The following is a 144179-nucleotide window of genomic DNA, read 5'->3' as shown; positions in this document are numbered from 1 at the left end:
CCATGTTGGCCTAAAGGCCTGCCTAGATTATACCCATTGAACAAAGTGAACTTTAAAAAATAGTGATTTATCATGTTTGCACTGATTCCTGAGTCCTGCTCTAGTTTGGGATTTAGTCCTTTTATTTCAAAAGGGATTTTATAGGCCGAGATCCTGCATTGGTAGACATATCTATCATGACACCTGGGACTATAGATGCCTGTCACAGAGCATCCAGCTAGAGGAACTGGAAGAGACTTGTGTGAGGCTCCACTCATCCCTCCCTCTCCCCAGCAGCATGGAATCATCATCATCATCATCATCATCATCATCATCATCCCACACCTTTCTCAGATCTGGGACCCAGAGTGGCTCACAATATTAAAAGAACAGTACAATTAAAAACATAGAAAAGTGATACATTAAAATAGAATTAGATTAATGGCTGTTTGGTGGAAGGAGCTGTACTGCTGGAAAGGTATGTTTTGGGAAACTTTTGATCATTGCACGCACAAATTTTGTGATGTCATAAAACAGACTTACATCATAATTACCACACAGTATGCCAGCCATAGCTATTAATGTTACCTAGATTATGCCCAAGTTGAACCATTTTGCTAATGTGTTTAATCTTATTAATGATCACTAAACACTTAGGCAGAATGATAATTTAGTTGGAAAAATGCAATATGTACAGCAGGATATGATTCACCCTGCCTTTTGCATTTTATATGTAAATAGGTCTCCGTTTTCCTGACATCTGACACATGAGATGGCACTGATGAAAGGGAAAAGGCTTTTATTAGCATAGCTACATCTAAATAGATTAGATCTTTGCCTTTTGGCCTAGTTATTAGATTAATATTCCACTGATATGTAGTATTCATAGTTGAGTCATAATAGGGTCAATGTATAGTGGCATCAGTCAGTCCTGTAAGCATCTCCGGTGTAGGTATTAATAGTCTTTCCTGGTTATGCGTTGTTGCAAGTCTGCAGAGGAAAACTAATTGCCCAAGACTAGCAGTATTCATTGACATTTGCTGGTAATCAAGATACAGTTCCTTTGAAGCAAGATACAGTTCCTCTGAGACCATCATTAAGCAATGAGAAATCTATATGGAATTTTGGAATAGTAAAGATATCTAATACAAAGATGGAGGCAAATAATGGCCTTTCCAGGAGGCGACTTATCTGCATTGTCAGCGATCCTACATCTCCAGTTAGCTCTACATGTCAGATCTGCATTGTGGAGATGTTAAGCTGTAGGAGTGCCCCCGCCCCCCATTTCTGCTGGGGAGTTTTTTGCCAAGGGAAGGAGTGGGAGCAGCTGGCCTCAGCTTTGTCACCAGAGAAGGAGGGAAGAAATTAGGGTGCATTCTCAAATGGAGTTGACTCACCTTTTCCTTCCCCTGGGTGCTAAGAGAAGCCTGATGGTTTGAATCACCCCCCCTTCATCCCTATCAGTAAGAGATGATGGGGGCCTCTCCCAGAGCTTGACAGCTGCTGGGTGGTGGGAGGTTTGGAAGTGGAGAAAGAATAGACCTCTGTGCCCCATTCAAAAAGCTGATCATGGCACTAACAGGATGTCACCCATTGGGTTCTTACATCTGGATCAACAAGAGTAGAAAAGCTGGAAAGCTGCTTACCTTAGGACTGTTGGTCTTAATACCACAGAGGTACATCTGCTATTCTGCTACTAGCCTGGGGACATAGACTGGTACAGGATTTTAGACTGACTGCTGACCAGGCTGTCCTTTCTACACTATGACATTCACCTTGCTCAGTGGTGGGATATAAAATCAGAGCCAACCACTGATGGTAAGTTACTAATAGCAGATTGACCTGGGTGGGATCAATCCAAAAGTGGTGACACCAAAGTTTAAGCACCTCTTTGGGTCATGGCTTTTGGGAGTTTCAGCTGACCTCCAGCACTGTTTGTTGTATACTAATATATTTGTTTTGCCTGTACATGTATTTGGATGAATCCTAGAGGAGGAGGAAGAAACAGGGTGCCCCTATTGGTGTTACCTCAAACAGAGGAAGGCATGGCACTGGGGCTTGACAAGTATGATGTAAACAGGGATTGGGAAGGAGGGATAGTTATTGAAACCTTTTGTGTGTTTCAATCCCTTCTCCCACCCCTTAAGATGTAGGTTGCTCTGTCAGATCACACTTGGATTGTTGATGCTGCTGCTGGAAGACACGTCAGTCCACAATGAAAAAAACAACAAACAGCACTCATGACTTGCTTGTGGACAAAAGGGCTGATCTGCATTATGTAGATATCATGTATGCATTATAGAGACGTGATTGAATGTGCTCAGCAGAATAGGCCTGTCCTACTTGTCAACCCAGGTACTTGGTACAGCAGCAATACTTTGTACATTGCAGCTCCTATTAGCCCTACCCAACATAGTAGTGAGGATGGTGGTGGTTGCATTCCAGCTGTCCTTCACCTACCCTTGAGCTAAATAATCAGTGTTTTACATTTAGGGGTGCTTCTTGGCCACCTTTGTCAGTGTCTTCAGTGGCATGAAGCATTAAGATCATCTTAGAATCATAGAATAATAGAGTTGGAAGAGACTACAAGGACCATCCAGTCCTGCCATACAGGAAATCTCAATCAAAGTATACCTGACAGATAGCCATCCAGCCTCTTTTTAAAGACCTCCAAGGAAGGAGACTTCACTACACTCCAAGGGAGTGTGTTCCACTGTCGATCAGCCCTTACTGTCAGGAAGTTCCTCCTAATGTTTAGGTGGAATCTCTTTTCCTGGAGCTTGCATCCATTGCTCTGGGTCCTGTTCTCTGGAGCAGCAGAAAACAAGCTGGCTCCCTCCTCAATATGACATCCCTTCAAATATTTAAACAGGGTTATCATATCACCCCTTAGCCTTCTCTTCTCCAAGCTAAACATCCCCAGCTCCCTAAGTCGTTCCTCATTGGGCACTTTTCTCCAGGATGAAAAGGAGCCATTGTGGAGCACCCTTTGGGTTCAGCCAGTCAGCCAATTACAAATCCACATAACAGTTATTAACCTTCCTCTGCCACAGTTTATAGTACAATAATGCTTTTGAATAAAGGCCAAGACATGTATCAATAGGTGTATCATGAGAGGAAAAAACATAATCCCAGGGGAACCAAGGTTAGTTTTCTAGATCTGCAGGAAAAAAAGTCAACTCCTCTTCTTGGCAAATCTCCTAGAAAGAGGATGTGCTGAAAAGAAAAATGTAGCAGAGCATTAACATTAAATTCAGATGCTTTAATAGAACTGCATTTCTTATGGAAGTAGAAATGAGATGCTTTCAGTCATAAGTTATAATGTCCTTCAAAATTTAATGAAGGAGATTCAGAAGTATATGTCTGATGTTATATTAGTGATGAACCATTAGAGAAGCCTCTAATGAAAGGCAGCTGTCCCTTGTTTCCATTTCATTAAAATGGAACATGTATGAGGTACCACATCTTTAAGTGTATACAGCCTTCAGAGTTTATAGAAAGTGTTGCTATACTGAATGCAGTCCCACATATATTTATTTAGTTATTGTCAAAATTCTCAAATGTACATAATAAAAACAAACACAATAAAACCAGCAACATCCCTTAGGGAAAAAATCAGAACAAAGACGGAAGTAATAACATTTTTTAAATGGTAGATAAATATCAATGCAGTATAGAAAGGGGCAATTTTAGCATGCATTTTTAAAGAATGAAGAATAAACTATATGTTAAAAATCTATCTACATCCAGAGAGTATATGTTACATTATTTAAAAGAATAACCCAAGTGCTTAAAACACCAGTACTCTTAAACAAATCTACTTGCCTGTATTAATGCTTTGATCCTTAAGCACATGCGCACACACAAACACAATAAGACATTATTTTGGAATAAAGCCACATGCCCTATTTAATTTTTTTTTAGAAAAATCTAGTTGCAGACACTGCAGTGTGTACTGTTTGGAGCTTAATCCCCACTGCCTAGATGTAAGTCTGTATGGGTCTTGAAAGCACAAAATGCCATTTCAAAATGGTGGGTCATAAACTATATTTAAATACAGATGTGTTAGTATTTTCACAGGAGCTGTGCTTCATTTTTAGATGCATGGTTTGGGGAAAGAATTGTCAAATTTAATCAGTGCTTTATGTTGAACAGTTGCAAACCAGCATTTTATACATTGCATGCAAACAGAAACAAAATGTTTTCCTTTTGCTCAAATATTTAATATTTCACATTGATCACTGTGAAAGCTGAATTTGTCTTAGTGTTAACAAGCTTCTTGTAAAGGTCACAGTCACAGCTGTCATGGCTGCACATTGCAACAGAAAAAAAGTATCACTAAATTTATTGTGGTAGTTTGATAATGGAATTATCAAAGAATCAAGCAAAACCCAGTTCACATCAAATACTTTGAATTCTTGTTGATTTCATGGAAAAGTTAAGGACAATTCCTTTGAATTAATGGAATTTAAAAGTGCTTACCTTGTGTATGGCTGATTTAAAAGAAGAGTGGAAATGAGAGTGAAGTATTTGCTTTAAATGTATTAGATTATTAAGCTGTTTTGTTTTGTTCAACTTTGTTAATAAAATACTGTTATATATCATACACTTTTGGCCTCAGGGAATGCTATGTACATAAAGATTGGGTTTAGACACAGAGTCTGTGGCAGCAGCAGAGAACAGATGCTTGATGTTCAGTAGTGATAGAAATTGCATAATATTCTGTACATGAAACTTGAGGGTATTAGTGATGGCCACAGTAGTGAGATAGAAGGAGGTCTTTACATGGTGGCAGAGAGGGGGTTAAAGGAAGGCCCTCTCACTTGGAGATTGTGGAAGTCTTTGCATATGTTAGCAGTGAAAATTTAGACAGAAGCTTATGTCTGGTGAGAAAAGTGCTGGAATAAGGGCCAGGAGCCTTGCAGGAGCAACTCCTCATTGAGGGGAGGTTAAAAGGTTCAGAGCTTTTAAACTTAGAAAACTCCCTTAGCAGCAGCAAGAGTGTTGGGTCTTGTCAAAGTCTTCCTCCCAGTAATGGGGTGAGACCAGTAGAGACTCTAGTTACCAGCACCTCTGATCTTGTTGAAATAGGCTCCAGAAGCATCAGCAAAACTAAACTGGAAAGACAAAAAGGAATCACTGTTTGCAACCATCATTTTAATCCCCAGAGTGTCACTTTATAGCATTGCTTGGGGGGGGGGGGGTTAGCAGGTACAGCAGCACTACCTGACAAGATCACCATTTTTGCTGCTGGTGGTGGCATCACCTGCTTCAACAAGTGAACAGGAGGGAACAGAAGGGTAGCAAGGGTGGTGACTGATGAGCCATTTGGAGAGCTTGGACTCACCACAAATGGCCTGGGATTCTCTCTGCTGACACCAAGCCTAAGAAAGGCCACTAACTTGTATGACTTTAATAAAAATTAAGGCAGGATAAGGAACTCAATGGCTACTAGTTAGGATGGCTGGATATTACTTCAGAATACTGATTGCTGGGGGAATATGAATGGTAATGTGACATTTGAGTCCTGCTTTGGGGCTTTCCTATAGGAATGTGGAAGGAGTGCTGGGCTATAAAAACCTTTGGTTAAATCCAGTCCAGTATGCTGCTTCCTATTTTTTTGTGGCTGAATTCGGCCCTACTAGGGCTAAGGAGGGGGAAAACATTACAGCCAAAATACTTGTGAAAGTTGACCGCATACTTCAAGGACTAGTGTTTTCATGAAATGGTTTGCCTTTGCTTAGCATTGAAATTCTTTTGAAAAGAAAAATAGGAACAAATTCAATTTTATTTGTGTGGATGGTACAATTGCACAGGGCTACTTATTTGAATCCATTGGAGCAAGTCTCCACATAAGCTCATGAATATACATCTTTAAAACTTCCCATGTGTTTTACCGTCTTCTGTTTTAATGGCTTTGAGTCTACGGCTGATTTTGCTTCTTAAAGATAACATTTCTGTTTGCAATTTGGTCCGCTTGACATGCAGTTCTCACCCCCTTTGCAGTTAATGGGCAGTTGTTATTGATATGTATCAGTTTCCACAGTTAAGAGCTTCAGGCTGGATTTCTCCTGGGATGTTAAAATCAAGTAAAGCAGAAGCTGTGCTTTTTCTTAAATATCTATCCTCTTTAGCCACTGACCCTTAAGCTATCTACTGTGTTTCACTTTGCTTTCCAGCAAAAGCCTTTCAGTTATATAATTAAACATGGTCTTTTATGACCTGGTTTACCTGGGAAGATGGAAGGCCAGCCTTCAGTTCATTCTGTCTAGACTGCAGAGCCCTCAGCAGACAAAAACTCTTCATCTGAGAATGGGTGAATTTCAAATACTTTCTACCAAGATGACAGATAGGATGACAGGAACTGTTGTCCTTTTGGTCCATTGGCATTTTGGAAGGTAATAAGAAGAATCTTGGCCTGTTGCTAACTGAAGTTATTGGCTTCTCTTGTACAGAAGATGGGACACAGAGGTTTTATTGACTTAAAACAAGCATTTTTTCACCCTATTGGATCAAATAGAATTGAAGACCAATCTCAAACTTTCTGTTTCAAGATAAAGTAACTGAGGGCCCATTCACACTATTATACCGCTATTATTCCACTTTAACTTCCATGGCTCTGGCTATGGAGTCTTGGGAATGGCAATTCAGGGAAGGGCATTTAGAATTTTCAGCCAGAGTGCTCCAGAGACTCACCAAACTACAAATCCCAGGATCCCATCCAATTTAATTTAAAAACCAAAGATCATATTGCATATAACACTGTAATCTTAACAGATTTGTTCTAGACTATTTAATATTTTCCCCCAAAAGCACACATTGATGACATAATGGCACTAAAGTGCCAAATGACTTCCTGTTACTGGTACAGATATTAATAAAAGAAGACAAAAGGAGTCCCTTGCATGCCAATTTGTGTGAAATTTATTAACATTACTGTGTAATATGCAACATGATCTTTTATTTTAAAATTTAATTGGATGTTTTATTTCTGTTAGAAATATTTAGTATCTATCATGCTTGTTCAATTTTCTTGTAACAGGTTCCCAATTTCATTTTTTACACAGATCAAAGACATAATAGTAGAGTTTTAAAAGTGTATTTCACCACCATTTAATATATAATATGTCTTTTGATTTAGCATCACAGACTCCCTCAGGTGAAGACCAGGTGAAGAAGCAGTGAACTGTGAAGCTGCTTTAGTTACAGTCTGAATGACCTACATTTGCTTGAAAATATGATGAAAACTGTGGATTTTATATCTGCATTGCTTTCATTAGTTTTGTTTGGTGTAAATCATGTATGACATAGTACATAAAAATTAAGAACACTTTACTAAGTAGTGTTGTACATAGAGTACTTGGAACCACCACAATTGAGTGGTTTGAGTGTTGGACTAGGACTTTGAGTGACCAAGATTTACATCCCTGCTCTGAAATCTTGCAAAAAATATTCCAACCATAAGTTGGGGTTGAAGGTACATACTAACAACACAGCAACAGTATGTACACCTATTGAACAAAAACTGATGAACTGTTTATGTATTTGAGCTACATCTCATATGCCAATTAACTTCATAACCAGTTTGCAGTCTCTGATCTAAATCCAATTGGTTTTCTCAGTTTCAATACATCCATTGAATCAATGGGGACTTGGTAAATCAGCACTAATATTGGGGCAAAGCAGATGGGTGGGAAGGAGTGGCCTCTGGCTCTTCCAGCCACAATTGGGCCGGGACCATGGCAACTGCATGGCCCGCTCTCAAAGCACACCACTGTCTGTGGTCTCAAGCTGCAAGCCACAGAAGCATTGTTACATCGTAGCAACCTCCAGCTGCTTTGGGGTCATGCATCATGTAAACGCCATGACCCCAAAGTGGCTAGAAGCCACTTAATTTGGCCTGTGTGTTTCGGGCCATAATTTCCACTGTTGTAGTGGATTTACTGTTGTAGAGACTCACTATTCCAATAGTTCTCAAACATTTTACTCTCGTGAGCCCCTTTACATCTATATGCAGACATCCCCCTTTCAATGTAATATATGAATAAAAATATTTTGTTCAGTGTGCATATTTTTATTTGCACATTCATGTATATTCTCCCCTCTGAATGCCTGCCTAGAGTCAGTAATGGTCTGGATGAGGGAAAACAAACTCAGGTTGAATCCAGAGAAAACGGAGGTAATTGCCATAGGAACCCCTGGTCCGAGAATGGAAATTTGCCAACCAGTCCTAGACGGGGTCACACTTCCCCTAAAGGACGAAATTCGCAGTTTGGGAGTCCTCCTGGACCCGTCTCTACAGCTGACATCTCAAGTGGAGGAGCTGGCTAGGAGTGCGTGTTACCAACTTTGGTTGATATGCCAACTATGCCCCTACCTGGCCCAGGGGGACCTTGAAGACTGCAGTGGTACATGCATTAGTAACCTCTCGTTTAGATTTCTGTGATACACTCTATATGGGGCTACCTTTTTTCTAAGTTCAGAAGCTTCAGTTCCAGAATGCAGCAGCCAGATTGGTCACAGGAACACCTAGATCGGACCACATAACACCGGTATTAAAATCCCTTCATTGGTTGCCAATCAGCTTCCGTGCACAATACAAAGTGTTGGTTATCACCTTTAAAGCCCTACATGGCTTGGGCCCGAGTTACTTGAGGGAATGTCTCTCCCTACACAATCCGCCCTGCACTCTCAGAACATCAGGGAAGAATTTACTTGACTATCCAAAAGCAAGACTAACAACAGCTTCCCACAAGGCATTTATGGTCGCAGCCCCCAAATTGTAGAACAATCTACTGGAAGAGATCGGTCTTATTACCACCTTAGAAGCTTTCAAGAGGGCACTTGACGGATCTCTTCTGGCGGGCCTACCCTACCTATTATGACGACCCTGAAAGAACCCCACCTGACTATAATAAGATGGAAAATAGACAACAAGCTAGTTTTTAGCCTTTCCATTGATGGAAGTAGAGACTTGACAGCTGGAAAAACTGTATTTGTGGACTTTCTGCATCAAATGGGGAGTTGGATTAAGTTGCCTGCAGTGTCCATGCAACTCAGTGATGAAGCCTTTGATCTGAAAAAAACAGGGATGGGTTCCATAGGAATTGTTTTCTCTTTGGACTTTATCACACAGGGGAGATCAGGGGTTTAAAAAGGCATTTTCCTGAGACATTTGTGCGATCTTGGCAAATATGTGCCCATGATGTTGTGATTAGAGAGGACTTATCCTGGGAAGAACCAGGAATACTCATTGTGAAATCATTGTGAATGATTTGTTGCTAGAGCATTCCTGGTTCTTCCTGGGATAAGTCCTCTCTAAGCAAAACGTGTGGGAAAATCTTTCCTGTGATTGTAGAAATGTCCTGGGAAAATGCCTTTTTAAACCCCTGATTTTCCTCCATGTGATAATGCCCTTTGAAATCCTGGCTGAAGTCCCCATTGGGGAAAGTTTAGGATGCCCATTTGGAAACATGATTAGCTGTCTCCTTATCTTGCATGCATAACTTAGATGTGATAAAGCAATAACATTTCCAAATTTGCAAAAGCTGTGCAAGAACACAGACAAAGTCACAGAGATCTCCCCAAATTCAAAGCTGCCCATTTCATTTCAAAGTCTGGATGTGTCAACAAAAGTCTATGTTCTTTAACCTCACAGGTGAACCAAAGGTGTCATTAGTAACTTAGTGGTGGTTCCTTGCTTCTTTTGCCAACACACAAAAGAACAATAGAGAAGACTGAAATAGGAAATTGTTGCTTACTGATACAGAGGCACAGTGTTAAATGAAAAGTTATACTAGATAGTACAAGCGTCTACTCCAGAACTCACACCCCCAGTATCCAGAACGAGCCAGTTTTAAATTTGTTGCTCTGTAGACAAAATACATTTCTATTTATCACGTCATCAAATTAACTAAAAAGCCGAAATTACTGTTGTAATAAATGTGCATTGTAAATGGCACTGAATTCAAATGTTACTTCCACCCCCACCCCCACCCCCGTTCATTTATTCTTTCCTTTAATCTCTAGCTGACATCTTACAGATATTTTCTCTACCAATTTATCTTTTTTCATGTTTAGCCCCTGCATGCAAGATTAAAAAAAAAAAGACTGCTTTAAGTCAGCAGTGGACAGTCTTATATATGTGAGAACTGGAATTAACTGACTGTAAGCACAATCACAATAGGTTTTAATCACAGATGGCAGCACAACTTTAAAAAGCCTAAATTGTAAAGAAAAAGAAAAGACACATGAAGTATTTATATACCAAGGTATTAAGGATTAATGAATGCAAAGAGGTTTATTGTCAGGGTTTACCAAATGACCAGTGAAGAATGATTCGGTACAGAGGATGTAGATGTTTTCTCATATGGAGAAATGGCTGCTCTGATCAGATCACTTTCCTCCAGTGAACAAAATCAAATGCTTTGTTGCCAGAGAAATGGATTTTTATTTGCCCTTTCCTAGCTTGCATCTCTATTGCAGTGGCTGCTATGTGAGCTGTGGTTGGATGAATGCTCCAGGCGGTCTATTGGATAGAGACACAATAGCTGTGGTAGTTGGTGGTTCCAGCCTTTGTGAGGAGGTGAATCCGCTTCAGGTTTTAGCTTGAACTTTAAAGGCATTTTCTTTACAGTTTTTGAACTTTAAAGGGCATTGAAGAGCTTTATCACCAAAATAGCTTCAGAATGAGCCCTAGTGATGCAGTAGCAAATGCCTGTAGTTGCAGCCACTCACTCCTAAACCACAAGGTTGTGCGTTCAAAACTAGCCAGGGGCTCAGGGTCGACTCAGCCTGGCATCCTTTCATACATTGCTAAAATGAGTACCCAGCTTGTTGGGGGTAATTAGCTTACACTTTGTAAACTGCTTAGGGAGTGTTTAAGACTGCACTGATAACCAGCATGGAAAAGTACTTGCTATTGCCATTGCTATAATCTAAAGCTCAGATTTGTCACCTCATTGATTGCCATGGCGTGATAGTGATTTTTGGAATTAGGTGGAAGCTAGGATATATTAAAACAATAGGTCACCAAATGAAATTGATTGGATTGCTAATAAGTTCAGAACAGACAAAAGAAAGCACTTTTTCACAGAGGTCTTCAAAGCAGAGAGATGGGGATGAAATAGGGCAATAATTTTCATTTACCACTGGCCAGTCTGAGTGGAGCTTAGGGACAGAGCTGGTCCTCCCACCCACTTCAGAGGACAGAATGTGTGGGCAATGTATTATGCTGCTTCCATCATGAAGGCCTCCTAGCTTCTGCTCTAGGGAGCCTCTCTAACTGTGAGGAACACTATAGGCAGGAAGCAGCCAAGCAGGTTCTCTGGAGAGGTCTGCCCCTCTCTGCCTGCTTGTCCCTGCTACTCAGGGCATGCCCACCATGATGGACTTTGCTGATCTGTGTCAGATGCTTTCCTGTTCTGCCAGTGCTGGAGCAGAGCAATGGCTGTGACCCAGCTCTTCACAGCTAGTCCAAAGTTCTTGATCAGAGGAGTGAAAAAAGAAGTACCATGGGACCCATTACTCCCAGTTAGCTCCTCTGAGTCAATTTAGGCTTCACAGATTTTTCAGCTCAGGATATAGTACAAAAAGAAGGACATTTTGTATGTAATGAGAATCACCAATGTTAAGTGATCCCTAACATTTCTGCTCATGGAGGGAACCTGTCCCATCGTGTCATTCATGCACAAAAGCCATTCTCCTTTCTTTCTGATTCATAAGGTGACTCTGTTTCTCCCTTCCTCCTGAAATGTCTTCTGCTCCAATAAATTCCTGCGCTGGAACCACTATTCTGCAGTGAGTACGCTGCTGAGTTTCTGACTGCACTATCATTCACAGTTAGGCTTGCTTGATTTTGATGGTACTCTCTCATTTTCAGGAAATGTAAATCCAGCCTCTCATTTATCATGTTGTTGACTGAGGTCCTGGACAACCCACATTGTGGAATAATCAGTCTTTTGTTGGCTACAGATGTGTGGGAAATTTCTAAATGTTCCATTGTTGGGATGAGGTAAAGGCCCTAATTCTTGTATTCCCTTTCCTTTATCAAACTGAAGAGTCAAGAAATTTAAAAGGTGCTGTCTGAAGTATCCTGATTCTTATTGCTGTTGGGAGGCACTGGATACTCTATGTCTAAAATCTGGGGAAAGATTAGATCAGTTATTATCTGAAAAATAAAAAAGGATATTTGAACATACAACATATTTTTTTTTAATTTTCTGGCCCTAAATGTTGTATATTAAGTTTCTAAATCTGGGCAGGAAAAATGCAAAAATATAGAATGGGTGACAACCTGGCTTGTCAGCAGTTCATGTAAAAAGAATCTGGTGGACTTAACAGACTGCAGGCTGAATATGAGTCAATAGTATGGCCCAAAAACAAAAATAAACCAACCCCCCCCCCTTCAATCAAGATAGTGTCCAGATCAAAGGAAGCAATATTATCATTTTGCTTTTTTTGATTAGACATTGCCTGCAATACTGTGTCGATTTCTGGATGCCACAATTCAAAAATATATCAATACGTTCGGAGTATGTCCAAGGGAGGTGACCAGGATGGCAGAGAGACTGAAAGCCGAAATCTGTGAGGAATGATTGAAAGGGTTGGGTATGCTTAGTCAGGACAAGACAAGAGTGAGAGATGATATGAGAGCCATATTCAAACATCTGAAAGGATGTCAGGCTGAACATAGAGCAAGCTTGCTTTCTGCCTCTGGCTAAACATTAGGAAGAATTTGCTAATGGGAAGGGCTGTGTGACATAGGAATTGGATGTTTTGGAAGCTGGTGGTGTTTTCAAGGAGGTTTATAAACAGAGATGCGGTGGCTATCTGATGAAGATGTGTTTTGGTGTGGATTTCTGAATTGGCAGGGGTTTAAACTAGGTGACTCTCAGGTAGCTTCTAACTCTGCAGTTTATTTCTTTATGAAAACCCATTGTTCCCAGCTACAGCAGATCCACTGAAACAATAGGATTTAAATATGTGTTGACATACCATTCAGCACTGATTTAGTGGTTCTGCTCTATTGGATTTAAGACTGAGGTTTAAATTATGTAACAACAAAAAATAAGGCATGTTGTAATAATATATTTTTAGAAACATGCTTAAGACACAGGCTGTGTACAAAAGGCCAGTGCCAAGCCATAGATAACCATTATAAAAATCCAAAATAGGCTTGAATTATTATGGTAGGAGACATGTCAGGGATATGGGTGGGGGCTTTTTGCTCCATATGTTCCCTGTGGGCCACACAGACATGGCTTTTTTCTGAACCAGAAGTGAAATTACATTACTTCTGATCTTGTTTTTGGCTGATTGCCAGCCACATTTCCAGGTTTTGGAGAGGGGCATGGGAAGCAAAACAATTGTGGTTATCTGGGAATTTGGGCCTTAAGTTTGGCTGAAAATATTTAAATTGTTTTTGGGGAGCTATGGACTTTGGGGGTTTCCAGGTAGACACACAAGTGGGATTAGGGCCACATGAGGCTCATGGTTGCTCTTTCCCCATCTCTGCATTACAGATGGATCCTATGGACTGCTCTGTTTATCCCTTGCTTTCAGGGCTCAGTAGCATCCAGGTACAAGGCCTAATTTTCCAAGTACCTGACATTTATACTACAAAGGCAGGTGCCCTGGGGCAATTGCATTTCCTAGGTTTCTAAGGTAATAGAATGTTACTGCTGCAGCATTATAATCATAGAATCATAGAGTTGGAAAAGACCACAAGGGCCATCCAGTCCAACCCCATTCTGCCATGCAGGAAATCTCAATCAAAGCATCCCTGACAGATGGCCATCCAGCCTCTGTTTAAAGACCTCTAAGGAAGGAGACTTCACTACACTCTGAGGGAGTGTGCTCCACTCTCAAGAAGTTCCTCCTAATGTTGAATGGGGACGGCTTGGCACTGGTAGATGGAACAGGACCCTTTTGAGGACGATTTGCTGTGCAATAAACTCTGTTTTTTCCAGGTTGCACTTGGCCCCGAGTGTCCCCTTCCAGTTCCCATAATGGGGGGAAAAAGGTGTGTGATAAGCTTGCTAGTCTCTGGAGCAACAGAAAACAAGTTAGCTCCCTCCTCAATGGAGTTTATCAGACAAGGGAAATTGGAAGTATAATCCAATGGCAATCCGAACGCAATCATGGGGTTTCACGTTATTGTGTGATAGACTACCACATGCAATTTCGGGCAATGGCAAGCTATTCTCGGGCAATGGGAAGTCAATTCGAATGCAATTCGAATTCACATAAATTCACTGAACTAGCGAATTCATGTGAATGCATTCTGGCCCCACTTTCTTTTCATTCGAAATTAAGAGAAATTCTTCACATGTGATAAACTCCAATATGACATCCCTTCAAGTATTTAAACTATCATATCACCTCTTAACCTTCTCTTCTCCAGGCTAAACATCCCCAGCTCCCTAAGGCGTTCCTCATAGGAAATGGTTTCCAGACCCTTCACCATTTTAGTCGCCCTCCTTTGGACACGTTCCAGTTTCTCAACATCCTTTTTAAATTGTGGTGCCCAGAAATGGACACAATACTGGGTCTGTAGAAAGAAAGAAAGGGAAGATGCTTCTGACCAAACTATTAAAATGGTAAGTAAAGGGGACAGCAAGGTATTTATGAGGGAAGTGTTTGTATCTTATTATCCTGCAGTTGATGCTAGCAGGAGTCTGCTAGGGCTATGCCTGTTAAGCTATCTGATGTGGAGGGCTGGCAGGATTTTTCCCAACGTGGCACTATATTTGTGCAAATTAATTATAGCTGTTTCCATCTTTCTTTCCTGGAAACTCACAATGGTTTGGCAGCTGATAACCCATGTTTTGAGTAGCAATGCTGGGTTCTATATTTGAAACTAGGATTGGAAAAAGCACATAGTTTCCTCTTAAAAATAATTGGCCACGCTAGTTCCAAATTAAGGCGGGAGTATTTTCTCCCCAAGAGTCATGGCTAATTTGTGGCACACCCTGTTTTTTTTTTTTTACACTGGTAGAGATAATATTTTAGGATGGGAAATTTCTCTAATGTTGGTTTTGAATTGGCTTCAGTGAGCCAGGTGCTTCTCCAGTTGGAAAATAGCTAGTTGTCTCCCAAGCCCAGTTGTGGATTTGGAAATCCTATCATGCTCCCCACCCGGGAGAACTATGGATTTCTGATGATCTCTCCATGACCTCCCCTGATATGCCCATTGCCTGATTAATCCTGAACTCTTCTCTATATCCCTTTTTCTTCTCTTAAACCTGCCTGATAGTATCAACTGCTCATGTCCTTCCCTGTGTCAGGACACCTAAAATGCTGCAATTACTGTTTTCCAGGTACAAGAAACCCTAAGGCTCCTGAATGGACACTTTCCAGTGTTCTTTGCATCTGTCTGGAATGCTGCTATTGCCTTAGTTTGGTAAATCAGAAAGTAGGAGTGAAATGATGCTGCCTCTAAGGCTTCAGCTTTCAATGTGGAGCCATAGAGCAGTGCTTCCCAAGCTATCTGATGTGGGGCACCAGTCTTCACCTGCCCCATGCACCAGGGACCAGTGTCATATTTTTCCCTTTGTCTGTAACTGTTTTTTCTTTAGTTCCTGAAACATCTCTTTGGGCTGACAGCCAATGTCTCATGGAGCAACACCAATCTAGGGACCACCACTTTGAGTTGCACTGTCCTAGAGAACTATACTGCCTGGATCTTCTTATACCTGGAACATTGCTACTGCTGCATTCTAGATGCCTCCTGAAGGACAGGAGAAGGAGAAAACTTGTCATGCCTACCACACTATCTTGTACATTTGGGAGAAAGGAAGGGACCAGTACGGAAGGAAAGGATGTCTGCCTGGCAGGTTCTTTATCTGTATCTTCCCAATGAGGCCATGGACTACTCTCACTCAGCACTGACAGAGCTCTCATGTCCACCCATTTCCCTTTTCATCTTTTCAAGTCCTTTAGTTGGGTTGCTTTTGATATACAGTCTATGTACTGGGTAGAAATCTTGATCAAGGAGCAAAGACACCAGTGGTTCAAAGGAGCAAACTACAGGCTTTACTATGGCAACTCTATTTAGGTTAGGAATGTTCCCTAGGGTGCTAAGCTAATTCTGTTCCAAACTAGTTTTGGTTCTGGAAGAAGATGAGAGAAAGAGAAAAGTGGAGGAAAATCAGGAAGAGGAGAGGAGAAAGATTCCTAAGACTGTCAGCCTACATCACAGAGAGAGCAGGATAAATGGATAAGAAATGAGAAGACTTAAGGTCACTTAGGTCCCAGACGGCTTTTTGCTGCTCCTTTGTGGCTGTCTCGAAGTGGCTTCCGTGCAGTTTGTGGGATGTGTCATTTGAATGCCATGCCCCCAAAGTGCCCATTTGTTTCAGGACTTAAATACCTAACACTGGTCCCACACAGACGGGCCAAAATAAAGCTGCTTCAGGTCTTTGTAGGTATGCTGTTTAAATGATGCATGCGTCCTAAGCATCCAAAAGCTGCATCAAAGCTACGCTCCAGTTCTTAGGACTGGAGCGTGACTTTGGCGCGGCTTCCAGACTCTTAGGACGCATGCGTTATTTAAACAGCATACCTCCAAAGTGACCTGAAGCAGCTTTATTTTGGCCTGTCTGTATGGGGCCAGTGTCTTTTATTAAAGAGATCAGAGATTAGTGGAAGCCACAATCTCCAGTTGAGTTGAATTCTTTTCCCCCAAGTCTTACAGATTTGTGTAATTTGTAGGACACTGTATAGATTCTAAATTAGTTTTTTTAAATCACTGTTGATATTTCAGCAGTGCTGTCTTGCACTGCTACCATATCCAACTAGGAAAACTTGGGTTAATGATGTGTAGCTGATTTTTGAGTATTTGCTGCCCTCTGCTGCTGAAACTGGTGATAAGCCTATCAGCAGTCAAATACATCCCTATAGCTTTTTCAAGCTACATAAAATCCTGCATTTTCCTCTAATATATACTATGCCACATCCAGCAATACAATGTCCTGAACCAGCACAATGGGAAAAATATGGAAAAGAATGAAATCTTGTCTCAGTGGGGGGAAAGCTGAAAAGTTAGAAATCAAGTTAGGGGGGAAAAACATTACATAGGATTTCCATCTGCACTGTAAGCCAATATGAAGGTCTCAGTTAGGCCTTAGGAAAGTTGTTTCACCTTTTCTACTTCTTCGAGGAAAGTCATGCAAGTTGGGAATTGGTTGTGTTAGCAGGTGATGCTAGGAGTTGTTGTGTAAAGCTGGAGAACATTTGGTGGGGGTATGTTGCTCAGTGACAGGGATGGACAATGGTGCAAGGCTAGGAGGCCATATTAGCCTCCAAAGACACTTTGGAGAGCCATTCCCTTCAACAGCATCTTCTCTTGCCAAATTAAATCAATTTGCCACCCTTCAGTGCCCTTCAAACACCCTCCAGGGGGCATGGGGCTATTGTCACCATGCTTTTGAACCTTCCTGAGCCATTTTAGGTGCAAGAGAGATTTTTTTGTTTAAAAAGGGAAGTGAGATGAAGTCACTCCCTTGTTCAAAAAGACCTCTCTTGGGCCAAATTGGCTCAGGGGAGGAACACTGGTGGAAACCCCTTCTATACATCTAAAGGGAGCATATGGGGGCATTTTGGACACTTGGTGGGGGTTGGATTCCACAAAAGTAGTACTAGGCCATTTGGATTGGAACAATTACGAACAAAAGTATAAGAAGGAAGTGTGAAGGCAAGCTTAATGTTGAACATCAAGGAAACAAAAGTAATGACTACAGACTACATCTAGAAGTTGACGAAATTGAAATAATCAAAGATTTCTCATACCTTGGATCAGTCATCAATCAGAACAGTGGCTACAGTCAAGAACTGAGAAGAAGACTAGGACTGGGAATGGCAGCTACAAAAGAACTAGACAAGATCCTAAAGTGTAAAGATGTAACGCTGAACACTAAAGTAAGGCTCAACTAAACTGTCGTATTTCCCATCACCATGTACAAGTGAAAGAACTGGACAGAGAAGTAAGTAAGAAGTAGAAAGAAAATAAATTTATGGTGCTGGGATACTGTAGATGACCATGAAGACAAACACATGGCTACTGGAACAAATAAAATCTGAGCTCTCCCTAGAAGCCAGAGTGACCAAACTGAGATTATTATATTTCGACTGGAGGAGAAAAGCGCCTAAGCGACTGATTGGCTGTGATGTCAAGTGTTTAGGTGCTTGATTGACAGCTGCTTTTTTTAAAAAAAGAGGTCCCGGAAGGGCAATGGGAATGGGGAGCAAAATAACCTGCTTCAAATTACCACAGGGGAAAATACCAATAGGAACGACAACAGGGGTAAAAAAACCCGGGTCTGTTTGCACCCGTTTTTTATTTTTTATTTTTAATTAATTTATTTATTAAAAACATTACAATAACAATTAACCATTGTTACAGATTGCATAGCATTCTCTTGATGCTCCAAGCAATTTACAGTTTACATCAGTTTCTTTCCCCTATCCTGACTATACATACATATGTATTTATATTTTGCACTCTTCAATCATTAACTTCTAATACTAAATTTTGTCCAATTTCCAGTAATCTTTTAAGAAAACATCTAATCTCTTCCAGTTCTTGTCCTCCTCTTTGTTGTTTAATATCGTAGTAAGTCTTTCCATTTCTTTTAAATCTATTATTTTTTGTAACCATTCATTTATCTCTGGTACTTTTTCATTTTTCCAATATTTAGCCAAAATTATTCTGGCAGCCGTTACAAAGTACAACATAATTTTCCAATATCTTTTTTCTTCCTCTTTTCCCAAAAAATCCGTCATATTGAGTAAGAACAGCTCTGGGACCATAGGGAACTTTATGTTAAACATCTCCTGTATTATATGGTGTATTTTTCCCCAAAACGACTTAATCTTATTACATCCCCACCACATATGAAAATATGTTCCTTTCCCAGAGCTGCATTTCCAACACCTGTCGTTACATAATTTATACATTTTAGCCATTTTTGCTGGCGTGAAATACCATCTATTATATACTTTTATATAGTTTTCTTTGAGGTCTTGCGTCACTGTAAATTTCATAGTCTTTGTCCAGGAATTTTCCCATTTATCCATATTAATTGTGTGTCCAATATCTTGAGACCATTTCGTCATACTTTCCGTAACGGTTTCACATTCCAAATCCCAACTTAAAAGTAATTTATATAGTTTTGCAATCTTTCCTTTTTCTTTACACCAAACTACCTTGTCTATTTCGTTCTCTTTTTTTTCAAACCCTTCTTTTACCTTATCTTGCTTAAATCTGGATTTTATCTGTATATATTCAAACCAATGAATATTTTTGCCTTCCAGTTCCATTTCTTCTTTTGATTTTATATCTGTTTCCCCTTTTTTATTTATTTTTAATAGGTTTTTGTATCTTATCCATTTTGTATTATCCCTTCCTCTACTAAAAAATGCCTCCTGAGTGGACACCCACATTGGGATTTTTTGATAATATCTTTTTTTCACTATGTTCCAGATTTTCAATAGAGGTTTACGAACAGCGTGTTGTACAAAATCTGTATCAGCCTGATGTTTTTGATACCAAAGATAAGCATGCCATCCAAACTCCATGTTACTTGATTCTATACTTAACAATCTTCCATCTTCTGCCTTTATCCAATCCATGACCCACACCAATCCACATGCCCAATAATATGTTTTTAAATCTGGAAGTGCACAACCACCTTTAACCTTTTCTTTTTTCATGGTTTGCATTTTGATTCTTGCTTTTTTTCCTTTCCATAGAAACTCTTTTATATCCTTATTCCAATCAGTAAACACCTTATCCTTAGTAATTATAGGTAAGTTTTGATACAGGAACAATATTTTTGGCAAGACATTCATTTTTATGGCCGCCACTTTCCCTAATAGAGATAATTCCATCTTGTTCCACATCTGCAGATCTTTCTTAATCTGGTCCCATACTTTTTTGTAATTATTTTCAAATAACTCAATGTTTTTATTTGTTATCCATATACCCAGATATCTTACTTTTTTTTACAATCTTAATCCCTATTTTCCTCATTAATTCATCGTCTTCCTTCAAATTCATATTTTTTGTTATCATTAAGGTTTTTTCTTTGTTCATTTTTATTCCAGATAGGCTTCCAAATTCATTGAGTTCCCTTAGTATATGTTCTATACTTTCTTTTGGGTCTTCCAACATTATTACCATGTCGTCTGCATACGCCCGTATCTTATGTTCATATCCTTTAGTTCTAACTCCCTTTATCATTTTGTTTGTTCTTATTGCATTGTTTAAAACTTCCAGAGTAGTTATAAAAAGTAGTGGGGACAGCGGACATCCTTGTTTTGTTCCTTTTTCTACAGATATATAATTAGTTTTTTGTCCATTTATAATTATTTGAATTTTTTGTTCCGAGTACAGATGCTTCAGGTTTGCTAGACATTTATTCCCCAGGCCCATGGCTTTCAGTACTTGAAACATAAATCTCCATTTTATACTGTCAAAAGCCTTTTCAGCGTCGACAAAAATAAGTGCCTTTTTTTTTCTTTATGTATGGTGTAGTATTCTATTGTATTCAAAATTGTTCTTATGTTATACTTTAGCTGTCTTCCGGGCAAAAATCCATTTTGGTCGGTGTTTATGATGTTACTCAAAATCTTTTTCAACCTTTTAGCAATTATTCCAGTGAAGATTTTATAATCAATATTTAATAAGGCTATGGGCCTATAGTTTGATATTCTCGTGTTGTCTTTGCCTTCTTTAGGGATAACTGAAACATTGGCTATTTCCCATGATTTGGGAATTCCTTCATTCGCAATATTATTGAAAACCTGACTTAGAGCTTCTCTTATTTCTTCTAAAAATATTTTATAAAAAAGCGGTGTGAAGCCGTCTGGTCCCGGGGATTTACCTTCTTTTAATGATTTTATTGTTTGTGTTATTTCCTCAATTTGTACAGGTTTTTCTAAGCTTTCTATTTGTTCTTTAGATAATTTGTTTATCTCCTTTTTCCCTAAATATCTTGTAATTTTATTTTCTACTTCAATGTCTTGTTTTTTTTCCTTAAATAACTCCTTATAGTATTCTTCAAAGCTTTCCATAATTTCTTCCTGAGTGGTTATCATTTTTTCCCCTTTTTTAATTTTGTTTATTCTTTTCTTGTCTCTTTCTTTTTTTAGTTTATATGCAAGCCATCGGCCGGGCTTATTTGCACCTTCAAAATACTTTTGTCTTAGAAATTTTAATTTTTAGCTACTTCTTCTGTGTTTTTCTGTTGCATTTTTTGTTTCAGTAAAATATACTGCTTTTTTATTTTGTTATTCTCTTTATTTCTTGTTAGCAGATCTTCTAATCTCTTTAAATCCTGTTCGTCTTTCCTGTCTTTTTCTTGATTTTGTCGTTTTATCTCTGATCCTTTTTTTATCAACAATCCGCGTATTACTGTTTTGAAAGTGTCCCATACTGTCTTGCTTTTTACCTCGTTGTTCATGTTTTCCTTAAAAAAGAATTTTATCTCCCTTTTCAGTAATTCATTACATTTCTTGTCCTTAATTAAATTATCATTTAATCTCCAAAACCACTTTTATTTTGCAGCGAATCTAATGTAATTTCTATTTGGTTGTGGTCTGACAAAATCCTTGGAGCGATCTCCATTTTTCTAATTCTTGTAAGTAGATTCTTTGTAGCTAAAAATAAATCAGTTCTAGATAATGAGTTATGCGCTCCAGAGGAAAAAGTGAAACCCTTCTTATTCTCATATAAGTGGGACCACACATCCATTAGATCATGCTCCTCTATCATTTCAAAACACGTTTTGGGTAGTTTCCCCTGGTTTTTATGAATCTTCTTTTTTGATTGTCTGTCTCTTATTGGTTTTAACACCCCATTGAAATCCCCAGCAATTATTAGCTTGTTACCTGTACATTTTGCTATATCTTTGTTCAATCTTGTAAAGAATGCACTTTTATTATCTAAAGGTGCATAAATGTTGATTAATTCCAGCCTTTCTGTACCTGTATTGATTTCAACTGCTACATACCTACCTTCTTTGTCCTTAAATATTTCTCTAGCTTCATAGTTTTTGTGTACATAAATTGCCACCCCTCTTCTCCTTTTTTTTTCCTCTGCCGAGCAAAAAATAGTTCCTAATTTTGAATTTTTTAAGTATTTTATTTCATTACATCTGATTTTGGTTTCCTGGATGCAAATTATGTCAAACCGATTTTTTTCCAAATAATGGAAAACTTCTTTCCTTTTATGATTTTTATTTAAACCTCTAACATTAAATGAACCAATTTTGATTCCTTTCATCATCTGTCAGTTAGATGCAATTCAATACACTGCCTCCAAATTAACTTTCCCTTGTTCTAACTCTTCTCCGATCAAAATTTGATTTCCCAAATCCACATTCAATAATTGTTCTTCTCCAGCACTTTGTATATCTAGGGCTGCCATAATTGTCCACTTTTACCAGGGACAAAATGTAGGACAAATTCAAGACCAAACTGTAGGGCAACTGCAGGACAAAACTCAGCTCAAAATGTAGGACATTTAAGGTTCACCATTTTTCTTTAATGTCCTACATTTTGGGCTGAGTTTTGTCCTGCAGTTGTCCTACAGTTTGGTCTTGAATTTGTTCCACATTTTGTCCCTGGTAAAAGTGGACAATTATGGCAACCCTATGTATATCTAAATTGCCTTTGTTGTTACTCCCTTGTTGTGATTCCCCTTCCTCTTCCTTCTTGTCTTTTTCTTTTTTCTTTCTCCTACCTCATCTCTTCTCAATTGTACTGCTAATTTCTTATAAAATTCTTTTGCCTTTTCTACAGTATTTAATTTGTATCTTTTTTGTCTGTATGTTACCGTGATCCCTTCTACTTTCTCCCACCTGTATCTTATTTCTTTCCTTTGTAGCACTTGCGTTAAGAATCTATACTCCTGTCTCTTCTTTAGTACATAAGCCGGGACGTCCCTAAATATTTCAATTTCTTTCCCGTCTATCACAAATCTTTCATCGTAGTTTATTTGACATAGTTTCTCCCGAACCCGCATATTAATAAAACAAATAGCTACATCGCGAGGTAGGTTCCTTTCTCTAGCAAATGTTGAATTAATTCTAAAGATTTTTTCAGTTTGCACATCTAATATTTCTTCCTTCATGTCCATAAATCTTGCTAGTTGTGGTATTAACTCTTCCATTAATTGTTCATTTTCCTTTTCCGGTAGGCCTCTAATTTTTACGCTTCTTTCCCTATATCTAATTTCTTGCAAGAGAATATTTTGTCTATCTTGTTCCCTTTCTGTATTTATTTTCTCAGTCCTTTCCTCCAGTTCTTTTGTTCTTTCTGTTACCTCTTCTACGTCCCCCTTTATATCTGAAATTTCTTTTGTAATTTTATCTATTTTTCTAGCTATGCCCTCAATCGCTTTATGCATATCAGCCCGTATTTCTTCACTCGTTTCCTTTAATTCCTGTCTGCTTTGTATTTTAAATTCCCTTAACTCTTTCAAAATTGTCAATGATATATCTGTTTGTTTATTTGACATCTCTATAGAGCCTCTCCTTGAGTTAGAAAATACTTTAGTTTGTGTAAAGGACTGAGTTTGTGTTTGGGTTTTTGACCTTGTGCCTGTTGCCATATTGTTTTAATAGAGCATTTTTTTCCTAATATAATATCCCACTGTTTAGAGCGCAATACTTTGTCTCTAAGAGGATATTCTGTTTGTGTTTGTTTGTTTTTTCTTTTCCCCTAAACTTCTAAGCTAATGTTTTTTATTATTTTTATTATTTTCTAACTTATACAAATTCGTTTTCCTCCTTGTTTTTCCCCAATCAATTACTTTGACAAATAAACTTAGATTTCTCCCTTACTTACGATAGAAGAGTAAACAAAAACATAGACCAGGTTAACCATGTAGCAATTGCTTAAGAGCACTTTGACAATGTCTATATTGTATTGATGGGAAATTGCAGACTATAGCACTGGGCTTACCATGAGCGACAATGGCTACTCTACAGCCCTCTCCCTCCCTCTAAAGCAGGCCCTCCCCAAAGAGACCGCTTCAGAAACAGCACAAAAGGCCCCTTACAAGTCCACTCAATAACCCCCCTTCATGGGGAGAAACCTGGGCTCCGTTGGAGACCAGTTTGTCGCTCAGGAAATGCGGGGAGACCTTGTCTCTCACCGCTAGCGTCTGCTTTCCCAGTTCTTTGTCGAGGAGACCTGCTAGTCCGTGGGGCTGGCACTAGTCCTGCCCCAAACGCTCCTCCACTGCTCCAGCTGGGGAGATAGAAAGGTGGGGGTTTTTTATGCCCTCCCGCGCCTCACCCGGTGGCTGCGAGGGAAGCCGCTGGTCCGTGGGGCTGGCGCTGGTCCCGCCCCAGACGCTCCTCCGCTGCTCCGGTTTGCCTCTCTCCTCTGCTGTCACCGCGGCTTGGGGCCGGTGTTCCTGGGCCTTTTGAAAGGGCCCTGGGCGTGCCTTGGCTCCGCTGCTGCTGCTGCTGCTTCTGGATGGGAGGGGGGATGTTCCTGGGGCTGGCTTGCCCCAAACGCTCGCCTCTCTCCTCCGCTGCCACCGCAGCTTGGGGCCGGTGTTCCTGGGCCTTTTGAAAGGGCCCTGGGCGTGCCTTGGCTCCGCTGCTGCTGCTGCTGCTTCTGGATGGGAGGGGGGATGTTCCTGGGGCTGGCTTGCCCCAAACGCTCGCCTCTCTCCTCCGCTGCCGCTGCGGCTTGGGGCCGGTGTTCCTGGGCCTTTTGAAAGGGCCCTGGGCGTGCCTTGGCTCCGCTGCTGCTGCTGCTGCTTCTGGATGGGAGGGGGGATGTTCCTGGGGCTGGCTTGCCCCAAACGCTCGCCTCTCTCCTCCGCTGCCGCTGCGGCTTGGGGCCGGTGTTCCTGGGCCTTTTGAAAGGGCCCTGGGCGTGCCTTGGCTCCGCTGCTGCTGCTGCTGCTTCTGGATGGGAGGGGGGATGTTCCTGGGGCTGGCTTGCCCCAAACGCTCGCCTCTCTCCTCCGCTGCCGCCGCCTGCACCCGTTTTTTATGGGAACGATGGATTAGATTCGAGTCAGAATCCGAGTCAGAATTGCAGCGATATACGTCGTGTTATATGCCCAGTGGGAATAGCCCCTTAGAGATGTCTCATCCACAGGATTGTTATGAATGGAAGCTGATTTGAAGGCAGTTAACCAAAACAAGCCATATTGCTGGAATGGTTTCCAGGCATGACAAGTCTCATAATGAACAGATAAAATATACTTCCCTTTGTCTGTAACTTCAGCCTAAGTGAGGGCCATGCAATTGGACCATTTTTTAGTTGGGGAAATGCTCTACTCTTTCTTTGTGGCCTTCACTTATGAGAATTTCAGTTACACTTGATTTAAGGCCATGCACTAAAATTTGATTGAAACAGCTGGTTTGTAAACATTACTTAAAATGTCTTTTGGAGATATTATACCAAACTATTTTTGTGTTAGGTACAAAGACCACAGGATTGTGCACTTTGCCTCTCCCCTCTCCTTCTCTGGCAAACAGTAAAGCTTTACCAGTTGCTTAGGCAGACATCCTGCGAGAGAGAAGATAGAGGCAGTCAGCATGACTGTACTGGGTTTTCTCAGTACATGTGTGTGACCCATGGCCAGCTGGGTTATGGAGGAGCTATGCCTGGGTGCTATCCAATGACCTTTGTTCAATGTGGCAAAACTATTGCACAAGAAAGCACTGAATATTCCTTATGCAATGAGTTATGCCAGAGTAATTTGTGGTTACACAAATATAAAACCACAAAAGGATCATGGTAATTATGTGGGAACAGTGTGCCAATAGATAAAATGCACATGTTACCCTCGTCCCAAGAAATAATCTCCTGGGTTTTAATCAGGCTAAAATGCTTTAAGGGATAAATGGGATTACATATATACAGTACACAAATACATTCTTGGGAATATATCAACCACCAGTTCTGCTGTAATGTCCAAAACTATAACTACATGATACCAGTATTTATTCCCTTCTTTGAAAATTATTTTTGGAATAGTTTTTTAGCTTCATAAGATGAGGCAGGTACAGAATATCTATACTGCAATTATATTTAATGTGACAGCTGAATGCATGGTTGTAAAGTGTCATTTTTTTTAAAGAGAAGGGACTTTTTTTAATGGGACTGATTTTTTAATTTTTCATTTTAGAGTAAACTATAAATGTCACATAATTCAGCCTGCCAGAAGAAAGGCTGCATTAATTAGCCTGTCACCGGAAAGAGTTGCCATCTTTTCTGTAAGGGGATGGAGTGTTTTTAAAGAGCACTGGAGAACCAACCCTTGTGGTGTTTGACCTTTCCAGAAATGTGATAGAAGGATCAATGGATAAATAACTGCAGTGAACTGAAACATGACAGGTAGGAGACATGAAAGGGGGAAAGGGATTCTCTAAGAGCAATAAACAGCAACATTTTTATAAACTTCGAGGGAATAACTACAGTCGGCCCTTCTTATACACGGATTTTTTATACACGGATTTAAGCATACACGGTTTGAAAATGTTCCAAAAAAGTATAAATTTACCTTGATGTTCCATTTTTTATTAGGGACACCATTTTGCTATGTCATTATACTTAATGGGACTTGAGCATACACGGATTTTGTTATACACGGGGGATCTTGGAACCAAACCCCAGCGTATAACAAGGATCCACTGTAGTTTACATGAACAGAGCTAGTCACCACTTACATGGCCTCATCCCTTGTTTGGGTGATTTCCATTAATCAGATATTTCCCTAAAATGAAGGTATAGCTATATATTAAATTATGAATGGTAAATTTATGAGGGATAACTTATTGTGTGGTGCAACTGAAACTTTTCTTTGATAGTGGTAGAAGAATAGCCCATGGTTCAAGTGCTGGCATGAGCTTTGACCTATGCTGTTCCCTCGTACTCTGTTGTGGTGGCTGGGGTGACAACATCCATCCAGTGCTCCAGAACTGGTAACCATCTTCTTTCAATAGCAGCTATTATTTATTTATTTATTTATTTATTTATTTATTTATTTATTGAGAGTACTTATACCCCGCCCTTCAGCCCTAAAGGCTCTCAGAGCAGCTTACAATTATTATTATTATTAATTAGCTGGTTCCTTGCCCTCAGGCTTACAATCTAAAAAGCTATAATCAATCTCCCTTCCTCCTTTTATCGCCACTGTAACCTAGGGGCTTTTTTTTTTTTGTCATAGCCCAAAGGGCGTTCTACCCTCAGAACATTGTAAGTAGTCATTTGTACCTAAACCCTTTGCTCTCCATCATCACAACCTGCCTCATAGGATCATTGTGAGGATAAACTGGGCAGGGAATATTGGGCTTGTCTTGGTTTCTTTGACATATAGGGAGACATAAACACAAGAAATAAAAGTAGATTTTATTTCAATTTTCTCAAGGGCACCCCATTTTCATTCATGATTTGAAGAGGAGAGTTATAAAATGCTGTGTTGGGGATACTGTTGTAGAAATGATAAAACATGCCCCCTGCCGAGACAAGGTACCTGAAAACTCAAAGCAACTCTACACGGTCCTTTGCTCCATAGAAGCCTCCCACACATTCCTGTTATAAGCCCTTTGAACCAATTATACCAGCCATGTCCTATTGTTTTTATCTATCTGTCATCATCATGGGTTGACAGAACATAGTCATTGAACAACATTGTTTTAAAATACATCTCTCAAAGCTATCCATGTGTACAGGCTGGAACAACTGCAAAGTACAGATAAAAATCACAGTTTGACTACATCTATCCAGCATAGCAGAAATGGCAGAGGCATTCATGCATTTTCCATCAAATTCCTAACAAGATCAAACTGTCTGATGAAAATACTATATATAACCACCAGCTCTAGCCTAGCCGTCTCAGATGAAATTGTGTTAATCCAGTTGCTGGGGGAATCAAGATCTGATTTAAGAAACCTCTTATTATTTGCTAAATGATAAGCTGTAATACACAAAATAAAATTACCCTGCATTAGTCATCATTTCCTGCTGGTTCTGTCATCTTTTCATGCATCAGTCTTCACATTTTGAAAAGCATCTTGGCAATAACAGTGGGGTCTTGTTCAGAAGCTGATTGGCTCTTGTTGAGGTGCAATAAGGAGATGAATTATGGGGACAGGATCCAAATGGACTTTCTGTTACAAGAAATTTAGAATATAACTTCTAACAATAATTATGTTGTCTAAAGAACTGACGGACATCTGATTTTCTGCTTCCTGAAGATTTTTCTATACAAGTAGTATATGTAGGTACTAAATACATTTAGTCATTCACTGCATCCTGAAGAATGTTCTGGACATAGTAATCGTACTTGTACAAGGGACGTTGATTGGTCACAAACAAAAGGGGACATACATTGTTTTTTGTGGGTTTTTTCAGGCTATGTGGCCATGTTCTAGAAGAGTTTCTTCCTGACGTTTTGCTAGCATCTGTGGCTGGCATCTTCAGAGAATGCTTGCCTGGAAAGGAGTTAGGTATATATATTGTGTGACCTGAAAAGGCAGGAGTGATTTGCATGTGGATTGTTCTGTTGCTAATGGCAGGCCTCAGGGAAGGAGGGTCTGAAAAGGAGTATTAGTTTCTGCTTGATTAGTGCTGAAACCCCTGACCCTGGGAGATTTCTCATTTGCATTTGTTGAGTCTTGAGCTTGCTATTTTTCAGGACAGGTAGCCAAACCTTGTTTACTTTAAGGGTTTCCTCTTTCCTGTTGAAATTGTCCAGGTGTTTGTGGATTTCAATGGCTTTCCTGTGTATCCTGATGTGGTAGTAGTTTTCATGGTCCAGAACTTCAGTGTTTTCAAACAGTATTTTATGCCCAGGATAGTTTGTGGCATGTTCTGCTACTGCTGATTTTTTCTGGCTAGCCCAGTCTGCAGTGTCTCTCGTGTTCCTTGATTCTTGTTTGCACACTGCGCTTGGTGGTCCCTATGTAGACTTGTCCACAGCTGCATGGTATGTGGTAAACTCCTGTGGCTGTGAGAAGGTCTCTCTGGTCCTTGGCTGAGTGAAGCATTTGCTGGATTTTCTTTGTCTGTTTGTAAACCATTTGAAGGTTGTGCTTCCTCACCACTTTGCCTATTCTGTCTGTGACTCCTTTGATGTATAGTAAAAATACCTTCCCTTTCGGTGGCTGCTTGTCTTCACTCCTCTGGTTTTTTCTGGGCCGGGCAGCCCTTCTGATGTCTGAGCTAGAAAGGGGAAATACATTTCATGTAAATATATTTATGTATAAATATTTATTTAAATATACATCCAATTTATTTTCATTATTCTTGCCCTATGTGGGTTCCTTCCTGCCACTAATCTCTGAACCAATGAAGTTTGCTTACACCCTATTGATATCAGTAATTGTCTTGCTTGATGTCTAGTGCAGGAGTAATATTTGCTTTCCTATACAATTTCCTATTCATCCAGACGATGTTATTATAGCAGTTTGGTACCAATTTAACTGCCCCTGACTCCATGCCATGGAGTCATTCTCTACTAATGAACTGTAGTGTTATATTTCAGGGAAGGACAATAGAGAATTCTAAATCTTTCCCCAAAATACCAGTCTCAGGATTCCATAGGATGGAGCCATGACAATTAAAGTGGCTACACTCTTCAAATATGTTGTAAGCTTTTTTTCATAGTCTCTTTTCTCTCAGTCTCTAAGGGAAGAGAATCCAAAATATTACTTGCTGCCATGAATAGCTGTCAGGGATCTAGTGACCAAAAATACTTACTCAAAGGAAAGAGAGTAAACATCCAATATATACTGTACACATTTCTATATGTTACTTCCTAGGCACTCTGTAACTACTATGTCATTAATTAGCTAGTCATTTAAACAAAACATTCTGCCACAGTAAAGAAAAGTGCTGAGCCTGGTTGAAATATTAGAAAAAGGTGGTAATTATTGTTTAAACTCAAGGTGGGGTGAGAACATTGAAGAGAGGTCTTTGGGGGGCGGGGAGGGGAGATAGTTTGCTCTTTTGCTTATTCTGCTCTGGTATTAAGTGGTGACCGGTGGCTATCATGCCAGTGGAGTAAATTTTAAATGTAGTGAACCCTGTGCTTTAAATGGGTTAAGCAGCTTGGATAGCTCCTTTAAAGTGTGGACTAAAAGACAGAATGGATTCAATATGCATCAGACATGGGAACCACTACTGAGAAGAAGCTGCCTTATACTGTTCTTTAAGATTAGCATTATCTACAATAATGTAATCAGAGTGTTAGGTCCAAAACACACTGCAGAAATAATCCAGTTTGAGACCGCTTTAACTGTCCTAGCTGAATGCTTGGGAACTCTGGGAACTGTAGTTTTGTGAAACATTTAGTCTTCTCTATCAGAGAGCTCTGGTGCCACAGTTAACTACAGTTTCCAGGATTCCCTATTACTGAGCCAGGGCAGTTAAAGTGGTCTCAAACTGGATTATTTCTTCAATGTATCTTGGACCCAAGAAGGGTCCATTAGGGCCAACTAGTCCAATTTCCTGCCAATGTATGACTCCACAGTTGAAACATACTCAAATGATGGTCACCCAACTCTCCTGTTTCAAAACAAGAATTCTTCACCTTCCAAGGTAGTCTATTCCACCCCAGAACAACTCTTAGGATCAAGAAGTTCTTCCTAATGTTTAACTGGGATATCTTTTCTTGTAATCTGAATTCATTGGTTTACATTCTAGTCTCTGTAGCAGTAGAATGCAAAGTTTGCTCCATCTTCTACATGCCATACACGGCTTTTAGCTAACACTAAAAGCCATGTAACAGAAGAGCCAATGGCGTGCGTGTCCATGTGTGTTGTGTTCACAAGCCCCATTGTTTTTAATGGGTCTCGAGCATATGCAACATTTCCGTTATGCAGGGTGGGTGGTGGGGGTGGGTGGGTTGGGAACGGATCCCTCACATAAGAGAAGGGCACAGTGTAATATCACCTCTCAATTGTCTCTCGTCCCAGCTAAATATACCCTCTTCTGGACATGTTCTAGCATGTTAGTTTGGTGACCAGAACTTGACATACAGTCCAAGTAAGGTTTGACTAGAATAGGATGATAAAAAGAGCAGAATAGACTTCTTCTCTGATTCTGAATAGCACTGCAGTATTTCCAGACAGGGCTGTTTCCCAATCTGACCTGAAGACACAAGGGAATGAACCAGGGAACTTCTGCAAAGAGAGAATGTTTTCTATTGCTCACCTATAGGCCCTCATGTGAATGTTTCAGGTTGCACATTCACTGTGTCCTTCAGCCAGCAGTTCCAGCAGAAATGGGATTCAAAGTGGTGACCATAGGCTGAAAGAGTTGGAATGATCTGTTCAGGTGCCACCAAGGAGGATCTCAGGAAGAGACTAAGGCCACGAGCCATCCTCTTAGAGCAGATGGTTAACAAGTCTTAGCACTGTGAGTCACCAGTTTGAATGGAGCCTTAGGATCAAATCTGGCACCACTAATTTCAGATTTTAATTGAATTCATTGGGATGTTACTTTTGAGTAGAAAGCGTAATCATATGTAGGATTTAGAGCATAAGAGTTACATCTTTTATTTACAGTGTCCAGAATTCCCCAGCCAGCATGTACATGTAGTTAAAAATGTAGTTAAAAATGTAACATTTGGTAGTTCAAAAATGTAACAATTCTAACCACTGATAGGATTGCAGGACTACAGTGGGTTGGATCCAGAGTCTGTGAAGCCTCAAGTTATCCCAGTGGGATCAATGGGACAGGTTAAATCCAGGGGCATTACATTATAAGACCCCCCCCCCCCCCCATCTTGGTGGGCTCCAGTTCTCAATGCTCTTTATTGTTGACTAGGCTTGCTGGGATTGCTGGGAATTGTAGTCTCACAGCAGCTGGAGAATGGCATCATTCCCATCTCTGGTTTAGTCACAACTATCTTAAGTTCCATGGATTTTAATCTACATTAAACACAATGCTATGGGTTTCTGGGATTTGTAGTTTTGTGAAATATTTAGCCTTCTCTATCAGAATGCTCAGGGATGAGGTGGCTTAGTGGTTAAGAGGCCAATTCTGATCAGAAGGTTGGCAGTTTGAGGCCCGGGTGCTGCATGATGGGGTGAGCTCCTGTCACTAGTCCCAGCTTCTGCCAACGTAGTAGTTCGAAAGCATACAAATTCAAATAGATAAATAGGTACCACTTAAGTGGGAAGGCAACAGCATTCAGTGCAGTCATGCTGACCACATGACCACTGAAGCAGTCCTCGGACAACTCTGGCACTTTGGTTTAGTAACAGAGATGAACACTGCCGCCTACAGTACATTACAACTAGACATTCATGCCCAGGGACTACCTTTACCTTTTTACCAGAATCCTCAAGAGCCAGTGTGACATAATGGTTTGAGAGTTGGATTATGATTCTAGAGAACAGAGTTCAATTCCCAACTTAGCCATAAAACCCCTTGGGCAAGTCACATGGTCTTGGCCACGGACGATGGCACTAGCAAACCTCCTCTGAACAAATCTTGCCAAAAAAACCCTATGATAGATTTGCCTTAGAGTTGCCAGAAAAGGCAAACAACAGCAACAGCAACAAGAAGCAACAATCAGAACAATCTGGTGCCGCAACAAACTCCAAGTCCCAGGATACCATAACATGGAGTTATGGCAGTTAACGTGGTGTCAAACTGCATTATTTCTGCAGTGCAGATGCAGCCTAACTCTGAACCAAACTTGTTTCTTAACTGTACACACCACAGACCCATTTGTGCAAGAGTCCTCCATAAATTAAGAAAGGAATGCATGCCCTCCTCCTGCCCCCAATCCACAGTTGTCACAGGTTTATTTGGGAAGCCAGTAGAAGCATGATCAAGAGCTGAAGAACTGACTTCGGGGGATTTTTGCATTAGCACTTTGTGACGGCCTTTGGCCTGCTTATTAACTCTCCCCTCCACACTGTGAAGGGAGAGCCAGGGCGACCTCTCCTATTTTCCTTGCACTAAGCACTTCAGCAATGTTTTCTTCCCTTGCGCCAGACGCTTTGGCAGCATGAGTCATTTTATACTTACAGCAATTTTCTGCTGAGAGTTTAATGAGTGCAAAGGGCACTTTAGACTTACAAACATCATAAGGCAAATAAGTACTATGTGAAAGCCAGGCAAATTAAGAAGAAAAACAAGAATAAAAATAGATCATAAGGCGAAAAAGCAACAGTGGTGGAATGTACAGGGGAGAGAAAAGATGAATTTCCGGATGGCTTGCAATGATCTCTTGACTCCATTTACAGCTACAATGTTTTTTTAAAATGATATGTTACAAATGTACTCGTAAGATCTTTGTAATGTTCCTGTGACATAATGAAGCACTCTGTCACTTTGACTCATAAACTCACTTAGAGATACATTTGCTGATCCTCATGGAAAATGTCTAATACTTTTAAAACTCTTGAGAAATCCTCAGCTTGTATTTGGATTAAGGCCCACATCTTCTACTTTTCTGCATAGAAACAGATGGAGAAAGAAACATTTCCTGGCAAAAAAGGAGACAATTTTATCTTCAAACTTGGGTGTTCTGTCATATTTAGACCTAGAGGAGATAATGTCAGTTGGAAAGATTGAAAAGTTTGGGGTGGAACAGCTTTTTAACATGCCACTATTATAATTTTCCAGCCTTGTACCTTTTAAAATTTTCCTTTTGCTTTCTACATCACCTTTCTGAATACTATTTCAAGAGGTTGTGCATATGTCATAGCCTTAATACCCTAAAGGCGCCAGATACTGTCTGATTTTGGAAGCTAAGCAGGGTCATCTCTGGTTAATACTTGGATGGGAGACTATGAGCAAATAAAGGTAATGTAGGCTATATTTCAGAGAAAGGACCTACCAAAATCACCTCTGAGGATTCCTTGCCTAAGAAAACCTATGAAATTCATGAGGTCACCGTAAGTGGATAGGCAACTTGGAGGCCCGTCTTCATGCCAAATTCTGCCACAACCTTTGATGTATTATTTGAGCATCTGTGGAAGAAGACTATGCCAATGTGGAATATTGTGATTTGAAATGCCCCATCATGAGTGGGGCTATTAGATTTTGTCAGACATCTGGCTCCAGCCACATCTTTTACTCAAGGAAACATATTCTTCCAAAGAAACCATGAGCTTTAAACAAATCACTGGTTAGAAATTGTACTCCTGTTAGAATATGAGAAATAGATTCACACTATTAAGCCTAGTTGACTGGGAATCAGAACTATGGACAGAAGTCAAGGATGTAGTAAAAGAGGAATTCAGAAAGATAATAACAATGACTAAAAAGGAGAAGAAACAATGGGTGATAGAAAGAAACTATTTAAGCAGTTAAAGAAAGGAGTGAAGCAAAAGGAAAGGCATACAGAAACATAATCAGAACCTTGAATTCTATGTTCAACAATTCCTGTGTAAGGATAAAGAGAACTACTACAACAATCAATGTAGAGAAACAGAATCTGACAACAAAGAAAGAAGAACAGGAGACCTCTTCCACAAGATCCAAGAATTCAAAGAGAAATTTAAACCAAGAGTGGAGGTGCTCTTTGACAAGAGGAGGAACATAATACATGACTACAATGAAATCCTTCATCTTAAAAGATGGGAACAATACACAGTAGAGCTATTTTTAAAATGTGAAAGAATGAATGACACATGGGAAGAAGAAACTTACGAAGATGAACCCCAAATTTTGGAAAGCGAAGTGAAGCCACATTCAAAGCAATTGGAAATAACTAATCACCAGGAACAGATGGCATATCAGTAGAACTGCTACAATGTAAATAGACAGTCAGGCTTAGTTTTAACTAAAATCTGCCAGCAAATATGGAAAACAAAGCAGTGGCCCATAGACAGGAAGCAATCAATATATATTCCCCTTCACAAAAAAGGAGACACAAAAGATTGCAGTAATTACAGAACCATTCCACTAATTTCCCATGCATGTAAAATCATGCTCAAAACTCTGCAGCAAAGACTTCTTCCGTATATGGAACATGAAATACCTGGGGTGCAAGCTGGATTCAGGAAAGGAAGAAGCATTAGGGATCAGATTGCAAACATATGTTGGATAATGGAGTGCACCATGGAATTCCAGAAGAAAATCTGCATATGTTGGCTAGTGCAAAGCCTTTGATTGAATAGACCACAAAAAGCTATGGCTTGTGCTTACAGGAATGGAAGTGCCACAACATCTGATTGTCCTGATGTATAAGTTATATTCAGATCATACCCTATACTCAGATCAAGAGGCTGCCATCATAACAGAATATGGAGAAAGAGAATGGTTCCCATTCGGTAAAGGGATCTGGCAATGCTGCGTACTGTCATCCTCTTTATTCAACCTATATGCAAAAAATATCATACACAGAGCAGGCTTAGATTCAGAGGCAGGAGGAATGAAGATAGGAGGAAGGAACATTAATAACCTAAGATATTATGTAGATAATAATGATAATAAATTTTATTTATATTTCCCGCCTCTCCCTGCAGATCGAGGCAGGATTACAGCAAAAAATTCAACAATACAAAATACAAATACAATGTTATCTAAAAATACAAACAATAAAATGGTCAGCAATACTGCTACCAATCATTAAAATATCCAAATCGTCATCTGTTCCCATGCTCTTAAATCAGAAGTGGGGGTGTTCTTTAGGATCAATCATAGCAAATCAAATGGATAGGCCTGCCAGAAGAGATCCATCTTAAGTGCCTTCTTAAAGGCTTCTAGTGTAGTAATAAGGCAGATCTCTTCTGGCAAGTTGTTCCATAGTTCAGGGGCTGCGGCTATGAAAGCTTTGTGGGAAGTTGTAACTAGTCTGGTTTTCATGTATTCCAGTAGTTTCTTTCCTGATATTCTAAGAGTGCAGGGCGGATTGTGTAGGGAGCGGCGTTCCCTTAAGTAACTCGGTCCCAAGCCCATGTAGGGCTTTAAAGGTAATGACCAACACTTTGTATTGTGCCCGGAAGCTGATCAGCAACCAATGTAAAGATTTTAATATTGGAGTGATCTGATCCAGATGTTCCCATGATCAATCTGGCTGCAGCATTTTGGATCAATTGAAGCTTCTGAACTTGTTACAAAGGTAGCCCCATGTAGAGCGCATTACAGAAATCTAAGCGAGAAGTTACCAGTGCGCGTACTAATGCTTCAAGGTCCCTCTGGGCCAGGTAGGGGCGCAGTTGGCGTTTCAACTGAAGTTGGTACCAAGCACTCGTGGCCACCGCCTCCACATGAGATGACAACTGCAGAGATGAGTCCAGGAGCACTCCCAAACTGCAAACTTCATCCTTTAGGGGAAGTGTGACCCCGTCCAGTACTGGTTGACAAATCTCCATCCCTAGACCAGGGGTACCTATCGCAAGCACCTCCATTTTCTCTGAATTCAACTTGAGTTTGTTTCCTTCATTCAGCCCATTACTGACTCAAGACAGGCATTTAGAGGAGAGATGCCATCCTTGGTCACTGCAGCATTCGGAGACATAGAGAAGTAGATTTGGGTGTCATCAGCATATTGATAACACCGCGCCCCATATCTCCGGATAATCTCTCCCAGCAGCTTCGTGTAAATGTTAAACATCATGGGAGACAGAATGGTGCCTTGAGGGACATCAGATGTCAACTCTCTTTTACGAGAACAGCTGTCTCCCAGCATCACCATCTGGAATCTACCTGAGAGGTAGGAATGGACCCACTGGAGCGCAGTGCCCCCAATATCTAACTCCCTCAGGCGTTCCAGAAGGATACCATGATCTATGGCATCAAAAGCCATTGAGATGTCCAAGAGCACCAGCAGGGTCACACTTCCCCTGTCGATGCCTAGGGGAAGATGACACAATATTACTAGCACAAGCAAACAAAGACCTGGAGCAATTACTGAAGAAGGTCAAGCAGGAAAATCCCAAGGCTGGATTATTGCTGAATATTAAAGAAACAAAAATAATGCCATGAAACAATTGCAAGAATTCATCCTAGACAATGAGAAAATTGATATAGTCAAAGAGTTGGTAACTATGTACAGATGTGAGAGCTGGACAGAAAAAAAGCCAATAGGGAGAAAATTCAACTCATTTGAGATGTGGTGCTGGAGACAAGTACTGAGAATCCCATGGATGGCCAAGAAGACAAACAAATGGGTTCTAGAACAGATTGTGCCTGAACTCGCTCTGAAAGCCAAGATGACTAATTGAGGTTGTTGTAGTTTGGCCCCATCATGAGAAAAAAATGAATCATTAGAAAAAGCAATGGTGCCAGGAAAGATGTAAGGCAGACCGCATGCAAGATGGTTAGACTTGATGAGGAAGGACATAGGCTTGGGTCTAAAGGATGTGGAAAGAGAGGCTGAGCACAGGGGGTCTTAGAGATTTCTCATTCACAGGGTCGCCATGGGTCAAGGTTGACTCAAGGGCAGTTAACATCAACAACAACAATGCAGATCTCTTAGTACTTGGGTGGAAACCATTAATGAATACAGGTGCTGTAGGCTCTATTTTAGAAGCAAGAACTAGCAAACCATCTTTGAGTATTCCTTGCCTAAGAAACCTCTGTGTAATTCATGGGGTCTCCATAAGTCGACCGGCAACTTGAAGTCACATACACACACTTGCAGAACTGAAAGAACGAGTATTTCTAAAACATGGCAGGAGGTGGCAGCATAGAGCTGTTTATTTGCCTTGTTCAGTATCTTGGCTAGGACAGCATCTGTGGAGAGCACTTGCCTGCCCCCTCGCCCGCCCCTGCTTTTCCATAGATGTAATTCTGATTAGCTCCCATTTAGTGAGTCTTGTTTTATAATTGGGGCAGTGCCTAATCTTCACCTGTTTAATTCTGGTGATTAGAATTAAACAAGGAAGAACAGCATGTCTTCCCACAGCTTCTGGCAAAAGAGCTGTATTTGCCAGCTACCTAAATATCAAGAAGTTGTTTGCAAAGATAGTCATAGCTGATATTGCAAAGTTGCATGCAATTGGTATATACATTGTATTATATGATATTATATATGAAATCATATGATATATTATATAGGATATTATATCTCTCATGGTTGTCCTTACCAACCCCGATGGAGCAGAACTCATCTAGAACCTGCTACCATGTTGTTGTTGTTGTTGTTGTTACTGTATTATTATTATTATTACACTTTCCCCCCAAAATTGGGACTCAGAGCAGCTTACAGTTTAGAGGAACAGTGCAATTTACCTGTCCTTGGCTCTTTGTAAGAACTAGGCCTACAAGGTTTTCTTGCAGTAACTCTGAATGGATGTTAACCTGAACCTCTGTTGCTCCTGCTATAGAGGTTAAATGTTTCCTGAAACAACTCTTGAGTACCAAGCCGAAAGGATACTATAGGGAACTGGAATGTTTAAGACAAGGGCAAGGAACAACTCTAATCAGCCTCAACCGGTTTAGGCAAAGTTCAAGAATTATGAGACCTGTAGTTCAACAACATGTGTTGGTGCAGTGTACTGGTTCAAGTATTGGATCATGACTCTAGGAGATCAGAATTTGAATCCCTGCTGAGCCACGGAAACCCATTGGGTGGCCTCAGGCAAATCACTTTCTCTGTCTCAGGGGGAGGCAATGGCAAACCCCCTCTAAACAAATCTTTCCAAGCAAGCCCAGTGATAGGTTCACTTTGGGGTTATCATAAGCTGGAAAAGACTTGAAGGCACACAGCAACAACTACAAACAACAAAGGTCAACAACATCTAGCGTTCTGCAAGCTCCCCCTTCCAGGTTTAAATCCAGGCTAGTTTAGATGGTAGACTGTGCTCTGATTCCTCAGATGATTTAGGGAAATTTCTTCTCATCAAATTATTATTAAGTTTTCCCAACTCAACACTTTGATAACGTTAGACTAAACTGTTCCAATTTTTTGTTTGAAAACAAAACCTAATTATCATTTCATATTTCTAACTCCTAGAAAATTAGATCAGATCCATATTTTCCTGCAACTGTTGGATAGCCTGCCTAATGAAAATTCTACTTTTCATGCCTAGCAATCAATCATAGCACTGTTTACTCCCAGATGAGCATATGTGAGGTTTCCTCTCTTTCTCCATAGCATTTTAATCTTTCTCCTCCATATGTAAATATCTATAGCTGGTAACTACTATGCAGGGGTTTAGCTATTGGGGAGGGGGCAAAATGAGGTCCATGTCATCAAAATAGGAATTCTTCTCCCCCATGAAATTTTCCTTCAACCCCCAAGTTTCTAGCATTGGAAAGAATGTGACACTGAAAATAGTTATAACCTGTATTAGCTGTATTTACATTCCTTTGGTAACTTTGCCCCCTTTTTTGCTGAGGCCTAAACTGTATTTCAAAATGCTCAACCAAAATTTTAACTTACTGCAATACTAGACATTTGGGGGCTGAAGGAAAAAATCATTTGAGGGGCAGAATTCATATTTGCAGGGGTGATGTGCAAGTTTTGTCTTTTCTGCTATTATATCATAACCTGTTAAAGATATTAAAATAATTATTTTAGACAAGTTTATAGTTTGAAATATTTATCCCTATTTCCAGAGACTTCTGTCTGTTATCTAAAATGCTAGGGTCCCAGGAAGGCACCCACATTTTTATTCAGTGGGGGAATTGATTAAGTTCAGCAAGAAGCAGGGAGAGGGCTAGCTAGAGTGACTCAAAGCCAGGACTTTAAGCCTCTGTATAACGGTTCCATGTCCTGAACTCCAGTGACAGATTCCAAATCAGTATTACATATAACAGCAAGGGGACATCAACTTTCACTCAAAGGCATTCTCTCTCTTACACATACACACAAAAACTCACAATGTAAGAAGTGGTAGTAATAGCAATTTCAGAGAGTCAGGCAATATGTTACTGGGTTGAGGCATGAGGCTCCGATCAGAGGACTTGCAGCAGAAGATTCTGGCTCAACATGCAGCTGGGACTTTGTTGTGAGGAGTCAAGGGAGAAACAGACAAAATGTCTGTCTGTGTTCACCCAAGACCAAATTGGGGCTGCCCCAAACAGGTTTATTTATAGGCAGTTTCCCAGGAGTTGAAATTATTTTTCCAGGTGGAAGAATGGCCATGGTTTTCAGGAAATGGCAAGACAATCAATCTAGATGTTTCACACAAAAAGGTGTCATCTCCAGAGGACAGTGCCCTTTGATTCTCAACCTTTTGGCAAGTGCCCAATACATTGCCCTCTATCACACTGTGTGAAGGGCTTATGCAGATTCCAGTCTCAAAAGACCTATCCTGTCTACATGTGCTAGCACTCCTAAGCCAAGTCTGCTGGATCTCCATATTTGGGCAGGCTATGTTCTTGTGTCATGGCACCTCTGATGGCAACATGATCAAACAACCCTTTTAATATCAAGATGATATCAAAGATCAACTAAGAGTGATAGAGGGCTCATCTATGGGGTAACATGCCCTTCATATAGCCCATGTATTCACAGAACCAAGAGGAATTCTATGATAGAGGGGGGGAAAGTGTAGGATTTGGTTTAGGCGTAAGTCTGAATATGGCAGTTATTTTCAGGTTCAGAGGTTTTACTTTTTAGCACAATTGTTCCTGTGGCACCACACATTTCACACACACACACACACACACACACACACACACACACACACTTAGCCTGAAGTTCATAGAACAAAAATTAATATTTCAATGCAATTTCATCTTGAAGATGTCAAGAAGGTTCAGCAATCACCTATCTTGTTAACATTTATAGTAAGTGGAAACTTCAGTGCATGAAAAGTTTTAAATGAAGGCTTGGTGTTCTGTTCATCTCTGCATGAAAAGGCAGAAAGGTTAGGTCCCATTAACCTCTCTGACCATGAGGAGGCGGAAGCTATAAAATTGTCTAATTAGTGAGAGGAGTAATTTGGTAATTAAGCAAAATAAGAAATGATTTAGTCTGGTGCACAAGAAAAATTGCTTACCTACCCTTTTTACTCATCCCATTCTTTCTGGGTAATATTCCAGCATAGCCTCAGAAATTAATGTGCCAATGTCAGCCCATACTCTAGCACTGTTTTGTCAGGAGGACTGACTCATTACACAAAATCCCTTGGCATTAAAAAGAGAACACTCTTAGTCTGCCTGTTTTAGGTGATTGTGTCTCATTTTAATAAGCTGATATGCAGAATACTTTGGACATACTCACAGCCCTTTTGCACAAATAACAATTAAAACAGGATGTCTATCAATCTCTCCCCCGCCCCCCTGGTTGGGCAACTACAGTAACCAGCCAGGGTATTATTGATTTTGTGACTGTTTTGTGGACATAGTTTTGTAAGCTCAAAAATGAAACCACCAGCAGCAGGGAGGTGGAGTTTGAAGAAGGAACATGAAGAGGGGAGGAAGAGCCCTTACCCTCCAACATTGCATAGATGAAAACTGGGATACAGGTGGCCAGGTAACACCAGAGCTTTCACGCGTGTTGCCTCTGCCCCCTAATTTAATCCCTCATTTTGTAAATTTAATTCCCAGGAAAGTGGGTGCAGGTCTGTTTGCATATGATGGACTCTTCTACAGGTCTACTCTGATGTAAGTCTTAGTGAATTCAATAGTGTTTTCTCCCAGAGATGTTTTTTTTAGTGTTTGCCCCATGAGACCCCCATCACTTTGCTCAAAAGTACATCTAAAGGCAAGTTATTCAAAGATTCACATATGTCCAGAATGCAAAGAGGGCATGGGGAGAGGAGAAATGGTGTGGACCCTTCCAGCTTTTCATAGGTGAGAAGGAGCTTGGAAGACACATCTCTAGAGAATCCATGCCCTCCACGCACCAGCCACCACTCCCCAACCTCCCCCCCCAAACCCTGCCAACCTGTGAATGTGTGCAGTATGGAGAAGAGGAATGTGAACTGTTGACCTGAAAATGTGTGCATACAAATGCCAAGTCCCCCCCCCACACACAAATAAAATAAAAAGAACTGTTGCCTTTTCTGGATGCCAACACAAACAAAGGAGCTAGCCTTCCATGACAGGAATAATCAGATGATCTGGGTGACTGCCCACTAACACGGTCCCTGATTCCAATGTGATCCCAATTTGGGGTTAAAAGGACAGACTGTATACCTGTAATGATAGTTCTTTGAGTGATCACACAAATGGGTTATCCTGTGCAAAGCACTGTTCAAAACTTCCTAGAAACTTGTGTGTTTTGGTGGTAGACCCACTCATCTCCAGCAATTCTGTAAGGGGCTTCCTGCCAAAATAGCCAGATCCATGGATACCGATACACTTGCATAACATTCTAGGAGGTTCTGAACAGTGCTCTGCGCAGGTGCAGAATAACCCATTTGTGTGAGGCACACAGACCAAAAAGAAGAACCAAAAGTTTAAAAAACTTGGTTCTTCCCCAAAACAGTGAAGTAAACTGTTTTTTTTTAATGGCCTTAAAGCTCTCAAGCATTGAAGAGAAGTGTTTTCACACTGGAAGGAGAAGAACATCATGTGTTCCAACAGAACTGGGATCAAGGTAAGGAAGCATTATTTAACTTGTGTAGATTCAGCCTAGGTAATTTTAAAAGCAATTGAAAAAGTGAGAGAGGAGAGGATTAACTGGGACTGTCTGCCAAATTGAGACAGATGGCGAGTATGAGAGTCACTCATGTCTGGGATAGACAAGAGGAGTGGAGAAATTTATTTTAAGTTTAGCACATTGATTGTATTAAGGTAGGAATTTCTACTTCGTTACATAGTTTTGAAGATGACTGAATATCACGGGAGAGCTAGCATGGCGTAGTGGTTTGAGTGTTGGACTACAACTCTGGAGACCAGGGTTTGATTCCCAGCTGAGCCATAAAACCCACTAGTGACCTTGCCAAGTCACATGTTCTCAGTCTCAGGGGAAGGCCATAGCAAACCTCCTTAGAACAACTTGTACCAAGAAAAACCCATGATAGGGTCTCCTTAGGGTCACTAAAAGTCAGAAATGACTTGAAGGCACACAACAACAACACAAGTATCCTGGGCTCTTCTGAATCTGGCCAATGCTATTTTAGAATTCAATAGAATTCTAGTGTCTAGATCAAGGGAAGTAATAGTGCCATTCTATTCTGCTTTGGTCAGGCCTCACCTGGAATACTGTGTCCAGTTCTAGGCACCACAATTCAAAAATATATTGACAAGCTAGAGTGTGTCCAAAGGAGGGCCATCAAAATGGTGAAGGGCCTGGAAACCATGCCTTATGAGGAAAGTCTTAGCCCTGTTTAAATATTTGAAGAGGTGTCACAATGAGGACGGAGCTAGCTTGTTTTCTGCTGCTCCAGAGAACAAGACCCGGAACAATAGATGCAAGCTCCAGGAAAAGAGATTCCACCTCAGCATTAGGAGGAACTTCCTGACAGTTAGAGCTGCTCAACAGTGGAACACACTCCCTCAGAGTGTGGTGAAGTCTCCTTCCTTGGAGGTCTTCAAACAGAGGCTGGGATGCTTTAATTGTGTGTTCTCGCATGGCTGGGGGTTGGACTGGATGGCCCTTGTGGTCTCTTCCACTTCTATGATTCTATACTATGATTCTACTTTTCTGATACCAGTGAAATGGGAAACTATGATTGATGAGGATTCTTGGTTTAATCATCATTCATGTTCAGGGATTGTTCATATGTGTGTAAAAGCAGAACTTGTAAACATTGATTTTAAAACTACAGCTCCCAGAAGCCTGCAGGCAGCACATCCACTGGCCAGTCTGGCTGGAGGATTAGGGGAGATTGTGGTTCAATAGATCTGCATTTTTAGGCAGTTTTGGCTGATTTGCAGATAAAAATTGCCTGAATAGTATCCCTCATCAATTAATTTTTTTGGGGATTGGGGACTGGAGAGGTCTTTTGGGAGGTGTCTCAAGGGCCGCACTTTGCCCATCCCTGGTGTAGAGGCCTTACAATTAAGTTGTAAGAAAGGTGTGTATTAAGAACATACATTTTTTTTTCCCCAATATAAAGTGGAACCTTGGTATCTATGGGGGATCCATTCCAGACTCCCCCCCCCGCCCATGGATATCAACATCTGCAGATGCTCACGTTCCATTGTCCCTAATGATAGTGCGGCTGCATGCATGTACTGCCACTGGGGACAATGCAGGCTGACCCTAATAGTGGCACAGCCACATGCATGCACCACCATTGGCGACAACACAGGCTTGTCATCCACAGATGCTCAAATCTAGGGATGACAAGTCTTTGGATACCGTGGTCTCACTGTATTTCACAATCACTGCAGCAATGTTATCCACAGCAGACAACATATTTGTGGGAATCTTAAAATATCCACACCATTGGCCATACCTGTGCTGGGCTAAAAGAGTTCTTTGGGTCAGGTTCTAAGACAATTGCTCATTTCTTTCTTTGTAAAAATGGACAGTCATGGTGAAACAGAACTGTGTCTGCCTACTGACAGAACAACTCCTACCACAGGATTAGATCTTGCTGCTGCTTCAGACTGTGTTGTGTGAGACAGAGGATAAGATGGTACCTGGCTATTCTGTCTATGGAAGAGCCGTACTTTATTATTGGCAAGAGGCTAGTGTATTCTGCTGCAGCTGAGAACAACTGACCAGCCTAGAGGTTTGGGGCAGGTTGCTTGGCAGACACAGCTCTGACCCCTCATTCTTCTCTGCCGACTTCCTGATTTCCCAGTCCTTGCTGCCTGAGGCAACTGCCTCACTGTACTTAATGATATTTCTCCCTTTGCAACTTTGCTTCCAAAATCTGCTCTGGTTGGTTGAGAAGGCCTCTGGAACAGAATTTGGGGGCCTGTGGGGAAGAATAATAGAAAAAGGCTGTTGTACAAGCAAGCAACATTGGATGCACCCTCAGTGTGCAGAACTAATGAACTGACTGGCCAGGATGAATTAAACCTATCAAAATAATCAGATCACATTTGAAATCGCAGGCATTGAATCTTCACCTTAGCATATTTCTCTAGCCTACTCGGCTAATCAAGATTCTATAAAAGCTCCTTCACTCTGCCATATAGTTCTGCTTTAGAGAAATACTATAGAAGGCATTCTCCCCAAAGGTTATATTGGCTTCAAAGGGAGGGGAGGAGGACGGGGGTGTTAAAAGACAACAAACACCCCCACTGTGCAAATAAATGTGCCTTTTTAAAGTGCCTGTGGTATTTTATTGCTCAGTTAATAACATTTGGGTCATGTAAATAAAGTGGCATTTCAAACTGAATGGGGATGTGAGGAGATATAACCCAAAGAGGAGCTCCAACTCCCTTCACATCTGTTGCTCTATTTGTTCAATTTACATTTTTAAATTAATTCCATTATTCTTAGGAAGCCACATCCTTCCCTCCTGTCCTTCCAGCATCTGTCCTCCTGACACCTTTGCAGATTCCGTACACAGAGAAATAAAAGCAACTTCATGGACCAGCTGCTAGGAGAGAACTGCGTAGCCTTCCTTCAATTCCCACAGGGACCCCCTGAGCATTGAGCTTTTGAAACTCTAACAGGGTCCTCCGGCTTCCTCCAGATTCTTGATTGAACTTGGCCTTTCTGGGCAGTTGCTGAAAGGGACAACATCTTTAGCAATTTCTTTGGTGCCGTTTGGCTTAGGAAAGTGGGAAATCCAAGTCCACCAAGCTTTTGTTCCTGGACAGACTTCAAAACATTTTAGTGCTCAGTGAAGTAAAAAAGAGTAACAAATTAATCTAAACAAATATATATTTTTTAAAAAATGATATTGTAAGAACATTGTACCGACTGATATTGTACCAACTGTACCAGGATATGCCAAAAACAGGAAAGCACTTCGAAAATGAAAGAGCAACTATTATTTATTAATAGAACTTGTATCGGAGGCAGGAAAATTTTTGCCTATGGGCCCCAAGCGACCCTGAGAGGCTGCTTCTGAATGTCCTCTCAGGCTTATGCGTGGGCTTAATTTTTGAATTTTTGCCCACTGGTGCCCCTCTAGAAAAGGGTAGGCATCTTCACCATGTTTTTGGTTCCCAGATGTTTTAGACCTTTGTGAAAATAGGAGGTGAGTACTGCCTTCTGGGTCACTTCCCATTTTAAAAAAAGGCCCTCCCTGGGTCTAAAATGGCCCTGGATGCAGCAATGGCAAAATTGCCCCCATACCTCCTAGGGGCTCGGGGGTACTTTTGGGAACAAGAGCTTTGTAAAATATTTTTGAAGGAGGGAGTCTTACACAATCCAAGCCATAGCAGTTGCCCTGATAGTTCCCACCCAGTTTAAATATTGGCCATAAGAGTTGTTTAAGCATTTGCTTTTAAAAAAATGTACTAAAGCCTAATGTTCTTTCCCATTGCGTTGCTCCTCACAACCTTCCAGTTGGGCAAGTCAGGATGAGAGATGGCAATTGAGTCAAGGCTGCTCACTGAACTTTGGGGGTCAGGTTTCAACCTGGGTCACTTCCAGTCAGATGCCTTCTAGCTCTAGACCTTGTACAGCTTTGTCTTTACTCTTTTACTATATAAGAAACAAAGGTAGAAGCCGTGCAGGAAAACAAGAGGAAAGGGGGCTGTAAATGGACGATGACAGGCATCTGTTTCTCTTCAGATGATCTAAAAGATATGTGTCAGCTATGTGAAGGGATAACATGTAAATAAGGGGCTCAGGGTGAGTGTCAGAGAAAGGGTCTCAAGAGGGACACAGTCACAAGGGATGTATAGCCAATTATTCTTTGAGAATGTCATCCAATACACAGAGTTCAAGGGTTGGAGATGAACCAGCATGCAGTATTGGCAAAGAGAAGAGGATTGGTAGTTCCAAATCCTGATGCATTTGGGCTAATGCCTATCACTCACTTGCTTGACTAGGTTGGAAGACTCTGTTGCTGGCTTTGTCACTGGCTTACTCTGTAGCACTCAAGTAAACCCTTGCTGCATTTGCTTTGATACATTCAGCTGACCACAGGCTTTCAAACCAGAAGAAACCTAATAGCTGGAAAAATGCATAAACTTATCATCCAGTGAGTCAAAGCATTTGCAATCTTAGTGAAGAAATAGATGCAAATATTGTTCAACTGTTCAGCAGAAAAAAACAGAAAACAACTGCATTCAACTACCAGCTCAGTCCTACTCTGACATTATTCAGTTGGTTTATTTCCAACTACATGTGCACAGGATTTCACACGAAGGGTCTTTTCAAGAGCATTATACTGTACTGGCTATGGTTTAATTTGATCTATTTTGAGTGTAAAACATAGCTTGGCTAGAACGTGCAATTTCTCTTCTGCATCATCTCCCACATTTATATATGGTATGGTATAACTGAGGTTTAAAAAGGATAGTTACATCTCTCTGTTAATGTTACTTGAAATATATAGCAGGACAATTCAGTTAGTGTTGAGATGATGTTGTGTGTGGCTGCTTTTACATTCTAAAGTAATCAGAATAAAGATGAGAGCTGTGTACTTCTAGCTGATGATCAAGAAGGACCCATAATGACAGGTGAATTAAAAGTGGAATGGAATAATCTCCTTAAAAAGGATAAGAGGATCCTAAGGCAATATAAATTGCCATTAAGACTCAAGCTAGAACTAAACTGCCAAGCCCTTTGCTGGGGAAGCTGGGAAGTAGACATTTTGCACATTGAATTTTGATGTTCTATCATTCTGGTTTTTTTAAAACTACAAACTAATAAATTCATTTAGGGCAATAGCTAATGATACAGCTGTCCAGTTGGGACTTCTCCTCCTCACTGCAGACTTCTAGGCATCTCCTTTGAGAAGAGCATAGGAAGTTGCAGAAGAGATGGGGAAAGCATTTGGTTAGCACTGTCCATTAGACTGGAGGACCCCATCCAATACAACCCATTAAGTATACTTCGTTTTCAGTTGTCTGTGGGTGTGTCCTAGCAACTAAACTCAAGCAATAATCTGCATAAGAGTGAACACCTTCTCAAAATTGGTGTTTTTCATCTCTTGTTTTTAGAAGCACTTAGTGTACTAAATTCAGATTAGGACAGTGGACTCTTGCTATCTGCTGGAGTTTGGTTCCAGGACCCCCTGTGGATACCAAAATCCATGGATGATCAAGTCCCACTAAATACAATGGCAAATAGCACCTCTTATATAAAATGTGAAAATCAAGGTTTGCTTTTGGAATTTAATTATTTTACAAACTATTTCAAGCCATGGATGGTTGAATCCATGGATATGGAGAACCAACTGTATACCTACCTACACACTACACACAATTAAATGTTGCAGCCTTACTTAAGTCTTATTTCAGTGCAGCTGATACTGGTCTGGATAAGGCTTTGCAGCTACATGGATATCCATCCCCATATATCTGCGTGTGTCTGGGCTAGACAAGCACACAGGATTTATGTCTGCACCACATCTGCTAGACATGTAGTTCATTTCATAGGTGGATGGTCCATGTTACTTTTGGGCAATATTTTTTTTATGAACCTTCAGGAAGGATGATTGTATTAGCAGTCCAGCTCATGACTACTTTGGCCCACTCAGTGATGTCAGAAATTAATGTCCTGTGTTGGAATCACTGCATTGTTTGCATTCATCAAATAGGCAGATTTAGATGCTTAACATTATGAATTGCTATCATTATAATTCAATTTCTCATTTCATCTTGGACAGACATTTTCAGTTCTAGTAGGTTGGGGCAATACACAGGTATCATTTAATCTTTTAACAGATCACCTACGCAAGAATAATGGGACATTATTCAGCATTTCTCTACTTACCCTAAGGAGAAGCTGAATCCATATGTTCTCCAAATGAGAACTTCATGTTATAATTTCACAGTACCTCTAGTAAACATCTTGTGCAGCAGAATGGGAAGGTGGTAAGCTGTAACAAAATTAGTTTTAGCATGGGGCTGACTGAAGTTAAAATTTATTATTCTTGGCAGTGCACTCAAAATCCTAACTGCAGGGACAGAATATATATTTTGGGTGTGAAAGATTTTAGTTGCTGGCATGTATAGGTAAAACATTCAGGTGACAGACCTGGGGAATCTCTTTCGGAGTCCTGGAAACCTGTCAGTTAGAGCAGGCAGTTCTAGACCAAATGGGCCCATTGTTCAATTAACTATGGCGGCAGTTTCATATGTTTATTTTGGGAGCGCTGTAGTGGAAATAACCAAATCAGCAGATACAGTCAAAACGGAACACTTGGACCCACTGGTTACCAAAATACACAAAAATAAAGTCTGCCAAAACAAAAGGTGTATTAAAAGGCTTTATTCACAATAGATTTTTTTTACAAATATAGTTCTTAAAAATTAAACATTTTGAACTCTCATAACTTCAGAGATTTCTATAAAGGTGGAAAAAGACAAAGTGGGATATGCGCAAATTAAAACACAAAATGACTGCAGGATAAGTATACTATATCAACAAGGTGTCATTTGGGAATCATAGAGCTGTCATACTGTCATACAACACATATGGGATTTAGGTTTGTAACTTTTCAGGACTGAATAGATATTGAAAGAACTGCATTGTGATACGATGAAGAGCAATGGAAGTTTAGACACTGTCTAAACAGGGACAGACCTTTTAAAAACAAAAACTGCCTTAGTTTTAAAATGCATATACAGTGGCAGCATTTAATCAGTCACCCCATAGTTATTTCCTTTAAATGTACACAGTTTACAGGTTTTTTTCCAGGGTGGTTGTATGACAATTGTTCATAAACACTAAAAGGTAATTCTGAAGCTATTTACATTACTGTAAATAATCTCAGGATGTAGCCATAACTTGAAACAGTAATCACTCTGAAGTTTTATACTTTGGTGTTCTTGTGTTAAACACAACATGAATACTTTTAAAGATATAAAACATGTTTCTCTTTTACTTTAGCAGTTTCTACAGGGTATACAATCTTCTTGTCTAAGTTACATCACTTTACAAAAAAGTTACATTATAGTGCAGCTTATACATACAACCTGATTACTGTATGTTATAGAACCATAAAAACTTTGTGCTCTTTTAAATAATAACACCCATGAAGAAATTACCATAACCACAACTCCTGTAAAGAGAAAATATGAAGCTGATGAAAACATATGTTGATGATTTTAATAAAATTACACCTGTTTGTGTGAATTACTTCGAGAGGAGTGGTGGGTAGGAAAGTGTCTAATACAATCCCTGCTACATTCATAAATGTATTTTCTATTGTTTATAGTGACAGGCACAGAGATATCATGGGGCATAATAATCATTTCAGGCAGTCAGGTTTCCCCAAAGTGGAGCCAGCACATTTTGACAGCAGCACATACTGAAAGCCTAACATCACCAAAAATAGAGGGGGCATGGAGAATCCATGTATCAGGCAATTTACGGTTGTTGTGTTCCTAATTTTTGCTTTTAACCATTAGACAGGTTTGGGCAATTTTCCTTTAAAGGACTGCTATGATCATATTTTGGAAGAACAGGCTCCTCTGAGTGCAGAGTACCCTGCTTTGGGGCATGAGGTTAGAATAATCCTAATTTTATTAAATTTAGGATTTATTTTGTATGGCATTAGTCAGTTCTTTAACATTAACCAATACACAGGAGCTAGGGCTTTACTAAAGCAGACCAGGCTGTTACATGCATGGATTGTTGAATATGTTAGAACCTGAAAGGTCAATTTTTTTTGCAAAGGCAAATAAAATAAAAATTATTGGAATGTCTATAAGTAAATGGAAAAATATTCCTAGGGGATGTACAAGATCAATTTACTTGATGTACTAAACAGTTTCTTTTAATATAAGTAAATGTGTACAGATGAAAACAAATACCTAGAGAATATTTATTTAACAAGAAAATGTTTTAAAATTATGTGCAAGTAGAAGCAATTGATTGGCACAGAATAGGAGCTGGTATCCAGTGTATCCAAAATGGAGGGTTGAAGGACTTTAGGTAGAAGGCAGAAATGGGATATTACCTAAGAGAACTGAAAATTGTGTTACATAAACACAATTTTTATACATATTGGTTGTTTCAGAAAATAGAATACATGGACAAGGCAATCCTGCTCTTTGATTCAAGTCTGTTCCCCCACACTAGAAGACCAAGAGGATCTCCTGCAAAATATAGGACAATTCATGCTCATCTAGGTGGATGTTGCTACCAAGGGGTTAAAGAGGGGGGAAAAGGAACTGGTAATGGAGCTCTGAGGTAGAACTTTGAAGAATGGTGCTTCTGTCTTATTGTTCAGGGGAAAAAAGTTTTTGAGGATCAGCCTTGGTAAGCATCATGATTTCCAGTATCAATGGTAGCTCTTCATGGGCAGTATTCAATGCTAGTCTTCTGCTGGCACAACATGACAACAGAATAAAAGAAGAATTGGGCAATCCCTATTTCCCAAGGCAGTCCCCTCTTAAAATCACCTCTGTTGGGCTGACCAATTCTAGAGCCAGTTTTTTTTGGGAGGGGGGCAGAAAAAGGAAGAAAGTTATGTAATGCTACAGTTTTAGTATCAGCACAATTCTGGATTTAGGCCAAAGAGAGTTAGAGTGGAGCTTCACTCTTAAGCTTAGGAGATGGACAGAAACTATTTTCATTGTATTGAAGCTGCTTCACAGATTGCAACACTCTAAAATCGAGCTCTGCAGCCGATAGCATTGCCCATGGTTAGACCATACAAGTAACTGCTGTCCTGCATTTTGTTTTGCTACATGCATGAATCCTTAAAACAGGTTTGATAATCATTCTGAGTTACATAAGTCTGAGTTCCAAGACTAGAAAACCTGTGCTGCAGTGAGTATTTTGAACTTATCTTCTCCAGTAATTACATACTGCAGATCTTTCTCTTGATATGACAGGCTGTGCAGTGACAGAAGCCACCATTATTGGCTCAAAACATCAAGGTGTTTAATTTCACTCTAATTAATTTTATTTTTAATCTACACACAGTTGTGCTTGCCTGTGATATGACAGAATGCACACTCTGCTGGAGAAACACATTACTGTGAGCAGTAGAAGCTACAGTGCCCAAGTATAAATATTACTTAGTGCTCACATTTATTTATAAAAAAAGATAAAACTGAATTACATTTGGCTTTCTTCAGTCACACCTATAGGAATGAGGATCTGGAATTAAACTGTTCCTAACACCTCCAAATGCGGAAACAGGACGTTTAAATATAGTATGAAGACATACTTCTTTTCTCAGAAGGACCTATGAAAATATATTCAGATTAACATTTACCACAACATTGTTTCTAACATCATGCTTTCAAATTGTTTTTTCATGTAAAAATTATGTAAGAATCAAACATAAAACACAAGAGTTGAAGATATGAAAATCTTCTTTCAATTTGAATAATTTTCTGAATGATAACGATGTCAGTGGAATCTATAATCAGAAACAAATATCCATTTGAATTAAGTAAGAAAAATATTTTCATGATTTTATTATACAAGTTCCCGTGAAAGCTAAAATGAGCCATACACCAACATCATATCCAAGTACAATGAAGTTATGCCTTTAGTATAAGTAGCATTGAAGAACAAGTGAAAAGTCCCATGCCAGCTTCTCACTCCTCACACGTTTATTCTCAAATTTGTGACTTTTCTGTCTCATTCATCAGAACATCTTTTTAAACTTGGAGGGTGGTTAATAACTGGTTATGTGATTTCGCATGGAGAGGCACAAAACAGGAAGCAGGTAAAATCTTGGGTGGGGGAAAGGTTAGGGAGAATTATTGCTTATATGCTCTTGTCATTCAAATTGCCAGATCACACACTGTATATTTCATACCTATGGCCCAATCCTGTTGAGGGCCTTTGCAAGTGAAACCATGATGTTGGAGTGTGTTTTGTTTTTTTTAAACTTTCATAACACAAAAACACTGTTCCTGGTATCTATTAAATTTTACACAATGCTAATTGGAATGTTGAAACTGCAATAAAAAACTTATGGGACTAGCCTGTCTAAATTTTTAAACAGGAGAAGATTCAAAACATACAAAGGATTTCACATATTAGGATTAACCCATCTTGCATCTAATATTACAGGTTTCAAAGAGATACAGTTTTTGCATTCCAGTGCAAATTCTGCTGAAGTTCCACCTCACTAACAGATGACTTTGAGAATTTCAGTCTCAGAAGCTCTGCCCAGAGGGCAGCTTGCATGCTCTTGGTTTTGTGGTCGTTTGCGAAACTAGACACATATACAGTAAAACACAGGGTACCAAATTTATCTGTGGTTAGATCTGATTTTCAGCTATGTTCTCAAAGTATATTCCGAAAAAGTTTCAAAATCCAGGCTTTACCTTTAAGATGAATCACAATTTAACACAATAGCGTGCACATATGAAGTGAAAATATTCTCATGTAGTTTTCATGAACATATATCTTCTTAAGTATTCAAATTACCAATTAATGATAGACCCGCATAAGAAGAGGCTGTCACAGTTAGATTTGTCTCTAGTGATCAGACAAACCACATTAACACAGATTAAAAAAGAAAAAGCTCTTGATACTTAATTCTTTATGGCTTTTTGCAACACAGCAAAGTATTACAGCTTAAAGCAGACATCTCCTCACAGAGGAGGATAGAATTTTGCAGTCAAAAATAAAACAGAAAACAAGTCACACGTTGAGTTCAGTGTTCTGTTTGGCCAGGTGCACACTGTGGCCTAACAAAATCTGGAGATGACAAGTTACTATTTCTATTAAAACATAAATAAGATTAATGATTTTAGGTCCCTTGATAAATATTGCATGGATTGAGAGCAGACTGCAAAAAAAAAAAAAAAAAAAAAAAAAAAAAAAAAAAAAAAAGGTTTAAAATGATGTCTCTGGAATATTAATAATTATATCATGTGCCCCAAACAAAATTCAGCATTTTTTTATTTTCCTTTTCTTTTTTGCGCTTCTTCACTTGTTAGAATTGGAAGAGGGTGTGCCTCAGTGTTAAAAACCCAATGTTCAAATGGAAGCAGGTCATCTTCAGAGAATAATAAGTACAAGTACCTGGCAAGGAGAGGAAAAAAGGATGTTTAACAATCACAAAACTGGAAAATTATGAAGAAATAGTAACAAAATAATTTGTATTTCTATCTATCCAAACAATTCTCTAAATCACTAATGGAGCCATGAATTTAAGAATTAGGGCAATAAGAGGAAATTGCTGGGCTCCTGGATGTACCTCTATTTCAGTTTCATTCTTAAACTATATCCATTAAACGCTTCATTGATAAAATGCCTATCCTCTCAAAGATAGTCATTTGCCTCTCCCACATCCCAGAGAGGAAAGGCGTTCCCCCTCTTTAGGGCTTGAACTGTACAAATCAGTAAGCATGAAGATAAAAGTTCAAGACATTATTTACTTTCTAAATCAATAAGACACTCTTATGAATTCTGGTTTTAACAAATAGTTTATCCAGGCCAAGAGAAATTATTCATTCTGAATCTGCTCAATCTGCTTCATAAAGGATCACCGCTTCATAGATCAAAATTATAGTCAAGAAGGTTTGATTACTCTGTAACACAAAATTATATTTTGAATAACATTTAAGACAGAAATGCTCAGGCATCCTAGTTTGTTTCAAGAGACTGACATTTTTGTTAAAATACTCCCTTATGTAACTCTCTGGGAAGCATTTTAACTGCCAGTATTTCATTGAGAGGTTTTCACAAGTCTCAGAAATTAAAGTAACAGTCATTATAAGCTCAACACCCCTTTCTTAGTTTCCCTTTCTGCTATCCAGATGAAGAATGCCCACACTTTGTCTTCTACTTTTTAGTGGAACAATTTCAATTGCTTACTTGAGTGTTTCTGAAAGGAAGAAACTCTGCTGCACATCATCATGGCTTTGATGGTTGCTGTACACATCTCTGACTCCAGAATAACCACCATCTACTTTGCAGTATTTTTCCAATGCCTGAATTTCAAAAGAGAAAAGAGTTTGATGAGATATGTTATAGACATGTATTCTATCCTTCAATATAAAACATTCCTTTACACTCTCAATAACACTGGGTTACACATGTGAAGCTTTCTGGTAGACACAGGTCCAAAACACACTGCAGAAATAAACCAGTTCGAGATCGCTTTAATTGCCCTGGCTCAATGCTAGGAAATTCTGGGAACTGTAGTTTTGTGAGACATTTAGCCTTCGCTGTCAAGAGGGCTCTGGTGCTGCAATAAACTACAATTCCCAGGATTCCTTAGCACTGAGCCAGGGCAGTTAAAGTGGTATCAAACTGGATTATTTCTGCAATGTGTTTTAGACCACAGTCTGCCTTCCACTTCATCTGCTTTTGACAACCCTCCAAGGGAATTAGGATTGCTCTGAATATTTACTGTGCTAGATTTTCTCAGGTACAGAACAAATTTTTCAGCTAAGACCAAAAAGAGAAAAATAATACACAAAGTTTTCATAAAGGTTTCATCAGTTTGATTGTCATCAATTTTTTTCCAAGGTTTGAACAATACTGGATGGAAGTTTAGCATAACATTAAAAATGAATTAATTATGTAAACCCAAACCAGATAATATTTATGAATTAAAAAAGGAAGAATTTTAGGCATTTATGGTAAAAAAAAAAAAAAAGAAAGAAGGTAAATATGTTTATACTGTTCATCAGAAACACAGAACATTTTACCAAGACTGAGGATTTAAACCCTCTTCTAGAGATGAAAATGGCCATGGAGAGTGATTTCAACTGAATATTTTATCCTTTAAACTGACAAGCTGATTCAAAACAAAGAATCCTTAAATTTTATTTATTGCTATTTCTTTAGAGGGATACCATTCCAACATTTGAACGGCATTATTACAGTATTGTAGTTCCAGACAGTGAAACTATTCTTCTTATTCCAGATCTAACACAAAGCTAGTCTTGCACACAAATACTTCTCAGCTTGCTCACTATTTTGAAAAAGGTCAAGAATAGCAAACTAGGCACAATCAGGTTGTATACCAATATATGTATGTAGAAAACCAGGGATATACTGTAACTTTTGACAGATTAACTGGAGACTGAACGTATGTCTATTACAAGAGAGTGGAGTACTGACACATATTAGAAGACCCCAGTTACATGCTTATTTTTAAAAAACAGTTTCACTTGAAGCATATGTAGGCATATGAAGCTGCTGTCACATTTCCTTCAAAGCCAGAGGAAGTGAAATGTTTTAGCTTTCCAGACCAGGCTACCTCCAGGACTAAGCCAGTGGGCCAGACAATGCTGTTATTGTTGTTGCTAGAGGGTTCCTTCCCAAGGTCTTCCCTTCACATCATCTAGCATAAGTCCCCATTACTTACTTTCTGGCTTAGTCCCCACTGTTTCATTTCTCCACATCTCTCTGCACAGAGAAGTCCTTTTATTGCATCCCTCATTGTCCCATGTGGAAGAGAATCCCACTTTTAGTTCTGATCACTGATTTAAGATAATAGTAGGATAATCCTCAAGGGTGGGGCATCTACTAGATGCTCTATGGATCAGATTGGGATTTACAACATACCAGAGGCTGGGCTAACCCCCCCCTCCCCAGTTCTTCAAAGTTAGGCAGATTCTACAGAATCTCCTTTTGATCAAGTTGTTTTGAAATAAAACATCCCCAACAAAATTAAACCTTGAAAGAAATAATCATAGACCAAAATACCTCTACAGCTTCCCAGCCCCACTGACGATACTTTGGGTCATGAGTAAATCGCCACATATACATGTAGGTTTCTATAACTTCAGGACGCAAAATATAGTATTTTTCATTTTGCCTGGTAGCAATTGCTTCAACTCCACCATCAAACCTGAAGGCTTCTGGTCCCAGCTTCATGCCTGACAATATTAAATACCAACAATCAGCATAATCACAAAGACTTTCAGCTCCAGCATGTAGAACAGCGTATAAATGTATGGAAACTTTAGAACATTTATTGTCATTGCCAAAAGGAAATAATCCAGGATAAAAGGGGAAAACGTAATCTGTTACAATGTATACTTTATACAATATTCCAAAGGCAGTGTGAGTGAAAAAAATCCAGAAGAGTAATTCCTTATACATGGAGTCATTTCAAATATAACACTCAACTATTAACTGTTATGTCTGAACAATCCCAGAGTTCATCTCCTATTGAGAACATTTTAATTTTAAAATGAGAACAGGTACCCAAGAAAACATTTACCTGGGAATTAAATTTTTTAATTTTGTTGAGTACATGAAGCCAATTTGTTATATGAGATTATATGCCACTCACAGCCCTCCCCATGTTTATCTCCACTTGTTTCAGTATGAGGTGGTATATAATTAAAATATGCAAAGATAGCATTTTGTTGCTATAGGTGCTACAAATGCTAACTACCATTCCCTGATTTCTTGCAAAGTCCTGTTTAATTTGAAAGTTTCAGACAAAATAGGCTACTCTTTCAGTTGAACATGTTAGTCAGGAACTTTAAGCAACTATTCTAATTCCAATTCAGCCTACATAATAGTAGGCTATATTTCAGAGGAAGGAACTGGCAAAATTTCCTTTTGAGTATTTCTTGCCTAGAAAACCCTATGAAATTAATGTTCAACAGATGACATGATGGTACGTACACACACAATAGTACAGTCAGCTCTCCATATTCATGAATTCTGCATCCTTGGCTTGAAAATACTGCCCCCCCCCCCAATATCCAAATGGAAATGCTTGATTTTGCCATTTTATATAAGTGATACCATTTTACTGTATCAATGCATATAATGGGACTCAAGTATCAACTGATTTTGGTATCCAAGGGGAGTCCTGGAACCAAACCCCATTGGACACTAAAGGCCCAAGATATAGGAATACAAGAAGTCACCTAGGAACATGCTGCAACATTCATGTGTTTTTCTTTCTTTTCATTTTTTAAACTTTACATAGGTATTTGATTTAACCTAAATAGATACTGGGAGAGTATAATATCCATAAGTAAAAATGAGGTTGCAGGCTGCCTATAGAGTTAGTATTTCAGACAACTGCGTGGTTGTACTTTCTGGCCTTTCACACATGCTTGTTAAATTAGCATAAGAAGTGAGTATGTGCTGGACCTGCTATAGTTTGCTACCAGTATTTTTTTAAAAAATAGTTTATGGGGCAGTCTCTGCTTCATATTTTCTCTCTTCCTCCATAAGTAGATCAATCAAAAAAAGAAAATAATCCTACAATCTGTTTGTGAGAACAGTGAATGCTCTGTGCCCTAATATCAGGGGGTAAAGCTGTCGGTAAACTTTAAGAATCGTTCCCACTTGATATATTAGGTTAGAAATTATATCTCGTAGAAATTCAACACATTCCTAAGTGCTAGTTAGCAACTAGGGGAGAAAAGTAAAGTTAACAGCATAAATATAAATATGAAAAAAAAATGAAAGAACATTCTTGAACAAAACTACTCAAAAGTTTGGAAATCTTACTTGTGCGATCATAGGACTCATGACATGTGCGGGCAATTTCAGCACCAAGTTCAATGTGACGTCCAGTTTTCTCAGCTGGTGCTCCATCTGCACCCAGAACAAACATTCCTCCAGCAAAACAGGTCAGGTGACCCATTTTGTGTTCAAGCAGGCCACCCTTCCATTCAGCAATGTACATCAAACCATTGCTAGACTTCCTGATCAGATGGGTGTCTATAGACTAGAAATGTTAAAATATAAATGCCTGTTAGTTTGCAACTAACAAATGCAAGCCTCAACCTGAAGCTGCTTCCAAAGGGTGGTGGACATCAAAACCAGAGGTACATGAAGAATTAAGTGACTCCCCTGGCAATGGCACACTGTGCTGGAAACAATGTGTGCACAAATGCTTTGCAAATGTAGGTTGGCCTCTTTGGAGTCTGGCCTCCTACCTGATACATTTGACTACACTACTTAAGCAAATAGCAGCCTTACTTATTATGCTGTTTTTTGTCTAGACAAGAGATACATTTATTGTGGTATTTCAAAACCACGCATCTCTGTTGCTTAATCAAATTAAATCAATTCAAAAGTCCATCTACACAACACAGTACATCTTAGCCAAAATAGCATTTCATTCAAAAATATTTATTTGGTTTTTGGTCTTTCCTGTGGAATTGGGAGGAAACAGAGGAGGTATTTACTCTTTCAATTGACAGCATTTTCTATTATCACCAAACAGCAAGAAATACGTTTTATTAGTATCACTCTTCTGATAGATGAATAAACTTGGAGTAATTTTACAGTTCAAAGCAAACTGAAATTTTACCATAGATATGTGATCAATACTTTGAAAAAAGGAAGACATAGAAGAAAGCCATGCTCCCTTTCTATTCTCCATTCAGAGGTGTAAATCCAGACATCATCTTCCATATCTTTTCATTGAAAAAAGTATTTTTGATCCAGCGGAAGGATCTCATTAATGGAATGGGAGGAACTGATTCTTCTTTCCTCTGAAGCTGCCAGTGCTACCCGTGATACCATCCAGAGATTTGTGGAGGGCACAATGCACACTTCAGGGGAGTGGGCAAAAATGTCACCTCTCCCTTCCACTGATTGGAAAAGGAGTGGAACTCCACTTACAGGATGCTCCTGCTGATAGAAGCAAAGTCTAGAGCCAACCTATCCATAAAAAATAACAACATATTTCATAAAAAGTTGTTGATAAAACTACTTTATATTTTTAAAGAAATACATATTTAAGGCATATATTGTGGAGAACATTTAAAAAACATGAACACCTAACGTTAGTTCTAAAACCCCTCCTTAGGAGGTGTTTTAGATCATCTTAAAATGATTTATATATCACGGTTACCTGAACAGCATCATAATACATTTGCCTGCCTTCTTCATCTGTCTTATCTGACATCAGCCATGCCTTAAGTAAATATTCATAAAAGCTATCTCCAAGTCCTCCAATGGAGACATGATCTGAAAGGAAAAGTAGAAAAGCACCATATAGTAATTCCATCTTCAATTTAAGTACACACAGACATGCACAGATACACTTGACTCTAAAGTAAGATAGACGAACTGCAAAGTAATGCATATACCAAAGCATTACCATATACTAAAACCTGTGAAAATAGTTTTTAACCTTTTGTCATGAGGTCCTCCACAAAAAATACATTGTTTATGGACAAGCAGATTCTCTATACATCCAATCAGAATATAGTGCCCTCTAGACATGAAACAGCTCTGCATTTGGCCTATGTATCTGAAGTTTTCACACACCTCTAAAAATATCTATTGGGCCCCAATTTCTCTTGTAGTTATATTAATATATTATTTAATCTGTTAATAATAAGAGATTATAAATTACTCTATTATTTATATTCTATTTGTGGAACCAAAACATACTAAAATGAAACAGAGAAAGTACTCTGACTTATAAATGGTGAATCAAGTCTAAAATCTGAGTCATTTTTGTTGACTTGATGTGAAATCTCTTCATAACTTGACAAGCTGATTGTGTCTTTAAGTTACAAGTACTTTTTGGATCAAATCCTACATTACTTAGTGAGTCAAGCTATTCACATTGTCCAATGTATGATCAGAACAAAATGATAAAATAAAAACAAATCAGAATTAGTTGTTAACTCTAAATAATTATCATTAAACAAACTATCGTGTAAATTCTAGTTTTGACACTAGAGATGGCAGATTTTTAAAAGGACTAAAGTTCACAGTTAAGCTTACACAGAATAACAAATGCAGTTTAACTCCATGAAGTTCTCCCTTAGATAACAGGACTCTTAAAATTTAGATTAGTACCTTGTCTTATTTTCTGTTCTGTAAAGTTATTCCTTAACCTCCCCACTAAATATGCTGGAATCTACTTTCCAACAAGAGATTTCACCTTTATATGTATTGTGCTTTTTACTCATCAGCCTATGCCCTGGTATTTAGTTTTCTTAAATGTTACCTTTGCTATATTTTTCAAAAGAAATGCTCTGTGATGGCAAGGTAGGATTGTGAAGAGCTAATAAAACAGCACACTTTTTAAAACTATAGAAATACCTAATTAATTGTAACAGTCTCCATAACAGAAAGAGGATAAAAACTTTCTTCAAAAGAGGGCGCACATTCTATGTGATGGAAGGCTGATCTCTGAATAGCAGCATTTAAATGACCTTTACAGTTTCCTAAATGAATTACCTCAGAAACTCTTGACATTTCCAGCCTAAATAGCAGAAGCAGAGTCTCATCAATAATAAGTCCTGCTATTATATCCATTATTGCTAGAGACAAATCTAATTGACCCATGACGTTGCAAATCACTTTCAATTTACCACCAAAGTAACAAAGGCTAAATAAATGTACAGGAACAATAACAATAAAATCAGTAGCAACTGTCAGACATCTAATACTACAGTAACAGAATATACTTTGTCCCCACTTTGACTCATGTTTGAATTTAGTGTTCCTCAAAGTTGCAGCGACGACATTTTGGATATTTTCAGTAAAGGGGAGGGGAATCACAGCAGTGAAAAGATTTTCTGAACTTTTTTAACTTTGCAGTTAAAATAGCGTAAACCTTCAAACTTCTAGAAAACAAGGGCTATAACATTTCTGGTACACAGCATATTTCATGTACTAATGATTTTATATGGAGGTGGGAGAAATGTAGCACATGGATCACCTTGGGTTTCAAAATCTGCAAATGTCCACCTATTTTATCCATAAACAGAAATTGTGCAGATAATGACTTATGGATATGGAATGGCTGACTAACGTGTTTCATGGGATTTAAAATAAAATAAAACTTACACATATAAAAAACAAATTGTGAGAACAAAAGGTCTGAATTGACAGCATCAGCCTGACTTGACTTCTACAAACTATGGTTGAATTTTATCTGTCCCTGTACTTACGTTGACCCCACTGGCCACTATTAGGATTTAGGTAGTTAGGGTAAAGACCTTCTGGTTTATCTAGCCGATTTAAGACTTTCCGAATGTTCATAACCTATTGCAAAACAAACAAACAAACAAACAGATGAGTTAATCATTGTATGTTATTTAAATATATGTTTTTAATGTAAATATATTATCTTGAAACAAGTTTTGACAGCATTAACATAACTTAATGGAAATAACTCCTCTGAGATTGTTTTTGAATTCTTGGTGGACACTGCCCACAAAGCTCTTTTGCATTATTAATCCAAGTGCTTCCTGTTAGAACCCACATTAGGAAAAAAAGAAAAGAAAAGAAATCCAGTCACTTTGGCTACAGAAGCAAAGCTGCAATGCATGTTGACTATACATTATACACCTAAAAGTAACTTTTCTGTTTCTGCAAGTGATATCTGAGGATCTGTATACAGAATGCATTCAGGCAATAACCCTTTTAGACTCCCCACGCAAAAGACACAATATATTTCTTCTGGCTCAGAAACATTGCTATGTTTCTTCAAGTAAACACTGAGTTATCGTGACTATGGTCTAATCTGCATTGCAGAAATAATACAATTTGACATTGCTTTAAATGTCATAGCGCCACCTATGGGATCCTGGGATCTGTAGTTTGTTGTAGCAGCAGAGTTCTCTGACAGAGAAGGCTAAATATCTCTACAAGCTGGATGCAAAAGACAAAAGTCCAATTCTGTAATTCTTTGAAGCAAGTGAATTAAGCACACAAGGAGGGAGCTGCATTAGCTCTGTACTTTTGTCAGTTTTGTTGCTCTCTTCACATAGAGAGCAATAAGTCTGAAGAGGAGAGCATCTGTTATGTTTGGGAACTTCTAACTAACTTAGAGCTATGATTTTTCAGGAGTCTGAGCGACAAATTTGTCTAACCCACCCAGAGAATATTTAAATCTCTAAACATAGTGAAAGTTCATAACTTCAGATTCTATGTAAGGACTGATGGAACATGTGAGTGATGGAAAGGGCTGACATTTGTCCCATGTGCTGAATCCACATGCTTCAAAAGAGGGCTGTAGCACTGACAAAATCCACATTACATTCTTAGCTGGTGTACACATAATGCTAAACCAAGACCTAGCACTATGTGCACAAGCTAAAATACAAAGTTATAATTAAAACATAAAACAGATCAGGTGAAAATACATCAGTAAGAAAGAATAACAGAATCCACTAGATTAAAAACCATTGCTGACCCAGAAAGGGAAAAAAGAGACCAGTCAAAAGTACATGAGTTGAATAAGGGCCACTTTATTGATCTATTAAACAATTTAACTAATTTAAACTTTGTGATAAGCAATGGGGGTTGGGAGCAACCTGGTGTTGGAGCAACTGAGGAAGTAAGTCTGCAGCAGACTCCTGCCTCAGCATCCCCAGGGCAAACACCAGAGAGTCTCAAGGAGAATCCAAATATCTGGGCTGCTCCCAAGGTAAACCCAGGAAATCCCTGCCTCAGATTGTGAGAATTGAAGTGAGGGCATAGTCCTCGGGCCAGCCCTAAGAGTAGTCTTCTTCCCCATCCTCCTGGTCCCATGACCTCAAGAGGCTAATCCTGAGGCCCTTTCTTCTCCAAAATGGGTTCTATTAGGTGTTCACTGTAATCTTACTTTCATTTTATTTATTTATTCACGGTCACAGACCAAAATACATAATCTTACTTTTCTCCCCTTACTACCTCCCGCAAACCAAGTTCAAGAGTCTTCTTTGCTCCTTTCCTCCACCAGGCCAGCCAACATGACTCTCACCCCCTGCTGCAAATCCTCAGATAGGCAAACATCTTCAGCTCTGTAAGTCAGAGGCCTCTGAAATACTAGACCCTAATAAACTCTCAATGTCACAGCACTGCTGTGACCTTTTACTAAGTCTCCTTCCAGTTGGGCCCAGCAAAATCCATTCTTCCCCACAGCGCTATGTACTGCAGTTCTGGAACTAGCTTTCAGCATCAAATAAGCTTAGACACAATGTCTATATGAATAAAGGTGCTTTTATCTAATAGTACAAAGGTGCAGCTAGCCTGGCTTCCTTTGAGTTCTAGAGTTTGTTTTGTTGAAATCTGAGAATTTTTTTCATATAATGGTCTCTTATTTGAATGCAACAAGATATTTTCCCAGGATAATGAAGCTAAACTCAGCATGAATCTTCTTCCTAGCCATGTGGAAATAGGGGAGTATGTAAGTTTCACTTGGACTTATTTCAACCAATGAATGTATTTCAGACATGAAAGCATGAACTTAGCTTAGCCTTCTGTTCAAATTCTCTCAATACTCCATTGTTTAAGTGCAAGGTTAGCCCAAAATACCGAACAGAAAGTGTTTTTATCTTTCCCCAAAATATTAAATAGCTCTACAACTTACAGGAGTGGTAGGAAGTGATTGTCATTAGTTCTTTGAAAAGAATATGTTTAGGGAATTAAACTTATTAACTTAAATGCTAAACATTTAGTAATAATTTGTCATACTTCTAAAATGTGGATACTACTATCTGCAAACAGAGTTGTAAAAGGACTAACCTTTTCTGCAAACACTGGGTTTCCAGATAAGTAACTTAAATGTATAAACTCCAAATGTAGCGTTCCAAATTCTGCCAAAATACTGCTTCCTCCTGAAGCCCAGGGCCAGTTTCGACCAATGCCACTAAAAAATAACGGTGAACACAAATGAGGTAAGTTTGAAGCACAGCATGATTCTAGTATCATGCACAGTATAACAGCTTAAAAACAGAAAGTAGAAACCCGTAAATCAGGGATGACACATTTTGCATCTCTTTAATTGCTCTTGGATTTCAACTCCCATCCATGTTTGCTAGACATGCTGGATGGGGCTCATGGGCATTGGTAGCCCTCATCATCTGGATCAGGGGTAGGCAACCCTTTTGAGCCGGGGGCCGGGTTGCTGTCCCTCAGACAACTGGGGGGCCGAAGCCAAAAAATAAATAATTAAATAATTTTTTAAAAATAAATAAATAAATAAATCGGGACAAATGTAGGACAAAATTTTCAAACGGAGGGCACTTTTTAAATAAAAAATGGAGGACACGCGAAAAAATTTGCTGATTTTTTAAAAAAGGTTAAGATAAATGCATGTTTCTGAGGCTTCTATAGACAATTGCCCCACCATGCCCCTTGCACGAGATGCCAAAGGCCCCGGCGGCAATCGGTGGCAGGACCGGGCTGGGGCCGGTCCCAAGGCCTCGCCGGGCCGCATCCGGCCCGCGGGCCGCAGGTTGCCTACCCCTGATCTGGATGATCACAGGTTTCCCACTCCTGCTGTAAACACTGTCAACATGCACTACCAGCAAGTTATGTTAGGCAGCCTTTCACATTTGATAAACCTACCTTAACATGCACTGTGCTTTTTATACTCCTTTGTTGGTGTTATGGGATCTGCCAGAATGGCACTCATGTATGCCTAGTTCAAAAACTTCAGAAGAATGGCATTACCAAATGTTTTTCAGTGATCATGAATACCACCACCAATAAAATGATGCTAACTTAAATGAGGCATTTATGATTGGAAATAAAATAGATTGTCAGCAAAGGCATGAACAAGATGGAAATCTGAGAATTTACAAATTTTAAATCCTAAATTTCAATTGGATTTTCACTGGAAATGAACGATTTTATCAATGTTTCCATATTAGACAGTCTTTCTCTTCTTTCTTTCTTTTTTTGTGACCAACAGGTCTACAGACACTTGACAACATTCTGGCAGCAGTACTTGAAACTTAGCCAACTATAGCATCCTATAAAGCTAGAGGTAGGCTTCCATTTTCTGTAGTAAGCAGAGCATATGAGAGACAGTTATGGTTCTTAATAGAAAACAAGGAGATTTTGTTGCTTAATGCATTTTTTGTCTGAGACCTCACCATTACTAGTGAAGCTGGTTTTTTTTTTTGAAAGACAATACAGTGGTCCCTCGGGTTACGAATTTAATTCGTTCCGCGGCGCCGTTCGTAACCTGATACATTTCGCAACCCGAAAAGCCGCTGGAAAGCCGCTAGCGGCTAGCGGCGGCTTTTGAATTTCGCGCCGAAACGCGCCGAAAAAATCTTCGTAAGCCGAAAAATCCTTCGGAACCCGGAACAGTTTTTTTTAATCTAGGTTTTTCGTACCCCGGAAATTTCGTAACGCGGTGCATTCGTATCCCGGGGTACCACTGTATATCTCTAACAAAATTAGAGAGAGAGATATATTAAATGATGAGGTGGTTAAAACTATAGGGCTACAGGTTTGCTGGATGATTTAAAAAACCTGCTTATCATATAAGTGTGCAAAATATCAAATCATCCACAATGTTTTTTTTATTGGAAACATTTCTCATGTAGTGACATTTTCATGGCTGTTGTTTTAAATTCTGTTTTTCTCAGAAAAGATTAACTACATCTGGACTATATATAAAAATGCTTCTTTTAGACACTTTGTTAACGGAATAACATTAATTTGGCAAGAATGCAGCTGGTATGTGAGAAAAATATTGACTCAATCTCGTGAAGGGAAATTAATATAAAATGCAATTTGATATGTCTTAGCATTTGCCATTATATTTCCAGTTTCTGTGTATGGTTATGAAAGCTGGAATGTGAAGAAAGGTGACAGGAAGAGAATAAACTCAGACCATAGTACAGGTGGATTGATTCAGTCAAGGAAGCCATGGTCCTTACTATGCAGAGCTGAGATGAGTTGATGACAGCATGTCTTAGAGGTCTCCCATTCATAGGGTTACCATAAGTTGAATCAGACTTGATGGCAATTAATAACACTGCATTTGTTATAATATGTGAGCTGGAAAATAGGGTCCCACTTTAACTTTTTGCCTCTAAACCTCTTTGGCCTCCATTGGTGACCTATATTTAGCATCCTTGAGACCCAAAGACCAATGCATGGACCTGTCCTTTTCCCCTCATGAGGACATTAAGAACTCTGGTCAATGAACAGTAAAGATGCAGTTCCTCCCAGTAGCTGGTAAATTCTGAAAGTCAGTAATGGCATTGTCTCCTTTACATCTGCTTTGCTAGTTTTAACACTCGTTAACAACACAATGGATCATACTCCCCAAATACTGTATTTTCTGGCGTATAAGACTACTTTTTAACCCAGGAAAATTTTCTCAAAAGTTGGGGGTCGTCTTATACACCGGGTGTTGTCTTACAGGGCAGGTGCTGAAACTTCCAAGCTGGACTGGAGAATCTGCGGTCGCCGCATATGGTGGTGGGAGCTCAAAAACGGCCGCGGCCGCATACTCTCCGTATGTGGTGACTGTATGAAAGCAGCAAGGGCGGCGCTGTACAAGTACGGTAGAAGAAAATCTTGGCGACAGAGAGGGCTGGGCAGGCAGGGAGAGCTGACCAATCCAAGCAGGCTTTGTATACAACAAGTCTTCCTGCTAAGTACCTGCATGTCATAAGCATTTGAATTAAAATTTACCATACTGAAATCAAATCTGATGTTTTTTTAAAATTTTTATTTGGTTTGCACTGGAAGAGGAGTAGTCTCATACGGCGAGTATATCCCAAACTCTATATTTTAACTGGAAAAGTTGGGGGTCATCTTATACGCCCAGTCGTCTGTTTCTTCACATTAACTGAATTAAAGCCAGATAAAAAATAAAATTGTTATTTAATGTTAACCTCATCACTGGAGTTCACAAACAATGGTTACACTGTGAATGCCACTATTCGTTTCCATTTCAATATTAGTATATTTAAGCCATCTTTAACTGCTAAAGTCTTTTACGCACATCAACGCTCATGCAACAGGAGTTATAACTTATTGCAGAATGCATAAAAAACATAACACGGAAATCCCATGATATTGTCACCTGTGGTAAATAATGTCCCAAGATTTCAGTCACTTGCCACGTAAGCCCCTCTCCCCAGGCAAAAAGCAATGCAGCAAAAGCAGTTGTGGCATGCTCTGGTGATCAACAGGTTGACCTCATTTCAGGGAAATTGAACTATCTTCCATAGGAGGGGGACAACTGAATACACTGGATAAGAAGCCACCTCAAAATACAACTGTATGACTCTGAACAGTACCACAAAGGGCATTTCCTTTCCTCAAATATGTTTCAAGCCAATTGGAAATAAATAAATAAATACATGCCTATGTCCTTTATTTTCAAAATGTAAAATTATCTAAGAACAATTTCTTTTTAGAACTCAAATTGGACTGTTAACAGAAACATTTCCTCCAGTGAAACACTCTTAATACTACAATAAAAAGGGTAAAAGGGATTCGTATGAGTCTGTCAGAAATTATTTAATGATAATTTTACTTAATAAAATAAAGTACAATTTTAAATAATAAACTGCCAAAGTTTTCAGATAAAAAAAGTTCAATGTAATAAATCAAACAAGGCTTTCAAGAATGTTCAGTATTGTTACAAATACTGTGAGGGAAAGTATGGAGGGGTAGCTGTGTTGGCCATTTAGCAAATACAAACAAAAATCCATCAGTGATACCTTTATTGGCCAACTGAAATGCACAATATACTTGTTGCAAGCTTTTGAAGCTCCATGGGTGTCTTTAACAGGCACGATGTTATAAGATGTTATAAGATGGAAAATCAATGTTTGATATTTGAAATTTATACTTTTTTGGAACATTTTCAAACCATGTATGCTTGAATCTCTGTATAAAAAATCTGTGTATAAGAAGGGCCAACTCTTGAGAGAGAGAGCTGTTAAACTGCCTTCAAGATTGAGTGACAAGAAAAATATGACAGACAGAAATTGAGAGGGGGAGAGAGGGAGTCTCTATCTATATAATGAGGAAAAGGAGAATGTAATGCATAAATTTTCCAACAAGATGAACTTGGAGAATGGCTTTTGTCTGGTAAAAAGAGATCTGCTGGGCAACTTAGGAGGAAACGTTTGTTTGCTTGTTTATGCATAAATAAAAGGGAGCAGGGTCAAAGATTTTCTGGGGAAAATCTTTATGAAGAAACTTTGGAGGGAGAATTTCCTGGAGGGTGGGAAAACAGAGCCGTTGCTGAACTCCACCCACCACTGAGGCCTCCTGGGCTCTAGAAGGACCTGCTCTGCAGCAGGAGCAGCAGTTCTTTCCTGATAGTGTTAGCAGAAAATTGGAGAGAAGAATTTTTTCCCTGTTGCCCGTGAAACCCCACTGCTCTGGGTCAGAAAAGAAGTGGGAGAGTAAATCATGTGTTGGCAGTGGGAGAAGTGTGTGTGTGTGGTGGGTGGGTAAGAAGTAGCGTTTCATATGCAAGAGGAATATTTACATATCCATTCATTCTGAATGTATTATTACAGTGGTCCCTCGGCATTCCTGGCTTTGACACTCAGTTTTGATTGTTTGCAAGGTCAAGCCGCCATGCACATACTCCTCCTCCTCTTCCTCCCTCCCAGCCTTTTACCGTGGGAGGAAAAAGCCCAAGAAGGAGCAGCCATGAAGGGTGTGTGCAGCAATCCCGCCCCTTTCCCGGCTGAATTGGTGCCTTCCTCAGGCACCGATCTGGCCACGAAAGGGGAGAGGATGGATCCACCCCCAAGCCTCTTTCCTGCATGGCTAGGAAACTTCTTTCCCAAGCATCCATTCGCCTGGGAAAGGGTCTGAGAGGGGGTGGATTCACACACACCAAGCCTTTTTTCAGGGTGTATGGGTGCCTGGGGAAGACAGGCACCCGGGGGCGAGAGAAGAAGAGGAGCATGCTCCTGCTCCATGTCCCCCATCCCCTTAACTGGCTTCCTTGTGAGGGAGGTAGGTTAAGTCATGCCCTCCCCCCATACATCTACCTCATGTTCCAACACAACTCTCCACTGTCTCAGGTAACTTCCTGTCACCAAGCACTTCAGCTGTACAGGGAAATAACCTGTTACTATCGTCCTTGGCTTGCTGTTTATATTTGTTAATAAATGCATCATATACAAAGACGATGCATCAAATGAGAAGAAACATGTTCAATATCAGCAGAATGGTAGACAACTGAATAGTACACAATTCAATACATTTCATGGTTAGCACAGAGACCATTCATTTTTAAATGACAGAAAGAATTTAAGAACTGGGTACACAAAGGCAATTTAATTAGTATAAAACCCAGGAGCCGGTGCATTTTAAGCTCATATACATTTCTTTTAGGAAGTAAATGTATAGTTTGATTCCTTAAAAGGTAGTATATGGCAACTTCTGTAAAACTCATGCATACATTTTACCAGCATTAAAAAGAATCATGTAATACTGTTGAACAAACGTAAGCAATATAAATTTCTTATGGCTTTATGCACCAAGGACTTAATTAATCACTTGTTTAGGAGTTTTAACACAGGAGGAGGGAATAAAATAGAAGAAAACTGCAAGATAATATGCATCCGTGAGAGGCAGCCCTAAATCAGGTCCCTAAAGAAAAACAAGCAGAATGCTAAAGCAGAAGGTCATGAATATGGGTCTACTGTTCTATCATCCATGAGATGATAATAAATTAGACCATTTGAAAAAGAAAACTGTTAGATCATCATTTCCTACAGTTGCCAGATATATAATAAAGCATAATGGAATGATTCACTATCAGAACCAAAGTATTATATTCCATGTTAAGAAAAGCACACTGGCCTCCAAATGGAAACTCACTCACAGCAGCTGAGAAAAGGACACAATGCACATATTACAGTGCGCCCGCGCCATACGCGGGCGCGCCATACGCGGCCTTGAGCGTATGTGCTCACTCCGCGGCGCGCGCGCGGGGTGGAACGTCCCATTCAATTGAATGGGCATGTGCACCCGTTGCGCCGCGCCCGCGCCACCGCGCATGAGCCCCATTGTTTCCACTGGGGCTCGAGCATAGGCGGAATTCGCCTTACGCGGAGGGATCCGGAACGGATCCCCTGCGTAAGGCGAGGACGGACTGTATTTCTTGTGCTGTTGACTGCCTTCAAGTTGACTTTGACCTATAGCGATTCTGAATGAGAGACCTCCAAGTTACCCTGCCCTCAGGTCTTGCAGACTCATGGCTATGGCTTCCCTGATTGAACCTACCCATCTGGTAGGTGGTCTTCTCTTTTCCTATTATCCTCCATGTGCCTATTCCTTCTCACCCTCCAGGGACCTTTGACAGCCCCCAGTTGTCTATGTAGGGACAGCTGGGGGCAGGGAAAGGTCCAGGAGGAGGAGGAATAGGCGCACACCTATTTCTCCTTCTCTACAGAGACTTTTCTCAGCGTCCAGCTGCCTCTTAAAGACAGATGGTGGCCAGAAAAAGAGCAGGGGGAGGAGGAATTGAGGTGTGCTTGTTGCCCCCCCCCCCCCAGATCTTCCCCGACTTCTCGCTGTCTCTTAGAGACAGCTGGAGGCTGGGGAAAAAGGTAGGGGGAAGAGTTCTGCCCTGGAAGTCCAGCCCCCAGAGAGTGGAAGTTCTTCCCCTGGCGCTGGGTATTACCTGGTGGTAGAAAATTTTTTTGTTCAGGCACATGGCCCCGAAAAGGTTCGCCATCACTGTTCTAGTGAGAGTTCAGGCTTTATTTGCTCCAGTACCCATCAATGTGAATTTTAGCAGTCTACGGTATTCACAGAACTCTTCTTGAGCGCTACATCTGTATGGGCAATCCCTGGGAGATATACTGTATCGAGGAGGGGTAGTGGCGTGTCACTGTTATTTATTTTTATCATAGTTTATTTCAACAGCACTGTAAATGTACACTGTTCTCTTTCATGCTACCAGAATGGGGCCTATTTCATTTCTTTCAACAAAATCTTGCTACAATCCTGCTAAATTGTGTATGTTGTATATTTGCCAACTCAAATGTTTCTGAAAGTAACATGTAGCTGGGAAGGTACAGAAAGGAATCTAAACACTTTGAAGAGATAGCAGCTCACCTAGGCAGAGACAGAACATGTAGCTGGAACAGCGCAAGGAATCTAAAGATAGCAGTTTAATCAATGACCCTGAAGTGGTGTTGGGTTCATGTTTAATACAGCATTCTTCTGTCAAAAGTTATTAACATCTGTATCTAATATACAGAATTATTCCAAGCTTAGTCAGTATCTGCTGAAGTATCAAAAAGAAAACTGGTTGGCCAGTACTGAGAGCCTGACAGAAGTCTTCACTTATCTTTTTTTTTTCCAGGCAGGAGTTAGCAAGACTTTTAAAACACTCTCAGAAACTCTGGAACACCACTCATTTCAAATAATTCAAACATGATGATCCATATCATAAAGAGGCCAAAAATCTATGACTGGCAAGCAAGAGAGATACTTCAAAAGTATATTTTGCTAATATCTGGCACAAGGAGGGGCTGTTCTTGAGCAAGAATAATTGTTCTGAATAGGGGATTTGAACGAGAGTCAAGTATGGAGGTCACTTTATGACAAAACATTCTAATCTCAGAATTTCGCAAAACCTTCAGGATATCAATGAAGATGCAAACAGTATTTTGGGACATGGTGGAAAAGGGAGTGCAAGATTATAAAATATTTCAAGTTGGTTATAATTTTTATTATATTGTGATTTTGTAAGCCATTCAAAGCTTGGTTCAAAGAATGACCAATAAATATTTGAAAAAACAGTAAATAATTAAGAAGTATTTGAAAAAGGCAACAACATCTTACTGAAAAGTATAGACTGGGAGAGGAATCAATGATTCTGCTAAGTTAGTTGGCTGGTCAGATGAATACGCTAGTATTGGGAAAGCTGGCATTCCTATTGTATAAAAACAACTTAGAGGCTGTACAGACCGGCCATTAAGGCTGGCCTGGGGGCGGAGTCGGGGCATGGCATCCATACGAAGATGCCCCAACTCTGTCCCCAGGCTGGCGTGATGCCATGTGCCGCACCACATGGTGCATGGCATCACAGCACTCCTCTGGCTCTTCATCTAGATGACGCAGCGCTAATGGAGCGTCAAAAAGCTGTGGTGCTGGCAACTATGGTGCCCTTTCCGTGGTGCAGAAAGGAGCCACTTTTTGGCAAGATCGGGGCCACAGTGTGTGGTTGCTGCAGCCCCGATCTGGCTCTAAAAGGGGCAGTCTGTACAGCCCCTTCGTGTCAGACAGAATAAGATTGGAAGGAACTGTAGGGTTTAAAGGAAGACAAAAATAACTGTACTTAAGTAAACATATTTATCTCTAGAACCGGCTCTATAACAACCTGTTGTCTGAGACTCAGTGTGTAGCCACATTGCAGAAATAAAGCAGACTGACACCAATTTAACAGTCGTGGCTCCATTCTGTGGAATCCTGGGATTTGTAGTTTGGTGAGGCATTCACCTGGGTCTAACAGAGTGCTCTGGTGGCTCACCAAACTACAAATCCCAGGATTCCACAAGATAGTGTTTGGCAGATAAAGTGGTATCAAACTTATTTTGCAGTGTGGCTAGACACTCAGGTTTTTTTTTTTTAAGTGTATGTGTTAAAAAACAATTCTATCTTGTCCAATTTTTAAGTTGAACACAAATTCATGTATTTTTAGTATTGGATAAAACAGACTTGTGGTTTTTGAACTGACACTTGTATGGCTCAAGATGAATGACTAATATAATTTATCATTTTGCAAATCTCTGTGCAATTTATAGAAGTCTCTTTCAAGTACTTCTGCAATGCCCGCCATTTTCCATTCTGCAATAACATTTTATCATGTAAGTTGATTTTATAACTTCTTTTCATGACCCAATATGGTAGTTTTATGTTCCCAATGATGTATATCCATCAATGTTTTTGACTGTCACCCAATAAATTTTCTTTAATGCAGAAGTGGCAAGAATGTTAGTTGTGTAATATGGATTGTCTATCATTATACTTACAGCTATGACATTCATTATCACTAATTTATAACTGACATCTCATGTGTCCAATATATATAATCTTATTAATCTTGACAAAGTGGTATATTTTTAATAGTATCAATACATGATAGTAATTCTGTAAAAGACAAGTACTTGACTTTTACCTTGTTATGCAAGTTCCTGTGATAGAAGTATCTTAATTTAATATAACAGAAGCCTAGCTAATAATTTATTGTAACAGAAGAGAACTATGTGAAAGCATCTGGTTAATAATTTAATGCATACAAACAGTGGCCCTGTCTAAAGTAAGAAAGTTGCACATTCTTTCCTGGTGTTTAGAAAAGGATGAAGGTCTAACTGAATAATCATTTTGTCAAAATGTCCAACTACTTTCACAAAGTATCAGCCAGCTAGGAAATAATTTAAATCTTCTAAGGACTGTTTAAATGTACTGGTAACTTATTTTTAAAACGTTTTATTTATTCTGCCAAATAAAGATTATGGTTCTTACAACAAGATATTTAATAGTTTCTGAATCCAGTCATTCTGGATTTTTGACAAACTTTTCCGGGTTGCAGACAGCAGTGTATAGCTGTACAATCCTACACTGAGAACAGAGCAAGTGCAAGTGGGAACTGCAACAAAATGGTGTATGTTGTACACACATGTTCAGAATTACAGCTAGGCCTATGTCTTGCTATGATACTTCAATCTCCTCCTCAGTTTTCCAATGCCCTCCCCCATTACATTCCAGGCCCCTGAACATGCTCATCATCCATGTTCATTGATCCGTTCTGGGCTTTTATTTCTTCTTAAGCATGATAGATGCTCTACATAATTTGACTACATAAAGGATCAACACTTGTAGAATGAGTTCTCTGGCATTAATTATCAATAGAGAGGTTAGTAAATATTTGCTCTGCATCAGAACATGCTAACCAATGTATTTTGTTATCATTTGAAATACTATATATTATATGACACACAAAGTGGAGATCTGTGTAACAGTGCAAGTGTGTAATAGATCTACTAGCTCAGTCTTTCCCACTCTATATGCCACCTCTTCCCCAGTACACATAGCTAACTCTGAACAAATTAATTTATATATTAGCTGCCAATACATTAACTGTATTATTTATACAAGAAGTAACCGAACCAGAAACAAAATTCATACATTTACTTTTTAGAAAGTCAAAGTATGAATTTCAGGAGGTTACTACAATCTGGTTACTTTTACTACCTTTTTATAGGTTTTCAGAACATACTGTGAAAAGTCTAAACTACCACCATAGTGAGAACAAAATGCTTGTTTCAGCAAAAACATCTATAACTTGCTATGAAAATACAAAGGAACAGGAGAGAGACCAATGCGATTCAGGCTTTTGAAGAGAAAGGAATCTAACTAGTGAGACTATACAGGAAAGTATATCAGTCTTAAATGCTGAGCTGAATAATAAGAAGCTATTTTATTTGAAACTTGTAACTCTTTACCTTTTGATATTCAGTAACGCCCAAGGAATTCCTGTGGGCGTGTTAAAGGCGGGAAGGAGCTTCTCTCCTAGTTCCACTGCTTTCTTTCGAAATATCTGTAAAATTATAATATACAATGGTCATGTGATATCTGTAAAATTATAATCAGCAACTTACATGTAACCATATTTCTGATTTGACCAAGAGCTACAAATCAAGCTCAGTTCATACATTATAATGTAAGCCACTAAACCATGGTATGTAGAATTCAGAATGTGCTAGAGGTGCATGTACTCTTTTTTGTCCTCTATAACAATTTCATTAGCATTTGAGGTCATTGTAAAAGGCAGAATCAACAGTGAAAGAAATATGTTTATGTTCAGATTACATTCTCAAACACTGCATGTTACAATCTGCTAGGAATTGTTATCTTTAAGAGGGGAGATTAATATGTAGGGGGGAAAAAAAAAAAGAAATATCTAGCAAAATATCCAAACAAATTTACAGTACAATGCAAAATTTAAACAACCTGTAACCAAAAAAATATAAAAAAATAAATCCTTCATAAATATGTAACAAGAAATGAAAACAGTGTATTTCAGCAGACAGATGGAACCAGGGCAGTTAAATGATCTTTCATACTTAAGATAAATCCAGCTGTTTCAAAACAAGCTTTTTAATAATTTAGGTTTTCTCATTCTTTTTGTAATAAAAAATACTGGACAAACAGCAGGGTTACTCTGCAATTTTCTCAGCCGAATAAAAAGTAGGTTGAACATACAATTTAGACAATTTAACACATGAAGTTACATCAGTACATCTCTATGTATAACCTTTGTACTACAAGAATCAGAAAGTGTTGGCTAATGCCTAAAGTTAAGGCTTAAAGTGCTGGCTACACATAAGAATCTTTTCTTTTAAACTCCAAGCAAAGCACTCAAAGCACTGTAAATCTAAACTGAATAAGGTTAGCTGAATGAAAATTTGGATCTGCTTCAAAAGGATAAGATTGTATTGTTTTCTCATTAAAAGCAATGTCTACTCCCATTAGCTGATTTAAGGCTAATTCAAGGCACAGAAATAATCCAGTTTCACTCCACTTTAACTGCCATGGCTCAATGCTATGGAATTCTGGGATTTGGAGTTTGCTGTTGAACCTGAACTCTGACAGAGAAGGCTAAATGTCTCAGAAAACTACCATTCCCAGAATTAAATAGCATTCAGACATGGCAATTAAAGTGGTGTTAAACTGGATTATTTATGCAGTGTGGCTGCAGCCATAGTAAAACAAAGGACAAATTCAGTTTATTCTAACTGAAGACACAGGTTTAAGTTTTACTTTCTTCAGTCCAAATAAGCTGGAAAGATATGTCATTATTGCAGAAATACCATGAAATCTTTGAAGTAACAAACCAATACTCTATATACGCATGTATAAATCCAAACATTTTAGTCAAAAAATCAATGTAAAAATGTATAGTTTGCATTTCCCCCCTTTGTTTTAAAATGTAATAAAAAGGATTTTTTAAAAATTGATTAAAAAAACCTTTGTTGACTTATCAATGGGCCAATGTAACACTTAGCAAAAAAGGAACCATCCCCCCTTCTCTGAGTAGTGTAGTGAAAAGCAAGAGCTTAGTCTGCTCTGGGAAAACCTAAAAGAAGCACCAAACCCCTCTGCTCTCTCCACTGTGGTGCTGATTCTGACCTTTTTTGGCAGCTCTTTGTTGCTTCTCCCTGAAAGGAGGGCGGTTGGTGATTCTTTTAGGTTTTCTCAGGATGAACTAAGCTCATGTCTTTTACCACTGTACTCAGAGAAGTAAATTCCACCAATGTTCTTCCAGTGATAAGGAATTGGGCTGTGAAGATTTGAATGAGATAATTATTTGTGTTTGTCTGGCAGCTGTTTTGGGTAAAATCTGGCAAAATTATCACATTAAGGTTAAAGGCTGTAATCACTGCTAACATAATCGCCAATATCTTTACTTTGCATTTGCATCCTTTTTGACATGTGCTTGTTTTCTTAGCCCTGGCTGAGTCAGGTTACCTCCCCCACACATTGCACAGCTATGATTTACTGTGGTTCCCTCTTCATCCAGCCTTCAGGGTGAGCATAAATAGTTTTACCTGTCAAATTGTGTAAATTCTTTGGCAACCTTTTCCTTTCCTCAGTCCTTTACAGCCTTTGTTACATGCCTCTGTTTGACCCTTGACTTAGGTCACATCAAAATTCATAATTCTGGCCACAAACCCTGCCCTCAACTGAAACATGAGGTCAACTTATCCACAAGTATATACATTAAATCCAATTGTTACAACGTAATTGGAATTTACTTTTTTAATTCTTATTCTCTGTCACTAAGCAGTTAAAGTATATATATTTTTTTATTTAAGGGGGAGCAACTGGAAACTTACAACTTTTTAACCCATATTAAACTTAGGTCAAGTCAGATCACCTAGTTACTTTCAAGATTCTAACAAAATATGTTTATAACATAGATGACTACACGATATAAGGATTTAACTAGAGCATTTAACTGGACCTCCCACTTATATTTCCCAGAAATTGCTATACAGAGATTGGTATTCTCTGACTGACTGATCTGGCTTCAGACCCTTTGCAGCTGGAATGGAATGGGGCAAGGAAGAAAACTGGGTGCGCAGACACTTTATGATGATGTGATAGGCCTGGGCTGCTATTTAAGCCCTGCTTCTTGTTTGGAGAGCTTTCCCCTGAAACAGCTCCATTCCCATCCTCCCAATCTCCAGTAGATGAGCTGCCTGGCTGGTAGGAAGGCAATTTTTTTTTTTTTAAAAAGTCCTCCTGCTAGGTCAAGGTTTTTTTGAGGGGGGATACTCTACACAGGCTAATTGGTTTCTCCTTTTGGATGAATTGTTACTAGAGCTGCTACTGTTTAAATGGGTTAATGTGATCAGGTTTGAGCCCCAGGAGGCAAATTGTCACAAGTGACTGGTCATTCTAGAAACCTAGGGCATCACAGCTGTGGGATCTGGGCCCAGGATATAGATTGCCGCTGTCATCTTCCTGAAGAACCCACCTTTACAGTTGTGAGGCATAGGGTTGGGATGCTTTCTCTCAAATGGATTTTTACCCAAGAACCAAAACATGAATCAGGTCTGTTCGATTGAAATCACTGTCTATATTTCACCCTTCTGCTGGTCTTTTGTCATAAATTCAATAAATTGTTGTCCTAGTTCAATCCAATAGACTGTTCTCTGCCTCTTATTTCCATTTCAAGTTGCAAATACTACCCCTAATACAGAAGGTAACTTAGGGGCTATACAGACCACCGCAAAGGGGTGGTCTGCAGCCGCCCCTTTACTGGCTGATTCGAGGCCTCGGCAATCTCACGCCATGGCCGCAATCTGGCCTCTGGAGAGCGCAAAAAAGGAGCCACAAAAAGCAGCTCCTTTTTGTACCCTCCAAGGGGAACCATAGCTGCTGCAATGTGGCTTTATGACGCCCCTTTGGGGCTGCATCAGGTGGATGCAGCACTAGAAGGGCATCATGATGGTACACGCCGTGTGGACTGGTGTGTGCCAAAATGTCACAATGGGGGCAGGGCTAGGGTGTCCAGCATGTGGACGCTTGCACCCTAACTCTACCCACAGGTCAGCACAAAGTGCTGGTCTGAATAGGGCCTTACAATAACCATGATTCCCAGCCACTGATAGCAACAAACACTCCACAAAAAGAAAAAGAAAAAAAAGAGGGGGGGGGGGAACCACTTAACCAAACGGTTCCATTGATGAACTGCTCTTATTTTAAGTTCCTTTTAATGTTTAGTAGAAATCTACTTCAATTTAGAGAAATGGAAAAAAGAAGAAAAACATTTGGCAACAAATTTGCTTACAGCAGCAAGATTAATTATAGCAAGATGTTGGAAAACAAAATAAATGTAGAAGCGGAGGATTGGTATAAAGAAGTATGGAAATTAGCGATTAATGATAAATTGACATGTAAATTGAAAGTAAAAAAGGACTATGGCAAAGAAATGATTTTGAGGGGATTTGGAAAGAATTTATTGAGAAAGTATTGAGAAAAGACGACGGAAGATTATCTCCACGAGATGAACTGAAATTTTGGATGGACTATAAGGATGAAAATGGCTCTGAGGAAGGGGAGCACTGAGGTGAAATATAAAATAACTTCTTAAAATGTAATAGAATGTAGGAATATATTTATATATAGAAAAAAATAATAAAAAAAGAAATCTACTCTCCTGTAACTTAAGTCCGTCCTACCCTCTGGGGCATCAGAGGACAGAATTGCTCTCTCCTCTTTGTGACAGCCCTTGGGAGGTATTTAAAGAGTGAAGTCATGTCACTCCTCACTCTTCTCTTCATCCAGCTGAGCATATCTAGCACTTTGAACGTTTCCTCATATGTTTTGTTCTCTAGTCCCAGTCCAGATTGTGGTAAGAGATGGATATAGCAAATATAGAATTTATTCAGGACTCATTATAATTTCTCTGCTTATTAAATTTCATTATTTATTAATTGTTTCAGCCATTGCAGATATTACTGAATTCCAAAATTGTTATCTCTTGTCTCCATGAATCTATATAACAAAGTTATTTCTGTTTCTGTCATTATGTACAAATTTATATTTCTCTTTTTGTATTAAGAATCCTATTGACATTATCAATGGAAGGAACAGTTTAAACTGGAAAAAAAACTTTATTCCTTTCCATTTTCTGACAACTCGTGCACAAGATAAAGGCTCAAAGACAACTAAGATCACCATCTGTGATAGTAAGAGAAATGACATATGCTTGTATAAAGATTTAGGTAGATCAAGCATATACAGTGAACCCTCCCCCCCAGGGGAAAATATGTGGACACTCTAGCCCCATATTATTCAATGGATGGCAATATGCATGCACAAGCATGTGCCCCTACCATCACTGAGACCACCTCTGTGATGTTTAGTGTGTTAAGAAATTACATGTGCTTGTATAAAGAATCTAGGTAGAACAGACATTTACAGTGAACCCATTTTCCATGGGGGTTCAGTTTTGCTCCCCCTAAAAATGGGAAGAAAACGTGGACACTCTAGCTCCATATTTTTCAATGGGCAGCCATATGCATGTGCCCCTACTGCCACTGAGTAATAAGGGATATGGCAATCTGTGGACAATTAAAACTGTGGATTGCTAGCCTGTCAATAATAAAATAATAATAATAATAATTTATTTATGTTTCCCCGCCTCTCCCAGTTGCCAATATAATGGGCCCACTGTATAAATGGATTGGAATCCACAATTCTTCTCAGACCGCCCTAACTTTCTCTGATGTCGAGTTTTAAAGTGTTTTAACAGATATCTTTATTAGTCTGTCTATTTATTAGTTTGTTTATTTAAAATTTGCTGTGTCTGAATAAATGTCTGAATAAATTTTAATGCATTGTAAGCTGTCTTGGATTCAATCTTAGGTGGAAATACATAAATAGATTATGAAACCCAACTTACAGCAACACATTTGCTTTTAACTGTTTACTCTGTCATTTTATTAAAAAGCACTTTCTACACAGTCCTGTAATATATATAATTGTTCATATATTTAATCATAGCTAGGTATTAACCCTTATCACACGCCACAGAACACACCACCTGTGATTTTAGCAAGGCCAATAAACCTGACCTTTTCATAAAGGGCAAGTAGTTCTTTAAATGGAAGCTTATTTTATCTTTTTATTCATGTGAGGGAAAGTGAACTGGTATGGTAAAGACTTAGTAAAATGATCGCCATACTAGATGTGTTCTAGTGCTCAAAATTTGTCACCTTCAGTTTTGATGCAAATAAATCATTTTTGTATTGGAAGTCCATTATTCTTTCCCCGCACACCAGACATGGTCTTTCATGACTGGAAAGAGTGGCTGTATTCTATATATTAGTATTAGACAACACAAACTTTATTTGTTCTGATAAGGTGCAATTACTCTTTTAGAAATGGAAAGCAAACTGCAATCTAACCATTCTAATTTGTAATAAAAGTTGAGCAGTAAATGGTAAAACCTAAACTTACATCTATTAATAAAATTTCTGTTAACACCTGAGCAGGCTGGCCTTAATAGAGCAGACTAAACATATGCTATTATGTAAATATTGATACACTTTCATATACAAATTAATAATTGTGTCACTTATAATTTTGTTTTAAGAGTCTTCATAAAGGACAAACAATAATCAGCATGAAAACATAGAAGGACACAATAATGCATATGCAGGAGTGTGGCAATAAGGCATTTTTAAATGTTAAAAGGCTGTTTCATGGACCTATACACAGAATATTTTGGGAGCAAAGGTGGCCCTACTATTCCACAGAGTTGCATTGGAGGACCTACAAATGCCTAGAGAAATGTTTTATCTAGGAATTTATAGGTCTTTCAATGTGACTCTATGGTCAACCTCTGACAAAGTTGTGCTGCAATACCTATAGATTCTCAGAGATAATGTATTAATCAAATTGGCAAATAATCAAATCTGCTAAATTGAAAGCCACAAATGTGGACGATCAGCTATACCTCCTCCTTGTTGATATTGATTCATACCAAACTTGGGATTTCAGAATACCTGGTACTCTCTAGATGCTACAGATCTTCTATGCACAGCAAACAATTCTTGCCATATTAAGAGAAAATATTTCAGAGCACTTGTGACTGTTGAAGACAGACTGTAGTCTTAAAGCAGAATTAAGCATTTAAGAAGCAACCAAGAGACTGTAAACCCCTTTCCTTCAGTTCTTCCCCTTATCAGGATCCAACTGAATATCAACTCAGTGGGGTTAAAATACTGCTCCCCCTAATTTACGTTAATATTTAGCATCTGTAATGTCAAAAGAAGTTGGTGAGATTTTTTTTAATGAAAGGAAGGAAGTCTGCAACCCTACACTTCCTTAACTCTGGGAATAATAATTGGCCACAAACACTTGCAAAGATAGAATCTAACAATTCACCACAACAGTCCTTGGAAGCAGATTCACATATTCAGAAAAACCATGTGGCTCAGCTTCTTCCAGAAGCATCAAGTTATTTCAAGAAATGAGCTGCACGATGATGTTTTAATGTTCCTACCCTGGTTTAAAAAACAAAACAAAACAAATAAACTAAGCAGATGGAAAAAGTACCATGTCACAGAGAAAGGTTCTCACTTAACTGGGAAGTTTATAATGCATGCTTATTTTGAATGTTCATGAAGAATGATTATCATAGTCAGTTAATCCATGCCTTTGCTACCTTTCTGAGTGTTGGATCCAACACTAGGAATTTATTCAATGTACTCTGCTGATTTCTTAAGTGGCGGATTTCAGATTTTTGTTATGTCTTCCTAAGCAGATATCACAAGAGGAAAAATATATAAATCAGGAGCATGGTCTTTTCCCCCTAAAAGCAGATTTACAGGTAATCTCTACCAAAATACAAAACCTACTAATTGCTACTAATGCTGTGCGAGTAGCAGTATTCCTACAACTAATCTCTCAAAGGTGTGCTACAGGCAGTTTTCCAGTCACTCTCACAGAACTTTGGACTGTAGTGTTAAAGTTAGTTACTATTTATGACCATATATAATCTTACCTCTTCGCCAGAAAGATAATATGCTGAAAGCAGCCCACCAACAAAACGAATGTTCACTTCAAAAACAGAGACTTCTGCATTCTAGGAATACAAATACAGTTTAAGTTTCAAGTTAATTTTCAACATCAAAAGGTTAACCAAATGCCAATGGAAGTTTTCAGTACATTTTAATGTATTTTTCTTGTACAGCCCTAACATAAAGATGATACTATGTTTCAGTATTTTAGTTAGAAATGTGGCCTGTATTATAGAAAGAGAGCTAGTTACTAGGAAATCTCCCTTGCCTCTAAGAGCCTTAGCCATTCTGTTTTGAATTCATTTTTGTCAGTGTACAAATTAATTACAAAACAATGAAAAATTATTAGTATAACTCAAGATGCGCAGACAACTGTTAATTTGGAACTGCACCAACTCCAAAGCTTTACAAAGTAATTAATCTAGATATCATAGAATCCATCTGACCCTGGTGGAAATATTGGAGATCATCTCATCCAACCTTTCGTTCAATGCAAGCTCTCCAATGCAGGACGCAGCTACAGCATTCCCTAGATCTTGTGACCAAGCCTCTGTTTAAATACCTCCCGTAAAACCACCTCCAAGATGCTTTTGTCCCCTGCCACTGCTGAATGGCTCTCTGTTGCTGTTCAGTCCCCTCCCTCCGACTGCTTTTAGTCCTGCCCTCTGGAGCAAAAGGAAAAAAGTCTTTTCCATCTTCTGCTCCCAGAAACCGCCTGAGGGGATTGGGCAGGAGCATTTTTGCCATGTTTTGGGCCCATGGGCCAATTTAATGCCAGAAAAAGGCATTTTTAGCAACAAAAAGTGAACACAACTCACTTCCTGTCAACTTCATGTTTTAGCCTGTCCTGTGCTTAAAATGACCCAGGGTCTGTGTGGCAAAAAAATCCCCTCTGTGGTCCTCAAGAGTATTTGATTGCAACATCCCTACTTTGTACCTAATGTACCATAGGTTGTCTATTCCTGAATATATACTGACATTCATACAGCAGGAAGAGAAAAGAAAAAAGAGTTCCCGAGTTCCCAAAGTGGTATTAACTCAACTTGACTTCCATTTAGATTAACCTCTGACTGAGGCCTGAAACATTTGGGCCAAAAGGAGCGGCTCCTGGCTGCTTCGGTGGCTTGTCATCCAGATGATGCCTCCCCCCCCCAGTGGCTGAAAGTTGCTCCAGGGTAGCCCGAGGCCACCAGAAAAAGGAACAGGGAAAAAAAAAACCCTGCTCCTCCTGGTTGCCCATTTGGGACCACAGTAGTGGCCCGCTTTGAGAGTGGGCCATACAGTCAGCACAGTCCCTGGCTGATTGCAGCCTGATTTGCCAGAGGCCACTCCTTGCTGCCTGTCTCCTTCACCTCTGAGTAAAACATAATAAAAAACTGAATTTGTAATTAAAGGATTTGTGAACAGAGCTGGGGCAGTGTCCCTGCTTCCCTCTGGCAAACATCAGGAATGGAGGGAGTTGGGCCGAAGTGAAGGAAGACAACTGCATCAGAGGAAACAGCAGCAGCTGTATAGTATATTATGAAGTTTGAGCAACTCTGGCTCAGAAAACTGTGTGTGTGAGTTCATAGGGGCATGGAAAGGCTCACATGGCCTTCTTTTCTTGCTCATACCACTCAAGGACTCTGACAGGCTCTGGTGGTTGATCTAGTGGAGTGACCACATGGGACTGAAAAGGAGGGGATGGAGCTCAGCTGGTCAATGACTGGTTTCTCCATTCTCTTTTCCCAAACGCTCATGCCCAACCTCCCCAAAAGCTGGTGAGAATTGTGAGCATATCAGCACGTGTCAAGATTCTCCCTCCCCATCTTGTGTTTCCACAGCTAACTGCACGCTTGCAGCTGACAGTCACAAGAGAAGGCCAGTGGTAGAGCTCCTGGCACCCATGTGATGAGAGGCAAACACACTAAGTAATATTAAGAGTCTTAGAGTCCAGAACTCAGAGCTTTTAACTCTAAAAGCTCATAACATTTCTTCAAGCCTCTGTGGACCCTAAGTACCTCATAACCCCCTGGGGTCCGCAGACCACAGGTTAAGGACTGCTGGTGATGACATCTGAAACTTTAAATGTTTTGAGACTTTGATAGTTGAAGATCCGCCTCTTCCTATATAGATTTGCCAGAGGCCTGCAGAAGGTGCCTCCCTTGTGTTATCCAATGGGGACAATATGAAGTGGGAGACATGAGAGATGGCCTTCTAAAGTTGCTATGCACTGAATGTAGAATGACTTCCCCTTGGAGGTCTGAATAGTGCAGCGTTGGTTTCGTTCTTGTGCCAAGCCAAAATATGGCTTTTTATAAAAATCTTCAGGAAATGATTTGTTTCAGTGTATACATGTATATCGTTTTAAACTGTTGTAATTTTTAAATGAGTTTTAAACTGTTGCTATGTTTAATGTTTTTATTTTGCTTTTAATGGGGAACTGTTTTTAATTGTCTATACTGTGGGCAGCCCTGAGTTCCTATGATAAAGGACAGAATATTCCAATTGTATCTGGATGGATTAAAATGAGATATTAGCTCCTTGACTGTTCCCTTGGATATTATCACATTAAGTAACAAAGACTAAACTTTGGCAGCAATCCAATAGAAACTTACATGGAAGTAAATCACATTGAACTCAAGGACTTAGTTCTGAGTAGAGATGTGAAGGACTGGAAAAAACTGGAAAATCTTGAAAATCCCCATTTTTTTCTGAAGCCTTTTTTGTCCCCCCTCCCCAAAATAGGAAAAACTGAAAAAAGAAAAAAAAATGATTATGGAATGTTTTATTTTAGCATAACAAATAAAATATTTAAGATAAGGTCTTAATATAATCTTCAAATCATTTCTAAAAACTATGTACACTATCAGATTATTCTAATTTCTGTGTACTCAATGAGGAGGACAAGCAAGTCCTAGGATACCCACTGAATTCTCTAATGCAACCAACAGTAAGGTGTACTTCTTTCTTTAGGGGGCACTGAAAGTATCTGCTCTATGTTTGGAAACATACTAAATAAAGAAATATACTGACATGTGAAAGAAAGGGTGGAGAAGCTTGTTTCAATCTGGGTAAAACTGCAGTTTTTAGAAGTCCATGATAACTATGGTGATGACAAACATGAAGCAGATGCAGAGGCTGAAAATGATAACCAGGCTGCATTTGCACTGCAGAAATAATGCAGTTTGACACAACTTTGCCACAGCTAAGTGCTATGGAATTCTGGGATTTGTAGTTTTATGAGACATTTAACCTTCTCTGTCAGAGATTTCTGCTGCCACAACAAACTATAATTCCCAGAATTCCCTAGCATTAAGCTGTGACAGTTAAAGTGGTCAAACTGGAATATTTCTGCAGTGCAGATGCAGTCCAGAGCTTGGGAAATGAATCTGATTAATTTCATGCCTAGTAGTTGAATCTATTTGATACTGTGGAGAGGAAATAGAAATAATTTTCTGTGTCACTAATGTTGATTTCTTCTGAGTTTATTTATTTATTCCTTTTACCTTCTCCACATAAACTAGCAAAACTAAAGTTCAGGAGATTAATACTCCAATTGTTATAAATAAGTTTTTTTTAAAAAATAAAAGTAAATTCCATTCATAATAATTGTTTGAATACACCATATTTTAATATACCAATTGTGATAATTTCATGCCAAATCAAATTGTACATAGTCATATTTCATGTTTCGAAAGTAAGAGAGTGACTTTCAATCTGTAAAAAGTACTCATGTTGCATTTTTAATTTTTTTCTTAAGATTTCAATCCCCCCCCAGTAAAAAACCTTTTTCCCATGACTTCAAAATTTCCAAAAATTTTACATCTCTAGTTCTGAGTACATGTATGTAGGATCATAGTACTAAGCACATAAATACGTTTATACAACAGTTAGATTATTATAAATTGTAATTCCATAGTGACATGACAAACAGTTTTGGCAGAAAGATTTATGTTTCCAAGAAACACTATGCAGGAAAGAGATAAGTTAAGCGAGGTAATGCCAGTTGTAATTCTGCATCAAAGGATTTCCTGCAATTAATTGTTACAATTTGAAAACTACTGAAATACATCTACTTTGCAACTTTAAACAATTAGTTTCCGCCTTTGGCCTAACATGAACTGATCACAACTTTCCAGCTTTATATTCACACTTTCTCTAGAACAGGACTTTATTTCAATTTTTCAGAATCTGAGACCAACACTTATATAGTATATATGATTTACATTCTATATCAGGTAGTCGGGAATTTCATTGAATGTTCTGTTCATATGAACAGTGGAGCAACATGTATAGTTGGCTCTTGGTATCCGCGGGGGAAATGTTCTGGACACCCCCCCATGGATACCAAAATACGTGGATGCTCAAGTTCTGTTGTCCCCAACGGTGGTGCATGTACACAACCACACTGCCATTAAGAACAACAGAACTCCAAAGGTGGTGCATGCACGTGGCTGCCCTGCCGTGGCCATGTTAGAGACAACAGGTCTTAATAGCTTGTTATCAACTTTGGCTGATACGCCAGCTGCATCTTTTCTTGGAGCTGGAGGATCTGGAAACAGTAGTACTTGCGCTGGTAACCTCACAACTTGACTTCTGTAATGTGCTCTACATGGGGCTACCCTTGTGCCTAGTCCAGAAACTTCCATTAGTTCAAAACATTCCGGCCAGATTGATCAATGGAAAAACCAGACGTGACCATATAACACCGATTTTAAAATCTCTTCACTGGTTGCCTATTAGTTTCCGGGCATAGTACAAGGTGTTGGTAATGACCTTTATGGCCTGGGTCCAGCTTATTTGAGGGATTGCCTTCTTCCATATAATTCACTCCACACACTTAGGTCCTCTGGGAAAAATTTACTGCAGCCAATAAAAATCAGGTTGGCTGCGGTTACCCAGAGGGCCTTTTCATCAGCCGCTTCCAAATTATGGAATGGCCTGTCGGAAGAGATCCGACATATTGGCAATCTAGCTAGCTTCAAAAAGGCTGTCAAAACGGATCTTTTCTGACAGACCTTCCCTGAATAACGCATTCGGTCTCCCCATCCTGTTGATACCCTAAGATGTCCCATTTCTCCTGTCCTTGACTGTTTTAATGAGTGTTTTAATGATTTAAAAGGTATTTTATTATTGTCATGTTGAAATTATTGTTGTGCATGTAAGGTAGGAAAGGTTAGTGGGATTTATATTTTATATTATATGAATTGTATGTATTTTATATTATAAAGTTTTATTAGTGTTGTAAGCCGCCTTGATCCTATGGGAGAGCTGGGATAAAAATAAAATGTTGTTCTTGTTATTATTGTTATTATTAGCAGTGCAGTCATGTACATATGCCATCATGGGACAATGGGGGCTGTTCTTAATGGCAGCATGGCCACCTGCATGTGCCACCATTGGGGACAAGATGGCCTTGCCGTTTGTAGATGTTTGAAATCATGGATGGCAAGTCCACAGATACTGTGGGCCAACTGTATATAGGGAATACAGCGCACTCTTCGTATTGGGAGGGGTTTGGTTCAGGCCCCTCCACATATGCCAAAACCACAGATGATCGCACCCCATATTCTTCAAGGGTGACAATTTGAATGCACATCACTGCCATTGCATAACATGGTGTGTGGCAATCTACTGGTGGTCAAATTAACAGATCTGAAGCCTGCTGGTACACAGGCTCCATTGTCCTAATCACTTTACCACGTTTGCTCTTTCTGGGATTTGTTTTGAAATAGAAATTTAGTCATAGTCATAGTAATATACGCCCCATACAAAAGTCCATAAAGACTAATACTCACCACATTGAAATCTAGATTTTTCTCCACCCACTCTTTGGCTTCTTGGAATTCATCTTTCATTTCCATGATATATAGTGTATCCAACGCATCAACAATTGTTGCTCCTTGAATATTGCCTGAAAATAGCCATTGAAACAATTACTGATGTAATTCCTTACTAGCTGTTGTCATGATAGTCTGCTGAATCAATTTCTATATAATCTGTTGTATATCATTAATTACAACTGAAATGCAAATGAACTTCAAATTCCATGCTGTTGCTGAACTAATTTCCACAAAAGAATACTGTGATTCTTTTATATACTGTTTAGAGCATCATTTTCTCGTATAAATTACATCCTTTACTCTCAGCCACTTGCAATTCCCTTCTATAAGTATGTTCCTTTGTTCATATTCTGCACTACTCAAGTTATACATGCTGGATTTTAAATTCCTGTTTAATTCTGTTCTCTAATGTTTGAGCTGTAATATTCATTTATTTTAAATGTTAATATATTGCTATGGTTTTGTATCTACTGTGACAAGAAAGTGGACTTAATCAGTGATTTTAAAGGCACAACATTTCAATTCTGACCCATATTGTTCATCCTTATGATTTTTGTCTTTAGTAAGCCCTAACACAACCCTTACCTATGAAGATACACCTGTTTATCTATTAACAATAGAAGGCGCTAGCTATGAACAATATTGCATTTTCGTACAAAAATACTTTTCGGACAATGCAAGTATGTGGTAGCTCTAGAAGAAGGGAATTGTGATTTTATGAAAGCATTACACACCTAGAATGCCTCCAATTGACATATATAGAAATGTCTTGAAGCAAATCCACATTAATCAGCATAAATGACCTTTCCCTTGGTTATAAAAACACAAATATTGGACATTCCAGATTATGCCCTATATAAACCACATTCTTTTCTCTCCACTTATTGAAATTAAATATAAGAAAGTGAGGGGCACATTATATACTATGAAAGGTTTCAATAAACTGAACTTGGATAAATGAAGAACTGAATAAACTCTCAATCACTGAATGTTAATTGCCAAGTAAGTCCAACACCTACAGGAAATGTATATGGTCTAGTATGTTTAGCAATTCTAAATAATAATAATAATAATAATAATAATAATAATAATAATAATAATAGGATTTATTTATATACCGCCCAATCACTGGGAATCCGAGCTGTTTACAACAGAGGGGATAATAGATGGTTCCCTGCCCTCAGGCTTACAATCTAAAAGACACGACACAAAAGGAAAAGGGAATGGTGGGGGGGGGAGGGGATCAGGTCCAGCATTCTTCTCTCCCTCTGAGGCCTGGACCAAGGCAGATGAACCGGAGGGAGGTCCTTTCTTCTTCCAGGCAGGCCTGGTGGAGCTAGCCTGCCTCCCTCTCCCTCAAGATGGAGGATGAAGGGAGGGCTTTTCTTCTTCCAGGCAGGCCTGGTGGAGCTAGCCTGCCTCCCTCTCCCTCAAGATGGAGGATGAAGGGAGGGCTTTTCTTCTTCCAGGCAGGCCTGGTGGAGCTAGCCTGCCTCTCTCTCCCTCAAGATGGAGGATGAAGGGAGGTCCTTTCTTCTTCCAAGCAGGCCTGGTGGAGCTAGCCTGCCTCCCTCTCCCTCAAGATGGAGGATGAAGGGAGGGCTCATCTTCTTCCAGGCAGGCCTGGTGGAGCTAGCCTGCCTCTCTCTCCCTCAAGATGGAGGATGAAGGGAGGTCCTTTCTTCTTCCAGGCAGGCCTGGTGGAGCTAGCCTGCCTCCCTCTCCCTCAAGATGGAGGATGAAGGGAGGGCTCATCTTCTTCCAGGCAGGCCTGGTGGAGCTAGCCTGCCTCCCTCTCCCTCAAGATGGAGGATGAAGGGAGGTCCTTTCTTCTTCCAGGCAGGCCTGGTGGAGCTAGCCTGCCTCTCTCTCCCTCAAGATGGAGGATGAAGGGAGGTCCTTTCTTCTTCCAGGCAGGCCTGGTGGAGCTAGCCTGCCTCCCTCTCCCTCAAGATGGAGGATGAAGGGAGGGCTCGTCTTCTTCCAGGCAGGCCTGGTGGAGCTAGCCTGCCTCCCTCTCCCTCAAGATGGAGGATGAAGGGAGGGCTCGTCTTCTTCCAGGCAGGCCTGGTGGAGCTAGCCTGCCTCCCTCTCCCTCAAGATGGAGGATGAAGGGAGGGCTCGTCTTCTTCCAGGCAGGCCTGGTGGAGCTAGCCTGCCTCTCTCTCCCTCAAGATGGAGGATGAAGGGAGGGCTCATCTTCTTCCAGGCAGGCCTGGTGGAGCTAGCCTGCCTCTCTCTCCCTCAAGATGGAGGATGAAGGGAGGGCTCATCTTCTTCCAGGCAGGCCTGGTGGAGCTAGCCTGCCTCTCTCTCCCTCAAGATGGAGGATGAAGGGAAGGCTCATCTTCTTCCAGGCAGGCCTGGTGGAGCTAGCCTGCCTCCCTCTCCCTCAAGATGGAGGATGAAGGGAAGGCTTTTCTTCTTCCAGGCAGGCCTGGTGGAGCTAGCCTGCCTCCCTCTCCCTCAAGATGGAGGATGAAGGGAGGGCTTTTCTTCTTCCAGGCAGGCCTGGTGGAGCTAGCCTGCCTCCCTCTCCCTCAAGATGGAGGATGAAGGGAGGGCTTTTCTTCTTCCAGGCAGGCCTGGTAGAGCTAGCCTGCCTCCCTCTCCCTCAAGATGGAGGATGAAGGGAGGGCTCGTCTTCTTCCAGGCAGGCCTGGTGGAGCTAGCCTGCCTCCCTCTCCCTCAAGATGGAGGATGAAGGGAGGGCTCGTCTTCTTCCAGGCAGGCCTGGTGGAGCTAGCCTGCCTCTCTCTCCCTCAAGATGGAGGATGAAGGGAGGGCTTTTCTTCTTCCAGGCAGGCCTGGTGGAGCTAGCCTGCCTCCCTCAAGATGGAGGATGAAGGGAGGTCCTTTCTTCTTCCAGGCAGGCCTGGTGGAGCTAGTCTGCCTCTCTCTCCCTCAAGATGGAGGATGAAGGGAGGGCTCGTCTTCTTCCAGGCAGGCCTGGTGGAGCTAGCCTGCCTCTCTCTCCCTCAAGATGGAGGATGAAGGGAGGGCTCATCTTTTTCCAGGCAGGCCTGGTGGAGCTAGCCTGCCTCTCTCTCCCTCAAGATGGAGGATGAAGGGAGGGCTCATCTTCTTCCAGGCAGGCCTGGTGGAGCTAGCCTGCCTCTCTCTCCCTCAAGATGGAGGATGAAGGGAGGTCCTTTCTTCTTCCAGGCAGGCCTGGTGGAGCTAGCCTGCCTCCCTCTCCCTCAAGATGGAGGATGAAGGGAGGGCTCATCTTCTTCCAGGCAGGCCTGGTGGAGCTAGTCTGCCTCTCTCTCCCTCAAGATGGAGGATGAAGGGAGGGCTCTTCTTCTTCCAGGCAGGCCTGGTGGAGCTAGCCTGCCTCTCTCTCCCTCAAGATGAAGGATGAAGGGAGGTCCTTTCTTCTTCCAGGCAGGCCTGGTGGAGCTAGCCTGCCTCCCTCTCCCTCAAGATGGAGGATGAAGGGAGGGCTCATCTTCTTCCAGGCAGGCCTGGTGGAGCTAGCCTGCCTCCCTCTCCCTCAAGATGGAGGATGAAGGGAAGGCTTTTCTTCTTCCAGGCAGGCCTGGTGGAGCTAGCCTGCCTCTCTCTCCCTCAAGATGGAGGATGAAGGGAGGTCCTTTCTTCTTCCAGGCAGGCCTGGTGGAGCTAGCCTGCCTCTCTCTCCCTCAACATGGTGGATGAAGGGAGGGCTCTTCTTCTTCCAGGCAGGCCTGGTGGAGCTAGCCTGCCTCCCTCTCCCTCAAGATGGATGATGAAGGGAGGTCCTTTCTTCTTCCAGGCAGGCCTGGTGGAGCTAGCCTGCCTCTCTCTCCCTCAACATGGTGGATGAAGGGAGGGCTTGTCTTCTTCCAGGCAGGCCTGGTGGAGCTAGCCTGCCTCTCTCCCCCTCAAGATGGTGGATGAAGGGAGGGCTATTCTAAAGTCTTAAATAAAGGGTTGTAATTTGCGCACATTGAATAAAATATATAAAAAGTTGCAATTCCAGTAAAAAAAGACACAGTTTGTCATGGATAATATAAGAACAACTCAATGTACACTTGGAAGATAACTCTCACTAACTTACTTTCTAATAAACTTTCATTGCATTGGACTCTGCATTTGTTCCAAGTGTAAGCCATTATTTCTCTAAATCAAACAGAACTGCTGTTTGTTTTTCTGTACTGGATAAAATGGCTTGTTGTTGCAGTCAATGAGAGGGAACTAGAGAAATGCATAGCTAACCATTTATATACTAGGGATCTTGTGAGGATAAATACCTTCATTTTGGTCTTTATTTTAATCAGTCACATAAATCTTACATCATATTCCTTCTACATATTCTGATACAAAAACAGAGTTCTTTAAGAGACCAACATGCTATTTGACATAGCATCATTTATAGGACAAAAGAGGGTAATCCAATTTACAATGAATAGAGCACAAATAGGATACAGTTATTTGATTTACCAATAAATCTTAGAACTAATTAAGCTGCCAGAAGGAAGTGTTATTGAATTTAAAATAGTTTTATCATATTAAATCAGCGTAAGCTATAAATACAAAATGTCAGTTTACAATTCCATCAGGACAATTCACTTAGTAAAGGATCCGATTTTTAAATGTCTCTAAAAGCAAGTAAACAGAATAGAGATGTTCAGCTTCTGCTAAACAGCCCCAGGCCATCTAAGCCACACTGTACAGCATAGTACGAGGAAGATTGGCATGACATGTAAGAGCAAGCAAGTTGACATGAGTGGGAGTGTGCACTCCCCCCCCCCCCCCAATTGCTTTCCTTGGAGACCTGTTACTTGCAACAATCTAAGAGGGATGCTGCAAAGTTCTCAGTGTGACCCACTTCCCAAAATCTAAGTGTAATATTGTCACTGTAGTTTGAAAGAGTGTCCTTTTGTATTATAAACTGCCAATTTGCAGTAACATAGCTCTGTGCTTTACAGACTATAGCAAAGCTTTTGACTACTTAAAGACATGGGAGTGCCACAACATTTGATAGTCCTGATGAGAAATCTATGCCTAGAACAAGAGGCTACTGTGAATATGGAGAATCAGATTGGTTCCTAATTGGTAAAGTTGTCAGGCATTTTGAGTGATCTCATGATAAATCTTTGGTACGATTCGTCAGTAATTACATCATGATAGTTACATCACGATGGTCCGGAGACAAAGCAACAGTCCTTGTAGTAGTGGCACTTCAGTTCACCATGGCCCAAAAAATTAAAGATTCAAAGAGTAGCAGGAATGGTCACGGCTACAGTTTTTTGGGATAAGGTAAGTATTTTGATGACTATCTTCAGAGGATCCAAACTATTAATGCAGACTACTACTCAAAGTTGCTGTGCTGATTAAAGTAGGCATTGAAGGAAAAATGGCAAGGGAAGCTGTGGAAAGGGGCTCCCAAGTTGCAGGATAGTGCACTTGCTCTCAGGGCTGGCAAAACGATGGATGTTTTGAAGAATATGGGGTTTGAGTTCATAGACCATTATCTGAGAGGGGTCCTGGTAGACTACAAGTTGAACATGAGTCAACAGTGTGATATGGCAGCTAAAAAGGTCAAGGCAATTCTAGGCTGCATCAATAGAAATATAATGTCTAGACTGAGGGAAGTAAAAGTGCCACTCTATTCCGCTTTGGTCAGACCTCACCTGGAATATTGTGTTCAGTTCTGGGCACCACAACTAAAAATTATGTTGACAACTGCAGCATGCCCAGAGGAGGGTGACCAAAATGGTGAAGGGTATGGAAACCGTGCCCTATGAGGAGTGACTTAGCAAGTTCGGTATATTTAGCCTGGAGAAGAGACGATTCTGCTTAAGTAGTTGAAGGGGTGTCACATTGAGGATGGAGCAAGCTTGTTTTCTGCTGCTCCAGACACTAGAACTTGGAACAATGAATGCAAGCTACAGGAAAAGACATTCTACCTAAACATTAGGAGGAACTTCCTGACAGTAATTGCTGTTCAACAGTGGAACACACTCCCTCAGAGTGTAGTGGAGTCTCCTTCTTTGGAAGTTTCTAAACAGAGGCTGGATGGCCATCTGTCGGGGGTGCTTTGATTATGTGTTCCTGAATGGCAGGGGGTTGGACTGGACAACCTCTGAGGTCTTTTCCAACTCGACAATTCTGTGACCACCCACCTAACTCACCAAATCTTGCTCCATCTGACTATTTCGCATTTCCAATCCTTAAGAAGAGTTTGAAAGGAAGGACATTTCCAAATGATTCAGAGGTGATAGCAGTAGAGCAGTATTTTTTTTAAAGGTTAGAGAAACTTGAGCAACAACATGCCAAGTGTGTAAAATTTAGGGGTGAATATGTGGAATAGCTTTTAAGTTTCATGTAGAACATGCTCTTCAGGCCAAGAACTTTTCAGCACCCCCTCATAGTAACAAACTGTAAGGCTGCTATAGTAACTGCAATTTGATTTCATGTCCTTGTAGTGAAGTCAACATAGACTATATTCATTTGTCTGAAGCTTATACATCAGATATCTTAGCAAAAAATTGTAAGCTAAAATTCTGAACACTTTTGGAATATCATGAACTAGCTGTGTGCTGGTACATGCAGCTCTTTCCCTCCAGCTTTACTCCTTCCACCTGCACGAATTTAAATAATCCAGACCAGTTTTTTTTTTTTTTTTTGGGGGGGGGTATCTTGGTTTGCCAATATGAAACAAGATAGGAATGATAATCAATCAAGAATAAACTGATATATAATTCTGGTTTACGAAAGGAGCAAGAAAGGCAGGGCTTCCAGTTTGGATAACATTCTAAAACTTTCTGGTTTATTTCTCCACAGACATGCTAATGGGAAGCAAAGAGGTTGTGTACATTTGACATACATTTGCTTCAAGAAAGAACTTTTTTTACTATTATTTCTGTGGGTAAAATCAAAAGCCACTACAAAAGTAATTAAGCCCTGAAATCAATTAGTAATCATAGCATCTGATATGTGCTACCATGAATCTTATTTTCTATAATGGAATACTTGCAAAAATGATTATCTACTAGACTATATGTTGCTACATATAGTCAATTTATTTTGCAAACCTTATCCAATCTGATGCTTCAGACTTGAAATGATAGATGCAACTCCTATAGTACTACAATCCTGTTCTGCCAATTTCCAATGATCTTTTTAAAAGTAAGTTCTAAGGACAAATAATGAAGGACAACTCCAAGTTTTCTTGGATGAAAACTGATTACTTGAAGCCATTACCATCTGGGTTGAAATCTGCTTATTGAACAGAAACAGCCTTGGTAAATGACTAATGCAGGAAACTAGGCAGAGGGAGTATATCCCTGTTGATTTTGCAGGACCTCACGGCAATATTCAGCACCATCAATTATGGTAGATCTCTAGGCCTTCTGGCTGATATGGAAGTTGGGTCACTGTTCTGAAGCTGTTTCTCTCATTCTTGTCTACACATTCCAAGAAGGTGAGGGGATTGTTTATGGCCATTAGTCAATGGGTTGATACTGACTCTCTATTATCTTTAACATCTACATGAAGCTGCTGTGTAAATTTATCCAGAGGTTTTTTGTTTTTTTTGGAACACAGTTTCATCAATATATTGATGATATCCAACTGTATCTTTTGAAATGGATGTCAAGGAGGATGTGGAGGTCTTGAATTGTTGTCTAGAGGCAGTGAAGGATAGGATGTTGGCAGACAAACTGAGGTACAATCCAGACAAAACAAGTGATGATGCTGAAGACAATATGGCATTGGAATTAATATATGTTCTGGTTGCATTTCCTTTGAAAAGAGTAGATGACTTAATAATGCTTTTGGACCCAGCTTATGGAAGGTGGAAGACCTCATGATTGTGGTGGTCAGACATGCATTTGACTGGCACTGGTTGGTACACCAGTTATGTTCCTTCCTAGAGAAAGTGGACTAGACCATAGTGTTTAATGCCTTAATTAGATCCTACAGTAATGCACTCTCTAAATGGGACAGCTCTGATTAGAGACTACAGCCACTGGAAAATGTGATGATGGATCTGCAGTCTGGTGAGTGATTTAGAAACTGTATCACTGGTCTTGTCTATATGTCCCACCATTGGGGAGAACAGGTTGGTGAGTAAAAAAAGACTTGTAGCAGTCATCTAGACTATAGAAGTGTCAAGTGGCTAAAAATTATATAATTTTTTAAAGAAGAGATATGACCCAAGAGCAGATTTCCACTTTGGATTTTTGGATGGATGAAGGTAGAGAGAAGGTGACAGAAAAAATAGGACTCTTCTATTGTAAGGGCAAAAGAGATGTGAGTGAATAAAAATATATATATATTCTGTAATACAAGCAAACAGTTTTGTTGCTTTTTAATAAACATATATCAATAAAGTTTCTTCAAACAGTCAGTAAATTTCTACAGAAAACTATCATCTACTGGAAAACTGCAGATAGTCAACTTTTTAAAGTATTAAAGAAGCAGAACATAACTGTCAAAGGATTAGACAAATGAAGAGTTCTAAAGAATTCAAAAGTTTGCTCCACCTTTTGTGCCAGTCTGGAGGTACTGCCCATCTGTGCATCACCCTCTCCCCCAGTGCACAAACTTGTTTGTCCTTGCTTTTTAAGTGTATGAAAAGGTGTTAACAATTTTCCAATTTGACAGAATTTCACCATCAACACATAATGTTTTTATAGCTTTTATTTATTATTTTACCTCAATCACGGGATTCAAGGTTTCACAGCTAGAGAACAAAAATCGTAGAAATAAAGAATGGAAGACTACAGCATTCCATTGGTGCTGTAGGCATGTTATTTCCTGTATCTGAAGGACAAAATAGTGACAAAGTAATGCTGCTTTCATTTCCCCCCAATAATCAACCATTTAAAGATAGCCACGTGTCATAACATCTGGTTAAGAGCACACATGTTTCTAATGTAATCTTTTACTTCAGAGCAGTAAATCAACTGATGTCACTAAGCACAAAAGCACATATTACTTACCAAATAAATTGCTTGAGTGTCCTTGTTTCGATATGGGTTTCAGTTCATTTAATCCCCATGCGTAATGTTTATAATTATCCCAGGCGTGTTTCATCATCTGGTGGGAAATGAAAGCAGGATTATAATGTTGATTTAGCAAGAAACCACCATGGTAAATACTAGCAGAAAATATACTGTACTCCAAAGATCCATGCATTTAACTCAGTGGTTAATTAAATCCATATCACATTGTAGACATAACATTTTAACATTAAACATTTTTACAGCAGCAGCATGTTGCTGTTGTGCTATTTTTAGTTCTAGTAATATGCCTGCTTTTATCTAATTCCGTTCCCTATGATTAATTAGGAATCTGTAATGCTTACCTATTAATTCTAATTAAGATGTTTAGTTAAAAGACTATTAATCCCATTAAGAAGGTTTTCTTTAAGATGACAAGTTTCTGAAAATATTACAGCAAAGCTTATATATTTTATTCACCTACATCATATGTTTACAAAGTTACAGAAGGTAAATCCAAAAGCTTGCAGAGGTTGCAAGTTTTGCTAAAAACTATCTAACTGAAACAACTTGGTTAGGTGAAAAGAAAGTTTGGGGAATAAATGGCGACAGGATATTTTCATTAAAGCGCATTTTATTATTATTATTAACCTTTATTTATGAAGCGCTGTAAATTTACACAGCGCTGTACATGCAATCTTTTTAGTTAGACGGTTCCCTGCCCTCGGGCTTACAATCTAAAAAGACATGACACAGAAGGAGAAGGGAGTGGTGGAGGGAAAGGGTAAGAGGTCCAGCAGTTCCTCTCTACCTCCGAGGCCTGGACCAAGGCAGATGGACTGGAGGGAGGGCTTGGCTTCAAAATGGAAGGTTAATCTTCATCCACGGAAAATATATACTCTCAAGTAGGATAATACAAATACAATACATAGCAATACAGGAAATGGTCTGATAAACAGGCACTAAAAGAACATCAGATGGTAAGCGACAATTATGCAATGCCTGGGAAGGCTTCTCTGAACAGGATAGTTTTCAACTCCGTTTTGAAGCTAGTTAAAGAAGTGATGGCTCTTGCTTGTGGGGGAAGAAGGTTCCAGGAGTGAGGGGCAGCAAGTGAAAAGGGGCGAATCCGGGATGGGGCAGAGGAAATCCTGGGCTGGGACAGCAGACCTTGACTACCAGAACGGAGGGCCCTGGTGGGAAGGTGAGGAGAAAGAAGGTCTGATAAGTAAGGAGGGGCCAGTCCATGGAGGGCTTTGAATGTCGACAGCAGGAGCTTATACTGAATGCGGAAAGGGAGGGGGAGCCAGTGAAGGGATGCCAACACAGGAGAGATGTGGTCAGAGCGGTGGGCGGATGTGAAAATGCGTGCAGCTGAATGTGGGACAGAAATTAAAGGACGGAGGCGAGAAAGAGGAAGCCCAGCCAGGAGGACATTACAGTAATCAAGTCGGGAGATCACTAGGGCATGGACCAGGATCTTGGCAGTAGAGGCGCAGAGATAAGGTCGGATTTTGGCAATATTGTACAGAAAGAATCTACAAGCCTTGGCTGTGGTCTGGATCTGAGGGATACACGACAGAGAAGAGTCAAAGATAAAACCAAGACTGCGGGCTTGCTGGACTGGTTGAATAGAAATGTTGTCCACAGAGACAGAAAAAGAGTGTTGAAGGGTGGGCTTAGGAGGAAAGACAAGAAGCTCCGTCTTGGACATGTTGAGCTTCAAATGCCCATGGCGCATCCACTGCGAGACAGCTGTGAGGCAGGACGAGACTTGCTGTTGAAGCATTGGAGAAAGGTCAGGGGTGGAAAGATACAGCTGGGTGTCATCGGCATAGAGATGGTAGGAAAAACCAAAAGAGCTAATGAATTTTCCTAAGGACAGTGTGTAGAGAGAAAACAGAAGGGGATCCAGAACAGAGCCCTGGGGAACTCCAACAGATAAGGAAACAGGAGAAGAAGTCTGACCCCCTGCAACTACTGCAAAAGATCTGCCAGACAAGTAAGATCTAAACCAGTCAAGAACAGAGCTCAGATACATCTGCTTACGATGCAAAAATTGTTTTATGCTTATTAATGTTGTAAAGTGGTGTAACCTAGAACTCTGGGGAATGTTAAATTAGCTCAATATTGGCTAGGTTACATCAGCCTTGGGGCCTTGTCTCTATGTTTACGGAGGTAGGAAGCAAAGAACTGCAGAGGCAAGATTTGGTAGAAATTATCCTTTTATTAAAGAAATTATGCACACACAGAGAATTCACACACTCTCACACAAACACACAAGAAGCTAAGAATCAAAGGTGTTATACTGGAGTAGAATTGAGGCTTCACTAACAATAGCGATGTTGCTCCAGTAGGTACGGCTTGTTGGATGGGATGTGGGACTCATTTGTTCTGGAGTGCTTCAAGTGGCAACAACAAGCCGGGTCTAATGGAGAGGCAAGAATAACAAAGTGGCTGCATACAATCCACTGAGTATTGGAAATGTGAGGTTTTATATAGGGAAAACTCAGCCTGGGGCCTAGTCCAGGTGTCTCATGATCAATAGTCCAAATTGTATGAGGTAGCCCTCTAGGATGGGGACTTCTGAGATGAGAATTGGTATGCAAATAGACCGATTCCTGCTTTAGATAGCCTGCAGGACATGATAGACAAGAACAAATAATGCACAGGAACTGATGTATTGTTCCTTGATGGAATTCTCCTTACCTTCCCTTATTTTGTGTATTTGCAGCAGCAGCATCCCTTTAAAAAATACCACTAACTTTTAACCTTCATCAGAAATATGGATTAAGAATTACCATTGGCCAGAACTTTCTACTACTGCCAGAAGAGGTTAGTAACTAGCTAGATTATTTCAATGTTAGCTAAACTGTATCTATCTGTGGCCCTAGCCTAGGGCATCTGAAATTCATTGATGATAGTGCTAACCAAGGATGACCCTGCTTAGCTTCCAGTGTCAGACAGGATCTGGTGCCTTTAGGGCATTTAGGTTCACAAATACAAATGAACACAGATAAAATAACATTTTATTTTAAATATATAAAATATATATAATATATATATAAAATATATATATATATATTATATATATATATAATATATATATATATATATATATATATATATATATATATAAAATATATAAGCAAAGCTTATATATTTTATTCACCTACATCATATGTTTACAAAGTTACAGAAGGTAAATCCAAAAGCTTGCAGAGGTTGCAAGTTTTGCTAAAAACTATCTAACTGAAACAACTTGGTTAGGTGAAAAGAAAGTTTGGGGAATAAATGGCGACAGGATATTTCCATTAAAGCGCATAAATATAGATTGACCACAGACTTTAACAAGTTTTGGAAGATGTAGGTGAAAGCATTCTATACTAAGAACAGCTACAAACTACATACTTTCCAATATTTCATAATTGAAAATCTAATATTCTTATATTTCCCAGCATTCATATTTCCTTATCCCAATCATCTCCACTCTTCCCCTGCTATTTTTGCCACTATATAGCAGGAGAGTAAAACTATCCTATTCCCAATTGTGTGTGATATGCTTTGCACATGTTTGGGCTATATTTCCTAGAGAGGATGCAAAAAGAAACCAAAGTTAACTCGAAAGAAACCAGTTAGATGTGACCTTGGTGCTCAGACCAAATACCAATTCAAGAATGCCTGCAGAGACATGCCGTCAACCTCCTCTACTTGCTTCCAAATGTCTATTTCCCGCAATATACATGCCATTGCCTTTGAAAAGGAGATTGCAATGTAACACATACCTAATACACCTAACTTTCTTCAAATGTAAGACTATACTTTAAAAACAATTTCCCATTTGCCTCTGCATCTTGATTTTTTTTAAAAAGATGTTTGTTGGGAACTGCTGACTTCATCACTGTGAATATCATCCTATTAAGCAATTCTAAGCACGAAGACACTTCCGTATGCTTCCAGCACATTTAGTGTGACAAACTGGTAATGGAGGAATAAACTGCATCACCACATAGTTAATAGTCATGGCTTTCCTTTCTTTATAATTCTGTAGTCAGCTTCTTTTCCTCCTTTTGGGCAGAGTACGTACTAGACTGGTGTTCTCAGCCTGGTGCCCTACATATGTTCTGGACTACAGCTGTCATTACTCTGACCACTGTCGCTGCTGGATGAGGCTGTGGGAATTGAGAACTGAGAGTCCAAAACACCCAGAGGCTGGTAGACTGGGGAAAGGTAGATTCTATACTAAGCTATTTATAACTAAAGGAAAAATCTGATAAACATTTAACTTTGTTTAGGCCCTTGGTTGAGACACCTTGATAATCACTTCTGATCATCTTATAAATAAGTCGAGATTTCTTATTAATGTAAGTAACTTGGAAAGCTCCAAGGGGCTTTTAAAATGTTTTTAAATGAACATAAAAGTCACAAACTAGCCATCTTTCTTTCTTTGCTGCTTCTACCCCTTTACAAATCATACCTCAATGAACAGGGGAGCAAGTAGGAAAAACATCCCACAATACAGGAAGGGCCCTGTGAAACCTCCACTTCACCAACTAGTAACATGCAAAGGATCATTTCCTGCTAAAGACCAGTGACCAAGGTTTCAAGCCCCAAGATTTTTGGTAAAAACAGAATCACCAATTATCATTCGCCACTGTGAAGGACTCCACAAAGCCCCTGATGTTCCTCCCTTTAAAAAAGAACACCCACAAATGTACCCGTGGGGTGAATTTTGCAAATGTGGAATAGTGGCTTGAGCATTAGATTGGAGACTTGGGTTTGAATTCTGGCTAGACCATGGAAATCCACTGGGTGACCTTGAGAAAGTTACACTCTTTCAGAGGAAGGCAAAGGCAAACCCCCTGTGAAGAACCTTGTCAAGAAAATTCCATGATAGGGTTTGCCTTAGGGTCACCATAAGTTGGAAACAACTTGAAGGGACAAAGCAACAACAAACAAAATCATCCACAAATATGGTGGTTAAATTCTGAGAATTATACTGGCTGTTCTGACTATCACTTTATAAATCTTTACTTAATGTTGATATCAAAATGTTGACAGCTATTTTATCTAACAGATTTCAAAAAGTCATTCCATGTTTGGTAAGTCTTGACTAGTAGATGTTATCAAACACAGGCAGGGAGCTGGTAATACAGTGGATCCTTGTTATACGCTGGGGTTTGGTTCCAAAATCCCCCGTGTATAACAAAATCCGTGTATGCTCAAGTCCCATTAAGTATAATGACATAGCAAAATGGTGTCCCTAATAAAAAATGGAACATCAAGGTAAATTTATACTTTTTTGGAACATTTTCAAACCATGTATGCTTAAATCCGTGTATAAAAAATCCGTGTATAAGAAGGGCCAACTGTATTTGGTTGTGGCTCTATTTGAAACTCAGAATTGATCAGCAAGCCATTATTTATTTAGATGATGAGAAGGCCTTTGATAAAACTTACTGTCTATTTATTTTCACAGTATTGGCTAATTTTGGGTTTTGTAAAATATTTTTTAAATGGATATTTTTTTTTATATTTGAACCAAGAGCACAGGTTATGACCAATGCTTTTTAATTCATTAATTCATTTTTCTTCTTTTACAAAACATTGAAACAGGATACAAGGCAGGGATGTCCATCGTTTCCTTTAATACTGAACTTGTCCTTAGAACCTTTAGCATGTCCTATCAGTCAACTTTCAAGGATCAATGGATTTGTGGATTGTCCACTTAGAATTTGAAAATGTCCTTTTTGCAGATGAACTATTGCTGTTCATTTCAAAGCCCCAGCAACAGATCCCTGTTTTGATGCAGTTGGTTAATAATTTCAGTAAAATATCTGGGTATTCAATTAATCGGGATGAAGGAAACGAAATCCTGTGTGCTGTTGATGGTCCACAAACTTTATTATCTTAAAAAGTCCATAATAAAGTTTTTGGACTAACACCATGAGGGACTTAGTTTCCTTTATCTCTTCTACCATGAATACATGCTTTCCAGTTTTTTGTTCTATTCAATCAATTGGTCCAAGTTAGAAATATTGCTAGTAGGAGACAAGACAACTCCAGCATATTTAAAGCATGGCAGTTTCAATACTGCCCAAATTCTATTACTTGTTTGGATGTAATTATTCCTAGGGACTTATCTCAGATGATTAATCTTAATATAAGTAAACATATTGCACAAGATTTAGAGATGACTCTGTGGGGTAAGGCAAATGTGATTAAAATTGATGTTATGCATAGAATTGTTAATGTTGTTAATGGAATTCCTCTACTTATACCTTGCAAGTGTTTTTAAAAACTACATGCATTGTTTAGTAGAGCTGGGGCCCATCTTATTTTTTAGATTATAAGTCTGAGGGCAGGGAAACATCTGAATAACTATCTCTAAGCTGCTCAGAGCTGTTAGGGCTGAAGAGTGGGGTATAAATACCGTAAATCATCAATCAATCAATCAATCTCCTTCTAGAATGCAAATTTTAATCGAAGAGGAGGGTTCAGCCTCCCAGATCACCTTACATACCATATCTTTTATTTTATGTTAATATTTGGACATATCCACTTCAATTAAGTAATCCACCATGATTAGTCTTGGAGTCGTCAATTCTGGCACTCCTATTATAAATGGATGGTAGTTCTCACAAGGACAGTGTTTTGCCAACATTTTCAGCATTTAGAACTGTGTGCCAAATATTGTCTCACCAACTGCAATTTGACCCATATGCTTATGCCAAAGTGACTTTATGAGGAGATCCAGATTTCAAAAGGAAATGGTAAGGAAACATTTTTATGGCAAGTGTGAGCTAATAATGGGATTCTTTCTTTACACCAGATGCTTGGTGTTGATGGTGGGTTTATACCTTTTTCAATTTTGCAAGAGCAGTTTAAATTACTCTTATCAGCTAAATGCCAATATCTACAACTGAAACATTTGTTACAATCAAGATTTGGCCATGCAGCTTTAAGTGCATGTGAGGTTTCCTTAAATTTAGAGACATTAACTGAGGCTAACCAATTATCCATACCAATAATTTATATCTATCCATCTAGATATATCAATTATCTATAAATAAATATGTGTGAAGATTGCAGCATGAAATAGCAAGAAATAGAGAAGGGAAATATCTAATTCTGACTAATCAATGGCCATCAACTTTTCGACCTATAAGTAGTATGGCTATAGACCTCCAACGACAGTGCATCTACATTGTAGAAATAGCGTAGTTTGACACCACCTAACTGTCATAGCTCTAGCCTACAGAATACTGGGGTTTGTAGTTCTGTGGGGCAACAGCATTCTTTGTCAGAGGCTCTCTCTCTGGCTTTACTTTGTGAACGAAGATTCAGGAAGGACTCATCCCGCGCTTTCTACAAGCGCGTTGATGACTAAAAAGGCCGATCTGAGATAAACAAGTCCGGTTGCAGAAAGCACAGCAGAAAGTCTCCTTGGGTGATGTTTCCAGGTTGTGGTTCTTTCTGCACTGTCGTTTCTGTTTGAGACTCGTTTGGCATGAGCTTTCAAAAAAGGCTGCAGCATCGTGGATAGTGCGTCTCCATGCCTCCCGATGCGAGGCCAGGGCGGACCATCATTGGTGATCAATTTGGCCGAGCCTGAGATGTTGTTTCAGGGAGTCCTTGTATCTCTTCGAGGCGCCCCTCTTACGCTGACCCGTGGTGAGTTCACCGTAGAATACTATTTTTGGGATGTGATGGTCCTTCATCCTAGAAACGTGTCCTGCCCAGCACAGCTGCATCCTCAATAGCATGGCCTCAATGCTGGTGATCCCTGCTTGCTCAAGGACAGCAACATTTGTCACAGTCAGTCCAGTGTATATTTAGAATTGTGCGTAAACAGCGCTGATGAAAGCGTTCGAGGAGTTGTAGGTGTTGGCGATAGGTGACCCATGTTTCAGACCCATAAAAGAGAATAGACAGTACAATGGCTCAATACACACTGATTTTGGTGCTTCGTCTCAAGTGTTTGTTACTCCACTCTTTTGTGAAGCCTTCCAAATGCCTTCCAAATGCACTATATGCTTTTGCTAGTCTGTGATCGATCTCTTCATCAATCTTGGCATCTGAGGAGATGATGCTTCCCAGATAGGTGAACTGCTGAACAGACTTAAGCACAGATTTGCCTATAGTGATGTGGGGATGGTAGTGTTCTTCCTGAGTTGCACAATGGTAGAGAACTTCCGTTTTCTTCAAGCTGACTTCCAGCCCAAAGAGCTCTGCAGCTGTTGCAAAGCAGATGTTAGGCGCTGCAGAGCTGCTTCCATATGGGCGAGGGCAGCATCGTCAGCAAAAACCAGAGGCTAAAGACCTTGTAAAACTACAAAGCCCAGGATTCCGTAGGATGGAGCTACAACACTTCCAAGTGATGTTAAACTGCATTATGTCTACAATGTAGATGCACCCAACATCTTAAACAGCAGAGATTGCACTTTTGAGTAGACTGGTTGCCACAGTATTGATTCAATAAAGGGATTTCTAAATCTCTCTTGGAGATACAATACTACCAATACTTTCTCCAAAGCATATGTTTTGGAGTTGTCCCATAATAACTACATTTTGGGAGGAAGTAATCATAAGAGTAAATTTAGTGTAAGGAAGTTCCTTCATATTCAGGAATGTGCATGATGTTTTGCATTATTTACTTGCTTCTTGCAAATTAAAAAATGGCCAATGGAAGTGGATTTTCATTTCCACTTATGAGTGCTAAAAGACTGACACTTCATTCCTGGAAATTTATTTTCCTTCACCTGTGATCCAATGACTAGAACATTTAACACTGCTTGCAATATTTGAAAGAATACATATAGGCAAAATGTACAAACAGACTTATATTTGGACACTTGATCACCTTTTAAAGAAACTAATTGCTAATGGGGCTACTTTTCTTCTTTTTGTGTTTTTATTTTCCTGCTTCTGTTATAGTGGAACTTTATCGTATGTAACTGAGATCCCTTCTGAATGTAAATAACTTTTTTTAAAAAAACTAATCTCTCTGAATCCCCAAAATTATTCTTTTCATGCTTTTCAAACCACGCCAAAATAGCAAGTAAAATTTATGCAGTATTACTTCTGGTATGCTGAGAAGTGACAGTGTCACACATGTGAATGAAAATCCCTACCTCATCCTCACCTAGCTGCCAAGCCCTGCTCTTGTGCTCTCTCTAGTCTTAAGAGAAAGCAACCTCAAGGGAGTGCCAGAAAAGATTTATAAACAAGACTGTTTTAAAATGGTGTTATATTTAAAGAATTATGGATTTATTAGAAGTCCTTTTCCAAACTGTATCTTATCTTGAGTATTTATATTAAGTTTGATAACATTTAATTTAGGATTTTTTGAGCTTGAATTTATTCTAAACTAACAGTATATACATGTGGGGGAAAAAACAACCAGGTGTTGCTTTAAGTTCACAACACTTTATTCTTACACCAGCCATCACTTTTTATGATTTCCATTTTGGTGGCCAAATTTATATTTATACAATTTAACAGGCTCTGGGTAGCTGGTGAGGCAGACTTATCTGCTTTCTACCTTTTCCTTTTCTCTTTTTTGTTCATACACACTCACTAATGAGTTCTGGAAGAAGCTTCCGTTACTCTTGCCTGTTGTAGGCAGACACATATAGCTACAGTAGGACAAGCTACTGCAGAATCCCAATCTTTACCAGCTCAAACTTCGTTTATTGTTTTTTTTACTGCATCCATGCTGCTGCAATCTGACACCCAAAGTCTGTCATTCACTAGCTCCTCTTTAAATTCTTCCCAATCTAGATGCTACTGAAAACCTTCCAACTAAATAGAAGACAAGAGGAAAAAGGGGCTGGTCGGGTATAAAAAGAGCTTTGTAAAAAGCATTGTCTTTGTTAGAGGTTTTGTTAACTGAAGTATGCCTGTGTTTACAAGACAAATTTTATTTTCTGAATGCCAATGTTCTATCACAATCCCATAAAACATGTACTAAGACTAGACCCAGAACACATATGAACTGAGTATCCTCATGCTAATAGATGTCTTGGTCCCTATTAGGATACCAGCTGTTGTCAGCCATGGGTGATGATCGTATCTGTCAGCTGGGGAACAGATTGAGACCCACTCTTCTCATATGCTAATGGACAAGTATCAGATGGTAATAAGGTAAATCACTTGGAAATGGGTGACTGATTAGGACTATGGTACACAAGCCAATTAAAACAAGGTTATTCTGATTTAAGCCCATCCATTTCAAAGATGATTTTGCTGTTCTTGTTATCCATCCATGGCTATCCTGTAGATGAGACATCTCCAAAACTCCCTTGTCCTCCACTGCTCTGCTTGGTTCCTGGAAATTCATACTCATGACCGCTTTTATAGTGTCCATACATTTAGCATCCAGCCTCCCTCTTACTGCTTCCTTCCACCTAGCATTTTCCCCTCCCAATGAGTTGTGTCTTTTCATGATGTGGCTAAAGTAATACAACCTTAGTTTACGCATCTTGGGTTCCAGTGAGATTTCTAGTTTGATCTGTTCTAGGATCCATTTGTTTGACTTCTTGGCTGTCCAAGGTATCCTCAGCATTCTTCTCCAGCACCAATTTTGAATGAATAGCTTTTCTTCTTATCCACTTTCTTAATTGTCCAGCTCTTACATCCATACATGGTAATAGGGAATACAATGGCTTGTACAATTCTAGCTTTCATGCACAGTTGTATATCTTTACATTTTAGGATCTTTTCTAGTTCTTAAGCAAGTGGAAATCCAAGCTTCACTGTATATTTGTTTTGTGAAACTACAAAGAGCAGATGTAGTATCTCATCTACACTGCATTTATTGTTAGAATCTCATCTACAATACCCTACGTGCTTGCTCCCCTTTTCTCCCAATGAAGCTGCCTTTCACTAAGATTTCGTACACCATTTGTTCTAGTTGCATATTTTAATTTTTTCAATGAAAAAAAAACAACAGACTAACTAGCCTTCTGCTCCGATGAAAGTGAAGCCGGCAGTAGGAGTCGCACTCATACACAAGCCACAGTTCTCTCAAGTAGTGCTCATTTCAATGTCTTTTCAATAACTAAACTACAAATAACTGTAAATTTAGGGTATGTGTAGCTTGGGAAAAGAAGGTTTAGAAGTGATTTGAAGGGGTGTCACATTGAGGATGGAGTAAGCTTGTTTTTTACTGAGAATTCCCAGAGAATAGGACCTGGAGCAATGGATGTAAGGTACAGGGAAAGATTCCACCTCAACATTAAGAAGAAATTCCTAACAGTAAGAGCTGTTTGACTGTGGAATACACTCCTTTGTAGAATGATGGAGTCTTTTTGGAAGTCTTTAAACAAAGGCTGGATGGCCATCTATCAGGGGTACTTTGTTTGTGTGTTCCCGCATGGCAAGGGGTTGTACTGGATGACCCTTCCAACTCTATGATTCTAATTATTTTATTGCTTGATTGACAGGTGGGTGAGATGCAAGATAGTTTCCAGTATTAACCCCCCAAAAACCATCACTACACACACACACACACAATTAATCATACTATTAAAATCTGAATTAAGTCAAAAGTCCTTTAAATTAAGTTTAAGACTCCAATAAATAAAATGGAAATATTAAATCTATCTACAGAAGTTCCCTCCTATTTGCTGTGGTTACCCAACAGTACTTTGAAAACTAAATTTGGTTTGACCCAAATTGAAACAGGATCATTTTTGCACTATTCCTGACTTGATCTTTAGATCACTGAAAACCTAAATAAACTTTCAAGGATTCTTGATCTCTTCCATGACTTTCCCCCCTCAAATGGCCATTCCCTCCCCCCCCCCCCCACCTAGTCTGAGCAAAACAGCTTGCCATTCAATCTGAGGGACCAACTAGGACTGCATTCTGCAAACCATGACTTGAAACTAGGATCAATCCATGAGTGAGATTTGCAAACCATAATTTGTCAGTTCCAATGAAGTGGCAAATTATGATTTCTCTCAAAGAAAGAAGAATGGAAGGAAGGGACAATGGACTACAAAATCCTGCATTTTGGAGAACATTATATCTAGACTCTATCAAATGTACTATGTTAAAATAGAAATCTGAGAGAAGTAACAAGACTAAAAAAATATGCATTCCAAATAAGATTAAAACATCAAAGTACAAAAAAGCATGTCCCAAGTACTGACTGAACTACAGTAATATTTGTACTGAGTGCTTGCAGATGAACATGACTTTACTATTCAGGTAAGACCACATTTCCTGCAGAGTGGTATTGCTACCATCTAAAAGGTGGCTAGGAAGAAGAGAAGGCCATATACAGAAGGTAGATGTATAGTCATAACCATTTTGCTGCTTTTTAAATAACTGCTGACAAAGAGTTGGGGTGGGTAGGCTTTCCCCAGCATGAAAGACAGATAATACAATTTCAACTCCATTAGTAACAGAAAACTTTAGGAAGAGGGAGCTAATGTACTGGGACTTAACTCTTATTTTACCTCCAATAAAAGAAAACCTCTTTCCTTTAAACTACAATTGTAAGTTTTATCTACACATCACCTAGAGGTTTTTCCAGATGTAACAGGACAGGGGCGTGTGAAATTCAATGTTCGCTGTCTAGAAAAGCAGCTGTTAGCTTTGTATCAGACAGGAACAATCCTGGATCTCAAGGGAAGTTACTTTTATGTTGCTAATGGAGTTGAAATTTTGATACCATTCTTTTATTGCCCTTTATCCATGTCCCCACATGGCTAAGAAGAGGAGTGGCATTTGCCTGCACTGACATTGCTTCAGAACTACATTACAACAGAAGCAACATCTGATAAAAATGCAGACTTGTGACTCTCCCACTGCCATTTTCCTTATTCTGTATGAGGTTCAACATCTTCTGACTGATAAAGAAGCTAGCAGAGATTCGATTTGCATTATTTAGCCTGTGCATTTTGGTTGTCTAATAACCAAATAAATGTATCACTCTTTTGAGATTTTGTTGTATTTTGGCCAACATCACTTTTCTTCTTCTGTATGAATTTCAATCATCTTTTCCCTGTCGAGGAAGCCATTGGAGCTTCAAAGGCATGCATGATGTATTTTATGCATTTTGCTTGACCAATTAAGGTATCACTCTTTTGTATTTTGGTTTTTAATGTATTTTAAGTGTTTGATATTTAGTACAAATAATATTTATATAGCTCTTTAAAATTTAACATGTATTGCTAATGTAAATGTACTGAATATGATATTGAAAGTCTGATGTTAATGCTGAAACTTTACTTCTGATCTTGAAAAAGTGCATTTCTCAGAGCTGCAGATGGGTGGAGAACGAGAACCACACAAGCAAGACCTACTCTTTCTTTTATACAACAGAACCAACAGTACTACATTTTACTGATAATTCAGCAGTTACCCTTGCTAGACCTAAAAAGAAAAAAAGGAAAAGAAAAAAAAAGGAAGCAGAACTTGGAAACAACTTTAGCACATACTCTACATGTGAATTTTAGTCTGTGATATCCTATTGTCAACTGCTTGTTTTCTCTACTTATGTAGTCTAAGTTCTTTTATTGCCCTTTATCCCTGTCCCCACATGGCCATTTTATACAAGATGTAAGAATCTCTGTCCCAACCTTTATGCAATTTTAATCATAAACTATTTGTATGAAACAGGGAACAAGAAACAACCAAAAATTAAGTGAGCTGAAATTTATCAGACATGTGTAGTACGACCTTGTTCATGCACAGAAACAAGTCCAGTAAGTACAATGGAGACTTTTCATAACTAAATGCAAAGAGGATTTCAGGTTAGATTTCTTAAAGTATTACTACAGAACTTAGTATTCTACTCAGAAAAGTTCTAGACACTCATACAATGAAAAGCAATATAATGTGACTTGACCATAATCCTCCTCAAGATTTGCAATGGGCAATCCAACAAAGTTAAATTGCTACTACATGATGGTACCAATCCCGTTAAAACCGTTTTGCTCAAACTACAACTAATATCACTTCATATTGTGAAGTTAATAGCACTATGCTATTATGTGAATTTCCTTTTCACTTTCTCAAGAATCCACAAATCTACTTCTATTAGTAATTTCCAGCATTGAAAGTGGAACCATTTATTTTTTAAAGAGAGAAATCAATACTGTTATCCTAGGAAAGCAAGTGTTAAAAGTTTGGGTTTGCAGTATATATGGCAATTTTTAAAAAATGTGAATCGGAGAAGCCATTGTAACAAATGGTATACTAACACATACTAAACTGCACAATCTAGTCCACCAACTTCTGTAACAATACTCATCAACATGTATCATACCACATTTATACTCAGGCCATATGGATTGCCACAGAATACTTATGTAGCAAGCTTGCTTCTGCTGCCAGAAGCACTTCTCTATGCTTCAAAAGGTACATTATGCAGCACTGTTCTTTGAACACACACTATGTATCCTTACTAAGAAGCTACATGGGACTCAGGAAGGATTTCTAAAGTAATCATGTACTGAGTAAGGCTGTCATGATACATTCATTAGGGCCAGAATCAAACTGTACAGTGTCTTGTTTTCTTGCCTTGGAAAACAAGTTTCAAAAAGATAACACACAGTAACTAGCATGATGCAGCTCAACTCCAAACATAAAGTTGCTTCTAAAGCAATCTGTGCTACAAGCAGCTTAATTTTTTTATTGAAGATTAATAGAGTCCATAGTGACAAGCAATACTTAAGTTATAATTTTTAATAATGAGAGCTATAGGCAACAGTTTAATGTGTATTATTGTGCCATGTAATAAGCTTGCAACAGTTAAGATAAAGGTGAAAGGTTGCAGGAATCATTAAAGACAACCTACCACAACTGGTTATAAGACCAGAATGCTATGCAAATCTGAAAACTTAAAGTAGTTCTTGGACTGAGTATCAGTATCCTTTTCCCCACCACAAAAAGAAAAAAGCTAGTGTGTGTATAGTCACTAAAAAAGAAGAGAAATAACAACACCTTTAACTAACTGTCAGATTCAGGAAAACTTAGTTATGAAGGCTACCTACAAATGTACTGATTTGGAAGCAAAATACAAGAATGAAACAAGATGGCTTGACAGGGTTTCCAATTTCTAGAGAGGAGTAATCACACCAATGTAAGCAGGAACAATTGGTAATATCTAACCTTGGAATTCAAAGCTATAGAAAAAGCACAGTGATTGTTACGAAGTTTACTGAAAGAACAAAACAGAACCACTTAGCATTCCTTTCATTTCATTTAGAATTACAATGGGCCTTTGATATCTGCTGGGGTTTGGTTACAGGACTCCCTCATAGATATGAAAAACCATGGATGCTCAAGTCTGATTATATATAATGGTGTAGTATAATGGTATTCCTTATATAAAATGGCAAAAATCAAGATTTGCTTTCTGGATTTGTTGGAGGGGGGGAAGGGGGATATTTTCAAACTGTTGATGGTTGAATCCATGGATGCAGAATTGTGAATACAAAGGACCAACTGCATTTTCCAAGTAGACTCAGATAGGATTTCAGCCAAGGTACACTCATCTAGAAGTATCCCATTAAGCTATGGGTGGAAAACCCTTGGCACTTCAGATGTGGTTTGACTCTCATTTTCCATAATGTATTATCATTAACCACGACAGCTGGGATGGATGTCACCTAGTGTCCAACAACATACAGCTGGCCACAGTTCTCCACCACTGCATTTAGCTTAGTTGGACTTTCAAAAAGGAGATGGCAGGGCACCCAACCACAAAGTTATGCATATTACAGCTCTCTGATCTTGGTCCTTATTTCCAGACTTAAGTCTAGCTTGTAAGGCTAAAATCCTATGGTACTGTTTCTGTGATCATGCAAAAGAATCTTGTAGCAACTTTGAGATGGAGAGAAAGAAGTCTGCAGCATAAACCTTTGTAGTCTGGGCTTACTTCATCAGAAGCAACCTCTTTCCCCCAGTTACTCTAAAAGGTACTAAAAAAGATCCCTTTGTGTACTGATCCAGACTAACATGGCTATGCGAATAAACTACAGACATTGAAATCATCCAGCCAATAAGTCGTTTTCAAATGCTCCAAATTGCACGGAGACTCATCTGGGAGTGCGCTGGCTAAAAACCATTTAAAGTGTTAAAAACGTGCAGCAAAGTAACAAAGACTGTGCTGAGAATGGTATCAGATGGATCAAGGTGCCAGCAGAATCTTGAAGTTACTGAGTGTTCTGCAAAAAGATCACCAGTACATGACTGGGTCATGTTCCACATTTATGTTTATCTCTTTCAAGGCACTGTTTCAGAATCATCAGAACCTTTTAGTACGGTAACATAAATATAGCAAGCTCAACTATAAACCTCTGTTTTCCTTCTGTCAGCAGTTTCCCCTGTCAGCTTTTGTTGTTGTTTACCTTAGTGCACTGGTGGGAATTCAAGGGGTACAGATCAGTGGACGTCCAACCGCCCCCCCCCCCCCATGGGTGAGATTCCTATGTATCCTATAGCCTGCCCCACAAGTAAAGATGCACAGAATGCAAGGTACTGAGTGGCTCAGAAGGCAGGTAGGTGAGCACAGGCAAATGACTGCTCTTCAGGCAGTACGCACCTGGGGAAATCTGACACTGCAATTTGACAAATGAGATTCAGAGTTCATGGCCAACAGAGTGAACAGTTTTTAGAGTGCCACTGTTGCCTTTCCACTCATTCTTTTCCTTTTCTTCCTGTACAACAAACATAGCAATACCATGCCTGCGGAATAATCTAATTGGATACATCATCATAGCAGTTCTGAAGATTTTTAATAATTACTTTTAAAACAAGTACTGTTACAGCCACCTCTTTAAAATGCAGAACATTCTATCAGCGCACTTACGAATACATTCCTGACACGGTGCTGGCTTGTTTGGTTAACCATCATCTGTTCATAAATATTAGTATAAGCCGTGCAAAGTACCAAAGAGTACCCAAGAAAATGGCAAGAGTCATGATACTGTGTAACTGACAGCGTCCTCTTTGACTTACTCCAAAAGCTTTGAAAGTAGCTTTTATTTTATTTCCCTAATCGTCTGAAACAGAAGCTTGAACAAGGACTTTGCTCTTATCATACAAAAATGCAGCGCAGGTGGAACATCACAGACCCATGAAATCAGACTCTTGTAATTACAAGCCTGACATGTCAGCCAAATAGTTACTGATAACAGCAGACACTTTGATCTTAAATTTAATTAGATGATTTATTGAGCGATTCAGCCTAATAAGGGTAACTTAACATAGAAACTGGGAAATTCAAGCTATTCAGTATTGTAAAAAATCAACAAAAACAATCTCTAGCAGGCAGACACACAACTGGGGGAGGCTAGACCCATGGCCCCTGTTGCCTGCAGCCACCAGAACGTTTTCATCAAATCTGTTTGCTTCTTTCAAATTCAGAAGTCTCACGTCTCACATCCCAGAGAGCAAAGCAGTGTGCACAAAATCTCCATAGACTTCACAGCTTTGTGGATACCACACTCAAGCCACCAGTCCAAAACATAATACATCTACCCTGGATTTCATCCAAGCCTACTATATCTGTTGTTTTAAGGCTAAAATAATAATAGCACACACAGACACACATTTAACTGGCTACCTTACTATGAACCTTTGCTATACTGTATGCATTTTTAGTGCACTAATCTGAAGTTTGTCTTCCAGGTTCTTGCTCATTCGGGGATCATTTCACATGTTAAAAATGGAAGTGGCTTGCTCACATGTAGGATTTATCAGTTAAATAATTCTAAGATGCAAGTCACTTCCATGCAGCTTCTCTATGCAACTTCCCCCTGGGCACAGGGCTGCCAGTCTATATGTGCATTTTGTATTAACACATAAAGAAAAATGGCACATATGCAGGTGTTGTGCTAGATAGAAGGTCTGCTTTCCAACTATCACCATGTTTTAAAAGTTTAGCAACATCTAAGTCAGTGGTTCCCAACCTTCCTAATGCCGTGCCATGACCCTTTAAGACCCAAACCCATGAAATTATTTTCGTTGCTACTTCATAACTGTAATTAAACAGGTGTTTTCCAATGGTCTTAGGAAACCCTCATGAAAGGGTCATTTGACCCCCAAGGGGGTCCCGACCCACAGGCTGGGAACCACTGCTCTAAGTGAACAGCCACTACTATTCAAAGATATAGCCATGTTAGTCTGCAGAATCAGTATGTGGAGAGAGCTTGTAGCACCTCTGAGACTTACTACTGAAAGAAAGAAGTTGGCAGCATGAGCTTTCATAAACTACAGTCTATTTCCTCAGATGCATTAGACACTACTATGCTACTCACAGTACGATGTTTAGAGAAAATATCAACCCCCCCCCCCCACTTCTCCAATTTAAGGACCTACTTACAGGTTAGTGAATAAAAATCCCTGTTACATTTCTCCAAACCAAAAGAATATATAATCCAAGTAAAGAACTCCCAGGAGAGGAGCAGAATCTCCCACAAACACTAGAAGACAAGCAGATGCCGGGAGCTTAATGCAACGTCTCACAACACCTGAAACGCTTCCCCAGTTTCCAAATGCACTGCGATGGGTCTTGTATGGTACGGGTGGACTCAGCGCAGTAAATTTAACCCATATTTTCTCTTTTCAGTTACGTAATATAAAAGTTATTTAGCTTAGGAAATCTACTTTTCTGCCTTTACCCTTCCGCATGCCCACTACGTTCTGGTTCCAAGCACTGAGCTCTCTCAAGTGGCACTTGAACAGAAATAACTTCTGGCGGAGAATATATAGAGATATCTCTTTTTGCCTAAAATATCCAGAGACTGGCAACAAGATTCAAGGCAGCAGGGGAGGGAAAAGACCGTCTCTCTCTACCACAAACACACAACCCACCACCACCCTGTTTTGACAGCTGAGACTCAAGCAGGAGATGCCCAGTTAGGTCTCTACTTCACAGGCTCATAGAGCTGGAAGAGACCACAAGGGCCATCCAGTCCAACCCCTGCCATGCAGGAACTCTCAATCAAAGCATCCCCGACAGATGGCCATCCAGCCTCTGCTTAAAGACCTCCAAAGTAGGAGACTCCACTACACTCTGAGGAAAGAGTGTGTTCCACTGTCAAACAGCCCTCACTGTCAGGAAGTTCCTCCTAATGTTGAGGAGGTGGAATCTCTTTTCCTGGAGCTTGCATCCATTGCTCCTTTGTCTCTTATTCTCTGGAGCAGCAGAAAACAAGCTTGCTCCCTCCTCAGTATGACATCCCTTCAAATATTTAAACAGGGCTATCATGTCACCTCTTAACCTTCTCTTCTCCAGGCTGAATATCCCCAGCTCTTGGCACTGCTTTAATTTTGTTGTCTGGCTCAAGGCTATGGAATTCTGGGAGCTGGAGTTTGTTGTGGGGCGCAGAGCGGAACAAACTCCAACTCCCAGAATTCCATAGTCTAGAGCCAGACAACAAAATTAAAGCGGCGCCAAAGCGGGTTACCCTTCCAGTGTGGATGCAGCCCAAAGCCACCAAGAACGACTCCGCCCACCTCTTTGACCTTAGCCCTTCTCTCCCGGGCTTCGGGCTCGTGGGGCTCCCCTCCGACGGCTCCGATGGGTTTGCGGAAGGGCAGCTCGGGCAGCCCTGGCCCGGAGTCCTCCTCCTCCTCCTCCTCCTGGCCGCCGTCCTCCCTCCTGGCGCCCATCTGCTTCTTCCTCCTCCTCTTCTTCTCCTGGAGGAGGAGGAAGGTGGCCTTGTCCTGGCGGATCTCTCGGCGGATCTCGTCGGGGGGCTTGCGGAGGGTGTCCTTGGCCTCGCGCAGGGCTCGCTCGTGGTCCTGGCGGATCCTGGCCAAGTTCTCCGCCGCCGCCGCCGCCGCCGCCGCCGCGTCCCCGTATCCGCTGGTCCCAGGCAAGGCGGCCGGAGGAGGGTCCCCTCGAGCGGGCGGCAAAGGAGGCGGAGGGGGCTGCTGAGGGGGCTGCTGGAGGGCTGTGGAGTGGAAGAAGACCCCGCTGAGGAGCTTGGGCGAGTCCGGCAGGAAGAAGATGGCCCCGAAGCAGAGCGTGATGAAGGCGCTGAAGACCAGCAGCAGCACGAACTTCTCCGTCAGGCGGAAGGCGCTGGGGCCGGGGGCTTTCCTGGCGCCGCTGGGTCCGCCCAGAGGGGCCCCCGTTCCCAAGGAGACGCCCCCCAGAGGCAGCAGGCTCACCGCCATCGGCATGGCAACGGCGCCCCCGGCGGCGGGGGGAGGAACAGCGCCCTCTTCCTCGGGGTCGGAAGAGGAAACTTCCCTCTCGGCCGCTTCCGCGAAGGGAAGCTGACTCGCCGATCAAGGAAACCCCTCCTCCTCCTCCTTCTTCCGCGGCGCGGAGAAGTCCCTTAGGGGCTCCTGTCAGCTCCCGCCGCCGCCGCCGCCACCGCCTCCGCTGCCCATGTTGGAGGCTGAACCACCACCACCAGAACGGGCGCCCAGTCAGTGGACAAGGAGTGGTCCCTTCTCCTTTCTTGCTTTGCTCCACAGAGCGAGGAAGCAGCCTCCGTCTCTGGCGCCCACCGCGCGCGACTGAGCCAGGCAGCAGCAGCAGCAGCCTCGAGGAGGAAGAAGAGAACGGGCGCGAGGGGGAGGGGCTTAGAAGGAAGCGACGGCCCGGACCAATCCGGGAAGAGGCGGGACGGAGGAGGCGGGGCTTAGAAGGGAGCTGAAGGAGTGGGAGAAAGGGGAGGGGCCTCCAGAGGACGGGGGCGGGGCTTTGTTGACCGTTGGAAATAACGGGCGGGTGGTCTGTGGGGGGAGGGGCTGAGGCGATGGGGGGTGGGTTTCATTCTCTTTCCTGCTCTCTCTTTCTCTCACTCTCTCTTTCCTTCTCTCTTTCCGTTGAAACTGCAGGGACTGAAGGGAAGCCATGGAAATCCACACCCACTTGAGCAATTTCAACAGGAAAAAAGAAACCCCTTAAAGTTGGCCAAGTTTGGCTCCCAGTCCTGAAAAACACAAAAATCAAGACCTACTAAATGCAAATGAAACCACTCCAGATCAGGGTTTCCCAGCAGGCAATGGATTTCTAATTAAACAGACACAAATCCCCTTGTACATATCCTCCCACCCTGAGGCCTTGCCATTCAACAACAGAACAACACACAGATTAACATGGAACTCACTTCTTCTCAACCAAGAGCCACACAGTATGTGCATATATCTATACACACGCACACAGTTGGCCCTCCTTATCCCCCCGCCTGCAAGTATGTATGTATTTTCCCTGGAAGAAGATTAACCTTCCATTATGAAGCCAAGCCCTCCCTCCAGTCCATCTGCCTTGGTCCAGGCCTCGGAGGTAGAGAGGAACTGCTGGACCTCTTACCCTTTCCCTCCACCACTCCCTTCTTCTTCTGTGTCATGCCTTTTTAGATTGTAAGCCCGAGGGCAGGGAACCGTCTAACTAAAAAGATTGCATGTACAGTGTTGTGTAAATTTACAGCGCTTCATAAATAAAGGTTAATAATAATAATAATAATAATAATAATAATAATAATAATAAAGTCTTTTCTGACATGGCAACCCTGCCACTGGGTTTTCTTGGCAAGATTTGTACAGAGAGGGCTTGCTTTTATCGCCCCTTCTGAGGCTGAGAGAGTATGACTTGCCCAGGGTCGCCTAGTAGGTGGAGAGGGGACTAAAACCTGGGCTCCAGGGCTTAAACCTCTGCACTACCCTCTTTCCTGAAATAAGCTTCAATTGCCCTCAGTCTCAGGTGGCAAAAATGTTTGGGGGCACACCTGATAAGGTGCCACTCCATTACTACAGAAGACAGGAACAGTAGAGGCTGGCCTATTAGGACTAATGGGGCACTGGCCTGCCTTTGTTGTTCTTGTGTACCTTCAAGACGTTTCTTACTTGAAGCCAAGCCTAGATTTTCTTGGCAAGATTTGTTCAGATGAGGTTTCCCATTGTCATCCTGTGAGACTGAGAGAGTGTGAGTTGCACATGGCCATGCTGGGATTCGAACCCAGGTCGTCTCAGACCTCTACACCACACTGGTTACTAAATCCTCAGGAAATGGAGTTCACCTCTCAAGAAAGTAACATGACAATGGAGTGGAGCAGCCCCCCTTTAGCCTTTCCCTTCTCCCTCACTCTCTCAAAAATGTTTAGTATTTAAAGACAGGAAGTTCTGTCCAGTCTTGGAAGCTAAGCAGGGTGAGGCCTGGTTGCTACTTAGATGGAGGACCACCCAAGTAAACCCTAGGAAATTCATGGGATTACTTGACAGGCAACCTGAATACATGGATCTGCATACAATTATAGGTACGGGTAGGATTCTCTCTAGCTGAAAGGGTCTGTTAATAACATGCTTTTTTCTTTAAGTGTGTATTAGGAATCTTGTATGGCAAAAGGAAATTAAGGCACTCTCAAGATGAGCAATGTGTGGCCCTCCAGACGTTTTTTGGATTGCAGCTTCCATCCCCATCACATCAACATTTACATACAGCCATCCCTCCATATCCACACATTCTTCATCCACGGATTGAACTATCTACAGCTTGAAAATATTCAATAAATACATAAATTTTGAAAAGGAAAGCTTGGTTTTGCCATTTTCTATAAGGGGCATCATTTTATTGAATTGTTTATAACGGGACCTGAGCAAAATGGATTTTGTTATTCATTGCGGGGTCTTGGAACCAAACGCCAGCAGATACCAAAGGTCCACTGTATATTCTGTCTTTTCCTCAGCCCAGGACTCAAGGTAGCTTACAATAACCAAAACAAATATAGCTTTAAAAATTAAAAATATAATTAAATTAATAATAGAATTAACAGGAAGACCTTTATAAAAACCAAGTAATAAACAGTACAGCACATTCTGAAAGGACTTTTCTGCCTTCACTTGCTTGTGGGAGGAAAGGGGTCTTTATCTGCCTATGGAGTTTATCAGATTGGGGCTGATTTCGACATTAAAGAGAGATTAAAGAGCATTTAAAGCATCCCACAAATGAAGCGGAAATTATGAGTAATTGCGCAAATAATTATCAAACGCAAATAAAGCAATATTGGAAATGCATTGTTGGTGAAATCCCAAAAGTAAAAAGATGTGCATTAATGCTTCTTTGTGACCACTTTAATGGTGGGTTTTGTGCAACATCATGTGAAATCGTTATGCGCAATTACATGATTTTTCTGGAATATTAATGGGATAAACTGCCAGCCTCCTTTGTGTGATAAACTCCTATGAAAGGATAGCAAGGAAGGTGTCAATTTAACATTTCTAGGAAGGGAGGACTCTTTTTATTACTGTATAATATCAACATGGAGCCACTGGGGAAGTCATATGAGGGCTTGGAGTGGGGTGTCATCAGTATGTTGATGACACTCAGCTCCACTTCTCATTGCTTTCTGAGTCAGCTGGGGCTGTGCAGGTGCTGGAGCAACATGTAGAGGCCATAATGTTAATGGGCTGGATGAGGGCCAATAAGCAAGCTGAAAAGAGGGAGGCTTTGTGGATTAATGGTTCTGGGGGTCTGGGATTGCCTTCTCTGTGAAGGATCAGGAACGTAGTCTGGGAATACTTCTAGATAGGACCAGATAGACTTGGTAGCTCAGAGTGTGTGGAGCCAACTTCGACTTGTTCTCCAGCTACGACTTTTCCTGGATAGTGATAATTTGGGTTGAAAGCATATTGCAGAAATAATCCACATTGACACCACTTTAACTACCATGGCTCAGTGCTATGGAATCCTGGGATTTGTAGCACCAGAACACTCTGACAGAGAAAGCTCAATGTCTCACAAAGCTACAATTCCCAGAATTCCACAGCATTGAGCCATCCTGGACTATTTCTGCAGTGTGGATGCAGCCTAAGACACAGTAGTCCATACACTGGTAACCTTCCAATTAGACTACTGCAATGCACTCTATATGGGGCTGCCCTTGAAGATGAACTGGAAACTGCAGCTAGTGCAAGAATGGTCACTAAAACTCTGTGCAAATACCATATACTGTAGTATTAGTTCTAAAGGAATTGTACTGGCTACCAATAAGCTCCCAGTCTGAATTCAAGGAGCTGGTGATAAAATTTAGTCCTAAATGGCTTGAGACCTCAGTACTTGTGGGAGCACCTCTATATGTCTACCTGAGAACTGAAATCTATTGAAAGCACTCCTCTCTTGTCCCTTTATATGGGAGGACATGAGAGAGAGCCTGCTCTGCAGTGACACTCTGGTTGTGGAACCACTGCCTAATGGGGATCATTTCAATGCCAAGTCAAAACCATCCTTGTTATTAAAGCTTTTGGGAATAAGTGATTTTATCTAGATTGTGCATATCCTATGTTGTTGTTAGCTACCCTAGAGTAGGCTTGGACTCATAGCAACTCTGTGAACAAGACACCTCCAGGATTAGGGTTGCCATAAGTCTAGACCGCCAAACCAGGACAAATGAGCCCTGGTGGTGCAGTGGTTAAATGCCTGTACTGCAGCCATTCACTCGAAACCACAAGGTTGCGAGTTCAAGACCAGCAAAAGGGCCCAAGCTCGACTCAGGCTTGCATCCTTCCGAGGTCGCTAAAATGAGTACCCAGACTGTTGGGGGCAAATTAGCTTACTTGCTAATTAGCTTACTTGATGTTCACCGCTATGATCTTTGGAATAGCGGTATATTAAAAAAAAAATTTAAAAATGTAGGACAAAATTTTCAAATGTAGGGCACATTTTTTAAAAATGGAGGACATGCGAAAAATTTTGATGTTTTTTAAAAAATGTTATTATAAATGCATGTTTCTTAGGCATGATCAAAATGGAGGACATTTTGGGCATTATTCCTAGACAGATGGCAGAAATGTACTTTCCCTTTCTGGCCACCACCACCCCCCCATTCCAAACTGCACATTTGGGCATTGAACATGGCTTTACTTAACATGGCCTCTTGCATATTTCAGAGGCTTATTCAATAACCAAACTCTTTGGGTTTCACACTGAACATGTTATGCATACTGAATATGTCAAGATGGTCAGGGACGTAGCTAGGATTTTAGGAAGGGGGGGGGGGTCCAGACTAAGTGCCACCATTATAATGGGGCTTGGGTGCGGCAGCGCAGCAGCACACACCATTCATTTTTCTAATGGAAGGGGGGGTCCAGACCCCAAGAACTCTCCCCCTTGGCTATGTCCCTGAGGTGGTTTAACAAGAAGTGGATTTGCCCTCGGATTCAACTGCACTTCTGAGAAGTGTGTACTTGGTCAAAGGACTTTGGATTTTTTTCCACTGCGCATGAGTTTGTAAAAATCAGAGCAACTTACATTGGTCGTGCCTCAGAAGCTGGCTCATTTCATCATCATCATCATCATCATCGCTATCCTCTTCCTCTTCCTCCTCTTCTTCCTCCTCGTCCTTCCTTCCTCCTTCCTTCCTTCCTCCCTCCTTCCTTCCTGCCTCCCTCCCTCCTTCCTCCCTCCCTCCTCCTACTCTGCCTCCGGGGCCCAAGCGGAGGAGGAGGTGGGTGGCTGCCTTGGCGCGCTCCCCTCCACCCGCGTGCCAAGGCAGCAGGCAGGCAGCCACCCACCACCTCCTCCACCTCGCGTGACTCCATGCAACTGCGCTAGGCGCTTGGCTTGGCCCCGGCAGGTGGAGGTGGAGCCAGAGGAGGAGGCAGAGGTGCCTGCCTGGCTTGGCGCGCTCCCCGCCTGCCCGTGCGCCAAGGCAGCAGGCAGGCAGCCACCCACCTCCACTTCAGCCTCCTCCTCTGCCTCCGCCTCCCGGGCCCAAGGCAAGTGCCCAGCACGGTCGCGCGGAGGAGGCAGTGGGTGCCTGCCTGCTGCCTTGGCGCGCGGGCGGGGGGGAGCGCACCAAGCCAGGCAGGCACCTCCTGTCAGGGATGATGGGAGTTGTAGCTCTTCACCTCTGGCTCGAACTCACCACCTTGTTACGCACCGGCGCTGACCAGTTTTGGCCAGTGGTTAAAGCTTTGCTCTAAAGCAGCAGAGTTACAGAGAATAGGCTGAAGACCCTGACAAACTCTCCAAGCCTTCTCACTCTTGCTTCCACAGAAGTCTTCCCACTTCTTCAGGATCCAGCTGGCTCTTGTATCTTCACTCAAGACACCAGACAACTCAGTAGTCTTATATAAAAGATCTACTTTATTCTACTATATACAGCTCCAAAACTATCCAACACAACTCCAATACAACAATACTCCACAACTACTACCCACAAAATACATTGGGATTCATAGCCATTATTATAGTCATTGCAAAATACCACCCACTGTTGTCTGTTTCACCCAGTGGGCGTGTACATCCACTCTCATTGGTTCTCTTGGTTCAACCCAGAATTAATGATTTCATCATCTCAGCCTTGACCACTTAACAATTCTCAGGTGTGTTCAATTATCCACTTTGCATTTCTGTCCTTGGCATTTAGGACTTGTTAATTACATTACCTTTTACACCTGTGTGGCTTCTATTTGCTTCTGCTGAGTCATCCTGACTCTCACATACATGTTTTATTTCATTCACTGTATATCCCATGTTGCATTTTCCTTAACACCTCCGCCTCCTCCTCTGCCTCTGCCTGCCGGGGCCAAGCCAAGCGCCCAGCGTGGTCGCGCAGAATCGCGTGAGGCGGAGGCAGAGGAGGCGGAGGTGCCTGCCTGGCTTGGGATGCTCCCCCCCACCCACGCACCAAGGCAGCAGGCAGGCAGGCAGCCACCCACCGTCTCCTCCACCTCGTGCGCCTCCGCGCAACTGCGCTGGGCACTTGCCTTGGGCCTAGGAGGCGGAGGCGGAGCCAGAGGAGGAGGAGGAGGCGGTGGCTGAGGGCCCGCCGGCTGCATGAGCAGCCACGCATGGGCAGCAGAAGAGGAGGAGGCAGAGGAGGAGGAGGTGGGTGGCCGTGGGCGGGGCAGTCCCGCCTTTGGCGCAAAACCGGACCGGGCCCGGGCCCGGAGCACCAAAAGCGGGTTTGTCCCGCCTACCGGCGGGATGTGACATCCCTATCCAGGATCCACTGCTCTCAACTGCTCTGCTCACGTTCTATGCAGACGCCGTCTATCCATCTCATATGTGGTCTTCCTCTCTTTCTACTGTACTCCACCTTTCCTAGTATTATTGTCTTTTCGAGTGATTCATCTCAAATGTTCAAATATTCTAGTTTCTTTCTGCTTCTCCAACTTTCCCCTTTTGTTTTCAGATTAATTCAGTTGCTGCAAACTAAGGTCAAAGTAGTTTGCATTCAATTAACGCAGCAGAGGGAAAGGAGAGGAAGGGGAGAAATCTTGCCCTCTTGTGTAATGTGAGGAAAAAGAAAACTTTTGTAGCCTCTTCTAGTTTTTATGTTTTTTCTCTTTAATAACTTTTGCCATCTTGATCACACTTTGATGTTGTTTTGCCACATGTGTCCCATTTTTCATCTGTGAAATAATGGAATGAATGCATTTATAGGTAGTTTTCCTGGGAGGGGGAATTGGTTTAAAAGTGCAGGAAGCAATGCATTTAGAGGTGAAACTGTACATGTGTCAATTCAAAATGAAGCATTACTTGGTTTTAAAGGCTGGAATTCAGTAAATCTGGGTGGTGCTAGGTTTGGAGCCTAGGAATTTCTGTAGAACCAGGTGGTTGTACTTAATGAAAAAGAGAGGGACAGAGGAATAGAAGTGTTGGAGCTGGCTTTGACTTCCTTTTCTCCTATCTAATCCCAAATCAAATTTGAAAGATGACGCTAGTATCGATTCCCCACATTTGGTTGGGTAGCAGTTGTGATGGGGGACCATAGAGGAAAGGGCTTTCATATGGTGGCACCCAGTTACTAATGCCTGACATTCTGAGTTGTCATTAAGGAGAACCTGCAAAAAGTGTCTGTTTACTCAAATTTGCTAACAGAAAGGACACACTGGGATCTTAAAAAATTACATTATGTCTGATGCATATCCACTGTGGTATTCTATTGCACTTGAAAGATTAAACAAATGTCTGTTCATGAACAATAATTTCAAGGTCCTTCAAGAGAGACTAGGAGAACTTTGGGTGGATTTTTCATTTGAGATGGGACTGTAAATTGTGTATGGTGTAAGTGGGATTCAGCCAGAGCATCCACAAGTTCTTAAGCAAAACAAAGAAAGGAAGACAAAGGGCTGCCTTGGCAGAAAAGGCTGGGAAGCACTTAAAATAAAGGATAGGCTTTATCTGATACATTGTAAAAGAAAAAGAAATTGAATAGAACCATTTTTTAAATTAAAAGTTTGCACTGAGCAATGAGTCAACATTTTACCAAACTTACAAAGATAAGTTTTTCTCTAAGAAGTTATGTAAAGCTACACATTTATTGTACATGGCATTATGCCTGAAGTCCCTTGCCAAGCAGTAAATTATACAGTGGTGGTGTAATGAACACAGAAATGAAGGGAACAGCTATAAAATGGTTTAACAATAGCCTGCAAAGTCTTTGACATTAAACCACATTTATGGTACAGTTATTCCAGAACATCTCTTGTGACTTCATGTAACAACTCTTCACCCTGTGATTAAGAAAGCATGTGGGGAGGAATGTAAAACAATTCAGAACTTGGGATGTGAAAATCTGCCAGTCTCGTTCTCATTACATCTCTCCAAATCCCAGCTGTATTCTTCTTTCATCCCAGTTCCTCATTCATTTGCAAAACTTTCCTTGTCTTGCTGCATGAAAACCTGTGCATATTTTTGTGTACTTTCTTAAAAAAAATAAAATAAAAATATGCATTTTGAGGCATAAGCATTTGGTCCCCAAACATTTTTGGACTACTGCCCCCTTTCTTCATGGGCAACAAACTTAGCACCCCCCTAGAACACTTTTTTTAAAAAAAAATATTAGGTTTACTGTTCTACTGCAAATTCAGAACAACCAATCTTGTTCGCTCCCTTTGCACCCAGTCACTTTGGGAGCAGCAACCAAACAGCTGGCTGAGCAGTGACTGGAAACCTTACTTGTGTGGGCTTTACAGCAAAGGCTGGTGCAGGCAAGAAACTTCTTGGTCACCACCTGACTGGCTGCTTGGTTGTTGCTCCCTTTGTGCCCTTAAGGGGAAAAGGAGAGATTTTAACTACAGGAGCCGCTTCAAGTTGAAGGACTCTTTCCAAGTATCGAGCAGACATACTCCTTTCCCAGAGCCATGTCTTCCTCACACAGCTTCAAGTGTCCCCTCTTCCACAAAAACATTGTTTCTTCTGCTTCTTCTCTCAGCCTGTCTAAAGAAAGAAAGCAGGAGCAGCAGTGCAGCTCCAACCTGCTAGCCAAGTCCTAGCAAAGCTTGCAAAGCCTAAGCAGGGTCGCAAGTTGGAAAGTTCCTTTTTGCTGCCACTTCTCATCCACCACCTTGTGCTGTAGCTACTTGCTCCAGTCTGTCTTAAAATGGCAGCACTCCAAGCCACAGAAGCAATGCCCTGTGCCCAAGCTTCATGAATTTCTCAACTGTTACTACTAGCAAAACATGCTACTAAGGGAGTGAGCTTGTGTGGGTAGGCAAAGAGTGGGAGACACCCACATGGTTCTGATAACTGCTGGTTCCCCTTGCCTTCTTGCATACCAATACTCAAAATGTGTCCCTGCCACAGTGGCGGGGGAAGACCACACCAGGTGGCACCACAGAAGAGCGGTGACATCTGGTTGGGCCACCCCCTGGTACTGTTATGGAAGGCCAAGCATGCTCCCCACAGTGCCATCCCATCCTATAATATGTTTGTGCAAATTTTTTAAGTGCTGTGCTTAATACAAAACTATGCATTGTTCTGTGTATGCCCTTATCAAAAATGCATCACAAGATTTAGAGGTGCAAGGCTAGATATAATGTGGCCAGTTTTTCAAATGGACTTCAGTAACTGCAATGAGTATTTCTGTAAATAAATGCAAACCTAACAAATGTCAGTGCCTACTGATTGAACTCTATAGTAATCTCTCTCTCTCTCTCTTTTGAAGGAGGATATAGAGTTTTTCATTGTAAGATTTATTAGTACCTTCTTTGTGGGTAAAATTTTACCAGGGGAAAAGAGAAAAAGCTATAGCAGCATTTATTCAGGAGAAAAACGAATCCCTTACCAGGGGAAAAGAGAAAAAGCTATAGCAGCATTTATTCAGGAGAAAAACGAATCCCTTAAGCAGGCCTCATCTGTGTCACTAGGCAGAGTGGAGGTAGCTATTTCAAACATGAGATGCTGGAGTTGTGGTGACAAAGTATTGGAGGACAGAGTGATGCCTGCCATATAGTTTCCCCTGCACTCCCTAAGTGACCTTACTGCCCTCAGGTGCATAGCCCGATAGGTCCTAATGCAAAAGTAGATTTTGTGGTACAGCTGACTACTGTCCTGAAAGGGGTATCGTATTTATAACAAACAGCAATGTATCTTGAGTCAGGTATGCCTTAGGCTAATAATTCCTTTTACTGTGGGCCACTATTTAAGTTTGCTTGCTCTGTGTGGATCTCATGTTATGGCTAGGATACTCCTAGAAATACCTCTGATTTAAAGTCCAGTGTGTTTTCCACTGTGGTGCCGCCATACTAGTAATCAATGGAGTGAAGAGAATACAAATTGCATGGACTGCCTGCTTGGAGGCTACATCCACATTGCCAAATCTAGTTTGACACCACTTTAACTACCAAGACTCAATGAAGTGCAATTTGGGGAATTTTAGTTTGTTGTGGCACCAGAGCTCTCTAACTGAGAAGGCTGAATGTCTCACAAAACTACAATTCCCAGAATCTCATAGCATTGAGCCATGACATTTAAAGTGGTGTCAAAACAGATTTTTTTTCTGCAGTACGGATGCAACCTTAGATACTATTTTAAAGTAAAGATATAATTGCTTCTATTTCAGTATCATCACTGTTTGAACAGGAAATGCAATAGCTATTTTCTTGCATCATATCTTTATATTTTGAGGGCCTTTGCTGGAACCACACTGTCAACCACAAATGGTCTTCATGCAATTATCACCAAAAATGTTTAGGAAATTTCACTCAAAACAGAATAGTGTTTTTCAAGGTAACTTAACGTTTGTTAATTATTTTATCCATCCATGATGTGCTGTGCCGTTACTTGCAGAGTGATATATGAGTGATGCCTTTCATGTTTAAAAATACCTTCCTGTGTCCCCAAATTTCTCTTTAGTTATTATTACCCATTTCCTGTCTTCCCATACCTATAAAATTCCTTGAATGTGCAATCAGTGCCTGTTGTTTTTCCCCTTTCTCAATTATGTTCAGTATGGTCCCTCCAATTATATACTTGAGAAATTATTCACCAAGGCTCCAAGCGAACTTCTCCTGGCCAGATCTAAAGATCTTTCCAGATAAAAGCATCTGCTGCTAACCACAATATTTAGCTGATGGAAAATCACAATTCTCCTGTGAAAAAATGCTTTCAATTGAAATGTAAGTGCTGTGGAGAATGCAGCTAAATGTTAGGAACACTCAAATGTACAAGGATATAGGGCCCGAACAGACAGGCTAAAATAAAGCTGCTTTGGGTCACTTTGGAGGTATGCTGTTTAAATCATGCATGCGTCCTAAGAGGTCGGAAGCCATGCTAAAGTCACACTATAGTCTTAAGAACTGCAGCGAAGCTTTGGCACAGCTTCTGGCCTCTTAAGACGCATGCATGATTTAAACAGCATACCTTCAAAGTGACCCTAAGCAGCTTTATTTTGGCCTGTCTGTTTGGGCCCATAGTGACAAAGTTCTCTCATTGGGGCTCTATGACTCTTTGCAGATGCATTTCTGTCCAAACTGGACAGCCAGTCTGCAATAGTTTCCCCTTTCTTACCCTGAAATATATAGCCTTGTATTTATTTTTTAAAAGCAAGAAAAACCAAACCAAAACAGGAAGGCTGTTTCTTCATCACATAACCAACATCCTGTGTGAGCTCATAATGAAGAACAGAACATTCTGAATGATTAATGAACAACCCCAGGAAATAACAACAATCAATGCATATTCAAAGGAAACAAAAAGTAGGTATGAGCTACATGCACATAGGGATGCCATAACCCGGCGGCCCCTGTGACAAACCCACTTTTGGGGGCCCCCTCCTGGTCCCAGTCTGGTTTGGCCCCCAGCCCCCGGTTCGGGGCCCACACGGCGCCAACCCACCTTCCCCTACCTCCCTGCGTGGCCGCGCCACCCACCTCCTCCTCCGTTCCAGGCCTTGTGGAGGAAGCAAAGGAGGAGGCGAAGTGCAGGGGGAGGTGGGGGAGGGTGGCAGGGAGGTGGGGAGGGGGGGCGTGGGCGCGTGCAAAAGGCGCACCTCCTTCTGCTCCTCCTCCTCTGTTGCAGGCCGCGCCAAGCGGAGGAGGCAGAGGTGCCTGCCTGGCTTGGTGCTCCTTGTGTGCACACGCGCGCGCCAGGGCAGCAGGCACTGGCAGGCAACCACCTACCGCTTCCTCTGCCTGGCGTGCCTCCGTGCTGGGCACTTTCTTGGGCCCGGGAGGCGGAGGCAGAGGAGGAGGCTGATGCGGAGGTGGGTGGCTGCCTGCCTACTGCCTTGACGTTGTCTCCCAGGCCCCAAGGAGGCCTTGGACAAGGTTTTAAAATGTAGGACCTTTTTTTTAAATTTCCTGGCAAGGATTTTTTTTTAAAAAAAGGTCCTACATTTTGAAACCACATCCTACATTTTTCCCGGTTTGGAGGCCCTCAGGGATGGCAACCCTACATGCACACACACACACAGGTGGTAAAGGACAAGAAAGGATAGCAGTCACATAATCTCTTATCAGCTTCCCCTGTTTGAATTAGATACTACTGTGAATGACAGTTCCTACAGAACTATATTCATTTTGTATAAATGAGGACATTGTGCACAGGCAAGCACTATATGTTTCCATTCAATAATTGTTTCAGATTGCAAGTTAGTTTTTCAAGTTCAGACTTGAATTTGTACTGTGGCTGGATCCTTTAAGTGTTTTACTGGATCTGACTGTCACTGTTCAGACCATCTGTGATAATAGGCAGCATACCATCTTCAAGTTTCTAGTCTTTAAATTATTCCACACAGATTATAATCCCCTTCATCTTTTTTCTTGCATTCCTCTTTTGGCACCATTTGTTATCTTGACCCCCTTTTCCAGTTCATGTTTCATTATGTACTGTTATGGTCCTTCATTTGTTTGTGAAATTCCCCTTTTACTTACAGGACTGCTTCCATTTCCTATCATCCATATGGCATTGGGCATAAGCCAAGGCATGTTTTTGGATTTTACAACCCTCTCTTAGATAGCAAAAGCCCCTTCCCTCATACATACATTTGATGGTGCAGAAGGAGCAGTATTTATTTATTTATTATATTTATTATATGTATGTATTATATTTATTTATATCCCACCCTTCTCCCAGGACTGGGACTCAGGGCAGCTTACATTAAAAACAATACAGTTAAAAAGATACAAACATAATACATTAAAATAATATAAAACTACTACAATAAAATAAAAATAAGATAAAAATGCCTAAAATACATTTAAACAATACAGCACCCGAGGGTGTTCTTTAAAAGTTTTCTTTTAAGTACTATGTATATATGGATATATTTTAGCCTGTTGTACGCTGCTTTGATTGCCTGGCAAAAGCAGGATAAAAATAAAAATTTTAATTTTAAAATTTTAATTTGATCTTGAATGCCTATTTGAAAAGGAAGGTTTTCGCCTGTTGGTGGAGGGTCAACAAGGCAGGAGCCATTCTGGTCTCCTTGGGAAGAGAATTCCAGAGTCTAGGGGCAGCTACAGAAAAGGCCCTCTCTTATGTCCCCACCAACCGTGCTTGTGATGGTGATGGGATGTAGAGAAGCCCCCCTCCCCGAGGATCTCAGAGCCCTGTTTCCCAGCTCATAGAGGGAAATATGGTCTGCCAAATATCCTGGACCTGAGCCATATAGAGCTTTACAGGTCATCACCAGCACTTTGAATTGTGCCCGGAAACAAACTGGCAGCCAGTGGAGCTGTTTCAACAGGGGCATTGTATGATCTCTGTAACTTGCCCCTGTTAGTAGCCTGGCTGCAGCTCTTTGGACCAGCTGAAGTTTCCAAACCCTCCTCAAAGGCAGCCCCAAGTAGAGCACATTACAATAGTCCGAATGGGATTTAACCAAGGCATGTACCACTGTGGCCAGATCTGGCATCTCAAGGAACAGGTGCAGTTGGCACACAAGTTTTAGATGTGCAAAAGCACTCCTGGTCACTGCAGAGACTTGAGACTCCAGGTTCAAAGCTGAATCCAGGAGTACTCCCAAACTGCAAACCTGTGTCTTCAGGGGGAGTGTGACCCCATCTAACACAGGCTGGATCCCTATTCCCTGCTCTGCCTGACTGACCAAGAGCACCTCAGTCTTGTCTGGATTAAGTTTCAACTTGCTTGCTTTCATCCAGTCCATTACTGATGATAGGCACTGGTTTAGGACCAAGACAGTATTAGTGCTGCGAGGTTTTGTCAACCTTACTGAGGACAGCATGCCAGGGATATTTGAGCTGAGTCTCCCTTATGTGGAATTCTGAAATCTGAAACTCTCCAAATCCCAAAATTGTTCACATAGGTGACTAAGATAGGAGATTATCAAATGGGGGAAAACTGAGGAAGAAAAAGGCATACTCCTGAGATAATTGCACAGTCGTGCTGAAGATTTTCAGATGATGTTGCACTTATCCAGGATTTATCCCAGAAAGAACCAGGAATGCTCCAGCAACAAACCATTTATGGGACTTCCCCGTCAATGATTTGTTGCTGGAGCATTCCTGGATCTTCATGGGAGAAGCCCTAGATAGGTACGATGTGTCTGAAAATCTTCAGCGCGATTGCACGACTTTGCTGGAAGTATGCCTTTTACTCCCAGCTTTTTTTCCAGGTCTGAAAATCTCCATAGTGATATCTTTGCTTTGTGTACCCAAACTTTGTTCTGTGCATAAAATTATTAAAAATATGTATAAAATTACTTTCAGGGGCTAGCCTGAAGAAGAAGAGCCCTCCCTCCGGTCCATCTGCCTTGGTCCAGGCCTCAGAGGGAGAGAAGAATGCTGGACCTGATTCCCTCCCCCCCTCACCATTACCTTCTCCTTTTGTGTCGTGACTTTTAGATTGTAAGCCTGTGGGCAGGGAACTGTCTGTTATCCCCTCTATTGTAAACCGCTCGGATTCTCAGTGATTGGGTGGTATATAAATAAAACCTATTATTATTATTATTATTATTATTATTATTATTATTATATGTATAAGTTGTATATAAAACATAAATGAATTTCATGTTTAGACTTGTGTCCCATCTCCAAGATATCTCATTATGTGTATGCAAATATTTCAAAATCCAAACACTTTTGGTCCCAAGCATTTCAAATAAGGGAGGCTCAAACCAATATTCTTTGCTGATTTTGTTCTTGAAGAAAGTAATGAGTAATTTTAGCAATTTTTTTCTTGCTATGAAAAAGTCTTAGAAAACAGTGCTGTTTTCAAAGTCTCATAGAAGATTTTCATACCTGGCATAAACGTCACTCCAACATGGTTCAATCGTCCTGCAAAGGTGGAGGAAATGCACGTGACTGAACACCTGGCAAGCTTCATCATGCAATCATCGCTCCCTCCTTTGCGCCCCTGAATCATTCCTGGGGAGCAGATTTCCTATGAACGCAAAGTTTGCATTCATAGGAAATCCGCTCCCCTTTCACTGATTCAGAGACACAAGTGGGAACAATGATTCTCTGACAATTGAGGAAGCGCACCAGGCATTCAGACACGAGCGCTTCCTTCACCTTTTCAGGATGATGGAGCCACGTTGGAGCTACGTTTATGCCAGGTATGAAAATCTTCATCGTTGCAGACTTATTCTGTACATAGTTTGCACATGGTTTTATTCATATTATTTTCTGCACAGAAAATATGAGGATTTTTGTCACTCCAGGATTCTCCTTGCCAGGGATTCCCAAAATTAAAAAAAACCCATGCTTTTTGGCCATTTAAAAATATTTTAAATTTCTTTCCATGCCTAGGGTGCAGAAATTGCAGCTATGCTTCCTTTCTTCCCTGTGTGACATGTATTTCCTTCCCCTATACTCACACAGTAAAGGTTCAGGAAATATTGGCCTTTCTCTGAATTTGCTTCATCTGAGACACTGTCGTGATACAATGTTTATTTGGCTTCATAATGTAGCTGAGATTATACTGTAGAGGGGAGAAGCGACTGTCTTTTGGGGAATATTTTTGGCTCTTCCAAAGCTTCCTTTTCATGCCAAAATGATACTCCTAAACATTGAGTTTTAAACACTGAGTATGGTTCTATATAAAATCCACTTCTTTAACACTTCTTTTCTTAAACACATCTTACCCATTATTCTTTCTTTCTTTTTTATAACATCTTTATTCAAAATTATATACAATAAACACCTAAAAACACCAACAAAAGCTTACATACTTATGCTATACCATTAATCACAAAAACAACCTTACATAATATTATCTACTACTTTTATTGATCAAGCCGCCTTGATCAAAATATTGGAAAGGCGGGATATAAATAAAATTTATTATTATTATTATTATTATTATTATTATTATTTCATACATCTTACCCTCCATTCTCATTTCTTTCATCCTTCTCTTCTACTCCTTTTCCCCCAATCATTATTCTATTTCTTTCCACTCCCCTTACCATCCTGGCTATTTCCTTCCTCACTTCTCCATCCATTCCTTTCCTACCTTCTCCTTTCCTACACTTTCCTCTCCTTCTTCTCTTTGATTTCATCCCCTCCTTGTCTTTCTAACATTTCTTTCTACCATTTCTGCCATTTCTTTCTTATCACTCAGTCTGTTTCTCCCTTTCCTCTTCCTGTCGTCACCTATCCCTTGCTTTCTCATCTTTCATCTTACTCAACCTTCTATCACTTCCCCTTACCTTTTTCCAACTACTCAACCCTCCATCTTTTCTTACTTGAACTACTCATGACTCCCCTATACATACTTAGGCATAAGTACTCTAATGTACATACTAGGGAGTACAGTCGGTCCTTCTTATACACGGATTTTTTATACACGGATTTAAGCATACGCAGTTTGAAAATGTACCAAAAAAGTATAAATTTACCTTGATTTTCCATTTTTTATAAGGGACACCATTTTGCTATGTCATTATATGTAATGGGACTTGAGCATACACGGATTTTGTTATACACGGGAGATCTTAGAACCAAACCCCAGCGTATAACAAGGGTCCACTGTATATCAGATGAAGCTTTCCGGTGGTTTTCTGGCTCAGTTCCAGCTCATTTCCGACGTGACTGCACTTCCAACAATGCGGTTTCACGTCGTAAAATGAATGTGTTATCAGACACCATTAATTTCTATGGGAGCTCTTTGCAAGGCATTTCAGCAGTGTTTCTGGAGTGACCCCTCATTTTGGTAAAACCGGTAAAAAAGGGACTTCAGAGAATTCGCTTCCAAGCTCCCTTCGATTGCACTTTGAATTGGTCTGGTGTGGAATGCAGCTTTGCTACTGCTCTGGTAATCCACCGCAAACTCCCTGGGTTGCAAATTTCCCATGAAAGGGTTGGGTAGAACAATAACAATAACAATAATGCTTCTATAATCAACCAGGCAGAGTAAGGCTGCTCCCCTCCTTCAGCCTGCCTCCAATCCCATCATCCCCTGTCTTCTCCTAGACCCCGATGAAGGATGACAACTGAGGGGGGGCAGGGAAGAAGGGCAGCATCCAGAGCCCCACTGAGCATGTGCAAGGGTGCCGATTCGAATCATTGACCCCTCAAAGTATGTGGTGTGGTAATACAATGTGCACTCAATCCCCTTTGCTTGAATCCGCATCACGTGACTTACTTCGCTTCCCCCTCACTTTGGAAGGGCAACAGAAAGGCAACCAGGTGTGGTAAAACATCATGTTTTAACCTTAATTTGCATTGCTAGAGAGGAGTGACTCTGGATTTGGTGTGAAAAAACATCATGCTTTGCATTGCTAGAACAGGAGTGACTGTGGATCTGAGCTGCAAACCCCCCCATATGTGAAAAGGTCCTAGGACTTTCTTCCTTATCTTATTTAGGATTCCCTTTATTATTTTAGGACTTCCTATCTACTATTTGCTTGGTCTTGCTCAACTTTCTTTCTACTTTATTCACATCAGGAATTTCATTTCCAATCTGTTTAATCAATAATTCAACTCCACTAAATATACCTTTTATCGGGAAGCTTATTACAGCAATCAGATCCCATAATCTTTCAAAGTAGCTTATAACTGGTTTCCATTCTTTGTATATTGTATCTATTAGTTTATTTTTTAATAACTGCATTTCTTAACATTATCCTGATTCTTTCCATTTATCAATCTATGGTCCAAAACACACTGCAGGAATAATCCAGTTTGAGACAGCTTTAACTGCCCTGGCTCAATGCTAGGGAATTCTGGGAACTGTAGTTTTGTGAGATATTTAGCCTTCTCTGTGAGAGAGCTCTGGTGCCACAATGAACTACACTTCCCAGGATTCCCTAGCACTGAGTCAGAGCAGTTAAAACAATCTCAAACTGGATTATTTATTCAGTGTGTTTTGGGCCTATGGCTTCTTACCAGTACTGCAAGTGGTGGTGGTAGTGGTGGGCGGAGGGCTGTCCTGACCCCACGCTAACTTGATCACCTGCTCCTTCTCCCTGGCTGCCTGCCTCCTCCCCTCCAGCTGCCCTCCTCCCAGAGCAGCCAGGCAAGTTAGGCAGCTGGAAGGGACAGAAGGGATGCATCTCTCCCTTCTTTGTCACTGGGCATCCTCCCCAAGAAGAAAGCTCCTCAACACAGCAGTGGGGTAGGGTACACACTCATCCCTCTTGCTGCTCTGTCACAAGGCTTCCTACCCAGCCAGAAAGCCTCATGACAGAGCAGCTGGGAAGAATGTCCATTCATCCCTCCTTCTCTATTGCTGGGCTTCCTCTCCAGGGAGAGAATCTGGCGATGGAGCACACTTGCCCCTCCTGCACTGAAGGAGGAGAAGGGCCTAACTGGGTGACACCTCTTCTCTGGGGTGTCACCCAGTGTGATCCGCACACCCTGCATCCTCCAGTGACACCACTGCTTCTTATTACACCTCTTCCTTGTTTACTTATCTTCTGCTGAGTTCTTAGTAAATACTGACAGTAAGGGGCATACAATTCTAAAGCCCAATTCTTAATAGGGACACTGTTTATTTTAATTAGTTTATTCAGATCGTAAGAACGATTTCCCAAGCATTACCTGCATTAGTATTGACCAATATAATCTTGGAAATTTTGTGTGGTGGTATATAAAAGTGCTAGAGTTCTTTTATATCTAACCTGGCTTTGATAACTAGATTTACAATTCACTCATTTTGAGCTGGCTTTTAATTCTTGTTCCTTTCCTTCTGAGGTTGGACAACATCATGGCTAAATAGTCATTGGATCTGGGTGGCTAAACAAAGATACTGGATTACATCCAAAACATTCTCTTAAGGTTTTATAGCCAATATGTTATTCTGTTTCCTATACTTCCCCTTTCTATTTCTTTTATCTTAAACAAGCAGCTGTAGCAACCTATATTTTTCATTCATCATTATTGTTGTTGCTGTTTGCCATTAAATCAGCTTTGACTTATAGCAACCGTAACATTTTGATCATTGTGTATGATCAAAATTTTAGTTCTCTGTATTTTTGGGTTTTATGATTTATTGGTGTTTATACATTCTTTGCAGTACTTCTTCAATGGTCACCCTCCCAGTAGAATTCATTGTTCATCTTTTTAAAAAGCTGCTCCAGGCTATCTCTATTCTAACTTTTAATGCATATGATTCCACTGTTCATTCAACCAATTTCCTTAATATTTATATTTGTCAACATGCTCCACACTTTCATTTTGTGTTTTTAATGTTATTTCTTGGGCTACTTGTTTTTGAACAATTATGAACTTGGTTTTCCTAACTTTAATTTTAAATCCACTGACTTTGTTGAATAATCTTTGCAGATCCTTTTAAATCTGTGCTAATATTATTGCATCATCTGATTAGGATGTTATTGATAATTTCTGTAGGGACAGTGGCACCACTGTGTGAATCAGCAAGTGCTTCTTCTAAACAAATTGGTGGAATCTACATGACATCATGTTCTGCACTTCTCCTAAATCTGATTCAGATTATTTTGGATCCAGATTAGCCCCCAGCATGCCACACTGTTTTTTGTAATCTGAGTCTGAACTAGACTTGCGAATCATGTACAAATATAAAACCAGAGTAAAAAGTTATCCAGAGGGGAGGTTGCCTTTGATTTTCTCTGAGGTTGACTTGCACAAGGTCACCCACTGGCTTTTCATGCCAGAGTTAAAAAAAAGTATAAATTTCAAATATCAAACCTTGATTTTCCATTTTTTATAAGGGACACCATTTTGCTATGTCATTATATTTAATGGGACTTGAGCATACACAGATTTTGTTATAAACGGGGGATCTTGAAACCAAACCCCAGCGGATAACAAGGGTCCACTGTATTTATGCTTATTTATGTGCACATGTGGAGATTTATCAAATTGCTCATCTGTAATAGGTTTTGTTTGTATTTTAAACACTGCTTTATCTCTGCTTTATTTGTGAATGCCTTTCTGCAGTATCTCTGTTTTATACAGTTTAATCCTATAGATCAGAAATAAACCCCATTGACTTCAGTGGGACTTACTACCAGGTAAAGGCTCTAGATACTCTAAAGGCACCAGATCCCATCTGATCTTGGAAGCTAAGCAGGGTCAGCCCTGGTTAGTACTTGGAGAGGAGACTGCCAACAAATACCAGGGGCTGTAGGCTATATTTCAGAGGAGGAAATCCACCTCTGGATTTTCCTTGGCCAAAGAAAGGACTATGAAATTAATGAAGTCACCATATGTTGACAGGTGACTTGAAGGCAACACACAGGATGGAAAAGGCTCTCTCTAGGCCTCTTTTTACTTTAGTGAGAAAGAGGGGCAGAGTCTGAATTTTCTTCCAAGAGGTGAGTGGTGTGAAAGAATCTGCTGAGAGTCCCTATCCCTCACTCACTGTCCAAACACCGGATGTGGAAAGTACTGCAGCAAAGACCTCTAGATTCTTGTAAAATGTTGCAATGGAAAGCTAAGGATCTGACTTGTCAGAAGCAACTAGAACAATAAAGGATCTCATCCTGGCTAGTTAGTCCAGAGACCCTCTGGATCACCCCAAACAAAGCAGCAAAACCTTTGCATCTGCGTCCCCTTGCCCTTGCTAGGGAACAGACACCACTCCTACCCTGCACCAATCCAATATAGAGTGTGTTAACACAGGACTAGAAATGAGCCTGAAATGCATTTTCAGCACTATGTAGATTATCCCATTATCTGAATCTAAAACAACATCAACAACAACTTTGAGAGTATACATCCTTATCTTATTCCTCTTTGGCTGCATCCACACTGCAGAAATAATTTTTGACTGCTATGGAATTCCAGGAACTGTAGCAAAGGTTTGGTGCCACAACAAACTACAATTCCCAGAATTCCATAGCATTGAACCATGGCAGTTGAAATGATGTCAAAGCAGCTATTTCCACAGTGTGGGTACAGCCTTAATCATACTTTTTATGCACCCTCTGTCATCTAATCTTCAACTTTCACTGCAATTTTTTTTTAAATACAGAAAGGAAAGTGTGATGAGCCATTTCTTGAAGACTCTTAAAAGAATGCATAGGCAGTATGAAATGGAGACAGAAGATACATAGTGTGTAGTCCATGGGTGATTTGGAATCAGAGAAACACTATTTTGCATATACACTACAAACTGATTCTACAGACTAACACAGCTATATCTTTAAATTCTAGAGCTCTTGGTATTTCTCTTACAGCTTAGATTTTAACATACTGCCATTCTCATAGGCACAACATTCTCAAGGACAGGACGTATGACAGTGAAGAATTTTATACTTTGAATTAACCTTGTGCTTTAAAAGACTGGTTGCTGCCTGTCTAACATTGCTGCAGAGATTATGACATTCAGTACCTTTAAACTTTTCTTACTTAAAAGTTAAGAGCATTATTTTGGAAGTGTTCTTGTCAGTAGGCCACATACTCTAATTCACTTGAGATGCTCAATTATAATAGGTCAGTTTTGTATTACCATCCTCCATCTAGCTCCATGATCTTCGGTTTGTGCAATCACTCATGAGATGTCAGTTCTCAGGGGGTAGACTGCCACTGCTTGATTAATGTAGCTGGGATGGCTCTGTTCGGGTCACACCATTATGAAGATTTGTCTCTTTCCAAATGAAATCAAGGACTTCTGTTTTGCTTTCTAGTTCTAGTTTTCTAGACTTAGGGTGTGTCCCCAACAGATTTATTCTGCTGGCTTTTTTTTTTAAATAGGAGAGAAATAGAATACATACGGGGGACAAACATTCAGTTATGTTATTTTCTGGAATATCTTGAACACCAAAGCCCAAATATTTAATATATTTCCTAAAAACAATTCTAAAGGGGATATTCATGTTGCAACAGAAAGCAAATGGAATTTGCACTGAAAGGCTCAGGATTTGGCAAAGTTGTACCTGCAGGTATTATAATTCCTTCAATATCCAAATGATGTACCTCCTCACCCGGTGCATTTCTTGTAAATGTCTGGGATGAGAAAATATTTTTCAACCTAGGGCAGAAGGTGGGGTTTATTTCCTCTTCTCGAACTTTCTAATATAGATAGGGTAAAGTCTCCCATTGTCTTAGTAGTTTCCCTTATACTTCCTGGGCAGTCCCATCGATGATGTGGTGAATGGGGGTGTGATCTTTCCCATGGAGGGTCTGTTTTCACTTTCTTCTGTCATTACATTTCTAGAGAGAGGTGGAAATCCTATCTGCAACAAATTTAAAAGGGGGGGGGGAACACAACCCCATTCAAGGCAGGATGGGATGCAGTAATGGGAACTGTTTGCAGTGGTGCTGTCTGTCTGGAACAGCACAAAGATTCCTTTGACACTTTGAAGATAAACACATTTATGTTGGTATGAGTATTAAGGTTACATGGGCCAAAGCGAGGACAATCGGATCAGTCTATTTCTAACCTGTGTCAGTTTCGAATGTGTTTTATCACAGGTCATACTACAGGAAAAGTAATTCCACCTCAACATTAGGAAGAACTTGCTGACAGTAAGAGCTGTTCCACATTGGAACATGCTGCCTTGGAGAGTGGTAGAATTTCCTTCTTTGGAAATCTTTAAACAGAGGCTGGATGGCTATCTATTTATTTTTATTTATTTATTTCATTTTTATGCCACTTTTCTCCCAAAAGGGAGCAAGACAGCTCACAAGATAAAAACACTTTAAAAACAATTAGAAAAAAAAATAAAACAACCCATTTAAAACAGAATAACATTAAGATTAAAAACATCGAGAAGTTTTTTTTTAAAAAAACCATCTAAAACACCTACCCCATATAAAAGCCACCATGTCATGATTTTAAAAAGCCTGCCTGAATAAAAACATGTTAACTTGCCAGTGAAAGGCCAGCAGGGAGGAGGCCCTGTGGAAGGGAGTTCCAGAGGTTGGGATCAGCCATGGAGAAGGCTCTCTCCTGTGCCCTCACCAAGCGAGCCTGTGATTGTGGCGGGCCTGAAGTCTTCTCCTGAAGATCTTAGGACTCTAGCAGGTTCATATGGGGAGATATGGTCTTTCAAATGATCTGGACCTAAGACCATTGTGTAGGGCTTTCTAGGTCATGACCAGCATTTTGATTTGTACCCAGAAACAAACTGGTAGCCAGTGAAGCTGTTTTAACAAGGGAGTTATATGCTCCCCATAACTGGCCTTGGGCAGCATTCTAGCTGTGGTGTTTTGAATCTGCTGAAGTTTCTGAACAATTTCCAAATGTAGACCCACATAGAGTGTGTTACAGTAGTCCAAATGGGATGTAAACGAAGCATGTGTCACCATAGCCAGATCTGATATCTCAAGGAATGGATGCAGCAGAACACTAGTTTTAGCTGTGCGAATGCACTTCTGGCCACTGCTGAAACCTGGGCATCCAGGCTGAGAGCTGAGTCCAGGAGCACACACAAGTTGTGAGCGTGAGGTTTCAGAGGGAGTGTAACCCTATCCAGCACAGGCAAAGTCTTTATTCCTTGATCTGCGTTATGACTGACCAGGAGCACCTCTGCCTTGTCTGGATAAAGGACCCTATCGCTCGGGGTAAAAATGCTGGCTTATCTTGCCTGAATTGAATTCTAATTCAGGAGACAGCCAGGTCCTATCATAAGTAAATTGCCGCCGAAATTGCCCCCAGGATACAACCCAGGTCCCTGGAGATGCTTTGGTGGTCATTTTTTAAGTTTGGAAGCTTTTGTTTTTGAAAAGGGGCCTGCTGGGTACGGCTTCGACTGGGGCTACATCCAGGCTGGATCCGGGCAGCGATTTCAGCAGCAATTTACATATAATAGGACCTGGCTGCCTCCCGAATTAGAATTCAATTCAGGCAAGGTAAGCCAGCTTTTTTTATCCCATGTAATAGGGTCCTAAATTTCAATTTTTGTGCCCTCGTTCAGTTCATTACTGATAGCAAAGATTAGTTCAGTACAGAGACAGTTTATTAGGAATCAGATGGAAAGGAGAGATAGAGTTGGCTGTCACAGAAGAATACACAGAGCTACAAGGGGAAGTGAGAGGGCAATGGTGGTGGGAAAACTGTAGGTTGGCTGCCTTGTCTTTTGATGTGTTCCTCAACAATGGAAGCAGCACAAAAGTCTGCTTTCTTCATGAACTTTAGAAAACTGGGAGAGGAAAAGAGGACTGCTGGGCTCTGAACCACTATAACAATTTAGAATCAAGAATCAACCCCAAGCTGTGCAAATGATACTTCAGGCAGCATGCTACCCCTTTCCACATTCAGCCACCCTAATTCTTGCTCCCAGGTATAATCTATCCTCCAAATCTCTGTTCTGTCACCATTCAGCTGCAGTTCTGGTGGTTTTATCTAGCTGATCACTGCTTCTAGACACCAGTGCAGCAGTCTTTCCTGATTTAACTGGAAAGGAGAGATAGAGGTGTGGGTGTCTTCTACATAGTGATGACAGTGTACACCAAAACTTGAGACAACAGATCCACCCTAGTGATATATGAAAAACAGTATCAGGGACACGCAGGATACCATAGCCAATGAGCTGATTTGTTATTGTCTGATAGCAATCCTGCAGATAAAATCAGAATGAGTGTAATGAGGTGCCTGCAACTCCCAATTTGCATTCATAATGAATGTGACCGTTCATAATGACTGCTAGTGAAACACCAGGAAGAGTCAACAAAGGAACAGTTCCCCAATCTGTTTCTCAGTAAAGTATGTCAGCCAGAGTGACTAAGGTTGTTTCTGGACTACATTCAGGCCTGAAGCCTGACTGGCATGAGTATGATAATTCACTTTATCCAGGAACAAATAGATTGCCTAAGTGAAACTTTTGGAAAGTGTTCACTGTCCTTCCTCATTGTACTGTATAAACAGATATTTAAGCGTTCAGCACAATCAGAAGTATGTTTCCCACCTAGAAGTAAGCACCAATGAATACAAGGCAATCTCCCCCTCCCCAGTATCTTAAATTAGACCATTTAAAAGCATATTATATTGATGCAAGTAGACTATATAGCATAGGTTTAATGAGTTGTTGAAATGTCTGGCAATATTAAAATATCAGCCATGTATTTGACACAATGCTTTACAGTCTGTATTTGCTCGTTAAAAACACAAACATTATACTTAACAGAGAAATAAAATTATAATGTGAAACTCTCTTCTGTATAGTCTGCAATAGCAAAGTACATTTTGAAACATCAGTTTCAAAATCATGGAAATATTTTAGAGATGGGAAGAATTTGTCACATTATGTTTAATACGTATTTTATATTTCAAAGTCTGTTTTAATAAAACATTGTAACTAATTAAACCTTTTCTGCACAGCTTTGCACCTTGACTCCTGAAAACGGTATTGAATTCCTTTTAGGGTTTTTTTCATGGATTTTCTTGTATGGCCTTTAAGCATACTGCAATCTGAAATCAGATGAGTCATGGGGGAACTTCAGCCACACAGTTCTTAAAATGTGAAACAACTTTTCATCAGAAATGGACAGTATCAGATTTGATTAACAGCCACACGATAAAACATCAAGTTGTGCAATTAATGCCTCTGGGTCTTTAGTTTATATATAAAAAGTACTGGTGTAAGTGTCATATTCAAAACAAGAAGGAACAAGAAGTTGAATGTAGACTTTCCCTACCCCATTTTAAACAAAGGCTAAACTCCAGTAAAGTTGGGAACCAGCTAATCTGAAAAGCACTAGTAGCATAGCACTTTGCTTACTCTTTTTCCCCTAAAATTACTTGATGACAGCTGTGTCAATGGGAGTATCTCTGAGGTGCACCTTAAATGCTAAACCACCTCTCTCAGAAACCCTAGAATATATATTTTCCAGGTTGTGGGGAAATACCATTTTGGTATTCAAAGTTTCAGGGGCAAACAGAAGCCTCACAAAGAAATATCCCACTTGTCACTGCTGACTCTAGATTGCTTTTTTAAAAATTTTTTTCATTTCTTTACAAACACCAAACCATCATAACATGACAACATTACACCATAAAAGAACATTTGACATTTAACCCAAAAACGACAATTCCCTCTACCCCTGACATAACTAAAATTACATATAACATACATATCACTTCCGACTGATCAGCTCTCTACTTTGAATGTTATCATAATGTTGTTTAATCTTATTCTGTTTTCGAATTTATGCCTTTACACAGTTAATATAGTTTCTAGCTAGACTGCTTTTTGGGAGAAGGAAAAGTGGTGGCAGAATAAAACCTCATCACTCACAGGATAGTAAAGGTATACCAATTTTGGAATTAGTATGTGTGGGTTATAATCTATAGAAGCAGCATCTATTTTAGATAGATATGAGTGGCATTCTCCCAGCATTAGTATCACTGAGTAGT

The 144179-nt window shown here is 40.3% G+C and overlaps 1 protein-coding gene across 2 annotated transcripts; it reads right to left on the bottom strand.

The window, feature by feature from the left end:
* Positions 1–49095: 49095 nt before the first annotated feature.
* Positions 49096–117762, bottom strand: MAN1A1 (mannosidase alpha class 1A member 1). 2 transcript variants are annotated; one of them, XM_089530487.1, is made up of 12 exons: positions 116768–117762; positions 97289–97385; positions 88311–88426; positions 82515–82595; positions 74938–75032; positions 64223–64346; positions 61663–61756; positions 59604–59719; positions 58250–58469; positions 56477–56649; positions 54635–54750; positions 49096–53839 (listed from the first exon to the last, which is right to left on the bottom strand). In XM_089530487.1, the coding sequence occupies exons 1-12, from the start codon at positions 117437–117439 to the stop codon at positions 53716–53718; spliced, it is 2028 nt and encodes a 675-aa protein (XP_089386613.1). In that variant the 5' UTR covers positions 117440–117762; the 3' UTR covers positions 49096–53715. The 2 variants fall into 2 exon arrangements, with proteins under 2 accessions (XP_089386613.1, XP_089386614.1); XM_089530488.1 differs by lacking the exon at positions 116768–117762 and adding an exon at positions 107758–108400.
* Positions 117763–144179: the final 26417 nt, after the last annotated feature.

Source organism: Sceloporus occidentalis, unplaced genomic scaffold (assembly GCF_023333645.1).
Source record: "Sceloporus occidentalis isolate IW3139 unplaced genomic scaffold, rSceOcc1.0.p SCAF_6, whole genome shotgun sequence".
In the NCBI taxonomy this organism is placed as follows: Eukaryota; Metazoa; Chordata; class Lepidosauria; order Squamata; family Phrynosomatidae; genus Sceloporus; species Sceloporus occidentalis.
This window is presented reverse-complemented; position numbering and strand designations above follow the sequence as displayed.

Bases quoted from the DNA above. Each gene is read 5' to 3' on its own strand.
- MAN1A1 (XM_089530487.1), bottom strand. From the start codon at position 117,439: ATGCCGATGGCGGTGAGCCTGCTGCCTCTGGGGGGCGTCTCCTTGGGA. The intron at 61,757-64,222 runs GTTAGTCCTTTT...GTTTTGCAATAG, and splicing joins ACCCAGTGTTTGCAGAAAAG to GTTATGAACATTCGGAAAGT. The intron at 53,840-54,634 runs GTAAGCAATTGA...TCTCCTTGCCAG, and splicing joins TTCCTTTCAGAAACACTCAA to GTACTTGTACTTATTATTCT.